This window comes from Coturnix japonica, chromosome 4, assembly GCF_054131305.1.
Source record: "Coturnix japonica strain WE chromosome 4, WE-NBRP24, whole genome shotgun sequence".
NCBI lineage: Eukaryota > Metazoa > Chordata > Aves > Galliformes > Phasianidae > Coturnix > Coturnix japonica.
Genome location: NC_140666.1, coordinates 17,190,102 through 17,334,280, shown reverse-complemented (window position 1 = coordinate 17,334,280; position 144,179 = coordinate 17,190,102). Strand labels below are relative to the sequence as shown.

At 42.0% G+C, this 144,179-nt stretch overlaps 1 protein-coding gene and 2 long non-coding RNA genes across 5 annotated transcripts; 2 read left to right on the top strand and 1 right to left on the bottom strand.

Annotated features, from left to right (window-relative positions):
* Nucleotides 1–60,164: 60,164 nt before the first annotated feature.
* On the bottom strand, nt 60,165–139,762 carry LOC107312804 (uncharacterized). 3 transcript variants are annotated; one of them, XR_014945174.1, is made up of 5 exons: nt 139,513–139,762; nt 116,052–116,189; nt 61,991–62,222; nt 60,959–61,200; nt 60,165–60,589 (listed from the first exon to the last, which is right to left on the bottom strand). It is a non-coding gene; the product is annotated as an uncharacterized LOC107312804 (long non-coding RNA). The 3 variants fall into 3 exon arrangements; XR_014945173.1 differs by having other exon boundaries at nt 61,991–62,225; nt 139,513–139,750; XR_014945175.1 differs by having other exon boundaries at nt 62,074–62,222; nt 139,513–139,750.
* LOC116653400 (uncharacterized) lies at nt 75,896–81,315 on the top strand. Its single transcript, XR_004307147.2, has 2 exons — nt 75,896–76,065; nt 79,506–81,315. It is a non-coding gene; the product is annotated as an uncharacterized LOC116653400 (long non-coding RNA).
* A 566-nt stretch (nt 139,763–140,328) lies between the features above and the next one.
* On the top strand, nt 140,329–143,207 carry POU3F4 (POU class 3 homeobox 4). The gene is made up of 2 exons (XM_015860516.3): nt 140,329–141,907; nt 142,826–143,207. The coding sequence occupies exon 1, from the start codon at nt 140,449–140,451 to the stop codon at nt 141,544–141,546; it is 1,098 nt and encodes a 365-aa protein (XP_015716002.2). The 5' UTR covers nt 140,329–140,448; the 3' UTR covers nt 141,547–141,907; nt 142,826–143,207.
* Nucleotides 143,208–144,179: the final 972 nt, after the last annotated feature.

The following is a 144,179-nucleotide window of genomic DNA, read 5'->3' as shown; positions in this document are numbered from 1 at the left end:
AAGTTTTGTGTCAGTTTTTATCCTCCAGATGTGTTCCTAATATTGTCATCGATAGCGGCAGTGTCAGTATTATGCCATTTTAATAGAAAAAAAAAAACCATTCAGCTTCCATTTTGAACTTTTTAATCTTTTCCCGTGTGCCAGAAAGTAGAATAACTAAAGCTTATCTATTTATGCATGTGCCTAAATCTTCAATGCATATATAAATTTAAATCTCATTACACTATAACACACCGCTTTAAAAACACGGATACATTTTAAGAGTCTGCTACATATTTTTATCAAATAGGGGGACTTAATTTTTATTTTTCTCCCACATAAAGCCAGCAAAATCCTGCATGTTAATACTTCAAGAAAATAAACTTGTGTAAAGATTTGCCTATCCAAAGTACAGTATAATTTAAATTTAAATCCCTCGGAAACCCAAAGCACTGTGTTTATAATATGAGAACAGCGGGCAGTCGTGCCCTTGACTGGAGGGCATGTCATCTAGTCCTCTCCTTCTCTGCAAAACCATCAGGCTGGCAGTAGTGACAGATGAACAGCTTACCATTAATTTCTCCTCTTTCATGCCTTCAATCCAAATGGAGCATATTCTCCACAGGGAGGCATCAAGGTCTTTGCCTTTATTTCTCTTGCATACTCACTCTGACTTATAAATCAAGTGCAGATAAGAAGAGAGGGCAAATATCAATCTTTTCTTTTTTTTTTTTTTTTTTTTTTTTCCCGGCCAGTGCCCACTGGCACACTACTGAGCTTTGACTGAAAGGTTCTTCAAATCTTTATGTGATTCATAGGCAAGGGAGCGCTCTGCGAGGACAAAACAACAAAGGAAATTGGAGAGAGAGGATTTGTGTATCTTGGCTTATAAATTAGCAGCCTTCTCTCTGCAATGTTTAAATGTGGGTTGCGAAAAAAATAGGGATCTAAGTTGTTATTACTTTATTGAAAATAATCTGTGTGGAATCCGAGGCAGGAGATCTTTTTGCAGGCAGCCGTCGGAGCTGCGTTTCCCCAAACAGGCTGTTCTGGGGGGCACCTCTCCTCTTTGCCTCTGGAGCAGTTCTATGCTTCTAAACATACTGATTTCTACTACCACTGCTGCATTAGTGATTACCTTTTGACCGTGAAAAAATAAGAGATCTTATTTCATTTTAAAATACAAGGGGCCAGATCCTCATCCTGCAAAACCACGGAGCTCATACGTGGTTCTGCTCATGGAAACTTATCCCACAGTGTTTTTTAAGTGCTGTAGAGAGAAGTTCATGGCTTTATTAACTATATTTTCTCTGGAACTGCTACTGAATCTCAAAGGAAAAGGAGAAAAAGAGTTTTAACCCAAGTTTGTCAAACTGCTGCAGTTTGCATTGATTTTGGGGGGGGTTCATCAGGGATGTACAACCTGAGCCTAGGAGTGAGCTGGCAGCGCTGAGGGGATGTGGCTCTTCCCCCATCTCTTGCTCTTTTTTAAAGATGTGCATTACTAGAAGAATTTTCTATTCAGTTACAACAAATTGATCTTGCATTTAAAACATATATTAAATCATTGGCATGAGTGATGTAACATTATTACATGTCAGGAAAAAATCTATATTATGATAGTTGTTGACAAATGATAATATTATTTTCCGGCTAAGCATGAGGTGTTAATGCTGCTAAATGGCTGCAAATGTTGACATTAAAGGCTGCCTGCTGGCCATTTCCAGGTGACATATCTGGGGATTTGGGGCTATTTCATTTTCCAGCCTTTTTTAAGGCTTCAGGCCCCATCCATAAATTACAGCTGATGACAAAAGTGGAAGCTAACAGTGGCAAAATTAGGCCCACAGGCAAAATAATTATATATACAGCCTTTAGCAGTGAGGGAGAAAGCCATCAATCAGCCCCCAATTATTCACTAGTTAATCAGCTCTGCCCTTCCTTTATTGAAGGGTTACAGTGTAATTAAGTTGGCAGCATCCTTTTAATTCATCAAACATACAACACATGGCGGTGTTTGCTGCAATCAGGGGACAGCACCTTTGTGTGCCTGACCCCTGGCACTGCTGCAGGAGATGAGGGAGACTTCAGAGGGACGGAGACTGTTTATGCAGGAGCACAGCGGCTGGGGCCGTGTCGCAAACCGTGCAGGCAACATAAACACATGCACATGGCTACGTGAGCTCAGCACTGGGGAGGCCCTCTGAAAAGCTTTTCTGGCTGCAGTGTTGGGGTATTCCCAGCACGGAGGTGGTGGAAGTGGCATCTCAGGTCCCAGTGATGCCTCTTGATAATGGGGCGGCAGCAGAGAGCTAAGCCTCGCTCGGGAGTCCTGCCTTGCATTGCTATATCAAGTCCCATGCTTCTGTGCCAGCAATGCAATTGTGTAAGACTAAATTTTAACCTGTGAATGCATATAAGAGCTACGTTCCCCCTATCTGCCTCAATTATGCTTATATATACCCAACTAGATCTCTTTTCTCCCTGTATTTACCTGCTTGTACATTTGTTCCCCTGCCACAAATACCTTCTGCTTACTGCATCGTTAGAGAAGTAGAATGTCCTAAGTGTCCTTGCTACCTTGCAGAACAGATACCAAATTATTTATTCATAAACAAGCTCCGTGTTTCTAACCTGCTCGTAATAATGAAATTTTCTACAATCATTGGCTATACTGCATGATACGGGCAAACAAAACCAAAACCCTCAAATTCTGAACGCACCAGGAATTTCAATGTTCAGAAATGTTGGCTTTTTTGAAAGGAATATTTATTCCTCTCAAATGAAAAGTGAAAGAGCATTAACCTAGGGGACATTATTTAATGGTTATTTTCCCTCAGACGGGCTGCTTGGAGAAACTTGGGCATTTTTTACTATTTACCAAAATAGCTTTTCTAAAATGCAGAAAATGGTATTTTATTTTATTCAGGCTCTGTGACTTTACTGGGGGGCACCAACCCAGAATCACACCTCTGTCCAGAAATCTGTGCCAGCGATCTGTGGTCTTCAGATGAGATTTGCCATGAATCTAAAGAAATATGGATCTGAAAGTAATTTTCTGTTTCCTTAAATCCAATCTTATAGTCTTATCGACCTCTGTGCAGCAAGAGAAGCAAGCGGTCAGTGAGCCCAGTGCCCATGGATTTACTTGGGGGCATGAAGAGCTCAGACTTCGCCAGCCCCTCCACTCCTTACCTCACTGATTTGCACATTATCTGGAGAATAATCAAAGGCTCACAATGGTGGGCCACTTGAAAGATGGATGCCCTTTGTGCTATGCTCTCCCTTTCGGCAACTGTACCCCAACAGACATCCTGCAGTGTGCTCTGCAGCCAGGACCACAGGGAAAGAGAAGAGGGGACAAAGTTAGAAACATTTCCTGGACAGGAACTGTCAGCATCCTTCTTAGCTCTGGGTTTGGACTTCTCCAAAAGCAAGGGGAATTTTATATTCTTAAGTCAATTAGGCCCTTAGATTTATCTGAATGCCATCTGAGCTCTGTTTGCTGGATCCCACTGAGGAACATGCCTTGCCCCACAGCCCCCACACTGCTGCTCTCTGCAGAGCTTTGGGTGCCAACCTGGTCCCGCACTGGAGACTGAACTACATGGAGCCACAGATATCAACATGAGCTGCTAAAGAAATGCAAGATGTCCCCTCAAAGAAATTTTCTTGTAAACTAAACAATTGCCAGTGGAAAATTAGTATTTATATGTTGAATGCACACATCTTTTTTTACTCTTTTGTTTGTTTTTCATTCATTACAGAAACTTGGACTGCACAACTTAGACCCTGCATCATCTCAGTGTCAGTAAGTATCACTTTTTTTTCCCAAAAGAAAAAGCATGCCATATTGCAGGCAACCTAGAGTCATAACTCAAGACAACACAACCATGTCATAATATAATTTTGTACAATGAAATTGTATCTGCTGTTATTGAGGGTCATTGAATTCCGTCTGCCAGTGTTATGTTATTGAATAGGCTCAAGTAGTAGTAGGTGCTGATGATCAAAAAGTATGTTTTAAAACTGTCACTGTGTTTATATCCCTCAGGGTTGCATTTAAGCTATGCAGATAAACAGGATCAAGCAATGTGCACTGCAGCAAAGCACAGTCCTCGGCAGAAAGTTCAGGATGAAGTTTGTGTGAAATTTTCAGGAAGAATGAACACGGTACATGCTGACTCTGTTTTATATGTATAAGGCTTAATATACATAAAGCATACTTGGATTCTTAACATAAGCACACAGTGTGATACGTATGCAATGCGATCACGGAAGAAAACAGTGATCAAAAAGGAAAACGTAGATTAGCTGTTAAGAAAAGTTATACCCGAACAAAGAAAAAAAAATTAGAAATTATTCAGACCTATCAGGTTAACATTAGCAAGGAAAATATTTTGGAGGGCAAAAATTTGTATTAAGGTAAATTGCCATCTGCAATTTTTAAATTATGCAATTAAAAATTCCCAACAATGATTAAGCATGCAAAACACATCATATTTTTTCCTAACAACCTAATTTTTCCAATTTAATATACAATTTAAAATTCATTGCATCTTGGTTAATTAAATAAATTATCCATTTGGAAAAAAGACAATTCAGTGTGCCTACTGGAGCTGAACGCAACAGAGCAAGTTGCAATTGTATATTTTGTTTAATTTGAGTTACATTTTGTTTCCGTATATTTTCTATTAAGAGTACTTTAGTCACGTCTCTAGGAATGTGCTCACTTTTCACGGGCAATTTTTAAGTAACAAGATAATGAACACTAAAGAAATAGATTATGTGCAAATCTATTCTCTTAGCTGTTTGGCTTAGATAATGTACTGAAGTGTAACCAGAAAAGCACGAGTACTACCCCTAGGTTTTCTGTGAAGACACTGGCACTCTGCTTAAGCTCATGGTTTCTCTGCTCATGATAAGGAAATACAGTCATCTTCAGCATCTGTAAAAGCTGACTTATTGTACACAATCATAGAATCTGGCTGGATATACATAGAGAACAACAAATGTGTTCTAAGGCACATCTTAATGGTTCCCAAAATGACTTTGAATCTAAATCTGTTTTCTATAGTAGGTATACCAAGGGTAGAATAGAATTAGAGGACAAAATGCCTTGAAATATTTTGGTAATGTTTGCATAACTCCCCTTACTCTATTGTGAGCATTAACCACGTTTATACAACTGATGAATCTAAGATTGCATACTTGCAATAACTTCTGAGCAGTCACAAAGCGAGTACTAAAACACATGCTTTTACATAGCCAAGAAAAAAAATTATGCCATTCCTGACTTTCTACACACGTAATGTGAAACAACATTTGAGAAAAATAAACTTTCCCACAGACAGCTGCAAAAGAGTTAAAACAGACAAAGGCACGTAAGCAGATTTTTTTTGCTTTGGTTCACATATGTTCCTCTGGTGAGAGGTGGTCCTCAAGGAACGCAGACACTTCCACACTGCAGCGTTTCCTACCTATCAGCCCATGGCAAAAATATCCCATTCACATGATATTTTTCCAAAAATAGAACCTAAGAATTTTATTTGTTAAAAGGAGAAGAGCCACAAAATTGTAGAGCAGAGAACCCGGGGCTCGAAGCCTGAGCAACTGATGTATCCCAACACAGCACCATTCACACCTGAGAATAACACCTATGAGCTTAACAATACTGCAAGGAAACAGAATTTTGCACTCCCCTGATATAAACTTCAAGCTGAATATTAATCCTACTCACACTACATAAATTAGATGGCTGCATGATTCTTAAGAGAGGATTTTTCTTGCATTCACGCAGCAAGATTTTGTGCTTAAGCCTAATGTACTGACTCATTTGTTTTGTTGAGTCTAGCTAATGGGTTGAAGACAAAGTGACTTCCAGGCAGGAAACCTTGTTAATCTAAAATAATTTGGGCTGCTTGTACATGTTGTTCTGACTTTCTGCATAGGAACTTCCATTTTTCAAAATAAATGCACACGCATACAACTGAAAAATAGCCACGGGTGTTTTATTTTTGGACAGCTACTCACAGATTGAGTATAGCAGTGTCTTTATCTGAGATGTCACCTATATGCACATTTTTCCTCACCGAAACAAACCCCATTATCCTTGCAAAAGACTTTTCTATTTCAAACATCATTTCCGAGATGAAGTTATAGAAGGATTTTTGTCTTCAAATTTTTTTGCAGAAAAATCGTGTTATTTTTGCTTGCTTAACAAAAGCCAGGTTTACAGCCTTGAGAGAAGGAAAGAAAAAGAAGAAAATCACCTAAAATCATGCTTCAAGCAGAAGAATTTGGCATGCAGTGGATGCTCATGCTGCCTTAGTGATCAGTAGGTGAACAGTTTTAATGTATTGTCATGAGGTGGAGGACTTCGCCACAACAGAGGCAGCCACTGGAATGCAGTAAGCAGCCAATAAGGATTAACATCTTGATTTCATTGGAAATGTCATAATTTCCACAAATTATTAAGATTACGTGCCACAATAAAAGCTGCTCAGAAATAGATAGTTGATGTTAAAACGCAAGCAACAATGACCACTAAAACAGTCTAATATTTGCAAGCAAGAAGTAAACTTATCAGGAAAAAAACATTACAAGCGAAAGCAGGAAAATGTTGGGTAAAATGAGTAAAATAATGAATTCTTCACAAAAACCTTCTTTTTTGTTCTGATTAATAAATCAAATCACTGCAGCCCAAGCAAAGTTGTTAAAAGAGTCAGATCCCCTTTACCTGTTTACACAGTTCCCTGCTTTGCTCTTACGCTGTGTTTAGACTTAACGACGAAGTCAGAGTTATCACCTTCCCACTGTGTCTATTCCACTGCTATATACTTCACTTAAGTTTAAGCTGCTCATTTCTCCTTTACTGATGGCACATATTAATGTGCTGATATTACAGCCAGTACTCTTGAGCAGCGTATGAAAGCATCCGCTCCAATCTGACTTTGCCCTGCTCAGAGTAGGAACAGAGTTGGCATTGAGGCAGACCAGAAACAAGTCTAACAAAGTCTCCGTGTGTCCTCTTCCTTTGCAAATTCAGCCAACCCAGATTGCCACATTCATCCCTACATGCGTGGAAGTCCCTGGGTTCAGTCTGGGGCTTCAGATCTCAACTTCCTCAACACTGGGTTAAAATCTCTGAGCAAAACAGATCTGCTCAAGCAGGGAGTAAAACAAATCAACAAAGTTTTGCACAGTTTCAAATGAATTATTAAATCACTTTCTGGAGTCTGCAGAAAGAAACCCAAAACTGCCCTTGGGATTTCAGACTCCAGTGAACTTGCTCAGTGCTCTGCATCCATAACGAGCCCCATAATCAGACCAAGTGGCTTCTTTGTGGATGGGGTTTTTCCACCACTCTAGTAAACACATCTCTTTTTATCCCACTTGCTCTTGTTTGCATGGCCCATGTATTTCTTTATCTATGTTTTCAACTGCTGTTCAGACTCCCCTTAGTAATTCTGAAGAAAGCCTGAGCCCCAGTAACTTGGTATTCCCGAGGCAACATGCAATAACAACCAGTGCAGGATTGTAAGGGATACTCAATCAGGAAAGGGATTTAATTTCTAGTGGGCAATTGCAAACAACAAGGGAAATATTATTTTTTTAAATTAAGATAAATACCTTAATGGTGTACTATTAAAATAAAGTGCCCTGCAAAAAGAGGCCACTATCAAATGTTCCGTCTTTAGGGATACACTCTCGTTACCTGAATGGGAATAGTAATCACACTTGGACTGCCTGTTTGGGTTGCACTTAAGAACTGTCCCTTTTTCTTCACCCATCCTGCACCAGTGCTGGAGAAACCCCTTTATAGTGCTCACCAAAGCTGCCAAAAATGAGCAGATATGGGGTTATGTGTCAATAAATGGGGGCAGCCTCTTGCAAAGGCTCACACACCTGCACATTCTCATTTAGCAGGTGGGAACCAAATAAAATAAATAACCAACACTGAAAGCAGCAGTGCTGTCCTTTATTCTGGAGGTCACATTACTCACATACGCTAAGTAAGGCAATGAGAACATACTGGCGTGCAACGGAGTTAAAAGTGAATGCCTCTTTTGTTGTCTATCAGTTAACAAAATAACGTTATAGAGATGCTTTATGTATTTATTGAAAGGGGAGAAACATCTATCAAAGCTCATTTTAGCTATTGTTACTGCCATCAGACTTGTTCTCTTTTGCCAGGAGCTGGAACAGGACTGTCAGAGAGAAATGAGTGATACAGGCAAAAGATTTTTGCATCGTTTGAGATACACAGAGAAATATAATCATACCCAAGGTCAAACATTAGAAAAAGGTTGGGCATTTGGGGCAATGAAAGCAATGCTGTCAGATATTGAAATCTCAGCAGGAGATTCAGCTCCATTAAAACTGAATACACAATTACTTTCGGCTTGCTACTTTCCATGCATGTATAACTAGTTTGTTCATCTTGGTGCTCCCTGTGTTAGTCAGAAAAGGTACAGTCTGAATATTTTGAGGAGTGGGTCCGATACTCCTTTCACCAAAGCTTAACGTAAGCGATAAAATGGCTCTACAACATATATGCAACTGGCGAATGTCTTCTACAGTTCATCTGTCTTGAAGAACCAAATAGCTGGATATAAGTAATTGGTCCTGCTTTGTAACTTCAAATTTCTGCTAGTGTTTGGCTGACTTTGGTGTCCAGAAGAGAAATGTTTGGCAATCTGTTTCCAAATCTTAAAGAAGCAAACAAGCAGAAAACATGCAATCTCCTTCAACTTACATATCCCTCTTAATAATGTCAATAAGTTGCACATGAGATAGAACGTCATACCAATGAAGTTTTTATACTAATTGTAACTACCATCAATCTTCACTTAATTTACCTGCGTGTTTCATGCCATCAGCTCCAGATCCACCATTTATGAGTAACCACGTAACATATAATCCAACAACAAAGAAATAACTGTATATAATTTGGGCTTTTGGCAACTCAGTTCAAGCAAATTCATTTCTAATAGCACTCTCCCAATTTGCATGAAAACTTTCAATAAGTAAGTATCAATAGATAATATTGATTTGCATTGAGTAGTTTTATTGTGTACTAATATTGCAATAACTGAAAATTTCAAAGTCGTGTTCCTCAATTATTCCAATGTGATGAACAGTAAAGTAGGCATTTACATTTACAACTGTACTGGAATTAAAAAACACAACTTCCTTGTACATATTTCTAACCATGACAAGTTTCCTATCAGTTCTGGGGCATTTGGAACCATGAACTTGCTGCAGCCCAGCTTTACTACTGACAGACTCATTCACTCTTAAATTCCCCAACCACTTCACATACATCCTTCTGCTCATATGTAACCTAAGCCATAGAGAGCAACAGAAAAGATGGTATGAAGTTTTCTGCAATGACCCATGTAATCCTTTTCTTGTTTTTGTCTGCAAATAACACAGTCGCCCTAGCCAACATATCTCACTTCATGTACATGTACAAAAATTACACCACCTGTCGGAATGCAGCACGCCAATTCCTGAAACTAAAGATGTGCTTATGGCAGTGCTGACAGAGGGGTGATGCTTGAAGCCACAGTACAACGTGTCACAAAGATGGGAAGGTCTCATATGCACCTAAGCATCTGGTTTTCTAATGCCACTGCTCTAGTGCGAGATGCTCTGCCTCCTTGCAGTTCTTGTCTCATATGTTTCTGACCATCCTCCTGCTCTCCCACATGGTACCTAAACACACCAGAACTGATTTAGCTTCCTTGTCCTTTCAAAAAGTGCAATAAATTAAAAAAATCAATCTATCACAGTTATGTGGTTATTGACACCTCATACATCAAATGTGAACATGCCCAAGTAGGAATCTGCATCCCTGTGCCCTGGCACTGAGGTTTAATGCTGCACTTTCCCCATAGACCGCTGCAAATCATCCTCTCCATAACGCTCCTGGGTTTCTTCCTATGCAAACAAAAACGTGATGTGCAGTTCTACTTCTTTGAAAGCAAAACTGGTTCAAGAAACATCTCACTCAAGAAGACACCAGCTCAGTCCTATTACTCAGAAGCAGCAGGGTGATGCTTGGACGCATTCACCATTCCTGACTCCAGGCATCGTCCCCAGTCATATCTCCTAACCCAGTCACTCCTTTGTTTGAGAAACCTTCTGACCCACTCCAAGATGGCAGTTCATCTCATTCTACTGGCTGCCTGAATCACCTCCATTTGCAGCAATTATCCTCTCTCCTCTTCCCTAAGGATTCTGGTGCTCCAGCTGTGCTCATGAACATGTGCACACACATGGCTGTGTGTGTGTGTATGAAGGAGAGGGATCACCTCCAGCACTGATAGAGCAGTTTTATTTTTCATTCTAATTTTATTTTCCTACTGCTCCACATGTCCATGGTGTCTAACACATCTCAGTGGGCTTTGAAGTTTACGTGCTTTCAAGGTCTCACATCTGTCACACTACCAGTACCCTGCTACAGATGAAAAGAATATAATTACAGATTTAGTGTAACCATTGATTTCTGGGCTCCAAACCATTCAAAGAAAGGTCATGAGTCCACATGGCTGCCCCTTAGGAGAAGGATTTGCATCTGACTATTTTATTTAGCTGAAGACACTTCCAATTAAAAGGAGAGACCCTTCTCTTGGAGTCTGCACCTGAGGCAACCTGAGGAATGCAGATCAATCCTCCCTATGCCAATTGCATCTTTCTGCACCCACCAGCTCCATTCCCACCTATTAGAGATGGCTTTCTGCTTACAAGCTTCTGCCCCTCTCTGCTTTTGGACGCCAACAGCACCGTGTTGGTCATACATCACAGGAAGATTCTTTGCAAAGCTGCTTGGAACAGGGGACTGATGCTGTTAAGCCTTCAAGTATTTAAGTCCCTCCAGTTCTCAGAGACGCATGGTGCAGATGTAAAGACATCATTTTGCCCACAGTGTTTGGATTAGCAGTAAATCTACTAATCCAACACAATATCCAAGGGGCATGGCTAGATCTATGGGTTCGTAAATTCACACCACTCCTTTTATTATTCTGGGCCCCAGATGGTTTCGAATGGGCATGGGCATAATGAGATCTTGGAAGACATTATTATATTCTTAGGTCAAAATTCTCAGTCCAATCTCTTTCATCAGGCTCAGCGTCTTTGTGTCCCTGAAGTGCTCATACTTTATGCTGATTGACTATGCAGGCTTTGCTGGGAGATCACATTATTTTTGATACAATTATTATTATTATTGACAGCTAAAACTCCACAAAAAAAAGAAAAAGAAAAATCATTTTATATTACTTATAGTTTCACACTGTCTGGAAAATACAATGCCTCAGACCTTTGTTAGAATTATGTTTTTATAATAAAACAGATGCGATAGGGGAAAAAAAGGCAGGATAAAAGTATTATTTTAGTAACGGGAAGACAAAGTATGAGCTTGATCATAAAGACCAGTGAGCTTTATAAATACATCTTTGAACTGAGCAAGGATTTTTTTCTTCTTCTTTTTTTTTTTTTTTTTAAAATAAATGGTTCTTTTGAACCTGGTAGTTGTAAGGAAGTGAAACAGAACAAACTTTGAAAAGTGTGCTTGTCTGAGTCTCCTTACACCATATCTGGCTGAGAATACAGGTGGCCAAGCACAGAAAGTTCCTGCCAATTTCTAAAGTTACACTTTTATCCACTAAACAAGCATCCTGATCCGGGTTACCAAACAGGGCACTCAACAGGAGCCTCAAAGTGCACATATTAAATATCACTTATTCCACAGCCTTGGCCATCCAGCCTAGTAAAGCTTGATCTAACACTGTTGCACCCCTTTCCTGTGCTCGCTGGCTGTTGGGTAATGGACCTTCCCAGGAGACCACACTCAGAAAGTATCTTCTTGTAGAGTCGTTGATGCACATGCTTCTATTTTAAAAAGCACATGTTCAGCACATTTTGCTTTTGTGAAATGGAATATGGTTTAAGTTTGTTTCAATAAAAAAGAGGGATTCTGCTGGAAGGACTTATGTCAAAGTGCAAAAGGTTTTGTACACAACGAAAAGATATTTTTTTCCTCGAGGGCCAAAGAGGAGACACTAAAATGAAACCTTTCTGCCACAATAGCAGTTGCTGTTTTACACACAGAGGATCTACGAGACAGCTTGTTATGAATTCTCTGTCTTTGTATTTATTTTGGATTAGGCTGATTTAATCTAAGAGTCACATCAAGAAAGCCAGACCCTGCCTTTAATGAGAAACTTAATATGTATTCACAGTAAACACTTTAAATGTCAAAGTTTAATGGACAGTATTCAAAGGCCATTATTATAGTAACTATGCTTTTATATCAGCATGGTTGATGAGGAGTAATTCCTTTAAATGCACTCTTCAAAAAATCAATATAAACATTAAGTAAGAATAAAAAAATCCCTACAGTGTAGCTTAATACAGAGTAACAAAGACCTGTGACACCAAATTAAAAATCAAGACTTGGCAAAGACAATCAATGTGAAAAAAAAAGTGTGAATTAAGTGCCTGTGATTTTTGAGACCCTTTGAGGCTGATCCCTATACCAAAGGTGTGAGGGCCACCAACCTCCTTACACAGCCCTGTCTCTACATGGGTTCTATGGGAACACTCTTATACATGTGGGACACCTGGGGCTGAGATTAAAGGTATTTCCTCCACCTGCACTGCAGTCAGAGTGGCCAGATGTATTACTTAAGAACATGCATTAGTGGGCAATATTAGTGGTAGGTGAACGGTTGAACTAGATGTTCTTAGAGGTCTTTTCCAACCTTAATGATACTATGATTCTGTGATTCACTGTCTACGTGGATTCAGCCTGAACAACACATTAACATGATGGCACGTTACTTTGACTGGTCATGCAGAAACTGTGGAAATGGGGAAAATAAGAGAATTTCTTTACCAAAGTGCTGCAGAATAGAGTATGGATTCACTTGAGGAAAATGAGTCATTAATGCTCATTTATTTAATTTGTCGACTAACAGTTGTGCCTTTGCTATTTCATTTCAGTTACAGTTCTGCTCCAGTCTCGGTTGTGTATGATTAATAAGGGAGATCACATTGCAGATAACCTGCAACGATGGGATTTATAGAATTATCCTAACACTGTTCTTAGAGAACAGCAAATAGAACAAATGTTAATTGCCACTGAATTATTTTGTTCTGCAGTACACATCTCTCTTGTTTTGTTATCAGCTCATAATAACAGGATATAGTACTTTGGCAATGAATAGTGACAGCAGCAGAGTGGCATGAAACTGCTGTTATATACATAGGACCTGAATCTCTGCTAACAGTTACACTGCAATTCAAATCTATCCCTATTGCAGTCAACAGAGACTGCACCGATGCAAAGTGTGCTGGACCTAGGAATGGATGAGGGCCATACACTGCAGATGCAAATGAAGGAAGTGTCAGCCCTAAAAGTCCGCTATTGATACCCACCAGCCACAGCAGCCTCTTAACGGGATGCAGCATTGATTATCTGTCAGGTACATATACAAGCTGAATTTTTTCAGATAACAACAGGAATGAAGAGGCTTTTCATCATGAAGAATACTAACTTTTTTTTTTTTTTAAGAGGGGTGTGTAGTGGTTTTTTTCATTAAGGCACACTTTGCCATGAATCCTTGAATATTTACATGGAGTTTGCAAAGACCAACAATACTCAGAAGCAGACAGAACTGACCTCCAAAAACTTACTGCCCTCCTTGTCCTTTGGAAGGAACAACATGGCTACTGAACTGCCAGAAATAGGAAAGCATTTGTTGATCAAAATGGAGAAATCTGTGAAGTCCAGAAAAACAGCAAAGGCAAACAACAAATAAAGTCAATTTTTACATCTGAATCCAAATGAAAGGGTTATAGATGATGAAACAATATTTGAAGGCGATAACGAGAGGCACAGTGTCAACTTCATTAACTATTACATCAAAAATGTGCAAGCAAAACGTCTCCTAATAGTTAGAGAGTATTTGTTCACAGGTCTTTTTAAATTTCATATTGAAGGCTATATTTGCCTTGACTTGCATCTTAAAAAATCTAGATGTGATCATGCTTTGCTTCTGCCCACATTTTCCCCCTACCAAAACCAGTGTCTCTTTGGACACCCCCATGCCACGAGAACACAGCCCAAGCAGTTCTTACACTGACACCTTGTGCAGGAGATTACCCAAACGTGGAGTCTTTCAACCCAAAAGTGGGAAGGGGAAGGTGAGCCTTGTACCCACCTGCTGGGTTTTTCTGAATGGGAGCGGTGCTGAGGATCAGCTACTCAGCTCAGCAATGTATTTCAGTGAAGTTCGCTGTATGCCTACACGCCTGCTTATGAGGAGTCAGAAACGAAAGTAACAGGAATCTGTTTTTCTTGTATTTAGTATGCTGGGTCACGTCCTTTGTTGGGTTTTAGATCACAGAAATTACAGAATTCTCCCTCTCTCCGAAACTTTGTATCATTTTCTCACATGTGATATTGTTAAAACTGTTTCCTGGCTCCTTTTCAAGTGGTAGTTGCTGAATGATATACACTGAATACTAAATAAAGAGAAACTTTAAATACTCTTGTTTTCTCTGTGTGCACCATTCAGCCTTGTAAAGTGCTAAACCTACACATTCAGAAGACAAAAAGTCCTTTTAATTGGTAGGTAAGCCTACAACTTTGATGACATTACAGCCTTCAAAATGCTGGTGATGTGAAAGGAATTTTGCCAGGTGCTGCTGACGCTATGAAAAAAGAGTATCACACAAGCAGAAGGTGAGAGAATGGGGAGCACAAGAAATCGACTTGTTTCTGATTGTAGGATCTACTATTGTGTGGTATGAGAAACTGAAGGAATGCTATCCATCCAAATTCCAAGATTATTACAGCTAACCGATGCAGTTTGTGAGATATGCCTAACTGCCCAGAAGGGAAGTACAGGAAAACACATTATTTGCCAACAAAGCAAGTGAGTAAAACCAAATGACAATTGATATCAGTTTGACTCAGGATTTTCTTATGAGAATGACATTGTCATTCTGCTCATAACGCTGAAAATGGGTGAAAAACAACACGACTGCTTTTTGTTTGCTTATTTTAGGATCCTATCAAAAACAAATGGAAGTCCCCCTTAAGAGAAAAAAGAAGAAAAGAAAAAAAAATATCAACCTTACACTTTCCACAATTCCATATTTTGTTTGTTCATGTTTTAGTCACAAACTGCTTGTGCAAGAAAAAAAGAGATGAGAGAATCCAAAAGTAGCTCAAAAACGCTTTCCAGCTTTAACAACTAAAAAAAACCTCTTTTCAGAAAAAACAAAACAAAACAAACAACTGAAGTTTTGAGGTGCCACCATTCTAGAACTATTCACTTTCACAGCGGAAGATTACAAGGATGCAGTAACAACACATGAGTTCATTACCCTGCGCTTTCCTTCAGGCTTTGGGAAGGCTCCGGGCATCTTCCTCTGGCCAAATTTTGCCCCAACACCATAGACTGCTTTTATAATCATCAGCATTACTGAAACTGTGACAAAATCCAACACCTGAATTACTGTTTCACACACAGACATGTGTAACGCAGTGCACAGCATTAGTCCACACTTGACTCTCATAGCCTAGCTCCTCTGGGCTACATGGCCGTTTAGGTACTTTGCCATTCTCATTTTACTGTGAGACTGTTGGGTCCAAGTTTTGGAATGCATTTCATTTACTTCTACAAGACAAAATAACCAGATACCTACAAGCCCATTGCCAAATATGAGTTAGTACACTGGACATTAAGGATTTGCTCAGTGTTCCATGGCTGGCAATTCAGACACTAAGTACTTTTTCCAGCTTTGTCTCCAAGAATGAACGCTGCAACCTTCAAATGACAGGAACCTAAAGCTGCTCCCTGAAAGCAAAGACCTAATCACCGAGACACAGAAATTCATGTGTCTTAATCTATTACCAACATATACATACATATATATGACTTGTAACATTTACCAGGTGGCTAAATTTGATTTATTTGTTTATAAGGAAGGTAATTTTGTCTGGAAAGTTCACTACAAGTGCATCATCGAAGTATTTTTAATTTTTTTTCTTTTTCTTTTCCTTTTTTTTTTTTTTTTTCCTTGCTAAAAGACTAAGCATTATCTACTAATAACATGAAGATGCAGAAAAGAAAAGGTCAATTTAATTGGAACTACTATTTCCTGGGGTTTAAAAGGAAAATGTTGAAGCTAAGATGACATTGACAAATTGCTACTATTTATTTAAATTGTGTAATGCAATCTACCAGTAGTTCTATAATCTGCATGTTTGAAGCAGTTGACCCGTCCAACTAATGCAAACAAATTAGCCTCCCGGGTACTAGCTATATCCTATAAGCCATTAAATATCGTAATCTAACATCATTTAATACACAAACTCTCTTAGTTAAAGTGTTATAGTGAATATGTGTTATAAAAATTACAATATGTGGGGTCTAAGCACAGCAGAGGCAGGGTCAGTAAATTTGTCTTTTCTGTCATTCAGCCCAAACACACGTAGTAGCAGAGCAGCTTGGGTTTCACTGCGCCTCCCAAGAACGCCGAGGCTCTGGCCAGTAGATATCTTCATTGCCTTGTGATTAATTTCCTCCAAAGTCCTATATGGTTTTAAATTGTTTTAGTTCAGTAGCTCCTACCACCAATAAATTTTATAAATTCCATTCTAGTAAGTACATTGGTCTTGTGTGAAAGCGTTTGCCTACTAAATATTTCTAGGAAAATTAGAGCTCTGTCATGCCCATTATCCACAGGCTAGAAACAACTCTGTAGTTCTGACCAATTTACAGATGCCCCATCCAGAGACACTATGATTCATCCCAATGAACTCAGTTAAGAGGAGGGAGCTATCTGCCTGAGTAAAATATGAACAATAGATGGTGTAATTAATAAAGCAATAATTCCCACAAGAACCCAGTTCTGAGGTTTTGTGAACAGGCAAAATTTCCAGTTCTGTGTTATGATAAACACACCAATAGGAACATATATAGTTATTACTTTATCACACCAACTGTGAGGACTATTCTGGAACTGAGCCTCAAGATGTGTAATATCCACCTTGTGCTCAGCTTGTTGCCTGAATAGCATCTGAGATAAGGACTACTCCAACTTCCCCATGGTTTCACTCGCCCTTGCATCAGTCCTTAAAAGATCAGCTAGCTGATAGAACCTCATAAAGACAAAGAGACTGATTTAATTATGGCATGCTACCTTCAGCTATCAGGAAAGTAATAGTCGTATAACCAAAGGAAAGTCAATAGGCTATGAATCACTGACAGGCCATAAAGTCATTACAGGAGCTTATAGGACTGAGTCAGACAATTAATTGCCTAAGAAGAATCTCCCAGCTGCAGTAAATAAAGTATTCTTTTAGCATACTGGTACTAGGAGGGCAATCCTTTACGTTAACTTTCCTGCAAGATAACTGAGTAACAATGTCAAAAATAGCACCATGAACCTGTATTCCCCCCAGAATTTCCAAACAACAGGGAATTTTTTTCCAAGCTCTTATTAGAATTCCCCCTTAAAATATTTATGTATTAAGTAGGGGAAAAAAAAAAAAAAAAAAAAAAGACATTATGGAGATGTTTTTTATAAGAACTAAATTAAGCCTCAGTTTTTCACAATGAAAAGAATAGATGGTATCCAAATGCCAATAAAAACCAAAATTAGGAGATAAATATTGTTCAGTAATGTGGGGAATCTTGCTGCTGGAGTTCAGGTATTAACAGCCATATCTGCCTAGTTGGAGTATGATGGGAAAACCAAGAAGGATTTTAATATCCATCTGAATGCATTTCATTTCAATGAACCACGAGAAAGGGCTGACCAAAGTGCTCTGACTCAGAGCGTACAGCCTTCCCCAGTAGATTCGCGAACAGCTTCACCATATCATCTATAGAAAAGAAACTACTTTCATTTTAAATATCCTTGATCAGTGAATTACAAGTCCAAAGAGATCTAATGAACCTGATCCCAAGACCATATTCTCCGCATCCCGCTGCAGGAGCCAATGTTATCCTTCATAGATGGCTGTTTTTTTCACCACAAAAATCAGAATGTATTTTCCTTTTCTCTGAGGAGTAATTAAGTGACTCACAGATGAGATCTAGAAAATCGATACTAGTCAGAAATAAAAACAAAGATCAGTGGAAAAGGCAATTTTACTGTAGGACTGATTTTAGTCTTTTTTTTTGTAATATTCTTTCCCAAGTTTGGAAATGTTCCGGTTTTTAACTATCAGCTTATTGTCAGCTGCTAGATATTAATTTCTGCTGGCTTTTAAGCTGAAATTGGATTGCAAGGTGATTTACAAGGGAAGTCATTCAACCTTTTCTGAATTCTGGCACATGCTTTTTAATGCAACTGGTAGCTGTGTTTTCTGTTTCTACAGTGCATGGTAATGCCTTTTACTTGCTATAACACCGTTACCCTGAGAAACCCCAATTACTTTGCAGTTTTGTTCAACTTATAGTTAGGATTTAGAGAGAAACAAATCTGCATTAACATGAATGATATCATATGAGGTATTTTAAATGATTAGTAATTAAAATTTAGTAGAATGATAATATGGTAATTAAATATCAATTGTTTGCACAGGACCACTTATTGAGTTTAATAAGTATGTGAAAGATATTAATCTAGTTGTCATGAAATTACCTCATTGAGGGGGAGTGGGAATATGTGCGTGTGTGGGAAGAACAACTCATGAAATGCAAAATTCAGTTCAAAACCTGCATTAAGGTTATGACAGCAAAAAGATAAAATCTACCAAACTGACTTTTCTTCCTTACTTCAAACAGTGAGATTTCGAGATAGATTGAGCAAGGTGAAGGAAGAGCTGTTCAGTGGAAACAGAGACTAACTGCAATAAGCTACTGCAAATGCTGCACTCTGGAACACTGAAATTTTAAAGAACATCCTCATTTATTTATTATAAGACCTTCATACGGTTTGCTCTGAATTACTATCATTACAAATGTCATTTAGCACAGTAAAGAATTATTTGCAGTTTTGCTTGCCATAGGCTACCGTTGCATTAATACATGAAGTGAAAATCTTTGGACATTTCCACAGGATTTTCACAGTAAGGAAGTTTCCTGCATGATTACTGCGACAACTATATGTGCAGTCATCAACTTCACCTGTCCATAAATGAAAACAGGCGCTTTTAGTCCATGTATCATAATACCATCTAACCTGCCAGGTTTGAAAAACAGGAGATGGGATGCTCCCTGCATTTTTCTTATAAATTATCCATCCTTTCTGCAACAACTCTGGAAGCAGTGCCAAATTTTTGTAGCTCAGAGGAGTGATAAAATATTAACAGTAACATACATATTTTTTTCACATCTCTGCACAGAAAAGAAAGCACCATTTTCCCATTCCCCTGTTTACATAGGCATTAGGAGCACAGGCAGGAGGTAGGAACTTGAATTCCCATCCCTGGCAGCTGAGGGGATGGCGACTGCCTGCATTATTTCCAGCAGGACTTGACAATCCTGTTTGGAAAATCTCACCAAAAAGGAGAACCCCCACCTGTTGGGGAATCAGGCCAACCTTCCTACCAGAGCTGCCTCAATGTTTAACTAGCATTATTATCCCAAATCCATGCCGCAAACTAAGCTCATTTCTCCTTTTCCTAAGCCCCACGGGGAGAAAGATATTGACTTTTCTACTGAACAAACCCGGTTTGCTGAGTCCCGTCTACGATCTCCTGTTTCTGAATCTTTCATCAGTTTGGGTCATCCTCAAAGCTCTGATTTCTGCACAATACCCTTACAGAAGAGTGTTTAAAAATGGATGTGGCCAAGTCTGAGCAGAACAAGGTCCAGCCCAGAGCTATTGTGGAAACCTTACAAGCACAAAGAAAAAGGAATAAGAGGAACAGCTCTGAAATAAATTACAGGGGACAGTGCCTTCTGTGGTGCTTTTCCATTCCCTCCCAGTTCTGCTTTAGGATGGGAGGGAGCAGGGAGGGAAGAAGCGCTTGTTTCTTTCGGAAAAAAACTATTGGACTAACTACTGGCAAAAGAAAAGATGAGAAAAATTCATGTGAGGATTTGGAGAAGCTCTGTGCAGAAAGTAGAGCAAAGAGGCTCCAGGTGAGGCACTGTGCCTGCTTCCATGCCACAGTAGCAGGGCAGCTCTACACTGCTCATACCAGCCCCCCCCCCAGCCATCCCCACAGCCAGCCTTCAGCATGTGCATGCTCTGAGACTCTGTAATTAATTAAAAGGAAAGGATAATTAACATTGCAACTCTAAGTCCGGTTTAGGCCATCCGAGTGTGAGTGGGAGCAGATGCACCTGAAACAAGGCTCTGGTGATGCAAAGCTGCTGCAAAGCCCTCAGAGGGGTAAGGATGCTGCCAAGTCCAACCCACAGAAACAACAGCAGTGGGAGCCTTCCTAGGACAGAAATTACTCTCTCCAAATATTAGTAACTTCTGCAGCACTGGAGGCTTAACTACATTCACAGGTTTTGTCATTTTTACAGATCACATTGCTAAATATTGGGAAGACTTCCATGCCATATGTGCATTCTTATTCTCTTTCAAAATGATCCGTTGTTGAGAGAAAAAATACAGAGTTGTGTTTGGGAGAGAAAAAGCAATATGCAATGAAGCTCAAAAGCAGGCTTGTGTTTGAAGTGTCACTTTTCGTTTTTATCACCATTTTATCACCACTAAGGGAAAGTGCTCTGCAGCATACAGAGCGCTGCCTCATTCAATAACACGTTAGAAGCCGTCCTTTTAGCGTGGAGATAGAAACAAACAAGGGAAAAGGTAGAGGCAGATGATTAAATGGACTGAAAATCCAGGCTGACACAGCAGTGCCGACTGAACAAATCTGGGGTCAGAGGAACGGTACCAAAGCACGAACGAAGGATTAAATTGTCCAGCTTAAATTCCCACTTCTTATAATGCACCAATGGCTCCTGGCATTGCATCGCCTTGCTTCTAGAGGACACAGCTGTATTCTACAGATTGCAGAAACATTCCCAAGTCTGCAGATGAGCATTTCCAATGGTGCAAGTAACAGCGGTGCAAGCAGGGAGCAGCACCGCGGCCGCACAAACACACGTTGTTGACTCAGACCACTGGGCCAACTCTGAAATGACTGCTTGGGAGATGTTACACTCCAGTATCTCCAAACCTGCTTCAATAACTTTTTTTTTTTTTCATTTGAAGATCACTGACCTGGTGCATGAAAATATTTTCCCTCCATAGGAGGCAGACCTCTTCCCTTCCTGTGACTTTCAAACCAGCACAACTTTGAAGAATTACTGTACATCTTTTCCAGCTCTCGAGAGCACCCAGTTCCTTACCCAGGCAGAACCCCTGATGCTTTCAAAATATAAATAAACATTATATGCATTAAAATTCTCAATCGCCGTTTATACCTGTGTGTGTTTTACAGATTCCTCTCTCCAGCCCACTAAAAGGATTTACTTTTGCCGACCTCTATAAGCAACAATCTTTGGTTCACAGTATTAAAGTGAATGAAAGATGATTTTTATCCCGTGGTTTTGATTCCGCTGTTCTTTAATTTTGCATCCTTGGCCATTCTGATAAGATACAAAAATCAACTTTTGGCCTGGGGGAGGACTACATCAACATAAAAGAAGCTGCTTCTGAACATTTGCACTTTGCAATCAGCCAGGTTTTAAGGAAAGGTATCATAAACCTTCAGCAGATAGGACAATTTCTAGTTTTGGTGCAGAATCACAGAACACTGAACTTCTGAGAGCTAGATGTACAAATCAATACCTTCAGAAAATACAGGTGAATTATGCCATACAGCATTATACACTAAATCCTCCACTGATACCAAGGTTGATGTAATATTTCATTATGATGGGAAAGTTAATGACACAATGCACTGTAACAAGCTATTTTATGTTACATGTGCTAAAAAAAGAATGCAGAACTCAGTTCCATCAGCCATCAGATGCAAATACTTGCATCAGGAATATTTTTCATTCAATAGAATAGCTTTTTCACATCACAAAACTATCTTCCTCATTGCCTCAAAGAAAGCTGGGGACAATCATACTTGAAGGGCCCCAAATCCTCAGCAGACTGTGAGCACTAGTTTCAATTCTGTGCCCGCCAAGTACATGTTAAAAACTAACTTTCTAAATACAAGTATCTTTGCAACTCAGTATATAGGGGTGAAATAAATCATACAAAAAACTGATACTAAAAATACTCTGCTGCAGAGATTGCATTTTCAAATGAGTATTTCTCTGAGGAGATATTACCTCATTCCAATATTTTTCTTCATCTAAATCTCATCCTTCATAGTAATATTTTTCCTTCCCACTTTGATTTTTCGCACACTAAAATATTAGACCATCAATGGAACAACATGAAGGGATGAAATGAAAGACACCTCCAATGAGAAGCTGTGATGAAGCAGTTTGCAGTGATTCATAAGTGCCTATTTCCCAAAATATAGACCTCAAGCTGTACCTTCACCAAGAAGTTCCTGGGCTGGTGGGAGTGCTGGTGGTATCACGGTGTCTGATGGGAATGTGCACCAGTGGTGTCCAAGGAACCACCACACAGCTCTCCAGCATGGACTGAAAGAATGTGAAGTTGTGGCAGTGACCTTGAGCCACTTAAGTGCAAAATGAGGGGATGAAGGTTATGGGGATATGCCCCTTAACTCAAAGATATTTTTGCTGTCTCTTAACCTTATGCCTCTTCCTTTAGTATAACAACCACTGGAGGACAAACACACCTATGTGCAATAGCACTGGGGCAGCAGCTTAGAAGAAGAGAAGCAGGGCTCTCCCTGCTCCTTTAGGGAACATTAAGCAACTACCATAACTCATAGAAATATAGCCTTCTTTATGCCCATATGAGCCAAATTTGGCAGAGAAGGTCAATGTTTTTGAAATGCTGATACTCAGAGCAGAAAACAAAGCACACTCTTCATTTAAACTAAATATGTTGCTGTATCAACTCAATTCCAAAGAGAGGCAGTGACATTAATGCCGATACTCTTGTGCTTTTTTTCTTTTGAAACCACATGCTTCAGTATGTGACTTCAGAGCCCTGTCATCACTTACACTGATGTTAGTTAAATCAGGTAAGTCTTGCATCTGGTCACAATGAAAAAAGGTAGGACTCTGCTCAGCTGACTGTTGTGGTGGCAGAGATTTAGGCATGCCATAAAATCAAGGACAAAGAAAAAAGAACTGTAAGGAGCTGCATTCCAAGGTTTAAAGTACAAATTTTCGCTGGAGCTGAAATCAAAGTGCTTGAATCCAGTCACTGGCCTAGTAAATCTGAATGAGCTGGACCCTCCAGCCACACACCCAGGATGTCAGAGAATGAGACCAGCTAGAAAGACCATTGCTTTACAAGGCATCACATAAAAAATAACTGAAAACAAAAATACTTCCAGAAAATCAAATTAAAAACACCGCAATCATTTTCTATCATAATGCCTCTCCTTTCCTAGGTTTCTGCACAAGAAACTTTTTATTTAAAAGATAATTGCCAGGGTGCTCTAAAATGTTCATTACAGATTCCTGTGGGATCACAGCAAAAACAAGTTCTTAGAAATAAAGTTTAAGTACACAGTGTTTCCTGGATGGTATAGGCTAATCTTTGTTTTGTTCCTATCTACAAAGTATGCATCAAATACACTCCAAAAATTAAAAAAGATCTGATCCTGATTCATTAAGAGCAGAGGCTAAAGCAGCAGATGGACTGTGACTGCACTACTTCAATATATTCATTATTTAGGCCATTAATTTCCTTTTCAACAAAAACATCTGGCATCTGATGCTCAGGGGGAAAAACAACTTGAGCCAAAACCAGTTTTAACTACAGGTTCATCTTCTGTGAGAACAGGTTAAATTCACAGACGAGCAGAAAGAAGGGCAGAAGTTTACTTACCGCTACAGAGGATGAAATGATATATACGCTAAAATACATAGCGTGCATTAAGCTATTTCGTAAGGGAAGCTCACTGGATATGGTTTTCTAACCATTCCCTTTAAACCCACAGTACGAGCTCTTTTTCTTCCCCCCCCAGCTCGTAGCAAGGACGGAGCTATCCATGTATTTTTGGGAACCCCAGGCACAGGCTTGGAGCAGCACCAGCCCCAGTGAATCCTTCCCCATAGGCTGCAGCCCTGACAGAGATGTCCAAAGGCCCCCGCTTCCCTCACACTGCTCGCCACAATGCCAAATGTGTTTCTTGTTAAAGAACTGCTTCCTGTTCAAACGTAGGCTTTGAAAAATAAACTTCCATAAAGATTAATGCTAAGAGGACGGTGGCAGGAGGAGGTATTTCACACATCAAGGGAGACAAATCCCACCTAATGAGACAGTGAGGTACAGCACAATAGGCCTGGAAATTATACGTATTTTCCATATAACTAATCTCAAATGGAATGCTATTAGAAGTCAGTGAAACCCACTCTGACGCAAGGTAAGTAACTAGCTTATGGAAGTGAACCATCCCAAATAACGGGGAATTAAAGTTTTAGTTGTTTAAAATGCAAGCAGCCCCAGAAATCTTATCAGGGCAAAATCCTAAGGTTAGATTTTTCTCCTCACAAGAAAATCCTACAGCAAACCCAAAGTCACTCCACAGCAGCAGTGCTGCCCCCACCAGCACTGGCCTAACCAAGAACCAACATCTCTGTCAGCTTCCTGCCCAGATGTATTTTGCCCTTATGTAAACAGCAACTAAACTGTGAATTGAAAGAACATGAAGCGGTTCATGGTGTACTTCTGATAGGGTAAAAAGACATGAGAGAGGACTTCAAGAAGAAGTTACTTCTGAGGTGGTAGCCCTGAAATTCCCTCAAACATATTTGTGATACAAGAGTAACCAGCTGCCAGCTACCAAAACCTGACGTAATCAGAATTCCACTGTAACTGGGACAAAGAAAACTTTCCAACCCGTACTGTATTGCTGTACTGTATTACTGTACTGTACAGCAATAAAATAGACAACAATGCTGCACTAATCAAACTGCAAAGCAGCACTCATTAGATGACTATCCCTGCATGAATAATGCCTTATTACATGTTTAGGTTTAATTAAATGTAATAAGTAAAATTTTCTTGTAACGAATATGTATTCATATGCCACTATTATACTTGACTTCAGAAATCCACATACTTTTTTCACATCCACTCATTTGGATTATTTATCATATTGCCAGATTACCAATCTAAGTCATTTATGGGAAAAGCTTCTAATGGCAATTTGCAGGATGACTGGGATTATACTACTGCCACCATCGATACTCACCGCTTTGGTAAACTGGTATCAAATACAGCAGTTCTGAATGGATAGACACACTAAGAAAGACAAAAGATGTGGTGTCATGATGGAAGGACTGTGTGTTTGTTTTTTGTTTTTAAATAGTCATTGTTTTTGGTTGGTCAGATTTTGGGAGGTTGAGCGTTGTTTTTTGTCGTTGGTTGATTTTTTTTTGTTTTATTTTCTGCTGCTGTTGATGTTTTGTTTTTACTTACACTCCTGTCCTCATCACATTCAGTAACTCACTCACCTTCTTGTTCCACCACTCCCCTGCAGACATCACCCTGACCCATCGCACCCCTCACCCAACCCTCCTTCTGCAAACCAGAATAGCGCTTTTGCACTCCTGCACCTCATGCCAGCATTTGCAGACCTGCTTTCTCTCTGTAAATAGATTATATCCAATATTTATAAAAAGATTAAGCTAATCTGACATTTAATTAATGGAAACAGCGATGTTTGACTTTTTATTTTAATAAGCAACACCCTTTGTTCCCACAGAAATCATTACCAGCGGTACGCTAAAAAAAAATAAATAAATAAGAGAGAGAGAGAAAAGCCAGAAAGACTTAACAAAAGGTTCCGTTAAATTAGAGAGCAATAAACAAACACAGGCAATTTATGCATCAGAGTCATTAAATGTGTATTCTCTCTAACACTTTCTTCACAGATAGCACTTAGGTCTGATCCAATTGATCTGCTGGGAGCAGTTACCTTAATTATAAAATGAAACACCTCTGCTCATGCCGTCTTGGAGCCTTGTTAGTTTACACCCCAGACATGTGGCTCCGAATGGGCTCCAAATGCTAATGCCAGCAAAGGCGTTGGCGGTCTCTGCTGTGCCGTGCTTGGCAGCCTATGACTGCGCCAGGCAGCCCTGCTCCTTTCTCCCTCTTGCCCTTGGGGTGGAGATAAAACGCAACAACCCTTTGGTCCAGCTCAGCGTGTACTTCTGAATAGTCCATTCATGGGCAGCCATTTGTACAAGGAGTCTTTTTATCTGATGATCTGCCCTCATTGTTGGGGCTTGTGCCTAGATGTGATGAGCCTTGCAGGAAAAATTAAAGAAGATGTAAACAGTAAATGCAGACATTTTGCAACATAGCTAAAAATAAATTGCACTACAGGCAATTATGCAAGTTTTACTGGATACATTAAAAAGACATTAAATGCACAGCTGTTTTAAGTGTCTTTTAAGCTGATAAATTAACTGTCTAATAAATTGTAAGATTTGTCAGCTAATAATGCTATTTTATCTGCTTTAACATATGCCTTCCTAGTTCATGAAGCATTATTGTAAGTGCCAAAAGGAGATAATGTGCATTTTACAGTGTTATGTCTTAAGTGGAATGGATCATTGGCCATGAAGAAGTGTGTTAATAAATCTCCTAGGCTTTGTTAATTGCACTCAATGAAGTGTCACTGTTAAAACACAAAAGATGTGATAGAGAAAGCTGAACATAATGTCTTTCAGTTTTACAATTAACAGTTCACTAGGCAAATCGACCAAAAAGACCATAATTTGTTGAAGCCTTATTAACTTACATTTTCCTAGTCAAGGTCATAATTGTGAATGGCTTAAAGCTATCTTTTAATGCTCATCAAGAAGAGTAACCTTGCTGGAGAGAATGAACTTTCCAGTCTCTTTGTAGCAATCATCACTCGCTTTGCAGGTGGAAGATAAATAAAGCTGAACTTTGTTACACAGAAGTCTCTTACAGTTTCTCATCACCAGTAAACCTCACTCTAAAGGTGGGAGAGAAGACTTTCAACATCCTTTCTCCAGAGTCAAGCAAGTGCAAAAAACAAACAAAATTCTGGAAGAACTGCCAAAGCCTACCATTGCAAAGATAGAAGACCGTGCTCATTTGATTTGAACCTATTCACTGAGACTGGAAGTTCTGGTTTCTTTCACTGTCCCCTAAAGCCTGAACTCCATACAGAAGAAAAAAATATATATAATCCACCTGACTCAGCAAACAATTATCAAAATCAAATACAATCACTAAATACTCGTCATGAAGAATAGCTATTTCCATAATTATTATTAAATATTGATTATTAACTATATTAGCACTTCACAACATCTCATCAGATTAGCACTGCTGTGCTTTGTTGCAAAACATTTCCACTTAAGACCATTTTTTGATAACGTGAAGTATTTTCTTCGGGAGAGTAATCGGAGTAAATACCAATAATGCTGGATTGGCACACATGAATACAGATACGTGATCACCATCTCACTAATCCTCATGAAGTAATGAGAGCACATGATAGGAAAATAATGAACAAGTGTTATTTTAAGTCTGCAATTTCTTCCTCGAAAAGCTTCAAAGTGCAGAACACAATGATTTTGTGGCAATTGTCATATGTTTAACTCTCTCAGACTACAAATGCTACCGCTTGCCATTAATGTGACCAATGCATCGTGCTGTACTACTTTAAATGTGTTCAGCACTGGCTGCTTGATGTGCCTGATAACAGTTGAAATACTGCTCCATGATTCATAGGAGTCAGAATACCTATTAATAAATAATTCTGCAAGCATTAAAAATAATAAAATGAACCCAGCTTTTTTGTCGCTAGGTTGTGGAATGCTACCCATGAACAACATATCAGAGCATGTTTCATGAAGACTGAGAGAGCTGACTGATCTACTCATGGCTGGAAAGGGAGGGCTCCCAGCACCAGGACAGGTAGTAGGAAAAAGGTAGAAGCCAAAGGAAGGTGATGGGTGCTGCTGGTTCCCCCCTTCCACCAGCACTCACAGAGCAAGAGGTACCCAAAGACCATCTGTATATATTGAGAAGATGTGTCAGGGGCTCAGGGCTTGTTTTCCAGGTAGAGCTGTGTACCATACCTCAGCCTGACACGTTGCTGAGTATCACACCTATATATGTTATGCCTCTATCCACCCAGTTCAAAGCTGAATACAGCATTATTTGCCTTTTGCCCTGAGACACGATTAAGTTGAATTACTATCTTGCAGCATCTCTGAGATTCCTGGGTACCAGGTACCATCCGAAACACAAAGCTTTATTGCTAACAAGCAGAAGCATTCAGTAACACCTGCCATCAGCCAGCCAATATTTCTTCATGTATCTAATGTAGCTGCTTCTCTTTTTCCAAGCTCTTAAATCTTTTCTGTTAATTCAGAACCAGAAGGGTCACTGTTCTCAGGTCTAGTCCACAGGTGTGATGGACTAAAGGAAAAGAAAGCAAGATGATGTGGGATAATTCTGAAGGAATACACACAGCAAAAACCTTACAGGAAAACAAGTTACTATGAAACAGTGAAAAAGAAAACCTCCTTTCCAGTGAGGCTGCCTATTAGCCATCAGACTGCTTAAGCAACCAGAAGAGTTTGGGTGCAAATTGCAGAATAGCTACAGAAAACTACTATTTCCAACTAACATTTGTGAATATGCACCCTAGAAACCCTTGTGAAGGGATAAACTCATCCGTACAGAAAAAGGAAAATGAATATGTCATTCATGCTCAAGAAGAGCAGCCCTTGCTTTACCTTATATAGCTGAAAAACTTAGAAAGTGTGCCATTGATAATTATAATATTTATGTGTATGTGTCTGTGTGCGTGCATGTGTAGAGTAAAATATAAAGGTGCAGATACAAACAGGCATGCATTTCCCCAGCAGCATTACTCCATAGCTGACAAAAGCAATTTCAGGAGATCATATTGAAACCATTGACACCACAATAACACAAAATAGCTGAAACATTGTGCCTTCTAAATAAAAAGATTTATGTTTGCACTGGAATAATTCAGCTACATAAAGAGTAGCAGATGAAGAGAGCTATCCTGGGAAGCCCTCACCGCTTTGCACATCACACCACTGCAGCTGCCTCACTTTCTTCTTCACATGTTGAAGAGCTGCTCAAGCACATAACCTGCAAAAGAAGGGATGCATGCATCCATATGCCTCTCCTCATACAGGACTTGATGTCCAGGCTTCATCTTGCTGCATGGGTTCCTTGCTGCAAATGCTATTTGCTGTCCAGCTGTATCTTGTTTTGACCAAGCAGGGACAACCAGCGAGTTGCTCTACCAACTGGATTCACATCACTCCCACAGCTCTTACAAATTCATTCCTAGTGATTTTAAAGGTTGTAATATAAAGTCTGGCATTTGTATGCTATTTCTAGACACACAATTAGCAAAAAAAAACAACCCAGAGTACTAAGTCATCTGTATTTTACACATACTTCATACATCTATCATACAGCGCCCAAGGAAATGCAAACATTGCTCAGACTGAGATTTCCCGCTCTCTTTGTTTTAAGCAATCTAATTGGGCTGCACAGGCAGATTCAGATATCTTCAGAGTGAAATCGAGTCCTGTTTTGAGATAATGTATTTATACTTTATGATGATTCAATTCAACGAAGAAGAGTTCATTACTATTCATAGACTGTTAGCATGACACCAGATGAACGCAGCTGGTTCTTGCTCTGGTAAATTGAGACTCCTTTAAACCCCAAATACAAACTAAAGCTTTGAGCATTGCAACTGGAAGTCCTCAGCCCCCTTGTATTGATCCATGCCCCACGAATGGGCTTTCAGAAGAGGTACAGCACAAGTTTTGTGGAATTCAGATAGGAGAATAATTCACTCCTCTTACCCTCAAATATCTATCTTAAGTAACATAATTTCCAGGTTTCATAACAAACTACTGTTCTTTAGGTCAAAAGATCGCATGACTAGAAATGATTTCTGGTAGCACAGTGCAGTGACGAAGACTACATCTGGATGGGAACATCCCTGTGAATACCAAGAGGAAGCTTCCAAACTTCAGAGACACCTGGACAGGACACAGCAAGCATCAAGGTGCTCTCCATGCCTTTTGTTATTTATTTTTTTCTTTAAGTTGGCTTCAAAAGTTCTTCAGTAGCTTTTAAATCACCTTGGATTTAATTTCTTCAAGCCACGTTTAAAGAGAATTACCGTTTGTCACAGTTGGTTAATCAGAAACAGTGTACTACAACTCATTCTTTTGTCATTAAAGAAAATAACCCTTCAGTCACTAAATTCTCCAGGATCCTTTCAGTGAAGGCAGAATCCATGCTTACCCTGTACTGCTCCAAGAAGTTAACTGACCTATAAACAAGCACATGGATGTGGGTTTACGTTATACTGCCACCGTTATTTCTCATCAATTTTATTGCTATGCACCTATACTTGTGGTTAGGTTTTTATTTATTTGGTCTCTCGAGACACTCAGAAAACATTAACACGCTCTACTGGTAAATGTGCCCCCAAATAAGGACAGGAAACTTTTAGAATGGAGCCACACCATTGGATAGTCAAATATTCAGACTGTAAAAATAAATGCTCTGATAGCATCAGTTTGAGAAACAAAAGACTCAGAAAAATTAGTAGAAAGAAAAAAAAAGAAATTGCATGCTACCAATGAAGGTGCAGGAATCCAGAGAAACATGAGCGCTGACTTAACCAAGCATGGCTAAACCTGGAACAGTAGCAAGAAAAGAGATGGCAATTTTCTCGAAACTGTCTGACAAAAGGTCTGAATGCTGGCAAAAAGCAATGAATCCTCCCCATTCACCGAAACCAACTAAGTGGTAACAAATTGTGAGTTTCCACTTGGAGACAATTGGCCAGGAATAATTATGCAAGATGCTAAAGGCTGATTTAACTCTTTCTTCCACCCATTTTGCAAGGTGTCAGAAGGGAGAGCTGTAATAAGCGTTGCATGCTGGGACCTACGCCGCATTACAACCAATTTACTTTCTCGCAGAGAAGTTCATCCTGCTGAGAGAGCAGGTTTCCATAGATAAAAGATGAGATCTCAAAACAAATTAAGGCTACGTGAAGCATGCCTGCATTTCACCGCAGTAAATTCTGCAGAGCTTGCCTGTTGGCAGGGGTAAGATGTTATGACTTAACCAGATACCAATCTGAGATATATGAAATAAATGAAAAAGCTGAAGTTACTTAACCAAGCTCAGTATATTGGAAGTAACAATAGCCGATGTAGCCTTTTCTCCCTCTAACATTTCAATTCTTCATTATTTAATTTAATAGCAGCTTTGTAGACGATTTAGTTGATGGGCAGAAGAATGGATAAGAAAAAAAGAAAAATGCTATTTTTCTTTTCCATGACAAAAGTTGTTGCTAAAACCTTTTGTTACAGATCATTATATGAGAGCACTGGGGGGTATTCTACAAGTGTTTTGAGATACTGCTGGATTTCACATTTAAAAGGTAACGTTATCAGTTTCTAATAAACACTGTGAAGGGAGAACAGATAAGGATTTTGTAAAGGAGCGTATTTTCTGAGCCACTTTGTTTGGGAGCAGATTGTTTTGCACGCAGCAGTTTGAAAGCAATTTTTGTTTTGATCCATCCTACCCAGCCTTGCCGACAGGGAGAAATGCTGAAATTATTTGCAAATGAGAATCATCTCTTCCACACGCACACAGACCACAGAGCAGGCAGAAAGAAATTGCTAATTCTGACAGAAATTGCTCAACATAGTCACGTAATTAAATTTCTCACTGAAAGGAAAAGAATTATATTACTATTTGAAACACAATGTACCTGAAGTTAAAACTTAGGCCAAAAGCTACATTAAGTCAGACCTCTAAATTAATTTCTGTTTCACGGCATTAGCGTGAATTTAGGACTGCAATATTTCTAAAGATGTTTATTTGTTTTTTCTTTCCTTCTCTTCCAAAAGAGCGGTTGCTGCCCTCAACATGAGCTAAGATAGATATGGGCAAAACTCTGCTGGAGCCCCACCCCACACTCCCAACCTGCACACAACTGAAAGCCCTCATCCCCCTAAACCACATTTCTCAAAACATTACTATCTTATCACACTGTAGCACATAAACAGGTTTTATTCACACCTTCAATTCATGCAGGTGATTTATAAGGAGATATCCTGAAAGGCACTTGCCAAAAGAGGACGGTGAGTGCTCTTCTTCCTGATTGTGGCCCATTCTTTAACAGCTCATTAAATATTTCCCTCATTCCTTGAATACACATTTGAAGGATAAACAACCCAGAGGAGAGAAATTAGATGAAAAAAGGCGGTGCAGGTTTCCATCAGATTAAGTACAAATTTTTGTAGCAAATAAAACAGACTGCAAGAATCGCCAAAAGAAGAACACATGTATTTGGGGAGATTTAGTTATTAATCTGCTCACAGCATGGGGCAAGCGATCAGGAAGCTGCTTCTGCAGTTCACTCTGGAATATATAGTTTCACATTCTGCACCATTATAAATAAAATAACGGATTTCCTATTATTTTAGGTAAAACAACGTGGAGTCAATCCAAGGTATTGATATAGTCTCATGGCATACTAGCACTTAACATCTTTTATCTGAGTACCGCTGTTAATCACAGTTTCATCACGCCACTCAAACTTCATTTCAGGAATTTTAATGGACATTAGAAACAGTAAGGAAAGTTCTATGCCCATCCTATGATTGAGCCTAACTAGGCCTGACTACCTCCTCCAGGACTGATTTTCCCCGTACCTTCAACCACAAAAGCCAAACCTGCTTGAAGAAGGCTGCCCCAGCTCACCTATCTTAAGTGTGCATCCTGGTATAATGCCTTTTGAAGCCAACAGCATTTTGATCTAGGAGGTGAAGACCTGTGGATATTGCATCATCTTTCCTTTTTTGCTAATTAAACATAATAACCAAGTGGTACCTACATACAGACTGCTCAAAAACAGCAGAGAGTGTTTTGTTTGGGATGTTTGATGCCTTTTTCACTCCATTAAAGGCAGAGGATCTCTGATACAACACCAGGCGCAAAGATCTGTGCCAAATCATCTGCTTAATTGCAACCTCCATCAGAAGTTTACAGTCTCAGTGTAAAAGCATTTTCTAACATCACAAAGCTGTATGTATGTACACTAGGTAGGATAATCCTGGCAAACTCACATCAAACCCTCAATCATGCTCCACACATGGCAGCATGCTTAAAAACAAGAGCTCAGGTACAAGCCAGCTTCATCTGCCCTTTTGTCCCACCTGCCTTAGATATTTCCCTTAAGCAGCCCATGACAGGGAGCTAACATTGCTCTTGTTACCTTCTGTAGCAATTTCAGCCCCAAAATATTTATAAGCTCAAGAAACAGAAGGCAAACAAGCCTAGCACTCAGAGCAGAGCTTGCAGCAGACAGTAAGATGTACTACGGGCACTGAGAAGCTCCCACAGTTGTCACATCATGGAACAAGTGCAGTGCTTCTGGAAGCTTCTCAATTTTTTCCGTTTGCAAGTGTTGTAATTTACTTTTAACAAACAAGCAAACAACAACAACAAAATTTGCAGATTATGCAAAACTGTCAACACTTAGCTTCAGAGGAACGTCACAGCTCACTCCTGTACCATGTCAACCCCAATCTCAAACACACAACAGGAAGGGCCTGAACTGCTCTCCAGAAGCAGCGTTTTGTAGGCACACAGCACAAGGGCAACACAAAGACAATGAAGGTTTAACAGCAACCCATTGAGAACAGCCCCAGCTCTACCAGCCATCAGTGATGTCACAGGCTACCAGGGAAGCAGCCAGCACACAAAACTGATCTTGGCTGTTATATTAGGTGCTTGCACCAGATTTTCTTCTTGATGAAATATAAAAAGAACCCACTAGTATTAATATCAGGCAGGTTTACTTCATTCACATGTGTGCAAAGGAAACTACCAAGCAGTCTTTTGACAACCAATTGATGGAGAAGCCTATTAGCAGGGAAAACATGACGATGCACATTTTAAGTGATATTTTAATATTAAAAATGGTGGGAACGGTGTGCTTCATAGCGCACAAAGTACTGTAATGCACCAGTCATCCACAGCCTGGATACCATTGCTTCATCCCACACAAAGCCTACAGGCCCTCCCATACAGTGTAAAAAGAGTCCCCATACAAATACTGAAAGAAGAAATCTGTGTGGAACTTGTAGATAGGCCCAGTTTGTTAAATCATAGCGTTATCAGTTTACATTAATTGACACTCGGGTCCCAAGAGATGCATCAAGAAAAAGATGCATTTTCCTGACACAAATGTGACATCCTGATTTATCTTTTTCCTGAAATATGGGATCTAATGAAAGCTATGGTACTTGTCTATCAGAGGTAGACACGGAAATCATATTACAAATTTTGTGGCACTGAATTTTCCACCACAAAATTTTAATTAACCTAGTCTGTATTTTTGGCTATCTGCACTAGATTATGGATTAATACCACACCTTAGGTTCATCTGGCAATACAAATGATTGGTGCTGCATCAATTCATGCATTTCATTGAGTGACAAGTGATCAAAACCCACTCCGCAGTTTGCGTTGGCTACAAACATTGGAAGCGTAATGGGGAAGTTAAACTTCCACGGCTCTCCAAAGGTGCACAAAGAGTGCAGACATTGCAGCTGCAAAAGGAAGGAATGCACAGGAGAAAGGGGAGAGTCAGCACAAATTTCACCTGGGAAGCTGCAGGATTACTGATGTCCACATCTTGTGTACCCAAGGCAGAGGGTTGCCAACAGCTGTATTGGATGGGCAAGAGAAATAATGAATTCTCTGTCACAGAAAGACATTATTTCTTAGAGCTAATCTTCACTGATATTGGCAAAGAATATTCATGGACTCTATTCATATTGAAGTCAGACTTTTAAAATAATACAGAAAGATTTATATTATTAGAAGCTGCAAGGCAGGTTGTTGGCTCCAATTGGCCCAGTGACAGATACCCAGGGAAGGTAGAGCAGCCACATTCCATCCAGACAATGGCAAACACCTCCAGTGAGGCAGAGAAATGCACAAGGCAAGAATCTTGCACTAGGTAAACTCATCATCTCAGCAGCACTGAGCCTGAGGCATGACAAACAGCAAGGTGTGGAGGAGGCCTTGGTGCAACGATTTTCAAAGCACTGCATGGAGCTCACAGTAAGTGTGACTGGAGGAGAAAAAAATATCCTTTTTGGGTGCCAAAACATAGCCTGGACTGAACCTCCCTGTGTGAGAACAAGAAGGGTTAAATACTAATTTCTGCTCAAATGTGTTACAAAAGCATCTGAAGCGACTGTTGCATGAAAGGAATGGAGGTGGTCTTTTTTTTATTGAGAGTTGTTAAAACTAAAAATTCCCATATACTCTCACTTCCCTTTAGAGGTCTGCTGGGGTTGGCTTGTTCCTCCGCTTTGATATGCAGATGGGCAGCTCGCTTTCCTGCGGGGGACACTGGCGGGCAGCCAAGGGACACAGCGGAGATGTCCCGTCAGGGGCTGCCTCCGCTCCTCGGCAGCGCTGGGAGCCAACTTTGTGCATTGGCTTCAAAATAAAATACCTTTGTTAATAGTCTTTCCTTCCAATATAAATGTTTATATATTTACCCTGCTAGTCATCTCTGCTGGCCAATAGCAGGAAAACAACAGTTTAGCTGTTCCTTTTTGAGCAGCTCGTTACTAAACTTATATTTCTCTTCTGAGGATACTGTTTACACTGCCCTCAATTTGTTCCGAAGAACATCAGTTTTGCAGCAAGTAAACTTCTTCAGCTGCAGTGGAACCTACATATATAAGAAGCTATACATCTCCAATGTGTAGCTCTAATGAATTTTGCATCTTCCTCTCATAATGGACCAGGTACAAAGCAAAGAACATGCGGGTTTTCATTTCCTTGTCCCTTTCAGCTCCACTCTTTCTTACTTTGTTTTTTTCTGCCTTTTCTTTTCATTGACATAATGGAGTACCCATAAAAAAAGATTAAATGGTGCCATAAAGTTTTATTAATGCCTTACATCATTGATATCTTCTCTGTATTGATAGTTCCACTTCCATTATTGCTACTTAGGCATTTAATTAGTGATTCATACAGTATGTTGTAAACTACAGTATTAGCGTTAACCATCTATATAAAAGCCCCCATTATGTAAAAACTCTTCCCAATATCATAATTGGAGTATAGTTATCCACTTTAACTGACTTGAATTAGATTATTATAGATTCATTTATAAAAAGTTACTTGTAAAGGACATTGAAGATCATGGAATATTAAGAGTGGAACTTCATTACAATAAAATGGACTTCAAGAACAATGCCACTGTCTGAGTTTTATATAAATCCATTACAATCTTTCTGTAATATGAACAATAACTGTTTTATCTGCCAATTCAGAGATACTTAAGGATGGAAAGACCGAGTCCAAAAAAAAAAAAAAAAGAAAAAGGAAGTGCATAGAATTCAAGGGAGGATGCACACTTAAGTCCTGCATAAAGTAACGGTGGGAAAACTTACTCTTTGCAGGGGAAGGTTTGTTAAGGGCATAAAATATAACAGGTGTCCAAAGAGGAAGAAGTGCACAGAAAGCCATATTATTCAGAGGATGAAGGCAAAAACGTAGCAATCACTTAAGATCAATGTGTATTCCTAGGAAACCACCAACCAAGAAGAGCTGTTCCATATTTTTGCCACAGTAAAGAAGGATAGAGTTCAGGGCAGCTCCACAATAAGCTGTTTTACCTTTCTCTTCTGTCACCACTCATACCATGTTATGCTTTGCATCCAACCTACCCACCCTTTGCCCCAGCCAAGAGCAGGTGCACAGTTCATCTGGCAGCCAGAAGCCACAGAAATCACTTCTTGGAGTTAATCAAACAGCCTCCCCAGCTCTGCTACCACCTGCCAGGTGCTATTTCACAGCTTGTGTCACCGGGAATAGCACAACAGCAGCAAGGCTAATGGTGGCTAGGAACAGCACAAGGCTGGAAAATATCCGAGCAGGAGGGTGATGAACTGCTCACCCTAGGCAAGCTCAGAAGGGCTTGAACTGCAGGCATGGGCAGCACCAACCTAGACATCTACATGTGCTCTTTGACACACTCTGGTCCTGCTGCTCAGCTTTGGGAGCCTCTCATCTTTCTCAGAATTCTACATCCACATGCACATTCCTTCAGGATTTTTGGGTTCTTTATCCATTACTTGCTTCAGGCATTTTCGATTCTTTCTGAAGAGACCAACTCAGACCACTTGAATTGAACCCTCTACATCTTTTCTGCTTTCTGATCACCATTCTGTACAGAAAGGGTGAAGCTGTGGGTCAGTACCAAAGGTGATTCGGCGCGCAACTTGCCACAAATGCACTAAGAGGCCTCTGCATCCTGCCTCCCTTCCTCTCCCATATAATACTCTAAAGAACTGTGGTTTTTAACCTGGTGTTGGACCACTATGCCTTTCATAAAATTAATACAGAAAGGATGCACAGCAATGACTCCATTCCCTGGCATGGAGAGACTTTCCATTTTAAGGCAAAATCTCTATGGGAACAACTTCCTTGGGAGCCACTTGAGGATGGTGGGTCATAGACAAAAGCAACAAAAAGAGAATGAAATACCAAACTCAGCATTTTGCAATGCAGTACCAGATACATTTCTTCTTCAGCATGAACCCATATCACCCTTAGCTGGAATGGGACCAAACAGTGCTAAAAAGGACAGCAAAGGTAAGGCACTGGGCTGAGGCAGCACAGTCCTTTCATGCTACTCCAGATCCCCCCACACTAGTGTTTGGTGATCCATCATCCATGCCCAAAAGCCTTCTTTCCCTTCCTAACTGGACTGGCTGAAGGTGCTTTCATGGCATCTCACTGTTAAGATCACTTACCTTAAGCTGTTTCAAGCCACATTTATTTTCCTAACAAAGCTCAGAAAACCAAAGTTTCATTTTTATGAAATCAATCTCAAATCTGTTTTCATTTCCATTTCCCTCTTTGCCCTGTATATCCCTTTGAATGTTTTGCAACCACACACTTCAATATCTGTATAGTACAGAGAATACAACTAGCTCTGCCCATACTGGTTCTACAGTCTCTCTCTGGCCATAAATTTTATGGGAAAGCAATAGAATGCAAAACACATTAGCAGTAATGTTCCAAAATCCCTGTGCTACAGGGTAAATAGGAAACAACAGCACATTTACAATTTTGGCCGGCAAAGCACCAGCACTATTCATTGATCTCATTAAAGACCAATCTACATTCAGGGAAGAATGAGATTGATGAGATTTTAGACTCTTTAAGCACAAAAAAGTTGCCAACAACACACACGTCTGAACAGCCCAAAGACAACTATGAGAGTTCCTCTGTTCCTTTAGCCCAACATTAATAATTACTGCATAACGCAGCCTCCTCTCATTGCAAGAACTAGATACAAATCTGCCCTGCTCATTCAAAATAACCAGAGCACGTACACCAGCAATATTCTTACATCTGAATTACTCTGGAAAAGGAGGGGGTGGCATGAAGAAGAAAAGCTGTCAGTAGGAAGCAGAAAGCTCATTCAATTCTTACTTAACCAGAAAAGAAAAAGATGCAAAAATACTTTTGCTTAGTTTACTTTTTTTAGCAAGCTTAAGCTATACAGGTCTCAATTGCAGCATCTTTACCCACAGAGATTCCCATTATTAAGGATCTGAACTTTTATCCTGGGCCTGTCACAGCCACCATCTCCTTCGGAAAGTGACTTTATTTCTCTATTTCTGAGTTTCTATACCTGAAAAATGGGAGTAGGAATACTTGCACAGCTTTGGAGAGCAGAAATGCAAAGCACTCCATTGGTGCAAGGTATTACTGTGTTGATGATGATGAAATAAGCTTTCATACATTGCTAAATTATTCAAGAACATCTACTATGGTTTCACCTCTGGCAATCCCAGAATGCATCTCATTGCCATTACTCTGCAGGGAACAGAAGTGTTGAGTAAATGGCTATGAAACTCATATATTAACCTCACTTGGTGGCTGGAATATTCATTTCTTTTGAGTCATTTTTTAGCCAGAAAAGAAAATCTTCACTATTTGAAATCATCTTTAGCTGACACATTAAGGAGCAGAGCTGAACAAATAATTTCCAGTGAATAATGTGATGAATTTATTTTCCTTTTCTCTGTCCCCAAGCAGACTGGGATTTCCTCAAATGTGTTTGTTATTCAAATGTATTCAACAACTATCTTTCCCAGTGTTTCTCTTCTGTGTTTGTTGTGCCTGAATGTGCACAATATCCTTTCCTCTGGCTTTCCATTGTGGGGTTTGGTTTGGGGTCTTCTGGGGGCAGAGGGCTGGGGATTTCTTTTGTTACTCATCCGGATGTACTTAAGGGATGAGAAAATATCAGCTCTGCAGTGTCTTTATAACAGATACAGTCATGATGTACAATGGATACACGTACCTACAGCAAGCATCCTGCCCAGACCTAGCTGCTGAATCAGCTTTGTCCCATGATTGTGCAGTGCCCTCAGTGGCTGACACATAAACAAGCAGGTGAGATGCAATGCAGGCTACATACTGCCCTTTAGCTGTAACTCCAACATAACCTAACAGGCTGTGTTCAGCTGAATCTGCAGCTCCAGCCACCAAAGCACAAACTGTGACAGAAGGAGAGGAAGTGCCGAGCAGTTTTTTGCAGTTTGGACAGCCTCTCGATGTGTTAAAAGAGATGTCTTGTCAAGGATATTTTCAGTTTTCTCCTTTTCTTCATTCCAAGCTATGGGGTTGGCACACTCTGAAGCCATCCTCCTCTATTAGAAAAACATTGCCTTGGCTGTTGTTCTTAAGTGCTGCAAGCCTGGCACAGGCTGCTTCCTAAGTTTGCCTCGATACAAAGTGAATTGCATCAGTGTAAGAGATCTGACAAGACCCACGCAACCCTGGAATCACATTCATTGCTAGATACAAACCTAGCTAAAAGAGAGGGACTTCCAGGCAGTAAGAGCCTGGAGATGCATTCCTCTAGGTCAGCGAGTAAATTAAAGCTGTACATCCATGCTTAAAAAAACGTCTAAGCATGCACTGTGCACTTCAGCCTATTTTGAACCATGCAACTACTCCCACAGTGTTTCCCCTTTGCATCAAGAGATCTGTAGCAGTTTCGTGCCTTATTATTATTTCATTATTTTACTGTGGGCCTGCTACTGCAGGAACCACCGATACAAAGAAATCCAACAACTAATGAACTGGCATTGTCAACAATCTGCAGTATATTTGCAGGCATCTCCACTTACTACCACAAAATTACCCGTTATCAAATTAATAAGCAAACTAGAAAAAAAAATATTTATACTGCTTGTCAGGTAGTGCTTTTTTCCTACAGTCCCATTCAAAATAAGGCAGCCCAATTTCAGAACAAACGTAGAAAGCTCCTGTGCCAATTAAGCCAGCAGAGCAGATCCAAGCCGGTGTCCTCCAGCCTTTGCCCAGGGATGAGCAACACGGACCACCCAGGAAAGGACACTGTGGTGCCAGAACCATGCCCAGGCAATCAAAACTGAGAGATTTCCATTATTTGACTGCAGTAACAAAATTGTATTTCAGGCGGATGCTGGCCTGCTCTCCAGAGCTGCAAGGAAGGCCAACGCAAGGACACGCAACAGCCCCAATAGGTGCCAGGTCTAGGTCTGAACAGGCATTTCAAAAAGGCTGTTTATGTCAGCACTTTGTCTTTCTAACCCTTTCGTTTCTTTAAGCTCGCTTAGCATCCGTCACATTTGCCTGCACAGCTTTGGCTTCAATCAGCCGCTTTGTACTGGAGAAGCCATCCAGAAATACCTGGGGGTCAGAAATAACATGGCCATCATGCCCATCCTTCACCTACACACGTGAGTAGCATTACCAAACAGTTTCCACATTAACTTCTCGCAGACTTTTCCCTGCTGAAATAAGCAGCCACATGAAGCGGAGCCTTCCCACCCCTTCCCAGCCTCCACGTCCCAAGGTCCAGGGAGGAAGCGGGGCTTTCAGTGAGATCCTTGTGTTTCCCTTTGCCTTTCACTTCTTAAAAGGGGAATATTGTTTCATTTTCCACCAGATCTGCACTCCATCCCCTGCTCTCACCTTACCTTCTCTTCCTCCCTTCTCTTGATGACTATTTTCTTTCTTCCTCACTGTTTTTCTTTCTTTCTCCTCACTCTGCTCCTCTTGTTTCACCATCTGGTTCTGTTCTCCTTATCAGCCCCTTTCCCTTTGCCACAATCCCTCATTTTCCCCTGCTCATGCCTTCCCCCTCTTTGTTTCCCCTTTGCCTCTCCCCTCACTCCTTTCCTGTCCCATTTCCCCCATGGGTTTCAAAGCAAAACGCAGCCGGGGCCGACTCTCCCCTCCTGCTGCCGCTCATTGAACGTTCCGGAGCCCTGCGCCTACCCAGCCTGCTGATCCACGAGTGGCACAACTGGGAGACCAATCTCTCCAGCCAGAAAACTGTCCCTCAGGATGAAAGTTGCAGATCCCACTGGATTATTATTATTTTTGGAAGTTCAGATCTTGCTTTTTTTTTTTTTTTCTTATTTTAAATTCCTTTCACATTTTCCATCCTTTAATTTGGACTTCGATATACAGTTTACAAAGTCTTACTGTGAACCTTCACGCAGTACTAATGCTGAAGCAACAAGTAACTCAATTGGTAGCCTTTTTGTGCTCCTATCGTGCGAATCTTTTCCTGAATGCTAACAAGCAGGGCTTTATATACTCCATCCACATGATAATAGACTAATAATCTTATTGTGATGTATTCTTGAACTAGGTGTACAAAATTAAGGATGGAAATATGGGAAACTGCTAAATTATGTAACATTGCAGAGATATTGCATGGAATTTCTTATATTTTGCAGCGAAATATTGCCAATTATTGTAGCTGTCAATTTAACAATAGGCTTATTCACTATGGTGTTTGATTAATGTGAAATTATTCAGTTGGCTACCTTGTAGTTGGCCTATTTTTGTGTCCAATTAGTATGCTAATAATGGTAATTATGTTCTATACTGCATGTCTCATCACCTAGAGGGTTTTTAAAATGATAAAATAATGAGAATAAACAAGCTGATGCTGACATTCACTGGGCCATTCTAATTACTTACTGAGAGCACACTGGGGAATCAACACTCAACCAAAGAAAATGATTCTTGCTTACTTTGTTAAAACTACTCTTTTCAAAGAGCATTAATAGTTTGCTGCTGTTTTCTTTATTACAAGGGACCACACTATTTTCCCTTTTATTTGCCCTGTTAATATACAGCACCAGGAAAATGATAATCAAATTACGTTTGACTGAAGCGATAACTGTTTGCAGGAGGTGTCAGAAAAACAAATATCTGTAATTGCTGAATTATACACCTTTGTAATGGCTACCATTTATTTCTTCCCTGTGCGATAAACATGCCATCACCTTTCCCACTGAGGCAGCATGGTACTTGGCTCAGTGCAGCGGAGCTGCCCTGCAAAGGAGAGCTGCCAGCAGCATGTGATAGGGTGGGCTTCTCCAAAATCCCAACATCCCCAGGTCTGGCCCTCCCTTCCCATCAGCATTTGTCTGCACTCACAAACCTTGCTGGTTCGGTTTTCTTAATGCTGGATGTTCACCAAGGACATGGTTCAGAAGAGAGATCTGTTGCAACAAGACCGAAATAGGGAGCTGGGATTTTGCAGTTCCAGCATTAAGGAAAAGAGATCGATACAAAGGGTAAAACTGAGTGGAGAATCTGGGAATTTAAAATCCTTATAGAGCAATTGAGGATTTATCTGCTGATTTTTATTTTTTTTTTTTTAAAGCCAAAGAAACTGGGTGCAAGTAGCACATAGCAAAATACCTATTTGAAAAGTTACTACCGTAAGTACGAAGGAAGCTGCATGAAAACTACAGATAGAGAAATGCAAGAAGTTGCACACCTGATGCAGACAGACAGACATTAGTTTGTCAGTGTGCCCCAGCCCTCAGTAAGTTACTGGGGTGTACAGAAGCTAAAATACCTTCAAGGTCTGGAAGCCAGGCTGTCCTGGGAAGGTGGGTTAAAGCTATGAGCCGTGATTAAAAAGATTGTTTGAGCATAAATCCCCTTTAAGACAACATGAAGAAAGAGATAATATAAACAATATTGTATGTTTATATTGATGCTTATATTTTACTACACCTACCAATGAGCTTTAAGACAATCCATCATAAACCGAGCAGAGGGTGCTGTTATAAGCGCTGTTTGCCAATACAGAGCAGGGGCTGTTTTTAATAAAGGATGTAATATGTGACATGTTAACAGGGAGTCATTTGTGCACCGCATATTGGTTACTCCTTTCCTGTCATTTTGAATCATGTCTCAATATATCTTACTTGCTAAAGCAACTAACTACTGGCAAACAAAAAGTTACTATAATCAAGGAGGAGTAAAAATGTAGAGATAGGGAACTCAAATGTATTTTCTTCGCACAGCGCCAGGTATACATTCAACTGCAAGAAGCAGCTGCCGTACAAATCAGAATGTTTATGTTTGTTCTCCTTTCCGAACTCCTCTCAGCCATACCCTCACCTCACCAGAACTCACACATTTGGGTGAACCATCTCCAGTGTTTGCTTCCCACCGTGCAGCGCTATGCAGGCAGGAGGGCTGCATGCAGCCCGGCGCGCTCAGTCACAGGAGCATTGAGAAGTGCTGTTGGAAATGGATTCTAACAACTATGTGAAATCTTCCTGACAACTGCTAGTTATGTCAGACAGAATTTTTATTTCCGAATAGCAAGCTAATGAAGAAAAAGAGAAACTGTGGAAAAGTATTTGAACTCGGCTGTTATTTGCGCCTTTCGTTTGTTAGAGAGATTACCAGCAGTATCTATGCCACAACTACTGAAGAGTTATCACTGTAATCAGTTCTTGAGAGAGGGGGATTCAGAGCGACAGCTTCACCGTGTGCTGGGAGCGCTCTGTGCACTCAGACTCACTGTGTCAACAAATATCCCACAACCCTAAACTGTTGTTAAAAGCAAGAAGGTGATTGTGAAGGGAAAGCCGGGAGCCAATAATTAACTACTGCTGTACAAAGGTGGTCTGGATGAACTCATCTGGAAATCCTGCAATTTCTAGCAGCAGCTCAGGATTTCTTACTGCCTACAAATTGTGCCGAGCTGCACACACCTGCTTTGCAACTTCTGCAATTAATATTTCCTCAGAAAATTCCATGCTGACATCTTTGGTTTAGCGTGCAGTTTTAATGCAGTATTATCAGTAGCTCTGTGAGCTTCTGTCAAACGAATTAGCAGTCATGAAGAGCAAATGGAGGCATCTAAAGTATAATAAATATAAATAAGAGCTCTTCAATAGGTGCTTATATAAATACACACACACCTAAGCATTTATACAACAGTTACATCTGCGAGGGTGGGGGGGGGTTGGAAGGAAAGAAAAATCACAAGAAAAGTCCTGCTCCAAACTTATTAAGAAAAACAACTCCAGACTTCACTGAAAAGCTCAACTACAAATGACTGTCAGTTACTGGGTTATATTCCTTGTGTCACTGAAAGCCACAGCTTGAGAAAGACGACTGCTTCTGTAGATACAGTTAGGTTGGAATAAACTGCAACAAATGCAAACTTAGTCATCCCGATAGAGCAGATCTTAGCAGCTACAAACCCTGAAACTGATTTGCAGAGCGCAGATTGCCGCCTCGGCACCGGCTGCTGCCATAAGGTGAGGACTTTCTGACACCAGCTAGCAAAAACAACAGGTATTCCTCACAGCTGAACTACTGATCATTATTTGTTGGTTTTGTAGTTTTTACAGGGGGAAAGGAAAACAGCTTGTGTTTTTTGTTTTTTTTTCCCTCACATTGTAAGAGTTAGGAAAATATTTCCAAGCGCTGCTCTGACCGAGGAATTATCCAGGAGCTGCATTGCTGTGTTCTGTTTGCTCCCCAAGGGTGAGGTGGGGTTTGGTTTTCTTTGTTGCAGGGATTTTTTTGTTTTGTTGTTAAGATTTACAGCGCTGTTATCAAGTAATTTTTTGAGCATATTTGCAAGGAAGATTGTGCACCCACGTACGCTCCTAGAAGTTTCTTCCCTGTTAACAATTTCCCTTAAAGTAAAAATTCAGCATATTCCAGGAAAAAGAAAAAAATAATTCAGAAAACAACAAACCTAGGCAGACTTTTCCAGCAGGTCAATCAGCAGCTGATGGTGTTTAATGGTGGAAGACTGTAACCAGTACAGACTGCTGTAAGGTATGCACCACTAGCCCAAGGGTTAGGGAAGCTGACTTGCACAGTCACCCAAGCAGTACGGGGGTCTTTTACTGCTTTCTTGCTCAAGTCCCATTGCCACGTACCAGTAATTCAGGTCTCTCTGTGAACTGTACTAGTTTAACACTTATTGCTCTTAGTGAACATCTTGATTATAGACACGGGGTAGCATCCAGATCCTACCAGCCTCCCGAAACTAAATGGAATTATTACAACAGACTTCTACAAGAGACAAAATTTTACAAGAGACTTCTGCTCACACCACACAGATAAAGACTAAAATCAAAGGCTGAGAAAAGTATTTCCTTTTCTTCTAACTCAGAGCTTGAATAGAGCAGGACAGTGAAGCGCAGACATGCAGTGACCTCCAACCCCTTCAGCCACCGTCCCATCCTGCCAGCAGTCAATCACTCAGCCATTTACATTCTATGGCATGGCAAAGCTGGCCTCTCACGTATTTTTGCACTGTAACATCTGATTTCCCAGCACATGACATCAGCAAGAAGTGGAATAGATAAGCATCTTCCACCAAAACATAGTTCAGTGACCTAAATTACATATTCAGCAGTGGGAACGTTGCAAGCCCTAAATCTCACCAGCATCTCTCTGGGATCAAAGGCTGCTCCTGCTGCAGCAGCTCTTTCTGGATGAGGAACAGTTTCTTCCTGAACTCAGACTCTCCCCCCGACAAGATCAGCTACAGCAACATAATCAAAAAGGCGGTCCAGAAACAAATAAATTATAGAGAAGTCATTAATTAATGTAGGTTATGAGCCAATGTCGGATGTTTCTTTGTGCAAGAGTAATGCAAATATCAGGGAAATATATTCCTTCTCCAGGTTGCTGCTTTTAGAATGGTAATTAAATCATAAAATATACTTCTGTATGCATATTTAGGAAACACTTTTGCAGCCTGCAGGGCAAACATACATTCATTCCCAGTTTGCCTGCACCCACGACTGTGTGCACTTACAGCTGCACTCAGGCAGCAGCAGTAACACCAGCAGAGGCTGATGCACTCTTCCCAATTTCTTCATGGTGTAAGCAATGATGAGCATTAAAAGCCTCATGTAGGCTCAGGTCAAATGTCTGACAACAGAACTAGACCAAACAACTGATTATTTTCTGGACTGTTTGTTTTTGAGACCTTTCTCTTTCTTTGTATGCTCTGTTTTCAGCATGAAGGGAAGCTTCCCCTCCATTAGGAAGCCTCCTGTACTTCTGCTCAGTCCTGAAATCCATTCATCTCTGATCAGATCTTCCCCCCCTACCTCGCTCATTCTCCTGCTCATGTCCATTGCCACAATGCACAGATCTCAAGATGCTCCTGGCCAAATCCTGCAACACAGGGGCACCCATCTGGGTCTGCAAACTGCTGGAAATAGGAAGTCAAGCAGTGCAGTTATTATTGACCTATTGTTAACTGTTCTGCTGGTGAAGTTGAGCTCATCACTAAGATACTCAATTTCTTACTCTTCCATCCATTGGAATTACAACAAACCACAAATTTCCACACCCTCCACTTTTATAAGGGGGATCATTTGTATCCTTCAAATTGGAGGTGAGATAAAGACCTTTCCTGTATAATCCTTATCCCAAATATCTGGCCTTAATTAATCTAGCTGTGTATCCCCAGCAGAGCAGTACTGGATGGTGCTTAACATAGAACTACTGCACCAATGCCATACTCAAACCTCTTCCAAAGCTCACATGCTTTGTCTTGCTATACCTGCACTCTAGCACCTGATGGTGATGGGATCACCTATGGATCCCCTGGGAAAGCTGCTCTGCATCTCTGTGCTACTTCCAGCATACATGGAGCAATGACCACTCGAGAACCACAACACCATTCCCATCACCCACATTTTTACCATCTCCTGGCCTGTGGTCCCAAGACACAGCTCTGTCAGTTCAAACACTAGAGATGCCTTCATAAATCTTGTACTCACAGCTGGCCAAAGCAGCACACACGTCTGAAGGGCACATGCATACAGACATATTGATCTGTGCATACTGCACTGGTAATAAACTCCATCACAGGTAGTTGAAAAATCCCAATCACACATCCTCTCTGTGAAAGCTCAAGGACAAGGAGGTCTGGTTGCCCCTGAATACGTGAGATCTCCCCATGGGCATCTTAAGGGGATACACAGACCTACCCAGAGGGGAAACAAAGAGCAAGTCAAAAGGTCATTGGAAAGCTACAGAAGGAACTGTTGAATTGAGTAACCCCCAAATTTTTAAGTGGATGCACTAATAAACCTTTTTTAAATTAATCACAGAGAACGTTTGAAGAACTAATTGAAGAAAAAAAGAAAGCCAACAGTATTTTGTATGAGAGATTACCAAGAAGAGAAATACCAAATTTGGTTTTGCATGTTTAGGAAGAAATCACCACAAACATATACTGATGCACAGGAAGCCTAAAGGAAATCAAAGTCTTTTATATCAGTTATGCCTCTATAGTTCTGAAGTTATACAGTAACTAACTCTCCCCAACTGTCATTTCTTTGCCCTGTGAAACAGTACAAATAAATGACAAGAACAGGATTGACCAACTTCAATCTCTTATCAAAGGATAATGGATGTGGTGCCTCAGGTGTCACTTTGATGCCATTTTTCATCAAAAATAGTAAATTATGCAAAATCCTATAAACGCACTTCTTACTGCAGGGGGTTTTCTACCTGAAAAGGTTGAAGATCCTGAAATCTTGAGAGCCCTTGCAAGCAAATTAAGACATTTGTTTCCATACTGACAAACTCCAAGCATATAATTTACATACTTCTAGTAATAAGAAGAAAAAAAGCTTTTTTTTTCCTTCTCCAGTTACCGCTGCAGCATCAAGTGGTTTTTTTCACCCTGTGTACCAACTGCATATCCACAAAATAATGCAAAGAAAGACCCCAGGAAAGCGGCTAACTGGAAAAACAATGGGATTTCTTGAACTGCTTCTTTTTCACTTCAGGTCTCACAGGAAGCAACACAGAGCTCACCAAAAATATGCATAAAGAAAAGGGACTCTTGTTAACTTGCATTCCAATTCATAAACTACCAACTGTCTCATTACTACTGAATTATCATTCAGTTGCCACTAAATTCATTGAAATTTCAGTTTCCCAAATGCAGTACATCCAACCCTTTTCATTAAACAGACAGCACAATATCCCCTTTCCTATAACAGCAGGGACTGGCTGGCTACTCCCAGGCTTCTGGTCAGAATAGCTTTGCCCAGGAAGTACAAAAATAAAAATACAAAATTATCACGAGTAGCTATATAAAACAAGAAAAACAAAAAGCACATAAATCAAAACACAACAATTATACTTAAGTAAACCGATGAAATGAATATGGGCAAAACATAAAGAGCAAACCCAATATCCTGCTCTTAATAGAGCCAACGTTATTTCTAAGATTAATGTTTCTCACACTCCTGAAATAGTCCACCACCAGCACTATGCAGGCACTGGAAATATGCATTATGTACGTGAACTTAAGTAACATGAAGAGAAAGAAAAAAGGAGCAGGAAAAAAAATAAAACAGAAGAGACTTGAGCACTTTGATGTTCAGCATTCAGCTGCATTGAGCGGTGGGTAGATAGAGCAAGGAACTAGACATCCAGTTCTGTTTCATTAATATTAAACTTGTTCTACTAGAAAAAAAAACACAACATGAAAACCCTTCATTTTAATTAGCTTTGATGTCACTGTGAAAGATTTAAACTTCAACAATGCTTTGGTCCCTCATCCTTTGAGGGGCAAAACTGGAAGGGCCCATTCCCTAGGAAACTGGGATGCCCTGTGCACATAGCAGCATTGCTCCCCAGCCCTGCCATGCAGGCATATCTCAGTGCCTTCAGCCCTACTTCTTGGCTTTCTGCCTTTTGGTCAGCCAGAGAATGGGGGAAACCATGAACTTGGCACAGTTGTAGCAGGGTTTGGTTTTTGAAGCAGAACATCAAAAACATGGCTTTATAGGGAGCAGAATCGGTTCTGGTGAGGATATAATAAACTAAATAGTGAGTAACACCCTCCTGCATTTTCTGAGAAACCATGAAAAAAAAAAGAAAAAGGTGGGAAGAGTATACAGAAAAACAGGATGCCTAATTCTTCCATTAAACCACTGTATTTAGGTTCAGGTCAGCCTCCCATGGCAGTACACGATGATGGAACAAGTTGACCTTCTCAGGCACAGACATGATTTCTCAAGCAAATTAACCTTTTTCTCACCTACAGACAGAACAACAAAAACAAAACAAACAACCCATAAATCAACCAGTAAACCTGTTATTTTAGAAAAGACAGAGTACTGGAGTAAATTCTTCCAATATGCCCTTACATCATTCATAGAGACAGAAAAACAATTACAAAGCAAATCAGATCTTTTCTTTAATTGATTGCACTCAGAAGTTCTTTACTCAAGAAGAGAAGTTGCCAAAAATAAAAATCGACGTGTATTTCAGTTCTAAGCAGTGGAAATATAACTGTCTTTGGATTCTTAGCCTTCTTTCCAGCAGTCTCTATGCTACAAAGAAAGATACTAAAAATCTTCTTTGATAACTCCTTCAAAGATTGAACTTCCACATGCTGAGCCTTATATGTAATAAGAGATTATCGAAAGAAGCTAAACCGGGATGGAGGGGAAAGGGTTATTTGTGTGGGTTGTCTTAAAATAGTGGTCTTTAGCAGAAAGAGGAAGATGAGTAATATTTGGTTTTCTTGCCAAGAAGGGAATGTAGAGCCATGCCAGGGCCCCCATCACAGTTGATTGTTCTTCCCTCTTTCCAAAGAGGGCAGTAAGACCCAAAGCCTACCATTCTCTCCATCATCAGTGTTAGCCAGGACCCAGCAAGCAGCTCTGAGTCTCAGCAGAAGCTGGAAAGCAGCAACTACAGCTTCAAAACTCAACTGGATGTAGGCTACCTGAAGCAAAGCCCAATTAAAGCCACAGGAAGCCTGTTCAAATTTCAGCCTCCTCAAATATAGCACAAAAAGCACAGCCAACCACATTATACTTCTCCAGCTGGAGTGTTAACGTTAATTCTAAGTTCCTGCCCCAGACCTACTCTGGTGGGTTCAGGCCCAGCTTTCTGCGTAAGCTTCTTGGTGAGAAGGACATCAGCCACTGCCCCAGCATTTCAGCTCAAATACCATTGATAAATTCCATCACACATGCTGACAAAAAGTGCTTTGATAAGTGCATGAACCCACACAGGACTCCTTTCAGCAGGCTTTCCTGAAGGAAACCTTCACCCCTTCATGCAAACTCCAGCCAGCACACCTCCCATCCAATTACCATGCATGATCAGCTCCAAGATGAATTGACTTGATTTCAGGGCATGAAACATCACGGTGCCACCGATGTGACTTCACAGGGCTAATGAAAATTTCAACTGAACTGGAAATATTTTTACTCCATCAAATACAGACTTGTAGATCATAGCATCCCTTCACTAAGAGAGCTGCCAGACTAATGATGAAGTCACCAGTATGTGCTAATTCCACTACAGAAAGTTTCTCATTGTGATATTAGCCACAACAGAGATTAAAAACAAAACCAACCACGAGATTAATCTAAAATACTACCCATTAAGTTAAAAATCTTATGCTCTAAAAGTTTTACTGCTCCATATAACTAATGGCAAATTAAAAATGGCCAAATAAATAAACAAGATGTAGGTTGATCTGATTTTGCACTCTACTGAAGTAAGTGCTGTATCAGTCAATTCAAAGATGGCTTATTTATTGTGAGAACCAATATTTACAATTAAAACTTTCACTGTTCTCCCCCTCCACCTAGTACTAATGTATGAAGAATACTTCTACAACTTGTGCTGAAGCAGGCATTATGATGGCACGCTCACATGAGATGTAATTCTAAAGGGGGAGAGTTAAGAAAAGCTGGTTTCATTTTGCACAAGAAATTTCCATTCCTGTTTTTAGCCTGCTGCCTTTCTGCAGAGAAATGCAGAATGTGGGAGATAGAAAAGGAAGAGCAAAGAAGATACAGACTTGTTTTCAAGTTGCACTCTGTAAAAAATTAAATATACATAATTCACTGCACTAAAAAGCACTTCTGGAAAGCACAGAACATTTCAGTTTTATTTTCCAAAAGTACTCCAGTTACAATAAGTTAATGTCATTATTCAACAGAGAGGGAAAAACATTACACGAAAACAAAACTCAGTCATGATATTAACAAGTTCACTTAGGTCAATATTTTATTAGATGTGATAATTACATGTGATAGCACAAGGACTAAATAAAAACTATAGAAGAATAGGACCAAGACATTCAGAACTATAATTCCCACATGCATTAGTAAATGGTGACAAGGTGTATTTAATGGAAATAACTAATGAAAATTTTCAGGAAATAATTTTGCATGTCTGGAAATCCAGGAAATCTTCTACCTTGATCAACATGGCGACCCCATGCCTACCAAGCGGGGCTCTAGGAAAACTCAGACTGCATTCTAGCAGAGCAATGATGGGGGGACAGTAAGCACAGTGGGAAAATTCAACATAATAAAACCAGAGGGAGGAAGGTGGTGTTCAGATGGTTCAGTGTCCAGATGGAGATCAGAGACAAGTGGTGTCCCTCAGGGGGTCAGTACTGGGACCACTGATCTTTAACATCTTCATCAATTACATTGACAGTGGGTTCAAATGTACCTTCAGCAAGTCTATGAATGACACACCTGAGGGACAGGATACCATCCAGAGTGACCTAGACAGGCTCCAGCAGTAGGCTCAGGTTAACCTCATGAGGTTCAACAATCCCAAGTGCAAGGTCTTGCACCTCATTCATGGCAACTCCCACTACCAAATCAAGCTGAGGAACATAAGGATGGAGCCCAATGCTGTCTTGAAGGACATGGGGGTACCAGTAGATGGCAAGCTGAATATGAGCCAACAGCATGCACTCACAACCCAGAAAGCCAACCATATCCTGGCTGCATCAACAGAAGTGTGGCCTGCAGGCCAAGGGATGTGATCCCACCCCTTTACTCTATGCTAGTGAGACCTCATCTGGAATACTGCATCCAGATGTGGAACATTCAGTACAGGAGAGATGTAAACCTGCAGGAGTGCATCTAGAAGATGAGCACAAAAAATGATCCCAAGGATGGAACACCTCCCATATGAGGACAGGTTGAGAGAGCTGGGGCTGTGCAGCCTGGAGAAGAAAAGGCTCCAGAGAGACCTGAGAGGGGCCTGTCAGAAAGAAGGAGACGGACTCCTTATCAGGATCTGTTCTGACAAGACAAGGGGAAATGGCCAGAAAATAAAAGAGGGGATAAATATATTAAAATATATATTTAATATAAATATATTTATCATATAAGGGAGGTCAGGGTGGCCAAGCACTGACACTGGTTACCCAGAGAGGTAGTGATGCCCCATTCTTGGAGACATTCAAGGTCAGGCTGGACTGGGCTTTGAGCACCTGATGGAGCTGTAGGTGTACCTGTTCATTGCAGGGGAGTTGGATCTGATGGCCTTAAAGGGTTTCCATCTCAAAAGATTCTATGATTCTTTGAAAAAAAGGCATACAGCTTCAAACACCAAGCAGGGTTGGAACAATCATAATGAAGTTGAGAGCATAGAAAGCGATGAAGGAAAAGCAGCAGAAGAAAATGGAAGTAAAACTTAGGGAAGATAAAATTAGAGCAACTTTCAGGTACTGTGCAGAAGCAGAGGGCTGCAGCAGAGCAGGCTGCTGCCAGAACTAAGGCAGGACAAAGCATTATCCAAAGAAATGACTGTGTAAATGAATTACTGTCTTTTGTTTCAGCAAGTACCTAAGTTTTATGGCTGTTAGACACACTGAACATCTTACTCATCTGCATTTGTTGCCTCAGTTTACTGGGAGTCTAATGGTCATTCTGAAAATTAGCAACATGCTCTTGCTTCAGAATGTTGACTTCACAAGTGTTCCAGAAGTATTTCAGTGAGTACAGAGAACAATGAAGTTTGATGTTCTTGCCATAGAAATCTGTGACATCGAAAACAAATTGGAGAGTGGGGGGTGGGGTACATGTGGTAAAAGATTTGCCTTTTTGATTATTATTAATACAGAAGTGAAGCGCTCCATCAGCTCTGTAGCTTCCCCTGTGCTGCCACTAGAGGGAGAAGCGTATTCCTGGGATCTCACGGCTCCTAGGCTATTTATGGAACAGATTCAGAAATATTTGCTGTATAGAAAAACGTTTGTCCCTGTGTGATAAGCATGGATAACGCAATAGAGAGCCTCTAAAAATAAAGTGGGACAAACATTGCGGCCTCTTCCCTCAAATAAACTCCAATTACAATCCTTAAACCTTTCAAATGTAAACACTGCTGTAATTGTTCTTCTTTGCTGGTAACACAAATCCTGCTACTGTGTTTACTCCCATCGCATCCAGGGTAAGGGAGGCCAAACAGGAAGAAAGCAGAATACTGCATTTCTATCAATATAAGAACAAAGAATGTTTTCTAGTGACCCACACCACTGCTGATTAAAGAAATCTGCTCACTGTATGGAACACTGCAAGTACATTCTGGGCAGAAAAAAATCCTAAAGTAACATCTAAATAAACCAGAAATCCTGGATTTGCACATTCCCTTCATTTTCCCCATCATAGTTCAACTGAGACCAGCACTGAAGAATACTTTGCATTACTGCATTTTAGACACCCAGACTAGTAATGATTGCTTTTGGTGTCAACAGCAGTGGCAAGATGATTCAGCTGGTATGGAAGTGTCTTTGTAAAACATTTTCAACCATAGGCAACAAACCTATATCCAGTGAAACCTACTTTCCTATGCTTAAGTACAATATCTCAGCCATGCTGAGCAATTGCAATGAACTTAGAAACACAGGCTGCTGGTAGACATCAACAGGTAACCAGGCCTGGATTCCTAGCACAGAACAGGGTAACCTCAGAAGAAAAAGGGCCATTCTCTCAAACAATGGGGCAGTTTGCAGGCTCAAAGCATGGCCACATTTTCTTGGATACTCATTGTCCTCTTCCCCTGCCATAATGAAAAGCAACACTGATAATTCAGGTCAGATAGAATGAAACTTGGCATATCTTAGATTTAATTGAGCCACGGGTGCAAATAAAATTACCTAGAGAAAAACTTTACCCCTAGGTTGTTCTTCCCTGTCTTTTGAAGGCAGTTGCAAAGCAGCTCTGTTAACTACTCATAAGACAGCTTCATTTGGAGTGGGTCTCCAGAGGGTAGGTTTGTCCCCTTGTTGATAAGAGAGCCAGCTTCAAAGGCAGGACCTCTTCCACCTTTGAGTGTCAGTTCTTTCTTCACACAAGGACACACTGCTGCCTCCCATCCAGCCTGTCCTCTGGGACACCCCTGTTCTTTCCTGCAGAGCTGCTCCCAGCTGATTTGCAGCCTGTATGGCCCATAGAGCTACCCCAAACCAGGTGCAGGACCTGTCTGTGATGACTTTCAGTCATCAGCTCCTGTCTCCATCCTGTTGAGGTTACATTACAGGGTAGTCCTGCCCTTCAGTTTCACAACTTCTTCCCTAGCTTGCAGTCATCCCCATAGCCATCTAATCCCATATCCACAGAGCCTTTGGTCCCTAGGGTGACCAGTCTCCATTTGCTCTTCTGGTACAGCTCAGGGCTGATAAGTTTCTCCCCATCCACACAGCCTAAGCCCTGCCTCTCCCCACCATGTTACAGTACAAAATCCTCATTATTTAAGCTATTATACAAATAACAAAAAGTCAGAGAAGAGTAAGCAAACCACAGGCTTCCACATGTAGGGACTGGCACTGAAGCACAGAAGGGAACCACCTCCCCATCAGCTACACACCTGTGGAGCCAAGGCACCAAGCAAAACAAGGTTTTCTCTCCCTACTGCTTTACTTGGTGCTTTTTCAGAGCAGCTGCAATACCTCCCTCACTGAATGTGAGGTCACTTGAGCACTGTTGCTGTAGAGAGGCTGGAAAATAGAAGTGTTGTTATAAGTCTTAATTTATGACCAACCATGGCTGCAGTATTTTTGCTGTTTTTCATCAACCTGAGGATGAGGTTCGTCATTCCTGGATTTAAAAACTGCAGCTACCTTTGTTCCAGCCAAGTGATTTACTTCTCCTGCAATGATTTCATATCAAAGCTTAAGACAACATCCCAGATTCTTTCCCTTTTTGCATTCATATACATACACACATATATGAAATCAACAACATTTTCCTTTCTGAAAGGATTTCCAGCATCTGCCTCACAATATAACCGTATACACAGCTCCTATGCCACTCAACGAGGTCCAAAGTTTGTGTTGAAACCTGCCCTGAAACAACTCTGTGATATGTACTGCACATAACCCCTGGATTGCAGGTTAGGGTACGTTTTAAGTATGAAATATTAAATGAGATCATAACCGTTAAATCACTGTGCTGTCACTCTAACACTAACTCAGGTTGGCAGAGCTCACACTCAGTGATGTCACCAACACTACCTTGCTGCTGTTGTGAACCTAGACCAGCTCACATCAATTTTTTTTTCTGATCGATGCTAAGTATTAACATCTATTTTTACCTTGGCTTGCACTTCAAGTCATTAGTTGCTTCCTAGTGCTTTAACGGGTGAGGTAAGGGACAGTTAAAATACTGCAGTGACAACAGCAGGAGTGTGCTTAGCACATGGGACAACAAAGGAACTGGAGAGCACCTGCCAATCCATTCTGCAGGTTATGGAGATCATAGAAGTCTAGCCCTGAAATGTATGGACAGCTGTAAGGTGGATTTCACCCACCTTTGAACACATTAAACACCATCCTACTTTGCATCAGCTCCCACTGAAATAAACAACTCAGGGACTATGAAACAAAAATAACAGTTAGGGGGGGAAAAATTATCTCAGCCTTCTAAGAATAGCTTCCCTTGGCTAAATTGCTCCTTTTTGGCTTTCCTTGAAGCACTGATGAGCAGAATACAGATTGGGAATTGCTATGAGCATTGTTGGGAGGCATGTTTCCCCACAGTTTCCTGCTTTGCAGAAGGTGAAATGTTTTCTATATCCTTCTCTCAAGGCTAGAGATACCACGCTGCCCACACCATGCTCATCTCCACCCATTTAGTTTCCAAGACCTGTGTTTGTGTATACAAAAAGTCACAGGTGCAATGGTTACTCCCCAGTCAGGGTATTGCTGAGCAACATCCATCCTGGCCCTGCCCTACTTCCAGAATGTGGCTCTGGAAGTGGAGTGGTCTCCTTACACCAACACCTTGTGGCAGCCATAGCCATACTGAGTTCATGCCAATAAGGTCTATACCACTGCTGAGACATTTCCTTGGCTTGTCCCCAAAGCAGGAGAGACTTGAAAGGAAAAAAAAAAAAAAAGCTGATTTCAAAGGCATTTGGAGAAGGACAGTGCTATCCCATGATCTGAAGCCACTGAGCTGCTGTGCTATGAGGACTTCAGGCACAGGTTTGCTGTTCCATCCAGCATCCTGATATGCTCTGGAGATACAGACTGGGCAACCAGAACATCCTACTGTCCCACGTGGCAATGTTACATGAATTCCCCAAACCATCCTGATATGGAAAAAACAGCATCTGCACAAGGGGCACTTGAGATGTATGAGACATTAGGGAAGGGAATGACAGGAGTCAATCGCTGTGCTAAGCATACACTTATAGCCAAATGAATGGACAAAAGGTCAAATCAAAGACTATCTGCACTCTCGGTTTATTTCAGGACCCCTTCTTCTGTCACTACTGGGGAGCTACAGCCCTTTCAGAAACAAGCTGTTCCTGCTATTGCTGGCTTGGGACAAAAAGCACACTGCTGCTAACCTCTTACATAAAGTGAACAGACAAACAGCTGAATTGCTGACCCCTAATGGCCTTTTCCCTAGGATTTGTGGGTTTGCACAAAGAAGCCAACATTTTACATGCGGTCCTTGATGGAGTTTGGAATTGTGCAGCAAGGCTGTTTTAGAGTGCACGCTCTTAACCCAATTGTTTGCGTACAATGTTCCTCCTCACTAATGCCAAACACTGTAGGTCTCTGGGTTATTTTTTAAGCTGCTTGGTCATAGTTTGAAAGCCTGCATATACCTCCACTGTCACCAACAGCAATAAAAGCATGAGCTCCAGGCAGGGCAGTTCCTGTTCTACTCCATCCTTTTTCAGCTGAGCCACACAGCTCAGAGCACCCCAATTATTGGTCTCTTGGCTAGAAGTGAGAAAGATCTTCCAGTGCTTCTTGTATTTGCACACAGAAACATGCCTCAGGATTATTTTAAGTGGGGTGTATTCAGCAAGGTCAACCTGAGTTTTGAATAATTATCTTCCTTGTTACTTGCAAATTGACCAAATGATTACCGCAGATCTTTGTAATTGTCAGTTAACAGCAGTCTGTCAAAGACACCTAAGCAAGTTCCATTTTCCTTTGTTATTACCAAGCGCACAATGTGCCAGCCTGCAGCAAAGCTGCACATCTCCATACTAAGTAATTTGCTCCATCTCTGCCCACACCCCATGGCCCCACCAACTCGATTCCATCCACCCTGATCTGATGGTGGAAGTACATAACACTGGGGTTTTTAAGGACCACAAGCTACCCTGCTACCAACACGCAGCCTGGGCAGCTTGGAGAAGAGAAGGCTCCAAGGAGACCTGAGAGTAGCCTGTCAGTATCTAAAGAGGGGCTGTAAGAAAGAAAGGGAGAGACTTTTCAGCAGGATTTGTAGGGATAGGACAAGGGGAAATGGTTCCAAACTAGAAGAGCAGAGATTTAGACTGGATATAAGGAAGAAGTTTTTCACAGTAACAGTGGTGAGGCACTGGCACAGGTTGCCCAGACAGGTGGTGGGTGCCCCAGCCCTGAAGACACTTAAAGGTCAGGCTGGATGGAGCTCTGAGCGCCTGATGGAGCTGTAGGTGTCCCTACTCACTGCAGAGGGGTTGGACTGATGGCTTTTAAGGGTTCCTTCCAACTCAAAGGATTCTGTAACTACAGTAAATGTCCAAACCTCACACCTCAGAGAACACCTAAGTGCGGGGCAGGCCAGTAGTCACAGTGATGCATTTAAACATGAAGCAAGCTAAGGATAAAAGCACAAAGCACAACAATACTCAATTCAACAGCAACAAAACAGCATTCAGGCATAACAGCAGGCACAAAAATCACCATTGTATGTTTGGGTTCCACTCATTCTGGCACGGAGCTACTGAGAACCACACTACATATTATTCTGCACTGTCCAACCGCACCAAATACTACTTTTGCATTTTTGCTTTAATTCAGAGACGCACTAATTGTTGTGAACACACAAAGTGCTACCTGGGATAACACTTCAAATGCAAATTAAGGGCTCTAAAATTATTGTAATGCAAGAGTACCATGGTTTATTAACAGCAGATTTGCAAGGTTAATTTTCAATTATATATTTCTTATTAGTTTTCTAGCTGTCTTGCTATTATTAAATTTAAAGAGGAAGATACTTTCAATGTGTCCAGCTTCTGTGGCATTATTACTGATAATTATTCCTATTTTCCAATTTGTGTTACTCTCGTGTCTTGCAAAATTTGTAATTAATGAGCAAATAATTATAGCAGCACTTACTTGAGCTGCTTTAGTTAAAGCTGTGTCAGCTTTTGCATTAGTATCCCCATTTTTCAAGGGTTTATAACTCAAGCATAAAAATTCACTCTGGGCAGAGCCTGTCAGAAGAGCTGTGTGCTGAGCATGTGTTGTTTTTAAATGTCTCTAAGCAGCATTACCCAGTTCCTTAAGTTACACAGATTTAAAAAACCTTAAGCTTTGAAAGGCATGAAGTTTACAACTCTCCATTTATCTACACGCCATTGCTCTCCCCAAAGCACTGCCAGTACCCGTCCACCATTGGCTCCTCCCAGCTCTAGGCATTGGGAAGCACTCTTGGAGTTGCTTGACCAAATTACTGGGTTTAATTAACTCAACACCACTGTAACTCAGCAAACGTGGAATAGCAACAAGTCAGCAGCACACGTGTACCAGATTCAGAGGCGGTTCCAGCCGAAAAGCAACAGCAAAAAGCAGACCAAAAAAAGCAGCATTGCTATGACATGCAGCCAGAGACGAAACAAAAAACAGAAGGAGGAGGCCTACCTGCTCCATCCCCAGCAGGTCATGCGAAGCAGGGCTTGTCCTCCTGTAGCTCCACACAACCCAGCCCCGACCCTCCTCACCAAAGGAGCAGCCTCTGCCCTCAGGGCACCTTTTATTCATTTCCCTTTAACTGGTGTCAGCTGGGGCTCTCCACACCCTCCTTCTCTGTAATTATCTCCTCATCTTTGAGTTAATTGCTGCTTGGGAGAGCCCATCTCCTGCTAACTGTGTGAGTCAGCCTTGCACCGGGGCGCTGGGGTTACCGCTCTGACCCAGGGGCTGCAAATTCAGCTCCCTAGGACTGTCCTCATACCACTGGTGGCACATCCATCGGTAATTCACTGATATCTTTATTTCTGCAAAGCACATACACAGAGCATGGCCCAACTATGATATTTTTATTCTGTAATAAAGCTTCGCAATATAAACCAGCTGTTCCTCCTATTAGGTGTCTGTCTATACTTTAGGTAAATATTTCCTCTTGCTGACCTGGTGTCATGAGCTTCCCCAGTTAAGATTGGTTTGAGGAATCTCTATGCGTTGATATCCCCTGGTTGCTGATGGCCTCACATTTTGACTGTAACCATGGTGCTGCTGGATTTATCATGGCTGCATGGCACAATGTGTATCTCATTATTCTTTCCTGGCAGCTTTGTATAGCTTTTATTTAGCTGTAAAAATAATTTACATTTCTTGAGCATCTGAATTAAAGATAAAATAGGACTATGACATCAAGGGCTGGAGATTTTATGCAAATTTATTTATAAAAATAAATCACGTTTAGAATACAAAATTACACAAATGTCTCCTACAAATCACCCATCTCTTTAAAAAAGTTAAATCTTCCTTTTCCAAGAACAACGCCTTAACACGTTATCCACAGAGCTGCGACATGAATGAAAACACAGCTGAAAATCAGGAGTGAAATCAGGGAACCTTGGGCTGATGACATCAGTTACGTGACAAGGAAGTTTTTGCTCCTGCATCACCTAAGATTTCTGTAGAGCACCATCCCGTGGCAGTTCACTTCGGTTGTTCCTGTCCTGGAATGGAATTCTGGCTCCATGAAGTCTACAGCAAACTCTTGGTTGATTTCACCAGCTGGAGGAGATGAAGCTCAGGAAAGGCAGCATCATCATGAGTCCATTTCATCACAACCTATGTAACACACATAACCCAACTGCATGGACCGATCCAAAAGCTGTAGTGTTCAAATGTTCTGAAATAGTGTTTCTAGGAACGACCCGCAACTTGCACCTAATCCCAACACCCTCAAACATTAGAAAGCCCACAGTTTTTTATTGTCTTCTGGGATTTCAGAATAGTGTAGAATACATTTTTATAAGTGGGATTTAAGTGATGGTGGTTTTCCTGACTACGAAGCTAATTGAAGTAAATAGTTTAACCACAGTACTTATTGTTTCAAAACGGTTATAAACTCTGAATACAAGTATTTCTTTCTGCTCTAACCTCAGGCCTTTCTCTCAGCCCCTTCTGGTGCTTGTATTTAATGTTGTCCTCTCTTACCCAAGATCTCTGCTTTATATTCATGAAAGGAAAATCAATAGCTGTTTTCTCGACTTTTCATTGAAATAATCCATATGGGGGTTCAGCTGTGATCCACACTTTCAGTATGAGATCTCCTCAGCGTGGCGGCAGCAGTATGCAAACCGCAGCAGACAGCTCTGCATTTCCATCATTCAGAACTCCTCACTGCACAGTGCAATTGCCATCACGCTTCGCACAAAAAAAGGTCAGAGGATTGTCTCCTAAAGAGAAAACAAACAGGATTAAAATATGAACTGTCAGTAGGCATACAACAAACCCCCATTGTACAGATGTGCTCCTGCGAAGATGGGAGAACAGCGCTGCCCGGCTGACATGGTGCAGGCAGGAGGCACAGCAGCACTGCCCGGTGCAGCCTTCCCGCCTGCCTTGCCGTGCATCTCCTTCCAGCACAGGCATGAAAGCATGGCTGCTGGTTTGGGGACCTCCTGTCACAGCCCTGTCAGCACAGATGTGCAGGAGTTGCCTCGCACAGGGCTCTGCTGAAGGCTGAACGCTGCAGGCAATGCCGTGCTCCTCCTTTAGCTCTGCTCCCACGCAGAGGCCAAGTACAGCTCCTGAATCAAAAGCGACACGGGAGATGACTTCCCCTGCAGTCAGAAAGCAGCTCTGTGGGGAGTTGGCCATGCTGAACCTGTGTCATCCATGCCACCCAAATTGCTGAGCCTTTGCCCATTGTGTGAGCTCTGAAAGCATCACACTGCACTGTGGTCTTGCAGAGCACCTGCAGCCAGCTGTCCTCTCAGAATCACTCCAATGGCTATTTGAGTATTTCACGCTGTCATGCAGTTTAACTTGACCGATGCAATTGGTTGCATCAAGCTGATATCAGCAAACAGCATCAGCTGTCTTCATTTACCCATGAAATTTATCCAACTAGTTTGGATGCTGTGCTGCCCACCAGAAGACCTGTGGGGTTTGTCACTATTAGACTTTGGTTCGATATGAAAAACCCAGCTCACCCCACCACTGTTATCACACTGCTGTTCTTACTGAGGGCTCTTCACTTGCTTCTGGAAAAGGGGACCTCGGGAGCACAGCTGTTGGTAGACGGGAGCAGAAGGAATACACTTTACCACTTGGATGAGACCTTTCCTGGTCAGCTCTTGTCTCATCAGCATACACAGGAGTGCTGTGGGCAGAATTTTGTGTCCCATTGGTGTTGGCTTCTGCAACGTTCTGTTCACAGAGCAGGATAGCGATGCTCAGCTACACATGCAGGCTGCTGCTGGACCAAACGTGTTCATCAGGGCATCCAAACCACAGAGGGGAGATGAAGAAATGGAGATGGGGAAAAAAAAAGAAAGATGTATGAATTAGAAATGTCATAATTAAGAAGAGCTAAGTTAACTGGAGACTGATTTAACGAACACAGAGTAGTTTGACATCTCAGGAGGGAGTAATACCACGACAACCTCAGGCAGGGCTCCAGGCCTCAGCCAGCACGGAGCTGATGTGCTGAATCCCACTGCAGACAATTGGATTCCAGCACATGTTTAAGTACGGGGCCAGGGAGGGATGGTTTGTGAGAGCTCCGTAAAAGCCCAGCCTTCCATTCTTCCAAACCATATGGGTTTGACTTCCCATATGGAGTGACAAAATAAAAATATATTCTAAAAATAGCTTTCAAAAATGCACTGGCTGAAGGCTGCTTCCTGCGCTACAATTTGATTAGTCTTGTGTTTTATTTCTTCAGCAGTGATTCCAATTTATCTCTGATTTGGAGCTTGAAAAGCTGCTTTTATAGTTATAGGCCAGAGGAGAAAAAGGCATCCGGGAAGCAAATATAGAGAGCTCTTCTGGCTTTATAGGAGCTGCAGGAACAAGCAAAATGATTTTAGAGCAGCAAAAAAAAAAAACAAAGTGATACTGGGAGATGATCTATCTTTGCAGTCTGTATTTAACTTCCCTGTCAGCCTCTCCGCCAGCGTGGAACATTACATATTCTGTGCAGCTACAAAGCAACCTGAAGGAGCCAAAAATTGTCAGGGAAGAAATCCCCTGGGTGGGTAGGAGCAGTGCCAGCACCGCCTGGCAGCAAACCTGGCCACCACGGCCGCTGCACCCTGTGCTGCCTGGTGGTATCTGATGCAGAGGAGCTAACAATGCAGGCAGAAAGTGGCTAAAGGTCCAAGCAGCCCATGGGGACTCTGCAATAATCAGCCTTCTTAAAAATCATACCCTTTAAAAAAAAAGAGTAAGTGTAAAATTAGATGCCAAAAAGCTTTAATCCTCTTCAGCTAAGTCTGGGAGCAAACCGCCTATGGGCTCCTTTCTGTCCACTGTTCTCTGATTCTCACCTGAAGACTCAAAACACAAGTTCCACCTCTGGGCTTAGCAAGGGGGACATTCTCCCCATCGATGTGGGAGGACAACTGGACTAGCATGACTAGGCCTTGCTTTTCCAGCATTACCATTTTCCCACATTCAATCTGCATCCTCTTCCTCACTTCCTCCTCCTCCTCCTCATCCATGTCCCACAGCAGCTCATGTGGCCACTGTCCCTGCGTGCTGCGCTGCCAGCTCTGTCCCATCTGCAGCACCAGCAGCCGTGGCAGTTCCAAATAAAGTCTGTTTTGTGTTTTTTTTCCCTCACTCCAGATTATTAAAGCTCAAAGAATTCCTTTTTGCAATCTTAGCAAAAGCTCTACATTTACCCTTAAAGGAGATGTTATAACATCTAAGCAATGTTAAAGCCCAAGGAAGGAAAAGAAAGGAATATGAAGAATGGGAAGAAGCTGAGCTGTAAAAGGATTAGAAACCAGTTTTCTCTAAACGTTCTGTAGTAGAAAAACAAACAACCAACCATAGAACACACCACTTTGGAAACAACTATTTACAAAGTTCAAAGTATTTTACACTGTTTGCTTTGGTACGATAAGGGGCAACAACAACATCCCTAATCACAGAGGCTTACCCAAGTTACTTCTGACAGCAAAGGTAATTTCACCGGCAGTATTTTTCTTCTAGGAAGGATACTTTGCTTGCTTAAAAATCATTCTTACATTGCTAATAAGTCTCTTACCAGTAGATTGTAAGTGCCTCTTAAGTCAGGAATATGTTCCATGCCCTGTGCGCAGCCAGCAGCCCTTCTTGGAATAAATGCTATTGAAGTCAGTGTGAATTTTGCCTGAGGAGGTTCACTGCAGGTGTTTGGTTCTGTGTGCGTAATGTGCCTCACTACAGGAACTTCTACTCACTATTGTACAGTGCCAGTCTTCAGAAACATGACGTGGTGCTATTCTGACCTTTTCACCTTCCTTGCATGTAGAAATGAGGGGACACTCAATGTAAAGGCTGGGTGGGCTCTGAGCACCTGATGGAGCTGCAGGTGTCCTTGCTCACTGCAGGTGATTTGGAGTGATGGTCTTCATGGGTCCCTCCCAAGTCAAACGATTCTATGATTTTCAGTACTTCATGACCAGGGAGTAGAGGTCCCTGCTGCACAGGGTGAGTAAAGCCACTGACCTGAGTTCTTGGGACAACACAGCACACATTTCTATTAGAACCATCCTAAACCTGCTGAGCCAGGTAAGTAATTAGGACAACAAGAGGCTGGAAGAATTTATCTTCGGTAAGGAAGCAATGAAATAGCAGTCCAGAATGGCCTGATGGCACTGGGAAGTGTGAGGGGAGAGAAAATGATTTGAGAACCCATGAGAAATACAGCCTGTATGGAACAAGATGTGTGCAAGGAGATTGGTGCCAGTAGACCTAAGCAGATGTGGATTTAGCAGAAAAGGTGGGGGGCGGGGAGCGTGGGCCAGCCTTCAGCATGCCCCCACGAGGTGCAGCTGAGATACACAGCCTTTATTCCACACCTGGATCAAAGCCAGGGCACTCCTGGGAGCAGCTTCTGCCGCTCACCGGAGGCAAACACGGCTGCTCTGTGCTGCAGGGTGCATCAGAGACAGCTTGTCTCAGAATGCTTCCTGGAAACCAGAGCCGTGTCTTCATTCTAACACAGAGATGCTCACTTGTGCATAATAATAGCAATAGTAATACTAATAATGAAAGACGACCAGCTTCTAGATGTTGTTGTTATGTGCAACTTAGAATGAGAGGTAGGGCAGGATGAGAGGCAATGGCCTCAAGTTGCAGCAGGGGAGGTGCATGTTGGATATTAGGAAAAATTTCTTCTCTGAAAGAGTGTATAGGCACTGGAATGGGCTGCCCAGGGAGGTGGGGAAGTCACCATCTCTGGAGGTGAAAATGGAGATGTGGCACTGAGCAACCTGGTTATGGGCATGGTGGGGATGGGCTGACAGCTGGACTCAATGAGCATAGAGGTCTTTTCCAACCTTAATGATTCTATGAATTCAGTTTGTGCATGGGTGGGTCACAGAAGAGAGGAGATTGGAGGTGCATACGGCCAGTCAGGCTATTGTGAAGCATCTGACAAATGTACAGATCTAATTCCTGCACATAGAACAGAGGCTAAGGAAGTTCTTAAATCAAATCACCTATTTTACTTCCTTGCTCTCCTTAATATTTTGTTGCAAAGGCTTTGTGGCAACTCATGTCAAAGAGCCAAGTAAATGTTTTCTTGAGCTTTGCAGAAGATGATGTCAGACAGTGATGGAAGTGAAATACTGACTTTGTACAACTGTTTGTATCTCAGATAGAATTTACTCATTTTGTGAGATTATAGAAAATGTATTCCGTGATTATATATGCCCCTAGAGGCCTTTTGGAGGTGAGATTATGCATCTCACAGTGTTATTCTATCAGGAAAAAAATGGACTAAGTAAATAAAAAATCTGCAGGGTGTGACTTCATCATGCACTGTTGACATCTGCTTATGTGATTTAAAGGACATTACTATGAATATCATAGTTGCTAATGTAAATGATGAAGAAATCATAGGTCAATCATATAATAATAAATATTAGCATAGGTTTCCCAAGGCCAGAAATGGCTGAAATGGTAATTGGAACTATGATTTTACTCTTGAATTATGTGATACTGAAAACACTTTGGTCGCTGCCGCTTTCCTGGAACCGCTCCATTAATGCCAGACAGATGCACTGTCCAGCCTTTCTTATTCCAAGAAATAAAGTCACCTTTCCATAGGGATGATTTTCCTTACACCACCCCACCCTGCATGAAGCTGTGTTGGTAATGCAGAGCTGCATGCCCCAATCCCATCCATTTGCTACCCTGGGCTTGAGGCAAGCATCCAACCCCATCCTTGACTCGTCCTGCTTAAACACCCAAACAAAGTGCTCTCAAAGTGCATTAACACAATCGCCACTATATTAACCCTGATGAAAGACTGGTCTGAGAAGTACAATTTAAATTGACAAAACACCTGAAACTCACAGTGCTACTTATGACACCGCTGAATTAGTGTGGACATCGAGCCGACACAAAACCCCATGGCTGCAGTTTTTGCGCAATTCATTTAGAAGCTGTCTGGCAACACCTTGAGCTGTGGAGCGTGGCCCAGCAAAGGTGTTCTTGCTCCCCAAAGCCCAGAGCAAAGCCAAAGGCTCAACTACAGGCTGGGAGCAGCAGGTTGGAAGCGATGCTGCCTGGAGCCCTGTGGCAGGCGTGAACCTTCCCTCTATTGCCAAAAATTGGTGTCTGCCAGCATTTGGCTGCTCTGTGGGCAAGGGATCAGGGTTGAATGATCCCTGTCCTCCTTCACCTTCCCAGCATCCCCAGCCCTCCCCACCTGGGGCCACGTGAATTTGTCCCAGAGAGGCCTGAAAGCCAGAAGCTGCTGCAAGAAAATATTTTAAGTAATAGCAGTTGTTGGGCAATTACTGTATTACCTGGGGATTCCTGCCAGGCACTGCACATGGTGGGATGTGGAAATGATGCTAAATCATATTTTGTGGGGAAAAAATAAAAATATAACACGATCCTGTAATGCTATCTGAGTGTTGCTGTGCTGTGTTCCTCTGATGCCTGCAACTCCTTAATGACATTTCTCATAGCAGTCATGTTCTAGCTGTTGTCTGATGCCGAAACACTCCATAGAAAGAAATTTGGATACTCTGTATTTGAGAGCAGTTACACGAAAGTCTAAAATTAGGTCATAAATTATATAACCTTGCAAGGAAACAAGAAATTTAATGACTATGCCAAACCAGAGATAAAAGCCAAGGAAGGAAATAGCATCTTCCTCATTAAATATTAAGGATCAGATCCTTCAAACATTTTCCAGTGATGAACTCTGTGGGAGTTTGGCATCTGTATTTCTGTGTATTCTATAGAAGATGCTTATACATCATATACAAGTGCTAAATGTGATTTATGGGGCATACACACAGGAAGTGTATTTATAATGCATAAATATATTCCATCAAGAGCAGAGAAGGTGATCAGTGACAGTTCTTTAAGAGGTTCAATCAGATATCGCAGTGGCTTATTTCTAGTGCTGCTCCAAAGGGGTTTTTAATTACGAGGAGCAGGTAGGGGCATTCCTTTCTGGTGCTGACAGAGGCAGCAGATAGCACAGATGCAGAGATGAGCCCACTGCCTTCTCAGTGGGATTCAAGAAGTGCTGTAAAAGAACAAAGATTACCAGCTTCTTACAGAGGATTTCAGAATTCCCTGCGATGCTTGAATCCCTCCCTCATTTTTGACAGTGCCATTAGTCCTTTTTCTAACCTCACATAAGATTTGATCTATTTAAAACGGCTCAAGGGTGAGACCTTGCACATATTCCCCTAGAAGTCCTACACAATCCCCCCAGACCAGCGGTCCATGCTGATGCCCTGAGTGCGCTCATGAGATGCGGTAAGGATGTCTGATACAAAACGCACTCCCGACCTCGCCGTTGTCAGAGTCCCTCTGATAACCACGTCCATTTTTTCAGATTCGAGTCATTTGTGGATTGACTCTATAATCCTCGTTCTGAAGCCTGGGAAAACTGCTGTTGATGCCCTTGGCAAATTCTTATCCTAAAAAAGCATGAAAAAGAGTACCAAGTAATTTCAATTCCATAAAATATATTAAGTGCATCGCACAGGTATGTAAATGGGAAACTCCATAACTGTAATTTGCCCATTTAGAGCCTGATCTAAAGGCTATAAAAGTTAATTTGAAATCTTTTCATTGATTTTAATGGGCTTTAGATCGGGCCCTTATTATTCACCATGTATCATGTTTGTTTCAGTGTGTGAGTGCATTTCTCTAAAACACGAATGTTGTGGATTACAGCTCATGCTCATTCTCCAAACACAAACCTTGAGGAATTTATTGAGTTGGTTGCACGCATAAAATCTAAAACACAAAGAAAAATCCCAAATAATGATTACACTTTTAAGAAGTGAGATAAAAAATGAGGAGGCCTTATTTCATTATGTACTAATGCAATATAAATGTATTTTAAGCATCATGAAAGCCAAATGGAATTTCTCACAATTTCTCTTTCCCGACTGCTGTAGTTCAACAAAAAATTACATGTAAATGATTCGAAACCTCTTGAAGAAACAGCAGTTTTTTTTTCTAATTTGAGCAGGAGAAAAAAAGTGTTTCAACCCAAGCTCAGCAAGGGATAACAGCATTACAGTCACTGCACGGAGAATTTAGGCACTCATAATTCTAAATCCTTCTGAAACGCTTTATTGCTATAAGGTGGCTAATACCAGCCTCTACACAACAGGGCTCCCATAGCATTAACCATGAGAGATAGGCTTCCAGAAAGAAACTATAGCAAAGTAATTGTAAATCTCTAATGATGCATAAAACCAAGCTGAATTGGTCCTGAATTCACAGCATAAAAGAAATGAACCATCAGAAGAACCAATTCTGGTGGCAGTATAACATACCCCAGTGTGGAAACTGTTTATGGTGTTTGCTGCAGTGGAAATATTCCTACTAATATGCAAGCAATACAAATTCATTAAAAAAGCCTGAATGATGCAAGTTCTTGCAGTACCGTGTGCGACATTAAAAACAAATCATTAGCCAAAAGAAAACCTCATCTGTACCAAAACAATTCACTGTCTTCTTTTTCAGTCACAAACGCTGTTCTGTACAATGAATTCCATGACTTCTGGATGTTTTTAAGCCAATGTTGCAAGACTTTCAGTATGATATGTACTACGTGGCAGGTACTGCTCTGCAAAGCTGTGCCAGCTGTGCTGGGGTCTCCAGGATTAGCCTCCATTTGTGTGGTGCCATGGACATGTGTTGGTCGGACCCAGGGAAGCCCAGAGCCTCACATTTCCTTAGCTGGTTTAAGCAGTTCCCTCTGGATAAGCATCCGATAAAATATTTAAATCCGTAATTAATTATACCATTTAATTAATTAATGATGCAATCTACAAACTGTAACAATCGACCCAGCTTATTCCAGAAACCTCAGCGCACCATTCTGAACCTTCACCCATTAATCTATCACTGTCCAGAGGCACCGTGCTCCAGAAGCAGACCGGATTGATTATCCTAGAGACCAGAAATCACATACTGGTGCACAAATCAGGCACAGCACACACAGACGTTATACACACCGCCCTTGCAGAAGCTGCAGCATGGACAGAAACAAGACTTTTTTCGGTGTGAGGAGCCAGCTTTACTTTGGTGTCTAGGAGATTTCAGGCTTTTTTTGGAGGCTGCCAAGAGGTATTGCATGGGATGGTGCTTTTCTAGCGCCAGGGCATCTGTCCACTGAAAACTAGATTGACGAGGCTGGAACTGTTGTTTTCATTTGTTATATCATTTCACAACTCTAAGAGCCAGACATCTGAAAGCTAGGAGACATCATCGCACCGTGTCAAAATCGGCAAAGGCGCAGATTTGAAATCTGCATGCGTGGACAAAAATAGGGCCTATCTGAAATTAATTAAGGTTTCTAGGCACTACCCAGAGAACAGTATTTATCCCTAATAAGCGTGCATCAATGTATATCATATTTAGTGCATGCTTTTTAGTGAAGCTGCAATTTTCAAGTCTTGCATGGATGACTCTAAGGCTTAGCATTGAATTTTCCTTTTTTTTTTTTTTTCTCAATTAAAAAATAGCATTTCAAAGAATTCTCTTATTAAAAATAAGAAGTAAATGTTTTAAATGATTTAAAGTCACGCCGACATGAAATGAATTGCAAGCGGCCCACTGGGGCTTTCTACAGTTGCTGTTGCAACTCTCTGTATCACATACTGTATACACACTATAAGGCATACCATAACTGGGTACATGGATTACTGCTTTATTCACAATCCTTGTGGAAATTATGGAAAGAAAAAGGAAACAGATCTGTGTGAGAGCTGAGAAAATAGCATTGGTCTAACTCTTGTCTCTGTGCAGTTAATGAAAATTTCAACACAGATAGCAGTAGAAAAAGCCAGGGTAAGTGTAAAGCCTGAAGAAATTAAGTTTCTCTAATTGTTATCATTCTTATATATATACATAAAAATAAAGGAATGGGAAAAAAGACTGCTCAGAGAGGAGAAAAACCTGCAGGCACAAGACAGAACTGAACTGGTTCACGATGCTACAAATGCCATTCACACCGGCAAGGTGCTGGCACCCAGATACTCTATTTGACACCTCTATATTCAAATGTACCGCCACTTTTTCTAGTGAAATCAGACCAACGCTAATTAAATTTAAACAAGAAGCTAAAGTGAGATGAATGGTTTATAGGTGCTTTATGCTTCCCCACATTGATTAATAGATAAAGAATTCATACCTCCACCAAATTAGTTGGCAAACTGTCCAGTAATTTATTGCTTGTGCACGATGATCTGTAAGCGCAGTGCATTCCAGTAGGCTCTCTCCAAATACATTTTGTGCTGGTTGGCTGCACCCAGGTATTTACATTCCACACACCTTGTCCTCGTAGTCAAAGTTCCTCAATAAGGTTTTCACTTTCAATCAATGCAGCAGTGATTATTCTCGCACAAAATGCCATTATTTGTCAGTGTGGGCAGTTGTATTAGATTGTGTTGTTTCTTGGTGACCAAAGAATGGCTCTGTTTTCCCTTTTGTTTTCCCTTATGTTGTCCTGCATATTACTCTGCTCTATATATGAAAGAAATTTCATTTGCTGCTCACTTATGGTGTTATTTTGCCAGAAGCATGCATTTGTCACTTAAAAATTGTGCTCTTTAATCCCAAACTAATCCAGAACATGCCTACCTCCTTCTAAAGCACGGCATTACAAGGAGAAGGAGCCCCATGGCCATGGATCAGCCAAAATTTCCTCCCAGGCTGAAGCCACTCAGAGACGGGCATGAACTTTTGCAGTTGGGACTGAGATTATTTTTATGGAGGCTATTTTTAGAGTGATGGGTTAGGGGATGAACCAGGATCTGATAAGAGATGTAAATAGTTTAATCTGACTCAGCAATTACTTCACAGATCAAATTTTCCAAGGGCAGCCCAGACCTTGAGATGGATATCCCTGTGTTAGTTAAATGGAAATCAATAAATTCATTCAGAAAAACATAATTTCATTTTGCTTCCAAACCAGAAATTGAGATACATGTGTTTCTCCCCTACCACTCCTCCCAGACTTAAATATATCCTGTGTTACATAAGTAATCGTTTTGAACCTACTCTAGGACACAGCCAGAGACATGACTCCAATAACACATTATCAGTAAAACAAAGCAAAACAGTTTCATGTCCCTGCTGAGTTTGTGTATACACTCTTAAATGAGCAGATTCTCTCATTATTCACTCTGATCTGGTCATCGTGTGCTCAGTCACAGCTGTCACAACAGGTGCCCAAGTGTTCCCCCTCTTCATGGCACTCTGTTTTCTTCCCAGAGTTCACTGTCACATTCCTCCGCTGTCTTTCTTTGGTGGCTCTGCTGTTCCCTTCAAGGCTTTTCCTAGATTCAACTTTACAATTACTTTGAAAGCACCGGGGCTGGCTGTCTCTGGATATAAAAAGGCATTGCCTTAAACATCATTTCTTCTTTGCTATTTGATGAACTTTGTTTCATATCATGAAACCAGTTTCTCCACCAGTTTTGGCTGTTCTCGATTTGCCTGAACCTTTCTCCATCTCTCTTGAAATCTCTAGTGATCATTTCTCTTAACTACAACATTCAACAGTGTACTGCAGAGTGTACATGAGGACTGTGCAGCAGTTAGAGGCTGAGATCCACACTATATCTTTTTACTTCCCTCATGTCCAACAAAAATAGGAGTCTCCAGTGACCCAAGGGTTTGTCCAACATTACCTTTAACATGAATACTCTTTGAAATGAACAATTATGACCCAAAATATCAGTTCATCACTGTTGTTTCTCTCTAACAACCTCGGGCAGCAGGTTGGGGTTCCCAGAACAGAGTGAGAAACCCATGCCTGCACAGTGACATACTGCTCAATGGGGTCTTCCACTGCTGAAAACACTATGAGCTCCAAAATTACCAGCACTGTATTACTAACATCTGCACTAACATCTAATAAAACCTCACAACAAACATTTTTAGTTCAGAAACAAATGTTTGCTTAGCTTGAAGAAAGTCTCTTTCAATATTAAGGTACCTTCAAATACAGAGACAATTTTATATAGTTTTTGTTTTGTTTTGTTTTGTTTTTGTGGGCTTTTTTGCTTCTTTGTTTTGGTGTTGTTGTTTTTCTTTATTGTGATTATTTTCAAGCTATGCGTTGTAGGTTGAGGGCAAAATATACACAATTCAGCCAATTTAGGATCTGATTTCTGAAGAGCTATAATCCATCAGTCCCACTGAATTGCAAGGGCTAGTGAGGGAAAGACTAGCCTGAAAGCCAGCTATGTAACCTATATCAATCCCTTGAAGCACTGAAAAAGCTGGGACAAAATGCTAAGGCAAAAGCTTTCTACAATTTCTCTTCAATAAAATTACACAGGAGCAAGGAAAATATCCAGCTTTTGATCCACAGAACAAATAGATTCAATGCAGTACTAATACCATTCAGTTTGTTTTCTCCCTGAAAATCCACAGTACAGGGTTGAGACATGCATTTAAATCTCAGGTTTCATCCATTTGGGACTGAAATCTTTTTTTCCAGCATACCCTCACAGTACTGCCTTCCGTGCCCTACTGCACAGCATAACCTCCCTACAGCAATTACAACTGCTTACAGTTGAGAACAAAGTATTGCAGAAATCCTTCATGCGTCTGCACCACTTTTAATGCAATTTATCAGCTGACAAGCAAAAGCAGAGGCAGTATCATATATCCATTCACATTTCTGTTGGTCACCTACAGTTTGAAGAATTTATCCTCTACATTATCTTTACAGCTCTTTGGGAATATTAATTAACATGTTGCACAGAAATTACTTAAAGTCTTGCTGCTTTAAAACTGAGAAGAGAATTCATTTCTCTCTTTCTCATTCCCCCATTTTTCCCAGATTACTTTAAAAGCAAAGTAATTATAGCTGATGTGTGCTTTGGGGAGGTGGGGGGGTTATTCCCTTCTCTTTGCAGCAGTACCAGTTCCACTGTCAGCATGTCCTGGGACTGCTCGCAGCTCCTTTCAGGACTGCATCCCTGCTCTGAGTCTTCCCAGGGTGGGAAATATTCCCCCACTGTCCTGGGGTCACTCACTCAGTTGGAAGGAAAGCAGCAAATCTGTTTTGTGGTGGTGCAAGTCTCTGGCTGCAGTCATACACAGATCTCAAGGAAAACATAAACCTACAACAGATAGAAGGAAAGGAACAGAAGTGAACAAAGCTTCAGGGTGAGAGGAGAGAACCACATCTGAACTGAAAGGCAGTCCAAAAGCCCAGATGCAAAGAATTTAAAAGGCATGTGATGAGCCTTAGCTTTAAAAACAAACAAACAAACAAACAAACAAACAAACCTTGTTCTAATTTCTTAATTGATTTCTTTGCTTAACTTTCTTTCTCCAGAAACCATTGGACAGAACAGAAACTGCCTCAAGGTGACATGCATTTCTTTCGCCATTCCTCACTTCCCGAGCTGACTGTCAGGCATTACTTACCAAAAGGGAACAGGGTGAAATCACTGCTATGTGCCAGAAAGCAGCAGTTTTGAATGGCCTCCCCAGTTTTACACTGCATTTCTATAATCGTAGAAGCTCCCTGGTCCATATTATTAACCTCTTTCTATTCAAGGATCCAGAAAAGGCGGCTGTGTCAGCTGCTCAGACTGAAGTTCAAGACCTTTACGGGTGAGGCAACATTTTAGAGCATAATAACTACACAAAATCCTTATCAAAGATTGTCACAGAGTCAGAATTACCAGTGGTTATCAGTCAATAATTGTTAGAGTAACTGATGGGTAAGCAGTAACCCTTCACATGCAATTCTTCTCTGGGAATGAGAAAAGCAGCTGGAAAGAATTCATAACAAGAACCTTGCAGAGCTCAGAGAAATGTGATGTATAAACAGATTATTATTTCCTGTGGATATTGATGATAAATGAACTGGATTCAGTGTGTCTAGGAAATATCACCACACTCTAAGCTAGCAGAACTCCCTGTGGCTCAAGGTAAAAACCTCTCCTGTAGCTTACAAGAACTCAGCATAAAGAAATCACTAAATATCTAGGTCACTAGAAATACAAAAGTTGAGCATTCCTCTTACATACTTCTCATTCAATTAATCTTTCCTGCGGGTTTTCAGTGTAATGAGTGATTGATTATTGCAAGGGGTTCTTTATAGGGTAAATTAGTTCATATAAGAGAAGCAATAAGAATGGCTAAGTAGCCACATAAACAAACAAATGGAGTGTGTTGGTCACCGGGCTGCAAGTCAGCCCCAGGGGACTCCCAGAGATTTCCATTGTAATTCCTCATGACCTTACCCTGAGACAGTCACATTGTGAATCAGTACGGATCACAAAAGGTTTTGCACCACTAAAAATTGTTCTCTACAACTCCCTGCAAGGACACTGTGGCGAGGTGGGGTCAGACCCCTCTCCCAGGTACCAGTGATATGGCGAGAGGCGATGGCCTCAAGGTACACCAGAGGAGGTTCAGGTTGAGTACAGTGGTGATGCATTGGCACAGGCTGCCGAGGGAGATGATGGGGTTACCATCCCTGGATGTATTCAAGAAACAGGGAGCTGGGGCACTGAAGGACACATTTTAGTGGGTGGACGGTTGGACTAGATGATTTTAGTGGTCTTCTCCAATTTAATGATTCTATGGTTCTGTAAGATTTATAGTTTATGAAGTTCCTAAATTCTTTGCAGTGTTGAACTGCAGAAATCCAAAGTAAATGTTGCTTGGTATTTTGACCACGCATAGAGTTATGGTGTGCGTGCATATCTTAGCTCTTTTGATGGCTTTCAGCACTGAGAAGTGTTCCTATCATTGCGAGGATGTTTACCAGCAGCAGTCTCATTTTGTCTCTGTTAACGTGCCCTTTGCTGTCCACAGCCTTGGAAACTGAATTTTAGGTGTTTGCCAGAAATATGCCATGAGCATCCTAACAAGGAACAGTGACAAACACTTTGTTTGGAAGATTCATACTGCAGAGAAAAAAGAAGAATACCTATTTTATGGTGAAATATTCATAGAAATCATAATACCTCCAAGCAGGGAAAATGCTAAGTTCAAGCAACAAATTAGCCATTTATAACACGCATCCAGATCTGTACTATTAAGTCATTTTACACTGCAGCCCCCATGGGAGCAAGAACCACATCTTCCACTATAGGGCTGGTACAATTTAAAGTGCATCGATGGTACTCACCGAGCACTAATAGTACATGACGGCCTCTCTGAGCTAACATTGAGACCATGGCATTGATGGCTTTGGACAGAATAACTATCGCAGCAATCAACATCTATATAGCTATATAAAATAGAACTAGAAACAATAATGCAAGTATGGTATTTAACAAGTAATGCGGAGTCCTTTCACTCTGTGGAGTTCTCTGGCTTCCCAAACAGATGGACGGATTATAACAAGCCATTGTGTATTCTCTTCTGTTTGTCAGTGACCTAGTACATGTACTGTCTGTGATACTTAAATGAGAAACTAAAGCTTGGGGGTAGATCTTCAGCGAGAGTAACTCACCCTGCTCGCTGTACAACACACTGCAGGCAGAAAGCATCTTCCAGGGAACATGCAGCACACAGAAAGGTTCATTTCTCAGCTTGAACAAAGTGAGGAAGAAAGATGCCTTTGCAACATCAGCAAACAGGTGAGTACAAACATACAAACATCAGCTTAGGAGTGAATTTGGTGACAGAAATTTGGCTGTTTGACGACTCACAAAGATTTTGAGGTGCTTAATTTTTTACTCAGGAAGTTCAGAGGGCTGATGGCACTGGGCTTTTTTCTTTGTCTGATCATTACAATTAATGTGAGTGTGTAGTGGGAGTATTCACCAGAAAAACTGCATTCTGCCTCATTATCGTCTTGGTAATGTATTTTTATTTTCTAGAATCACAAACATTGCACACTGATGATCCTTGCAGTGATTTACAGACAAGGCATTTATACATCATTTAAGTCATACTTTATAATTTATAGGTTAGTTATTTTATTTTAGTGTCAATCAAAATCAGAAGCTTTATGAAAGCTCAGAATAGGAGAAAGATTTTTCATGAAAAGCCTTAATAATGTAATGATGATATTAGAAGAGTTAGCACAGATGAACCTGCCATCTAACAACACAGTTGTTGCTGTTTGTTTAAATAGCCCATTTCATGCTTGTTCGTAAAAAGTTAATAATTACAGTGTAGCTAAACTTACATAAATAAATGTGTCTGCACTGGATGAAACCTGAAACAGAGCTGGAGCTCTCCTTGAACAGTAAAGAGTGGATATTGAGATTTCAACCTTTCTCACTGCAGTACATGCCATCCTTGTGGTGACGGTGTATTTGAGCTTTTGGTTGGATTATTCCCCTGAGACTGTTGAGGAAGGCAGCATCCCAACCCCATCCCATCCCAGCAGCAGGAATGCCTTAGCAGAGCACTTCAGCACTGGTGCTGCTGGTTTAGCCTAGATAACAGCATGCACAGCATCTACACAAGAAGGCAGAAAATGAACGTGAAGTGATCCCCTTTTGGGTGTCTCTCTCTGTTCATCCTGGGCTGGAAGGCTCCCAGTGGTCCCCACAGCTACAGAACGGTGGCAGCCCTGCCAGGCAGCCACGTGCCTTCTTGTCTGCTGGAAGCTGGAACACAATACACACCTTTCTAATTACACATTTTTATTTACACTTACTTTCCTGTATTTGTCATTAAGATCTTATCAAAATGCCAACAAAGTTTTCCTTCCTTCCGTAGCTTGCAGCACACACTGGACAGAGCTGGCCAGCTGTCCACTAGCATCAGTTTTCCTGTCAAGCAGCAATATTGTCCCCATACAAAGGTTAATCTGGGGGAACCGACCAATGTAACATCCCACAGCCCAGCACAGTACACTCCTTTTGAAAGGCTGTGAGCAGAACCTGGGACAAAGCAGGGCATCCTGACTCTTGGGGATGGCAGAAACCCAGCACTGCTCTGTGTCCCACCCAGTGCCATGGTGGTTGAATACCAACTGCTTACTGTCTCCTTCACACCTGGGAGACCTCTGCCAGCTGTTAATAAATACACATAAAATATTTTCAGATCAGATGATCTCAGACCCTCAGAGGAAGTGTAGGGGAATGAGTCATCCAGCATGGAGAAACCCAGGTTCTCTGAAAGAAAACATCCCTCTTACAAGGAGTGAAAACACCTCCCACACCTGCCCCTTCCAGCTTTTGTATTGCCTAGAACACACCTTTGTTGCTTTCCTGCAGAAAGGAGCATTCTGTCCTGTCTGATTTGGAAATATCATTTGCCTTCTTCCCTACAGATGGCAAGCTCTTTGGTTTCTGCCACCGCTAAACATACTAATAAATCATCGAGATATGATCTGCTAACATATTCAAAATGATGTTTGGTCTCAATCTTTTTTTCTAGCATCAAACATTAATTTCATTTGGTAATGAATACATTTCATCTCATAACATTTCATTTTTCATACATTTAGCAAAATTGCTTAATATGGTGGGGTTTTTTTTCCCAAAACAGCTTTATTTCTACCCTAAAAACATGCAAATCTAAGACTCATACACTTACATAACATGCAGAATTCCCTACTGTCAGTTCAATACCTCAATCATAAAATATTCATCATCTCTGTGTTTTCATTTGTTTTTGTTTTGCTTTTTAACAAAATGAATTTGGTATCCCAGCTCTTTAATGTAAGTCCTGATGTAAGTTAAGATACGTGGACAAAATGTTGCTGACCTTTCCTTGCAGCTGTTTCCTCTTCCAGTGCCCACTTCCACCTCCACTCCCCACTTGCTGCAGCATTATCAGTGCTGGTGAGACACATCCCGTGCTCACTGCACAGCTTAATGCCCTCTGCAATTCCTATCTGAGCAGTTGTTAGCTGGAGACAAGGAGACTTATTTCTATTCATTCCCCACATAATCCACCTTATGAATTCACACCTCACCTATCTGTGCATTCAAGGACCCAGAAATACAAAATATTTCCTACTGTGTTTTAAACCCACATCCTCCTGGATACAAGATAAGAGCTTAATAGCTTTGACACCGCACTGTTTTCATATTCATGCGTAAGTTATGGATATAGCAACAGATCAGCACTTCTTTGTGCTTCTCATTGGCTCTGGTTCGCTGCCTTAAACTGCCTGAGTCAAGGCCACGTTTTAATGCCATAGACGCTCTATTCAAATACCAGTATGACCACATTTTAAAAGCCACCCTGTACCACTTCATTGCCGCAGATGTCCTTTACATCTGGCAAGGGCCGTTTCTCTGCATGTCAACAGTAATTCAGTTTAACAGCTGTCTCTTTTGACAAGCTTAGTGTCAGACTCTGAAATGACAGGGTGACAGTTTTCCTTTTCTTTAACAGAACATAGTGCAAATTAACCATTTGAATGCAGGATCGCTAAACGCCTCCAGAATACAGTTTTCAGAGCAAACTGAATAGGATTTAGGCATTGGTGGTATCAGGACCAAAGCTGAAAATCAATTTGGTTTGCAAAACTGAGGTACTTCTCCCACCAGTGAGACTTGTACCTGAAATCTAAGCATTTGAAGCCCAGAAAACCTTAAACGGAGGTGAGACAGACACTGGAGGTAAACACGGAGAATTTGCAAACTGGTTTGATATGCACTTTTCCTGCACTGCATAAATACACGGGAGAATTTGCAGTATATTTAGTTAAAGTGCTTTGTTAATAGAGCAGCTAATGGTGTCGTATCAGCTTTCAAATGGCACTCGGCACACACATCGTTCTCCACAAATGCCACAAGTACAAAGCACCTCTCAGCATCATTTCCCCAGGACGATAACTATGCCCAAGATAATTCTGCACATCTGAATGACCACAATCTTTAGCACAAAATCCAGCTCTTGGACAGGAACAAAGTGCCACCACCATTTCTGCATGACTGACAAATACAGGCTTTGCTGTAATCTGGTGCAAGAATGAACTTTATGGGTCTGGCTGCATTAGGCTGAAATGAAAAAATAATGCAAAAATGACGTTACACTTAAACTGCAGATTGACACAAGTCCTATAGCAAAGCCACTTTGCTGTGCTGATGTTCTACCCCAAATGCCACAGAGAGAATGAACAAAACATCCCTGACTGAGTAAGATGCGCGTCCTGTTCCCATCCTTGAAACCAGTGGCAAACCTCAAGTTGATTTCAGCGGGACCTGACTCCAGCTCACACAGTTTAAGCTGTTTTAAAGAACTACGAAGACGTTTCTGCTGTTTGTTCTTAGGTAAGCTCTTACATCTAAAGCAATACAAAAACTCTGGGATGAAAGGGTGATATGGAGAGCTTAACATTTAAACACCTTTAATAAATGTGTTTGTTTTCTTATTTTGATGTGGCAGTAAGTACTTCTGTGTGTCACCCATTGCCGTAACATCTGGGCATCTCATTACATTCAGAAGGAGTCATGTTCAGATGCCTGCTTCTATCTCTACAAGGCGCGCAGATTTGTATGAGCAGAAATGGTGACTTTTCCTGAACTGTTTGGTCACATAATACGGCCAAGATCTTCCTCATTATCCTGCTCTTTTTACACATAAACGATCCAAACCTGCAAAATAAATCACTTCTTCTCAGTCACTGTATAAGCCCTGTCTTATAGGTATGTTCTCCATCTCATTTCTTCCTTGAGCCACCAGGAATGAAACAAATCTTGGCTCCAAGGCTGCAGGAAGAGTTGTCTTGCTGAACAAGATCTGGTAAAATCAGCAGCTGACCTCAGCCAAACCTGAAGTCCCCACTCTGCAAGAGCTAACACAGACCTCATGGTGGAGCTCAGCTCCCCCAGTGCCTCATTTCTCACCCAACATCCTCTATCTTTTCCTTTCCATGGCCCAGAAATGTGTACGTTCGTGGCCAGAGGTGAGCCCCTCCAAAGGGAACATGTTGCATTTTATTAAAATACCATGAAGCTAAACTCAGCTCCAAACAAACATTTTCAGCTCAACATCAGCTCCATGGGAGTGAGCAGGACGCTGGGTTTGGAGGGGTAGGTTGTTATTAGTATTGCACACACATCTCAGCTATACAAAGCACACAGAATTATTTATAACACTTAACCTCTCTAGAATCTATCACGTGCCTGAAAAACTAATAATTCTATAACTTAAGCTAAACAGAGCACTATTCAGTTGTAAATTTTATGGCTAGTATCTCCACCTCTTATGAAGTGTGAAAAGAGGCTTCGGATCTGTCAGTCTTTTCTCAGAAATGACTTTCACTGATTACTTAAACTTTCGTTAAATAAGCTTTCCACAAGCTGTAAAAACAGAACACAGTGGGGAAAAAATTGGCTCTCTTTTAAAAGTGCTGTAAAGTCTCTTTTTGAATGAGTAATTAGAAATGTGTAAACTCTTTTATGGATATGTGAGAAGCACACACAAAAAATGTGACATTCCATGCAAGTATTTCTGTGTGCTATCAAATTTCATTGTATTTCACAGAGACCAAAACTATACAGGCCCAAAATACACATACATTAGTGGACATGGGTTATTTGCCAAGAATGAATTTACATACAGTACAAGTAAAACATCCTAATTTAAATCTACGACAATGGATACTCACATTCTTAAAGAGAAATCAGAGTTGTTTGTCTTTCCACTCATATTTATACAGATTGCAAAGCTGTTGACAGAGCATGATTTGAGCTGGGCCTTTCCAACTGCTTACTGTTATTTTTATTGCCATTGTCAGCTATCTTTTTCATATCAAGAATGGAGCTTGGATGAAGATGCTCTGATTTTTCAAAGCCATAAACAAATAAAAGGAGACGCCACGTCACACAGGAGCCGGGCACCAAGTGGGCAGTGGGGAAACCTACTGCTGGCCATCATCCCCCAAAAATCTCCCTAAAAAGTCTCAGTTAAACCCATACACCTTCTTGGCTTCATTTCCTTTCAAGCCATGGCTGTTCTGCGTCTTTACAGGGATGCTTTGTAAGACAGAGGCATGGTCATTGCATGGGACCATGTCCTCAGCTGCAGCTCCTCATGATCTCTGAATACTTTTCAGAGCCTTGCTGCATGAAATCCCTGCAACACTAGAAATATTAGATAATAAACAGCAAAGCCGCAGTGTTTGTGCTCTTTTAAAGTAGGATGCACATATACGACCACATGGTGAGTCACGCACCGCCCAGAAATACAGAGCTCTCAGGGTGTGCGTTTGGGTATTTCTGTGGCTGTCAGCCCAGATGAGCATCCTGACCCCAAACCAAACCCTGCAGATTCACCACAACGCCTTTGTACCATCAGTGTTTTAGGGCAACCTCTATTCCTCACCTTAAAACTCTGACATCAATCATGCTGAGAAAATAACTTTGCCTTCGGACAGGGAGGCAAGTCTTTTATTGTAAAAATAAGTAAAAGAATTCCATATCTTTGCAAGGCCAGATGAGCACTACCCAACCAAAAACACCTGCCTCCCCCATACAGGTCAGATTGGGGCCCCATCCCCCCAGGATAGCTGAGCATGACCCCCTCAGGCTGGTGGGATGCTCTCTTGAAAAGCTGGTGGACACCATGCTGTGTACACGCACTGTGCACTATAAATAGTAATGTCTTCTGTGCTGCTCTCCATGGAAAAGCCGGCAGGAGGGGAAATAGTCTCAAATCTGTGTCGTTTTCAAGCTAAAGAGAGCCAGACTCATTCTCTCCTCAGTGGGGAAGCTGTAGGTAGGGGGTATGCCCCTGTAACCCTGTGGAGGCTGAACAGCCAGAGGAGGAAGCAGGTTCCAGCTATCATAATGCAGGCTGCACTGACTGACCAGGCTCCTCGCTCCCAAAAATGGCTCAGGGCACAAAGTGCATAGACCATAGAGCAGCTGTTCCCCAATTCTCCTTTATCTAGAAGATATCAGCACCCTCATTTTATTCTCTCATCCCCAGGAGCACAATTAAGTCCCCATCTGCAAAGTCCAACAGTGATGCTGGCAGAGCATGGTGCCCCCCACTCCTGCTCTGAGTGCACTGCTGGCACAGTGTTCGCTGCAATGTTACACAGCCACCCACAGCACGGCTGCTAGGACAAAAGCATGCAAAAGGAAAAGGCTTCACACATCTTTAGTGTGGAGAATGTATTTACTGCTCCCACAAGCTATTAGATGGGGTGATATGGGCAATTTATTGTTTTGTCAATATCTTTTATTTTGATTTAATAACTTACAAAAACTAGAGTCTATCAGCAGCGCAGCCGCAACTTTTGCTATACAACCCCACTTAACTTTCAAACACTTTAACTTTCAGGTCAAATCTCTGTCACGTTGATAAATGGATCTATTTAAATTTTTATCACTGAAGAATTCTCTCTGGTGTCTCATTCACTATCAGATTTCATGCACAAAATAACAGGATACTTATTATTTTTTGTTATCCACCACAAAAAGAAAAAAAGAAAAAAGAAAAAGCATGGATGTCACTGTGAAATGCCTGTAATTTGTCTGGGGATGCACATGTGAAGATCTTGCATTTATACAGGGAGCATATCATCTGTATTGATTATTAGCTTACAACAGAGATGTACCAAGTCTCACTTGAAGCGTGCTATGTTGTTGCTCTTGTACACTTTAGCATTCACATTATGGATGTCCTGCAAAGCTGCAAACATTCCATATGGGAAGAAATACAATATTTCTGTGAAGAATATGCAAAAACTTTGGGCAGAAAAGCCTACTATAGGATATATACACTAACCACAAGCTATTCACAGAATCACAGAATTGTAGGGGTTAGAAGAGGCCTCTGGAGATCATCAAGTCCAACCCCAAATCCCTGAGCTAAGAAGGAAACATCAAAGAGTTCTATGCTCACCCTCACGAGGCATTGCCATACAGTGCTTAGAAGGGTGTTTAATCTCATTTGGCCATCTGACTATTACTTCATTAAGCAAACTAAGAGAAACAGCTACAAAGTCAACACATTTTAGGTATTATTGTAAATAATCACCTGGTTTTCCTGCCAATAATCAAGACCAAAAATATAATCCGAATAGCACCAACTATGCTATATATATTTAACCTTTACTTTAAAATGGCATTAAACATTGAAGACTGTGGCTACTGTAAAGATAGTAAAAACAGATATCGGAGGAATAGAACAGTGTTTAATGACAAGTTACAAAGGGTTCTACTGAGAAAAAAGCAAGAGCAAGAGAGGTTAAACAAACAGAAACCACAGTGCTCCAATCTCACATTAACTTTCAATAGCTAGAAAGTAAAATCTACACTATATATGATTCGATTTCCCCGATTTGTGCGTTAAATATTTACTTCTAACCATAAACTTATGTGAGACCCAAACAAAAACTAATTTGCATTATTAATGATGCAAGAAATGTGATGCTTAGTCTCTTAAGATTTGTAATAAAGAAGGAAATATGCTCAAGATTTACTTTCTCTTTTTCATTTTACAAGGCAAGTTAAAATGATAAAACTTATTTAATTAACAGAGACTCTATTTATGAATTAGTTGTTCCTGCCAGAAAGAATGTTTAAAAAAAAAAAAAGAAAAAGGAAAAAAAACTGTCTGAAATGAGGCTGAGACTACAAAGAGTCCATTTTCAGCTTCAGAGTCTCATGGGAAAAATCAAAGGGTTTCTTTCTTTCAACAGTTTGGGTGAGATGATATTTTGAGATGTTGACAGCTGCCAAACTGCAAAACCAGTGAAGAACTACCAAACTGAAATCGTTTTTATCTTTTTGAATTTCCTCAGTATTCAACTCAACTTCCTTTTACATCTCACGGCTGAAATTTCAACACCAGTGAAAGGTTTTTTCCTGCTTCGACGCTTGCGATACCACCATGGTCCAAAGATGAACCCCCTCTCTTCTAAAATTAACCATAAGTAACACAGTACCACTATTGACGACTATTAGCAGTCTTTCTATTATTATTGTTGTTTTCAAGGGTGACACTTCAGCCCCTGATCTATGATCAAAGTGCCACTGGGAAGGCAGCTCGCACATATAACAGATGAGGTAGTACCTGAGCCAGGGAGCACTATTTAGAGCCACAAGCCCAACATGCGCGACTGCAGGAGGAGCCCAGCCCCCTTGGGGAGCCCAGTTGGCCTCTTATTCCTCCTCCATGTGCTAAGTGGCGCAAGATCAAGACCTAAAATCATATACTTTCAAGTAGAAATAAAGTAATGCTTTAATTGACAATTACGTGCTCAGTGTGAAACCATGTTTCAATGGTTAATCATCATCATCTATCTCTATGACACTGAATGTTTTCCACTATGTTCACTTATGAGATATAAGACAGAAGATTTTTCTCTAAAAAAAAAAAATCAAGCAGAATTTAAAGCCTGCATTTATAGCTTGTCTTCTTTCTGGTAGAAGCTTTTTAGAAGATACAAACAAACCGTTTGTAAGTAAATAAATAATTATTAATAATAATGCCTTCAACACAGCTTTATTATTACCTTTCCTTTTCTTTGCTAAATCCTGCTTCCGCTAGTAAAATCATCCCTTCTTTTCAAACTCCTTCACCTCTGTTAGTCTCATCACCAACCCAGTGCTGGCTTCTCAGCTTCAGACATCTGCTCCAGCTCCTGCTTTCCTCACCACATACTCATTAACTAAATCATCTCTTTCCTCTGATTCATTGTTTGAGCCATCAGCCTGAGGAATAACTTCTCTTCAGCCCCTTCCCACTAATGCCAGCTCCCACAGCACTGAATTGGAGACACTTGGATGAATGTGCAAGCTACCTCGTGCCACCCAGGAACAGCAGGATGCGGCCCATGCATACCCCATCCCATTTCAAGTTTGTTTGCTGAGGAAAGTCCAGAAACATCCAACAAGAAAGAAGGTGATTTCTGTTGTATATATATGAGTGTCTTCTGAACTTATCACTCCAACTACTGTGGTGCAGAGAACATTCTGGAGTTGTGCCACAAGGCAGCACTATGCTCCACTTATACTCACGGATCACTGAGCAGAACATACCCATGAATTACTTCACAGTTACATGTTGAATTAAATCTGGTTTATATCACATATATATATATATATATATATAGAGAGAGAGAGAGAGAGAGAGAGAGAGAGAGAGGTTTGTAAGCACAGAAAGCAGTATAAAAGTCATACAGAATTTCTGCAGGCATCCAAAAAGAGCTGTGTTTGCCTCTTGTTATTCTCATATTCCCCTGCTCTAGACCTTTACATTGGAGAACAGAACAGTACCTGTTTTGTCCACAAACAAGCATTTGGATGTAGGGTTGATTTCCTATTTTTTTCTCCTGAACCTGAATGAAACCAAATTGAACATAAATGGAGGGAAGAAAAAAAAAGCAAATCCCTGGATGTCTGGCATCAAAATTGTGGTAGGAAAAAACTGTTGGGATGGTGTTCTGGTGTTAATGTGAGCAGTAAAAAGGAAAAGTAAATGGGCAGCGAGTAAGCAAATCCTGCTGAAATATGATTAAGTGTCAAGATAAGAAAAACCATGAAAACTAAAGGGCAGGTAAGAGGATGTTAAGTGCAATATTAGAGAGGATTTGTGGCACATGTAATTCCTCCTTTAAATGTTGGTTAAACTTAGATTTGCCTTTCAATTACAGATCATTGTGTCTCTGTCTGCACTCTCTAAGGGTACCAGTATAACCTGGAGGAGCTTGGCACATTCATATCTACTGTATGTTTGTAGTTTACTCTTGCTCACTAAGAACATGTATGACTACAGATGAAAACTGGAGAAGTAAAACAAAGAATGGGCCATAAAGTATTTTCAGCTTCCTGCAAAACAAGTTGATGTTACTCTGGAAGATGATGGTTTTGATGCAGCCATGACTCAAATTGTGCTTTATCAATTGCCATTTATGACTAAACTTCAGAACACAATGTTATTTCCATGCCATTTTCCAGAGTTGGATATCTATTGTAATGGGATGGAGAAACTGTTTTTTAATTTGCAAAATTCTTTGTGTTGATGCAATCAGCTGCAGATTTCAATAAGTTACTAGTTGAGAGTGAATCATCACTCTTACAGAAAGGATTTATTCCCCTATTTCTTTAGATGCTCGCCTTCAGAAAAGGCAGGTGTGTGCCAGCAGCACTGAGCCCCAGCACCCACCACCCAGCCCTGCAAAACTAACATTATACTGAAATAAATAGGTACCATTCTGCTGTTATCAAATCTGCCTTCTGCCTCACTGTATGGGAAATCCTGAGTCATGCTGATGGCTGAGACTGAGCACATGTAATGTGTGCTAGCATTTCTTGTGGCCAGTTAAAATCATATAATACACCGCAGGTTTAAAACAGAATTTGAACACGTCAAGTCTCATAACTTCCAAGAAAGCAAATTTACCATAAAAAATAATAGTTTCCACTCACTAGATTTTATATTCAGGTCTCTGGCACAGAATCTCGCCACCAAAGAAATCTTTTATGCAAGCACATAATCAGCGGAAGCCTTCATTTTCGTTGCGGTTAGATTTAATGTGATAATGAATATTCCAGTGTCAGCTCTGGGTAAACTGATGGGATTTCACCTCAGATACCCTCCTCCAAATACCGCACACGGGCACATGCTTGCTGAGTGGTAAATAATTTAGCAGCAACAGCACAAGGACACCTGAGATGTATTCATAATGCAGATGTACCTTGCTCATATACTGTCCTGTTTCTGGTCTTGTAAACAGCATCCATAGCACAGCAAAGAGAGTAAAGGGTCATTACCTATTAATGCCCACCCCTTACAGCTGAGAGCAAATGAAAGAAAGCCCCACAGCCCTGTTAGGCACACGGTGTCACCGTATTTTACTCTCATGACCTAATCAAGGCTGTCTACAGTAAGACGCTTCCCAACATATTTTTAAGGAGTTATTTCCTTGTTTTTTTTCACCTATTTTGCAGTTATTTGGCTGACATTTTTCCTCCCATTCTTTTTCTTCCAAGTTTCAAGTTTCCAGTCCAACACCACACACCACCTCTTTCTCTACTGCTGTTAACACTATGGAGATCAAACAAACACAAAAGTGTTTTCTGAAAAAATAATCATTAAGCATATCATGTGGTTTAGTTCCAGTGACAGCTGAATATTTGTTTCATTAATAAGTAATTTGCAATTAGTTCATGGAATCATTTCTAAAAGAACATTGTGATGTTTCCATGGATTTAAGAGGCAAAACACTAGTCGTTTTTTGACAAAGTTTCAGTACAAATTGCTCACGTGCATCTACTGGTAAAAATCCAACCTCTGCTGAGGTTGTTCCCTTGATCTGGAAGCATCACTCCCATCAGTGCTGGTGGGGAGACACAGTATGCAAATAATTGCTGTACTCAGGATTTGCATTACAGCTGCATGGTTGCTCCCACTGCTTCATTCAAATTATTATTATTAATGAAATTACTAAGCTTAAGGTTTTTGTTTTCATGTAACATTCATAAACAACTCTTCTCCAAAGAATAATACAAAATATCCACTGCAAATTGCTAGATCAACCTGTTTACACTTAAAAGGCTGGGCATACAACAAGGGCCAAATCCTCAAATCTACTAGGATCAACTTCTGTCCAGGATGTGATGTCCATTCACTTTGACTTTTTACTTTCAAGTATTGAACAGCAGCCTACTATCTGTCACAGTATTCTTTCTAACCTTAGACTGGCTCAATTTTTGAATAAACAACACAAGAAAATGTTTTCAGCCCTGGATACCAACACCACTTACACTCTGAACTCCAGGACATGATCACAGTATCATTTAGATTGCAAAAGACCCTTCCATACCTGGCCCACAAAGACTAATTTCTAAGCCACAGAAACAATTACAGTTGTTGCTGTATCACCTTCTCAATAACCTTTCCCCAAAACTGTAGATTACAGAGCTGTCTGCAATCATTAATTGCCTGAAGGAGAGAGAGATAGCACCAAGCAACAAACCTTTAATCAACAGAGAGCTCTGCGGAAAAGAAAAATAAGTCCTTAGCAAGCAAGTTGCAATGTTGTCGTGTTCTTTGTTTGTTTGTTTAAATCCCTCTACAAATACGTGATTTGGAATATGTAATAAGTGCTCTGCAGTTGTGAAATAAAACTTTCAGAGAAAAGTGATCATCATAAATTCTTTACTGTCTGGGAGCACAGTATGCCATAATAGTGGCTATGGATTGAGGTGCATCTAGGTTTTCTTACTCCGCAACAGAAGAATCGGTTATTTTAGTGGACTAATACAGCCCCAATGGGGCATACGAGGGAGTTGATTATAAAATAATAATAATAAATTTGTTTTTCAATTAAAAATAAAAAATACGTTGAGTGAAAAAATGCCCATTCAGAAGCTTTTAAGATCGAATGGGATATGTAGCTGACAATGACTGGAAAGCAAAGTTTTAGGCCTTTTGAAAACAATCTTTGACCAATAACGTTTTTAACTTACCAAGAAGATCATGCTAAAAGTACTTTAAAAATTGGTGGAACTCTATAACTTATGAGCTAAAAAGTAATAAATTAGAATAGGACAATCTCCAAAATACCTGGCAGGAAAATACGTAAACAATCAACTGTTTTACATCTTCTGTCAATATATAGTGCTTTATTACACAGTGATTTCAATGATCAATGATAAGATGTGGCTTTTCCTTGAATACAATTTCAGCAGATTAGCTTGATCCAGTTTCCACTGAAGTAAATGAGAAGATTACCATTGACTTCAGTGAAAGCTGGATTAGACTGTTCACATTCACAGTGGAGAAAAAGAAATCTTAATGATTATTTATGCCAGAAATTCCAACGTAAAAAGCAGAACGGGTGCAACTGTGCTGAAGAATATGAAGAGAAAAATGAGTGCAGTGGATATAAAATATGATTCCAATAAACATTATAAGATTACTAATTACTCTGGATAAGCTTATAGAAATGCTATAGATGTAATTTAATTGCACAAATATACTTCCAAATCCAATTATGGCAATGGAGCAATGATTACACAGTTGCATTAAGAGTTAAAATAAAATATGATACCAGATAAATGGGTATATTAGAAAGACATTATTAGATTTTCTTGCATTTAGCCACCATAGAGTGCCACCAACCCTTGAAGCTAGAAACAGAAAATAACAGACAGAAGAGAAAGATTGAGTTTGCTTGCTAAATGTTGCCAATGACAGCAGAGGTATTTCTATAGAAAAGATAAATGGAGAGATACCAGATACCGACACATGATCTGCACAACAAATCACAACACTGACTCATGCCCACAGTCCTACAGTCCCACCAGAATTAGCAACTTTTACAAGTACCCAACCATAAAAGAAATAAAACTGAAAAGGTTTTTCTGCAGAAAGCTGAAACATCCCAGTGTACCAATAAAGAGCCAATTATTGCAACCATCAATATTCAGCAGTGGACCATCAGAGACAAAGATATGTAGATTTGATTAGGAGAAAAATATTCATGCCTATCATTTGGCAGAAGAGCATTACTGATAGATAGGAAAAGGGGCACTTGCCTTGTTTGTAGGTTTAAGTAATCTGAAAATTCAGCCATTATGACAAATAAAAATTTAGATGTAGAGGACACAAATGCATGCACTGTGTCACAGTGAGCGCCTCTCTGATTTCAAACTACACTGTCATCCCTTGCTTTGCTCTCTCCACTCCTTAAATCTAATATTGACTTTAAAAGTACAGTATGCATCAGGTTTGCCAGCTTCTCTAGCCCAAAGAAAATATTCTCCAGTTGCCAGGAGCTCATAGATCACACTTAAGTCAGTTACAACCTTACCTGTTTTTGAAAACCAAACATAAAACAGGCAAAACTTGCATGGACGTTTTGTGAGAATTTCTCTCTGGTGGATTGATAAATGCTTCTTTGGGAAGCTTCCCATTAATAACCACCTGCAGTTTATTCATATTTTGCAGCCACAGGGAGAGGGCTGATACAGAGGTTAGTGTACAGCATCACATGGACTGCAGCTGCTCCTGCTGGTAAGTGTTGAGAACCAGTGTGACCATTAGCATCATTTAAAAAGACCCTTTATTCCACTTTTGCTGTAATACCATACAGACAAACAGAAACATTTACACCCTTGACTACTATTTGACAAAGCAAGTCTCAAATGTCTGCATTTGGCTGTGATTGAGAGAGAGAAATCTTTACCTTCCTCAAAACTGATGGGAGTCTCCCTCCTTGCTTAGAGGCCAGGATATGGAAGTAGACAACTATCCCTCTGATGGCTGCATTTTATAATACACTAATGAGATGCCTTTGATTTAGGAGTTTGCACGAAGGAAGAAAAAAGTCCACGTGGATTGCCAGCTCATCTAACCTAACTTTAATCACTTATTCTGTGGACAGCTATATCAGAGCTAGTCATCTAAAATCCCTTTAAAGTCAATGGTGAGAAATAGATGATTTTAGGATGCAATTAATTGATTGGAAAGAAGGGGATCTATCACACACACAGAAGAATTGTGGCCCAGAGGGTTCTGCTTTCCTCCATTTACTTCACAAAGAGTTGGAATGCCTCAATGTGGTTATCCAAAAAGTACCAAGAAGTATGTCACAAATCCCTACTTTTTTTTTTAATTTATTATTGCTCTTCCCTTCTGTTTCTGCACCTAGTCTCTCCTGAGACAGCAGTTCAGGTTTTTCACATTATACGTCCATTAACCCATCAAGAAAATGAGTTCATCTGATGGTAATAAAAAGTGTTGGGTCATACATCACCACTCAGCTGGGCCAGAAGAACATATCCTTCACATTTAAAAAAAACATTAATGTATAGCTTCATGCCAATTGCCACATAAATATTCAAAACTGGTCAAAAAGAGAGTAAACTTCCACCCTTTTACCGCTCTAATGCCCCATTAGTCCTTCATCCCCCAGGACACCAGGTCACATCACAAAAGTACAAGAAAATTCTGATGGTAATAAACAACGTAAGGAGCTGGGCTCCATGGTTTTCATGAAGACAGAGAAAAACGTTTCTCCTCGAGAGCACATGGCACATCTTTTGACTTGTTCTACAGATGCCTAGAGAAACCATGCAGCTGAAATGCCCTTCGCCTGATTTAACCGCAGAGGTTTCTGCAGCACACATCTGACAGAGGTGGTTCATGTGCACTGCCAGTAGCAAGCATGAGGGGAAGGAAAGGGAATTATCCAAGTTCTCAAATACTTCCCCAGCATCATGTGTCTGCAGAGGCAGGATTTGTTGCTAGGTCACTGAAAAACAGAGCAAACCTCAGGAAAGAAAACATAACAACAAATAAAATAGCTTTCAATAGTTCCAATGAAGTCCTCTTGAATTAAATTTTGCCAGACTTGGATATTGTGGAGACCCCCAAACACATTCCTGTTGCTTCTGCCTACCACCCAAAGGATAACCCTGTGCAATTTTGCTCTGCTTCTTCAACAAGCTGGTGAACCAGCCCGTTTCCTCTCACCCACCAAAGAGCAGCCATTGTGCTGAAGATCTTTTGAGAAATCTGCAGCACACTCTGACATAAGGGAGTAAGCTTTGTTTCATGTTTTCCTTATGCTGGGGCATTCATCTTCAAAGTGCCTCACACACAACCAGGGAGCCTTAGAAGTGTATCAGGGGCAATTCAAAGAGCTTTGCATGGAGCAGGAGGGGGCTCCTCTTCAAAGCTGCAGCCTTGCATCTGCCAGGGAAGAGCAGATTCTAACCCGACGAGGTCACTTCACCTACCTGTAGTGGGATCTCATATTCAGAAGACTCCAACTAAAAATAAGGGATATTTAGACAGTGTGATAGCTGAAACCCTCTAGGCAATGCTCTTTCTCTCTTCCCCTCACACGCAGACACACACAGAGCAATGCCTTCTTTAGGAACAAAAATGAAAACCATTGGAGACATAATGGTCTCCAGAAAACTTACTCACACATTAGCTCTATCTATAGCATCCTCCTGGTTTAAACATAAAAATTTCCTATAAACTGGACCACCACAAACCACTGTTCAAACCACCTGAAACAAGGAAATGAGAACAATCAGTTGTTCAATATATGGTAGAAAGTAAAGAATAATACTTTCTTTTAATTACCCAATCTAATGTCATACAGAGGAAATACTCCATTCATTCTACAAATGGCAGCAATTACCTGTTCTGCGTTCAGACCAGGAAAACCCAGCATAAAACAAAAGCTGTGCCACAATGGGAGCTGCCTAAGCACAGAGTTCTACAGCGCTGCTTTTGGCAGAGTTCATGTTCTACACAGAGTATAGAGGCATAGTTCTCATTCTACACATGGAAAACTGAAACAAGAAGAGATGCAGTGTTCACACTCAAGCAGATCAACAGATGTTTAATGTCACCGATGATGTCAAGGAAATCAAAGTGAATTTTTAAGTGAAGCAGAAGTATAATAATCTAGTAGATTCTCTAAGGAGCCTTTGCATCAAACACTACATATTTTAAATTATTTTACATTAATTCCATGTAACACAAGGTTTTTTGGTAAGCTGTAGGTAGCTCTGCATCTGCAAGACTTGTATTTTCTACTGAGAGGGCAGTTGCACTTATTGGATTTAATCACACTGTCTCAAGTCAGAGGGCCCTGTACCTGACCCTGTAACTGTCATCGCCCATCTGGTACTCTCCATCTCCCCCTTCCTTCAAACTTTATTACTACAGACATGCACCTTAAGCCTGTTTCTATCACCTGTAATAGCTCTTTAGTATATAATATCTTCATGGGCTTACGCATCCTGATTTTTAAACACTAGGTTAAAGCATATAGCATCTAAGTTCATCTCTACCTTTCTTTCCTATTTACGTTAAAACCAGCAAAGTCTTTTGGACAGTCTTTGAATGTCATTTTTTTATTAGAAGTGTGTTTGTGATTTGTTTGTTTTCATAAGTTCATCTTAAACACGGCCTCTGTTGCCACACACTTCATTTTACTGCAGTGCTGACTGCAACATTCCAGACTCAGTGCCTTTCTCCATGTTCAGCCTGTAAGTGCCAGCAAAAATGGATCATAGACTTTATGTCTGATACTGCTTCTTAGGTAACATTCTTTGCTTCTTAAACTCTCATTCTTACTGAGCACTGCAAGTGTATTACTTTTTTTAATGCTCCTGATCAAACATATTAGGAGCAGGGAGATAATTCCAAGAACTTTATGTAATTGTATTATGCACATCCTCTGTCATCACCCACAGCTGATGTGACGCAGATCTCAAGAAGAACAAAGCATGCTGAGACCCTCTCATACACAAAGGCTGTAGCACACACTCTATGTGCACAATGTGCTTTCAGAAGGTTTCACAGCCTGCATTTGCATTATGGGTTTTATTTTCCTCAGATTTTATGCTCCTTTTTGTTGTTCTTGCAGTGACCTTACCTAGAGCAACAAGGATGCAAGCTCCATAGCCCTTTGCAGAAAGGGCAATTGTTTTACGCTCTATACATTTGCCAGGCTCTGAAACAGCACAAAAGTAAACTTGAAGAGCCTCACACAGTTTTTCTTCCCACTGCATGCACTCAAGCCAGCAAATGCCCCGTCCTGGGAAGGATCAGTGTACCTGACCCACAGCAGCAATGCAGCAGAGGGCCCATTCTCCCTCGCTCACATCACTGCTGCAGTGCTGGTTCTACTCCTGCTGAGCTCCTCAGGCATCTCTGCAGTGCTGCTGCTCTGCACAGTGCCTGGTTTGAAGGAAAAACCCTGACTGCGAATGGAACACCCACCTTTGCCATGGAAATACATGAATTATTTTTAAAGAACTTTACATCATTTTGCGTATTGCAGAAGTGACCCCATATATCTGGGAAGTCTGAAACAGAACAAGATTTAATACAGCTAAGAAATAATCACGGGAAAGTGTTTTGTATTCAGCCAAGTATGAAGTAAGGCAGTCTATTTTCTTCAAAGAAAGCTGAGGCTACCTTTCATTACATCCAACTACATCAATTACATAGAGCTTTACTGGAAAAGGATTAAAAAGCACAAGGGCAAAACAAACAGCATTACTGCAATGCCCAGTGGGATGACACTGCTCCCTCACACAGTAGGTACAGTTACAGAATTACTGCAGAAAGGAAGGAGGGATTTCGTGAGGACCTGCACCTCAGTCGGACCCGCTGTGACAGTGACACAAAGCCAGGATACTGCAGCACACACATTTGGGGGATTAACCCCAGGCCCACATGCCCTGCTCCCTGATAGAGCTCACATCTCAACACAACTTATGTATTTCAAGTTTACTTCTAAGCAAAAAAGTACATTATTACATAAGTGCACAGTGTTACATAACATTGCTTTATCCCAAGTCTCTATGAACTGTTTCTGTGCTGTCCCAGATCACTCCAAGCTATTTACTTCATTCTATTCTAGGCCACATTTCCCTCTGCAGGATGGGAGCTGGTCAAGTCCATATTCCTCAGAAGTTTGAGAACAGGTTCTTCACGCACCTAATTTGGACTTCATTTGAGGCTAGGATAAATCATTACAGCTCAGATGAAGTCAGTAAGAGCACAGTGACTTACATCAGTTCTGTGTCAGTAAATACTGACAAAATTGATCTCAAACTTTTTCAGAACAAAAGATTTTTGCAGATGGATTAAACAACATAAATGCTGAGCTGTTTTGCTAGACTGCAAATGGCATAACACATGCTTTGTGTGACATCTCTGAATTATCCCTTCGTAGCAATGTTGACATTACATGGTATTGACTCATGGAAGAAGCTTAAATACCCTTTTAAGTTTTCAAGACTCTTTGACAAAGCACTATTTCATTAACAAAATGTTAATGGAATCTATGAAGTCTGAATATACAGCATAGCCTGCTGGTTTTAAAAAGCTGTATTCACTGACCTAGAGGAGTGACTGCCACAGAGCATTGCAACCTTTATTTTTAGAAAGCACCTTGTGCAGGACACCCATGGGCTGAGTAAGGAGGACGTGAGCCACTGTTACTTCCTCCAAACTGGATTATCACACCTTCTGCTTGAGAAGGTCAAAACAGCACTGCATGGGAAATGGACAATACAAGGTAAAGCAGAAGGGACAGCAGGGTTGGCATTGACGTGAAGCCAAGGCTTCTTGCTTGGGACAAGGAGAAAGACCTAGAGAACATCGCTTTGCATAACACATACTCTGAAGTCATCTTTGGGAAAGGAGCAGTGATGTGCCTATAGCTCAAGCTGTTGGCCCTAAGTACTCTGCTGAACCTCAAACAAGTACAGGTTTTTCCATTTGACATGTTCAAAATAGATCCCAGCTTCCACATTCTTGATCCAACCCAGAGCAGGAACCCAAGAGTAAGACCAGGGCAGACCAAGGCAATGCACAAACACTGTGCAGCTGCATGACTGAAGGAGGTTGGCCCCTCCCTGGTTTTCTACAAGAAGGCAATAAATGCAATAGAAGTCAACCCTGAAAAAACAGCAGCTTTTTTCAGACATGTTTTCCAATGGAGGAACAGATTTTTTAATCATCAGCCACCCACATTTTCTTTTTAATCAATATACTTGTAACTATTTATAATACATGCTGATGGTGACTGTGACGTGCTCACAATGCATACTCAACTTCTAACTCTATGAATATATCGCTTGTAAGTTCTCTGCATGAACAGTAATAGAGCCTTACAATGGCAAAACTTACCCACATGCTGAAAAGTCAACTTCCTAAAGCCACGCATGTCTGTTTTTTTCTGTGCCTGTTACTGCTTTACATAACATGCTGTTATGAACAGATGAGATCAGAATGGAGGGATGGGGAAATACTAAACGTCCATCCACTCCCTGTCTCCTGCATTGGGTGACATTTGGTGTACCATCAGATTCCACATTTCCTCCTGAACAGTCCATTTTTCACATGGATTTGCATAGTGTAACAAGGGAAGAAAATCACATAAATTAGAAACTTAATGAGAAAAACAGCACATAAACACAAAAATTGACTGAGGTACCCAAGGGCCACCTTGCAACCTGAAACTGTGTGCTTGCACACCACTCATCTTTCCAAATGTCTTCCTTACAGGCACAGGGCAGAGGAAGGCTACACCACCTGGAGCGTGCTCAGCTGCATTGCACTGACCCAAGGGAGCACCGCCAATCCCTCCAAACAGAATTCATTCAAGCAAAAGGCAATTCCACTTGCAGTTCACCAGCACTAACTGGAGGATAAACTTGCCTGCAGCACAGCAGACAAGCAGGAAAAGCAGCACTGCAGACCGTCCTGCAGATGCAGCCGTTAAAGAACAAGCAGCTGGGAGACATTCCTCAAGATTTCAGTGCAACTGTGTTAGAAATGAAAGACAGAAGCTCTTCAAAAATAAGGAAATAAGGTCCTGAATGGTTGCTACGGCAATGATGGGCATGCCAGAAGCAGCTGAATTTAATCTCTGCACAAAATGAATGCAGCACATGAGCAGAGAATCCAGGTGAGCTTTCAGGGCTTCGTATTCCTACATGTATGGAAATACAATAACCTAATAAAAGCAAAAGAAAGATCACACAGACCATCTCTCAAAGGTTTCACAGAGAATATTTTAACTAAAGGACATATGGAAGAATCAAAATTCAAGGGAATTACAGAAAGATTTTTCCATCTTGACAGACAAGTATTACGCTCAGTCAAAAACAAAGTTCAGTGTGATCTCGCTGGGGCCACAAATGTTCCAGATGAATTAACAGAAGTCCATTGATCTGCAGGACCAAGCAGGATGTATACTGGCTGAAGATCTGCCCCATGATGCTCACATCCCATTGCCAGGAAGGCATCTCCCACCCTACAGATAGCATTGGTCAAAACCCGCTGTGAATAACCACTTTATAATGCAAGACACTTACTATGCAGTGGGTCACTAGTAGCAGAGTTGAAAAAGGGACATTCAGATCTGCAATCAGAAGCCTCTATAGTCAGCACTGAAAAAAAATCAGCTCTGTGTCAAAAGCTCTTGTAGACCCAGGAGTATCAACACCAGTATTCAGAGAACAGAATGCTGTGATAGGTTAGCAAGGGTTAAGGAAAACCAAAAACCTTGACATCTTGCAAATCTGTGTACTGCACAAAAGTCTTTCCTCTTTCATACTCAAGATTGCATTTGTCACACTTTTAGAAAAACCTTTAATGAAAATCTCAGATATGATCTGATAAAGCCACAAATAGAAACAATAAGCACTGGGAAAACACACATCCCATATTGACCATCATTTCTCATCTTCCTACTTTTAAGCAACACTGCACCAGTGCAAAGATCCAAGGACAGCTGGAAGGCAGAAGTTCACCAGAACAGGCACCTTTCCTTTAGATCTCCATTTCCTTACAGCTACATGGATTTCCAGTGCTCTGACAATTCAGTATAGTTACAGCCACATTTTAACTCAGCTGCCATGTTCACACCAACACCAGACACACCTCCCACCAGCTGCTTTTCAATGAGGGCACTTATTACTCCAGGAGAAAATCACCTGTGTAGTATCAGACTGCTGATTTTCTTTAGGTAAGAGGTTATTCACATACCTGCAATAAAATTACATGAACCAGCTTTATTCTTTTTAGTCTCTGGATAGGTCTTTTAGTCAAAAAAATAAAGAGCTAAGAAAAGATGAATAAAAGGTGATAAAGCCAATACAGAGACCTTCCAATCGTAAAAACTTGTCACTCTCAGCATAATATACAACCTTCTATATACAGTTACATTTCAGGCATGTGTAAGTATTCTAGGTAAATGACATTATGCTGTTATTATTCCTCAAGAGCTTCAGATGAGCTTGGATCCATCTCTGTTCATCATGTCAGCCACTCTGTAGATAGCTACACATACTTTACCTGCTCAGTTTTATCAAACAGCTAACCCTAAGTTTTATTAATGCTCACTGATCTGCATAAATTACAAAGCTCTGTGTTTATTTATGTATAAATATGCTAACTTCTATCCATATTAAAAATCAAGCAGTGCATTAGGCTTTCTGGAGCTGGGTCTTCCATAAGAAGGGCATCCCAAGTCTTGCACTGTTGTTTGTAACATGCATTTCTCCATTGTTTCTATATGCTGGAATTGGTGCTTAAATTCAAGACGCACTAACTTTTTGTTGTTGAAAACTGCATTCCCAAGGACCAACAACTGATTTATGTGGTAGGTCTTTTACTTCTTGCATGTTGACTCATCTGGGTTTACTTCAAACTTTTTACTCCTCAAATAGTATTTCATCAGTGGGATTAGTAAACCTCTCATAAAAAAAATAGAGAAATCCTCTGAAAACCTGGACTTCAAGTCTGATTTGTAGGATTATATGTTGTGGCTGGATCTGATGATCTGTGAGATCTTTTCCAACCTGAACAATTCTACGAGTCTATGATTATAGGTTGAATAGACAGTACAGCGTTCACAGAAATGTTATTCCAAAATTTTTCTTGAAGTCAGGCAGAAAAAAAATCAGTATTTTAAGAGGGTAATGTGAGACCTCAACAGAGCTTTAAGTACATTACTGCCACCACAAGCCTGATAGCTTTGTGCAGATGAACTGAGATCCTACGGGAGCAGCTGAAAAGGTAACATCTTAAAGGACATGATAGAACTCATGGATATGACGGTTTTGAGAGGCACTGGATAAAATTTTAGAGGAAGGATGGAGCCATAGGACATCTGATATCAGCAAAAAACTTTTGGGCAGCAGTCAGCAGACACAGCCCAGCACACAGGGCAGCATGCAGCAGATCTAGCATGAGAATCCCCAGAATAACTGCAGCTCTATTCCTCTTCTCAGTCTGGGAAAAGTGATTTACCAAGTGTAAAGTAGAATGATACAAAGACAGTAACAGATATTCAAAAGGTTATTTACAATGTAAAACTCACCAATACAGACAACTTCACTGGGAAATGCTGAGGCAATCACCACCAGGGAACAACCTCCAAGAAATGCTGCCTTAGTGCTGGTCAGCCCTTAAATGAGGTCTAGAGGAGGTGGAGTCAAGCTCCACCCTTTCCAGGAGCACAGCTAAATTACTCTCACCTGTGCTCCCACAGCTGACCCAACACTTGCTTCAGCTGATTAATCAGAAGTTCAGGCTGTGATCACCTATTTCCCATACGCCAAGGCTATTGTTCAGCTCTCCTGAGGGTGCTTTACAAAGTGGAAGGGAACATGGCTGTGGACTTGTGTGCCTGGAGGCACAAGGGAGATGTGCAGGAGCCAACCGTAATCGCTGTAGTGATGGTGCCCAGTGTACTAAGATATCCAGTCTCTTTAATAAGGCTTTTGGTAGCACATTCCTTTGAAGTCCTCCAGACCATGACAGCAATTAACTGAAGACTCATCTTCCCTCACATTGTTTTTTCCACTCTCACTCAACACCTCGTCTGATGATAGTGCAAATTCATACCTCCCAGCTACAGGGAGTTTGCAAAACAACCCGGTTACAATTACAGCCACAATGTGCAATTCCTTCAGCCTTTCTGAGCTCATTCTGACTGTTTCTCATGGCCTCCATTTTGCAGATGTAAGACTGTAGAGCAATCCACCACTGAGTGCGTCCAGCTGAGTAACCCGGTGTGCTTACAAGTGGGGTTTCCAAACTCATCTCACTTCTACATGGCACAGACCTCCACGTATTCCAACACCTTCATCCAAATGTATGCAATGTGTATTATTTGTATTGAAGATCATTTGTATCAATGCACAGAGGAAAGCAAGAACGACATCATGTGGAATATAAACAAACATGATTTTTAAAAGCTAAAAAAAATCCATCTGCAATAGGATTTTCTCCACTTTGAGAGAAATAAGGAGACAGCGAGCAGCAGATACGCAACAGGGAAGCATTAATCCAAAAGTGCCCTTGGAAGAAAGTTTTTCAAGGTTTTCTGTTTACTTGTTCCTGTTTGGGTTTTTTTTGTTTGTTTTTTGTTTTGTTGTTTGTTTTGGGTATTGTTTTGAAAGTGAGCAAGGATGAGGATAAAAGGGAACTAATTCCCCACTAAAGGGCCTCCTACAGCCCGAGCACGGCGGCCTGCTGGCTGCGGCACAGCGCCGTAACCTCTGCACGCAGCCACTTGAACAGGGTTCAAGGCAATGACTTCACATGGAGGCTGAGCGTGAACGGCTTTAAACCACCGCAGCAGTGATATAAAATTGTGGTGCGGCAGCAGGGGGGGCCCTGCAGCCTCACAGCAGGGAGAAGGGGTCTGGGAACAGCCCTCCGCCAGGGCAGGCAGATGTCAGAGGGAAAACAAAAGAGAATCCAAAGCCTTCTCCTCGGAGCATCACCTGCATCCACACATCGCTCTGTCGGCCACCTTCAGAGCCCTGAGGGCACAGCAGTTCACCCCTCAGAAGTGAAAAGGAAGGGATAAATAACCACAACCATGAATTTCTGCTCTGTGAGGAATTCCTGTATTCCGACAGATCCTTTATGCAGGAGGGAAACAGGATCTTAAAAGATTCCTGTAAAACTGAAGTGGTGAGGACACGTTATCAAAATGTTCCATTTTAATGACGTGCTGTTTTGTAGTCTGAGAGTGTTAAAACAATCCAAACGTAACAAAACATAAAGCAAAGCATGTAACAGAAGTGAGAACCACACCACAGACGCAAAGTGGGAGCCTGAGCAAATTAAAACATATCAGCATCCTCAAAATGAAACAGTTCAACACTACACCAGCACAGATGAAAGTCAAATGAGTTGCTAGAATGCGTTTTGTCTCAAAGCGGAGTGATCAACAACAATATTCCTAAGGAAAACTCCATTTTCATTCAAACTGCATTGAGCTGTTTGAACATGTTGTGACTGCCAGCACTCAGGATATTGCTGCCACCACGACCTCCCCTGCCAAGGTGATGCAGCGAGCAGCACAGCGCTGCTCCTCCTGACTGAAGGAAACCCTAAGATCTATATTTTCTATAAAATTGGCTTATTTCTCAGCCAAGATACTTTAAGCAGAGGTAAAGCGAAGCTATTGCTACTGAGACCTCCTTACAGTAAGAAAACATACCACAGTGCATTTACTGATATGCTATGAAATCACATAAATCATTCTGACAACGTGATACTTGTCAAAATAAAGGCATAAAATATGGTTTGAAATAAAATATCTTCGGTCCTGTTTATTCATTTGCTTACTCATGCCGTTTGGCTTTTCTCAATGGGTTTCCCAATCGTTAGGGCGAATTAGTGAGGTTCTGCTGGAAATACCAAACCACGTGCATATTCACAGACTTATACGCACTGAATATCTGCATATAGCTCTGTACAGTCATTCAACTGAACTGAAAATAAAGCTTTCAAAGGACACTTTTCCTGTAATATTTTTCTCTCTTCCAGTATTTTTCCCCTCCCCCCTTAATATTTCACTAGTGCTTAACGGTGGCATGGTTTAAGGGAGTCCTGCATGGAAAGCTCCTTCAGCTGCTTAGCCCAACAGCATAAATTTGATCTCGTAATTAGTATTCAGCTCAGCATCTTGGATAGAAACCAATGTTACAGCCAAGAGGTGGTTTAAATCACATAAATCATAGATCAATGACAGAACTCTAAGCACTGGATAGATTACAAAAGTAAGCTTTAGTTAAAAATAGATTAACCATTTCCCTGCAGGAATTCCTTCAAAAAAGCCCTGAATATAAAACAAATAAAATTAAATCTGATAATTTTTTTCTAATGTATGCATATACTAGATGAATTGTTCTTTCCCTTGACAGTTACACACTGATTAAAGAAATGTGTTAACATGCTATTTCAATGGAAAATATTGTAAGTTGTGGAGACTTTAATTTTTTTAATGAGGTTTTAATAGCCAGAAAGAACATACCAGAAATGTTGTGCACAGCTAGGTTGATAGCAAAAGTCACAGCATCTAGCAGATACTTCTTCAGTTGCTGTTTTAATAGAAAAGGGTAAAAATCCTCCTTGCACCAAGAAAAATGTTTTTGAGAAGTGCTTTTAAAGTATTTTATGTTTTTAATTTTATAACGAAGTGTCCAGTTCTAAGAAGTATCGCAAGCTGTCTGCTGCCAATGTAAGCACCCATTGGAGCACTCAGAATCCTGAAGGGTTGCAGCCAAGGTCTCCAAACTGTTACAAGGTCAGTGGGACAGAAGATGAGGGGCTCAAGCTCTTCCCCTTGACTGAGGATGGAAGGAGGGGATGATCCTGGAATCAAATTCTCACCTGACGTATACCACCATTACAACAAACAGGAGTGCACAAATTAAAAGCATTTTCTAGCTCCTATGTATTTTACTATATTTTCTTATTGAGAAGTCAGACATCGTGCCATTGCTCAAAAGAAAAATAAAAACAACTTTCACCCTATCAAGGAGAATTTGCACGTCTATTTTGTTAGTTGCAGAATTGAACCTGAAAACCGTATTAACAGCACCTCAGCCACTCCTCAGGAAGGAGAACTGAACAATTCTGAGCCACCGCAGCTGGAATAATGTACTTGAATTCCTCATATTGACTGGCAGGCACACAGAAGGCAGAGAGCCCTTTAAACACACACTCACACAAGCTCACAATTCAAGGCAGTTCAAGCAACATCAAACAGATGAAAGCAGCCTGAACATCAGGCCCCCAATCCTGCCACCTCACACGCTCTGCTTACACTATTTAAATGCAGCTTAACATTAGTTAGAAAATGATCAAACAAGCTGATTGAAACTCAAAATTTCCTAGCCCCAGATTAACAAATTTTGATCAGATGGAGAACTGTAAATACTGAAATTCACCCTGACAAAAAGTTGCATATTTTTTATACTGAGAGCTGCTATAGCCATAATATGATTAATAAAAAATCTTCCTGAACATTAATACTTGCTTCTAACTTCCTGTAAAACACAAAAACGTGAATGTAATTGTTAGTCGTATTTAGAATTCTTAAAATAAATAATAGTGCTTTCATATGCCTTACATTTGTTTTCAAATACTTAGATCCACCAAGAAGAGCATTTTTACACTTTTAGTGCTTTATGGAAATTACAGCTCTCAATTTCCTAAGGCTTGTTTCACCATAAGAAGAAATAAAAAAGCAAGCTGCTTGATGGCTATTTGAGGAACTGCGTTCAAAACTGGCATCCTGTGTGATAGAAGACTGCAATATATGCAATCAAGAGATAGATTCAAACAATAATAACTAGCTCAGGCTCCAGGGCATAGCAGAATGTGTCATTTACTACAGACCTGAGCCTTTAAACATCAGTCCTGTGAACAGTCCGGTGGAAAATAGATGGCACTGCTCACGTAACTACTGACTACACATACAGGGAAGTTTTCAAAGGCTCTGCATTTTCCAAGGGGCTGAAAAATGCATATCAAGTTTAGTAAAACTACAGCAAAAAAAAAAAAGATCTCTTGTAACAAGCCAAATTGTCAGTGAGATGTCAGGGTTAATTTTTAAAGGCACATTTCCCTCCAGCAACAATTCTCTTTAATTATTTCAATGTGAAACACATTATCAGACATGTTTGTTCCCTGTTCTCAGCTCTCAGTGGCTGACACGAGGCACACACAAGATGTTGAGTCTCTTCCCTGATGCTCACATACACTTAGGTACTGAACCCTTGCACTGCACCCCCTGCACTGAGCTTCTGGGGCTGCTCCTTCATAGCCACAATGCCAAAATGCAGCGCGTGGCCCATGGGAGGAGGCAGTCACTCAGCATAGAGCCCACAGGCTGCTTTGTGGAGCACCAGGTAACTGGCCAGCACGGTGAGGCTATAATACATCTAACAGCCTTCCAGCATGGGGATTTCTCCAGACTTTTTCTTCTTTGTGGATTAACAGTCATGCTGAGTAGTTAGCACGAGCAGGGAAGACCAATGAGCATGCTGCTAGCACACCACCATGCATGCAGGCTGTAGGACATGGCCACACAGTGTGAAAAGTACTTTTATGTTCCTCCCGGTGGACAGAGAACCAAATAAAACATCAGCTCAAAAGCATGAGTGACAATAGGAAAAGTCCAACAGTGGCTTCAAATTAGGTATGTAGAAGAAACTTTAATCTCATGGATCACTTCAGTTGCAGCATATTTGGTCATGTATTTCAGATGGGGAAGGTGGGTTTTCCATTTTCTAACATAACATTTCCAACTTTGAGAGACGTGAATTTTAACTCACATGAAGCTGTTCAGCTCTCTCATCTTGGTGCAAGGGAAATCCAACCATTTTCTTGAGGATGAGGGGAGAAGGGAACAGGTTTCGGACAAACTCCACCAGATCGGCGGAAATCTAACTGTCTTTTTTATACCACCTACAGTAAAGCTCTCTATATAGCTAGTCATAAGATTAAAAGCTTTTCAAGTTGCTATCTTGGGAAATTTCTTTCAAGGAAATTACTACAAAGCCTTGTTTTAGTGTGTTCCCCTACTGTGCATCCTACTGTGTTTTTTTAATAAGGAAAGCTATCCATCCATAGAGGTGTATCCTGTTCTCCATGCTTGAGTGTCTAACAGCAGGCACATACAGTAGACACTCTGATGTTTTGCCTCTTTAATTTTCACTCCATAACATCGATGCCTGGTTTTCCTGACTGCACCTTCACAGTGGTTTAATTATGGGCGTGCGCAGAATTTTGAGAGGGGATTTTCAGCAACAAAATTCAGATGTCACGAATATGTATGATGTGGAAAGATATTCAGAAGTTCTTACCATCAAATCAAATCCTACTGTGCTGTTATCACAGGATGCAAGGTATGGTAAAACTGGCAAGAGAAAAACATGCAAAATATTCATGACTAAACCAGAAGAGGATAGATAAAGAGATGTTTCGTTTCAGGATTTAAAAAGACAATGTTTTGTTAAATAAAAATACTAAGCATGCTTTCAAGTAAACAGGACACAGCCATAGGGTTGGTTCTACACTCAAACTCGTAACTAAATGAAAATAGCTTATGACACCAAATTTATTAGCCCAAGGATTTTACTGGTGATTATGATGAAATTTTTAAGAAACAAGTCAAGCAGCTCTGCAATAAAAGGTTACTGTACCACTCAAATACCAAGCTTGAAATGTCTTTTTGTAATAATGGGCCAGGTACCGGGTTATAAATGAGCACTGCTCCATTGACTTCAGACGGGGTATGAAAATTGATTCAATGGAGCACCATCAGTTCTCACCAGCTGAGTATCTGTCCCTGTAATCACAACTAAAAAGATTTCCTTAGTCAATTAAAGGCTTGAAGCCTTTACTCGCTCACACAAAATCCCTGCTGAAGTTGGTGCTAACAATGCATTCATTTAAATCTTAACAAAGTGCAGTACATGCACTGCCTGGTGGCACTGTTAGTGTTTTATATTGAAATACGCGCTGCCACAATCCTAAGGCACTGAGGGAGCACTACGTACCATTCCTTATTGCCTCACGTGGTCCAAGATAATACCTGACTATCCTCCAATTCTGACGCGTTTCTTTAGTAACTGACAAAAAAATTAGCACATTCATTATTTTTGCTAACAGGAGTATGAGCTGTACGGAGAAAACATGTACCTATGCTGACAGAATGGGAGTACTTTAATTTCCAAATTACACACATAAATAAATCAAGCCATATAACCTGATAAATGAAAGATTATGAAAATAGTAATATCCTGCAAAATCTTGAAAGGCATCATAATTCCTCAAACAATTATCTTCTGTCATATTTGTGAGTAGCCCATGTAGTTCAAGAACAGAAAATACAAATGTGCTCCTTTAAAATTCATGAAACCACTCATTCTGTCATAAAAGCAGGCATCTTTCATGGCTACTTATTTCACACAGTCTCATAACTAATACTGACAGATACTTGGAATGCAAAAAAAAAAAGAGCGCTGGACAAAGAACATGAGCTGCTCAATCCTTACATTTTAATGCTGGAAACCAAAAATAAAACCATATATTATGTATAGTTAAAGAATTTCTGGTATAATTAAATTAAAATTTGTAGATAAAAATGAGATTGTACAAGGACTGACTGGTAGTATACCGCTACCAGGATTGGGCTGTGCTGCATCCATGACAACAGGATGGAAGGTTGCTTTTAATACTATTATCTTACATACCCACAGCTGAATGCTAATGCAGCTATACTGAGGAAATCAAGTTTCAGATCTGTATCCACTGAACTTACATCCACTAGGCAGAGAGTTTAAAAGCCGGGCTAGCATACAAAGACTAATATTATAGCTCTGTCAGCTCCCCAAAGGTCAGGTATTTCAAAAGGTACACACAAATATTAATTGTCAGATAGTTCTGTACGAAGACCAGAATTGAGGCAAAAATCAGGTTTTGCAACCACAATTTTCTTCCAATTCTATTTTATAAAATGGAGGTGCGGAAGAAAACAGAGGAGATAAACTCAGATTAGTTTATGTACTATACACTGACACATGATGGTTTTGTTTCATATAAACATTGCCTCAGAAAGGATTTTACCTGTTTGTCTCAGTGAAGAAAAGAGACATAAAATGTGTGGGAAAGCAGCTGGGCAGCCTCGTCTGCCAGCGGATCCCAGCAGCTCAATGGGCCCAGCCTTGTTCTGACTGGGGAATTCAGATGCTGAATTCAGCCTGCCGGGTGCCTTCACAAGGAATATGTGCAACTCAGTGTCTGCCCAAGTCCCTTCTACAGACATCGCTCCTCATTCTCAGTTCATCTTCTTCAGGATTTAAAAAGAGTTTGCTTTAAAATAATATTTTTTCTTTCAAGGTGGACAGTCAGTTTACTGTTTCCCAAATCTAAGATCTCTGAACAGATCTTTGTTAGCTGTCTTGTAAAATCAATGTGTCCTTTCCTTGTTGGTGCCAACAAAATCAAAATGGCTCAGTGAGTCCCCAGGCTAAGAAGCCCTCTAAAGCCTTGTTCTATCAAAAGTTACACTGTGTGACTGGCAACACTGATCCATCTTACAAAGGTGACGATAACCTCACAAATACTTCAGGCTCTCCTTAGCACTGAGGTAATTTCAGGCATCCTCGTGCTATCTACTTTTTATTCTCCAACCGACTACAGTTCTGAATGGAGAACTGCAAATTATTTGAGCTCCTATTCACCTGCCTACAACAGGCTGTAACCCATTGCTACCCAGCTCTACATCCAACTTATTTATATAACACAGGCTTATATATTGTTATTGTCTGTACACTGCAGTTCTACATGCAGTGTAGGTTTTTGACTTGTTCTACCTTGTTCTTCCTTGCATCTGCTATAGTAGGGTGAGTCCAGCAGGTCAGAATGCTCTGTTTTTTGTTGTTTGTTTGTTTGTTTGTTTGTTTTTCATAGATGTATCCATAGTGTTACTATATGGGAAACAAGTCTGAAACAAATAAACTAAAATAAGGCATTTCATGCACAGTCTCTAGTGCATAAGATGTACTGGCAGAAGACTTAGAGAGCTATGACAGAGATGAGAATTCACAAATAAATCCTTGCAGAAGTGTAGTTCCAAAGGTCCTTTTCCACCTGTATCCACAACAGGCTGATCAGTATTCTCTATGCTCAAAAACATGGCTTCAGTTGGGCACCAGAAAGATGCTCCATTCAAAGAAGAGCACAAGAGACTAACAATGCTCACAGTGCTGAAAGTGATGGCTTCAAAGGGACAGAAAGACAGAAAAGTTGTAGTGTTTTATGATACTGTAATTGGAAAAAGTATTAAGTTGTTAGTGGAAGTGTATTTAAGAAAAGCATCGCACGTGTTTGTAATGGAAAATTAATCCTTAGAGCACTGAAAGTCCCGGAGGATGGAGAACACATCACGAAGTTACCTACTGCCCCAGATTTTCTTGCTGCTTGATTCTGCTGACAACAGTTGTCTTTTCATTAGAGTATTTGATATCAATTTACTCAGACACCAGGGACAAAAAAGGATTCTACTTCCCTCATCTGAAAGACACTGATCCACAGAATTAGTACTTTGAACAGATGCCAAGGTAAAATAGTGACACGTTTTCTAACTGATAACCATGGGTGGCCACAGCAAACTGTCCAAAGCCTCTCAAGGCTGCCCAACAGGAGCTACCACATTGCTCAAGAGCAGTTCCACAGAAACACTTCTTTCCAGGGCAGGTGCACATTTAGTCTGGTACAGGAGGTGAAAAACAGCCCGTAGAAATGAAACACTAAACAAATTCAGCCACTTTTAAAAATAAACCTTTGAAGAAAGTTACTAATTCTGGGAGACAGTCTGAATGGCTGGAATAAAAATGCTCAGACCTATTTACTACATCCTCTATCTGAACAGTTTGAGTGTGTAGGCTTATAATAGTTCCAATACTTTTACTAGGTGCTTTAAGAGCAGGTACAATTCTTTAGTATTTACTTCAGAAAAAAATCTGAGGTCATATTGTTTATGAAAAAAAAAAAAATCCTATTTTCTCAGTTCACTAGTTTTCCACTCTGCAGCAGTTCATGCTGTCTTCAACTCAAGTATTCAGGTTTTATTGATAATAGTCTCTCACATTGTGCTCCTCTTTTCCTTAAGCTAATTCCCATGTTTTGCTAAATAATCACCAAGAATTATTTCTATTTCTACCACTAATGCGTAATTTTTACAAGACAGGCGAATTATGAGTGAGACAGTCTGCAGCTTGAGCTGACACCGAGTACCTTTGAAAAACTCAGTCTATAAACACAGCATTGGTATTGTTAAAGCATCGTAAAGTCACAGTCATGCCCTGTAAACATGGAGATGCCCAACTCACCATCTATCTATGTCTGTTTTCTGGCTGGTGTCAGCACAGTTAGGGCACAGCTCAGCCTTTGCAGCTGAGGTTCCTTATCCTCCCCTGTATATCTGCAGGTGCTTGGGTTCCGCAGTCCCCAGGTTGAAAGTTAGACTGGATTTGACTACCACCCAGTGAGTTCAGATACATTTTGCTCACTTTTGTCTGATTCTGTGTCTTCCAACAACTGCTGGACGTGCTTTTCTCAGTATTGTTTGTGCTGCGAAGGGGGCCTTTCTCTCCTTGATCAGTTCTATGGCAAAGATCCCATATGGCACCCATGTGGCAGCATTCACTTTGTGGGATCGGGCAGAAAAGTGCCACATTACCAGTAGCAATCACGGCAATAAACAGCACGACGACACTCAAAGAAATGAGTTCCAGATTTTTTTTCCTGCAATGTTGAGGAAACATACCTATAAAAAACCATCACTTCTTTTTACTGCAACTCACAGTGGTGATAACACAAGATGGGTTTGCAGCACTATGTTTTCTTTAAGGCATCCCCAGAAGGTTTAACACGGTGAGGTCTCGGCTGCAGGTAGCCTACACATGATGTTTCATAGCATAAGATCTAAAGAGCAGGGAGAATACATTTGCTACAGCCAACTTACCACAATTGAGAGCTGTTTGAGTTTAATATACACTCTTTAGGATTGTCTGCATTACAGGGGAAGGGAGCTATATAAACATACTTGAAAAAAATGCATTGCTCGCATTTTTTAAAAGCTGCCTCAGGCAGTTATAAGTTACATAAAGTTGCTCCTGTTCCTGTTGCAGTTATGCCAAAGTTACCTAAGGTGAATAGCACAAAATGACAACTCCGAACTCTGAAAACAAGGGTTTCTAAATGAGGCCTTTTCACAGATGTGAAATCAGAATATAACTGACAGCCCACAAACTCGGGCATGATTTCAAAGTTTCATTGTAATTATGAGGGTTATTCTAAGAACTTTCCAAAAAAATATACAAAACATCTACGCTTAAAAAACAGAGTAATTACCTGCAGATTAGGAGAGCCTGAAAGAAACTATTCTTGTTTTCAGTAGTTACTTTCATGGACGTCATTTACCCTGACATTTGTGTAAAAATGAATATTTGGCTTTACTGAGCATTTATTCCCTGCACTCATGACTTCTGGAATTGCTTCAAAAAATATCACATTAGAAAAAGGAGAGATATTCTGGGGAAAATTACTCGCTTTCTCTTAACATTCTCCTTCCCCCCACACACATTCTCCATTTCCCACACACAAATTCAAGGCACTGTGATAGGACATTTCAGGAGCCAAATCTACAGGAGAAATCTAAAAGTAATACTTTAGAGTACTTTAAACTAAACAAGGCAAAAATAAAAATCTCCCCCAACTAAGTGTTGTCCATCCTGTGTGTCTTTCATGAGAGAGAGAGAAATGATTAAAAATGTACCAAGAGCCACGAATGCCATTTTACTGTCATTTCCTTTGATTAACCTTCACCTGACCTCAATCCCTAAGGCAATCTCAGTTTCTTTTTGTTCTTCCATTTAAATTCTTCAGTACACCAGGTGAGCACCTCTCCGTCACTAAAGCACATTCACAGAGAGCAGATTGTTTCTGGAGAGGATTTCATAGAAAACATTTGCTCTGGAGAATCATTTCCAAAACCTCAGAAGGGACAATAACAACTCATATTTACTCAAAAACAGGATTTTTAAATCCCTGTAGAATGATGTAATTACCTTTCCCAGGTATTAGTTACAAGGCCACCAGTTGATCGGAGCACACCAGTGACAGCGGGCAGGGCTCTCAGTGCTGCTGGCTGGCATGGACTCACCCACGTGCTGGTGCTGGCAGCTCTTTGAACATCCCTCCACAGCTGCAATGGTGTCAGCTTCCACGGGAGGCACAAAACGTAAGCAACTCGCCCGCTAGAAATGGGAGGGGGGGCGGGGGGGGAATGCTAGCAGAAATGAAACCTTAAAAATAGATTATAAACCCTCTGCAGTACGATCCTTCAAGATTTGAGTGGAAAACATTAAATGTTTGATACAACTTCAAACTGTATGTTAAAAAAAGAACTGAAAAGGGGCAGAAAATATCTACAAAAATTGTATAACATCTGTAAAATACTCTTGATGATGAAATATCAAGGAAGTCTGACCTATTTAGTTCATCAAAGACTGAGCTAAGGGATGAGTAGATCATCATCCCTAGGAATTGATACGATGCTGAACAGCACATCTTTAATCTATCAGGAAACGATATCAAGTCAAGTTAAACTTAGAATCGAGATGCATAGTTTTAGCTGCTAGGAACAACTAGGAGTCACTGGACAGTTTACTTTAGGATGCAGAGATACATCATCAAACATGGTCTTTAATATCATTCCAAAAGGCATTCCCTAGTATAAAAGAAGGATTCAGTATAGACTTTGTTCTTTGTTGCTGTCAGCCAAATGTGTGATCAGACTGGATTCGTAATATCTGTTTCATATTATTCACCTTAGATGAATTCCCAGGACTTGAAAATAAAAATTGTACCGAATTGTGACACTGTGTCAACACTTCTTGCAAAATGCCATCCAAAAAAGCTCGGGCTGGGCTGATTAAAACTTACTGGCACAGATCATTTAGAAATGCTGCTTTTCTTCTGGACTTTGTAATTTTCATTATCTCGCTATCTGTACAAAAAGTCTGGGGATGGAACACCAACCTGTTGTGTTTCAAAGTGCTCAGATGGACTAACCTGGGCAGCTGCCAGTCTCTACTCTGGTGAAGGAGGTAATTCATTAACTCCGGTCCTCCCTGTTGGTAATTTTATCCTCCCCAAACTGGCACTTCCTGATAACATGAGGGAGTTGCAGGAGAAGAGTCCTGTTTATCACAGTCATGCTCCTCTTCTGACCTTAAACATTTAATATTCATAAAATAATTAACCCAGACTCTCAGAATTCAGCTACCTTCAACTGAGTCGCACAAACTCTGCTCCTCTGTCTCTTGGAAAAGATAAATCTGTACATTCAACCACATTGTCTGATCTGTGACAGATTCTGCAGTTTTCCATCGCATCTCTGCTGAGTTCCAGTAAAACAGCCCGTGCCTTAATGACAGATGTACTCACCTGATAGAGTGCAATACTTAAATGGAGGAACAAAAGGATTTGAAACTGCCTTAGGGAGTGAGGTCAGGTGAAGGTTAATCAAAGGAAATGACAGTTAGATGGTATGCACAGCCCTGGAGATTGCATGTATGCATTTTGTTGGGAAATATTTAACTGCTTTTGCTCTATTTAGAAGAAACCACCAGAAAGTACATATACAAAAAATTAAAAAAGAAATGGAAAAATCCATACCTGCCACTTAGCCCAGTAGGGCTCATGTTGGTGGGATTTGGACTTGAGAGGAAGAGAAAGCCAAAAGACGGCAACTGCTCACATGGTTTCACTATTATAAAATATTTCACCATTGTAAAATGCAATACAATAGCTAGGGAGCTTGGGAAATTCCATACAGCTGCTAATGAACACTGTCTATTATTACTTCAGCTCTTACTTACCTTGCTCCCATATTTTTCTTCAGTATTTAGTTGGCTTCTCTCAAACGCAAACTTGAGCTAGCAAGAAAGAACTACAGCCGGAAATTCTGTAGAAGTCTACAGAAACTCATTTGTGCCCTGCAATGAATCTGATTTGTCCATATTCCAGACTCATTTGCATTTCCTTTCAACAATTTTCATACCTTTGGATTTTCACTTCCAATGACACTTGTAAAAACTGCATGCATGTGGCAAGGGATCTTAAAAAACACTACCTTCAAACATTTAATCCTAAACTTATTCTAGTATTTGTCCACAATTAATTAGGGAATTGAACCAATACCACGTGACTTATCAATCACAAATAAGTAACACCCCTTGGATTCTGAGCTCCAGCTTTGATTAGAAAGCCAGCTAGTCTATAGAACTCATGAAAAAAAATTAACAACTATTTCTTTTTTCTTCCCACAGAATAAAAGGTAAAATTCACCGAATGAATTATTAATTACCAGTTATTCATCCAGCTCTACTAAAAAGTAATCTGTTTCTTTTTTTAAGCATCAAAAAGGTCTTTCAAATATAAGTTGCAATAATGAAAAATGGCAGCAGATCTTGAAATGTGCCCTTACCCGGTCTGCAGATATGTAAAAGGTTACAGAACCAGAGTTATTAAACCCCCATCACTCTGACAATTGATTTTGAACACAGTCTGTTGCAGTCTTTATAATGCAAGATCATAAATGTTCAAAACTAATTTATTGCTCTTTGTTCCACCTGGCAAAAATACACTGTCAAATTGAGTTGTGCTGTAGGAAAGATGCAGATTAGCGTTTGAGTCTTATTTTTATTCTCATTTGTACATTTCTGTGTGCGGTTAGAAACATTCACAAAAGGAGCAAAGAAGAGGAAATGATTGTGCTGTTTTTAATAAATAAGAAATGTTTGTACAAACAGGAAGAGGTATTTGTTTTAAAATTATTGGGGAAAAGTCAGAATGGATATTTACTGGCTTAGATTTGCCAGTATTGGTATTTCTTGTTTGCACTCTGTTAGCTGGTGTCTTACAGATTTTTAGACATACGTAAATAAAAACACTTGCCCTATATGTACGTCTATGTGTGCACCAGGCGAGGATTCCCCCACAAACCAATGAGGAAAATGCAAAAGCTCTCATCCTGCATGTTTTTCCTAAAATTAGTGATTTCTTAGCCAGAACCAATTCTACCGCTAACTTGTATTTTCTGTCACTGCTCATACCTATGCCAGGCAATTACGCATTTCCAAAGAGACAAATCAAAAAGGAGGAAGAAATAGAATCTTGTGGGGCAGTCCAAGAGAAGTGTGAGGAGGCAGATTATCCTTCTGAGAACAAGGAGAGGAAAGTCAGCCTGTGCCTGACCTCTGAGGAATACTTCTGTCTGTACATACAAACTGTGCTTAAAATGTGCCACTGCATATTTTGGTTATTTCTGAAGCACATATCTTCCTGAAAATGCAACCGTTTTTAATCAATAATTATGTGAATAAATGGGATCTCACAAGGCTGTATGATAATAAAACAGGTTTCCAAACTAAATTTCTGCTTCATTCTTAGGATATACAATGCTTTTCTTGATCACTTTCTTACATTTTGTACACATTGTTCATTGGCTTTCCTGTTCACTTGTGCTACATGGTCCACTAGTGAAACAACACAGTCATTTGTAAAGATGAAGGTGCTTTTCTTTAATGATCAAAAAGAGCATATTAAAAGTAAGTTTATTTTCAGAATAAAATCCTGTCCCATAGAGGAAGCACAATGAATGAATGACAAGTTTTGTAAGGTCAGCTGCTGAAGCACAGAAAAGACACACACACACACACACACACTAAAAAAAACCACAAGAACCAACAGAAACCAGCAGAGCATTTCAGCATCAAAAATACACCTATCTCAAAGTCTCCACATCTCTCAGTATTTTTTTCTCGGTAGAAGGATGAGCCTGTAAAATAACAGCTCTTTTCAAAACAACCACATAATACTTTTTTAAATGACACGTTTTAATCTTGCACATTTTATAGTCCATTATTTAAAACTTCCTCCTTCCATTATCTACAGGCAGAATAATTTAATTGTGCTGGCAAGTTTACTTCTTTGGAATTATTATTTTTACCATGATTATGAAGAGGAAGCTATCTGACTGTATGCTGGAGCTGCTGCATTCATGGCTTGTAGACATCTGTCTGATATTGAAATTAATTTCCAGTATAAAACAGTTAACAGAATAACCCTAGATAAAGGCAAGAGTAATATTAATTTCAGTCTTTTTGTTGGCAATGTTGTAAAGTCCACTGCTCAAGTAAAGAGCACTTTCCTGAGCCAGATACAAATTAATTTCACCATTCTTCTTCAAATAAGAGTTTTAAAAGTCAACTAAAGGCTACAACAGCTTTGAAACATGTCGGTGATTGTTTTAATTACCTATCATACAGCTGTGAGATATTGAAAAAGAGAGGGGTTGGGAGAGGGGGGAGAGCAACACCTGGTGTATGAACAGTTGCTTTCCTGACATAAAGAAAAAAAAATAGTTTCCAAGCATTTAGACCAACCAAAAGCTCAGCAAAGTCACCACAGATTCTTTTGTCAGTATGTTAATGTGGTATTTTTATGCTGCAATACACATTCTTTTTCTATCAATAGCTACTTTGACTGTTAGATAAAACTATTGAATCTCCAAATATTAAACATGTGAATCCTGGAAGCTCTTAAATCTTGCTCTTCAGCCTGAAGTTGGTCCACAAACTACAATAAGTTGCTAAAGGCACACCGGGGGCTTCTCCTTAGGGACTATTTCTATTGCAAAAAGCTAACGGCACTTTTACATGCAACTACACAAAAAGGCATATTTTTGTCATTTCAGCCCCTAACAGAAACGGGATCTAGAGGCTGCTAGGACATCTGATGGCCTTTGACATTCTGGCTTCCAGCCTCTCAGCCATCAGTCAGTGCTGAGGTAACAAAAGACCACTAAAATGTACAGTTGTCATCTCCACGCTACATCTGTTGGCCACGCTGCTAGGAAGTGTCGACCCCATCATTTCACTGTAAACACTGCCGAAATCAACAACAACAAAAACAGAAATGAAAAAGGAAACTGGATGTCAAAAGTCAGGTCAGAGCATTTTATTTGCACATGTGTCAGTAAAGATAGAAGGAATCGCTGAATTAAATTAAATCAAAGCAAACCTGCTAATTAAAACAGCTAAAATTATGTTTGTGAAGATGTGTGACTGGTTTCCTGCTTATCTGCAAATAAGCCTCCCCATAATATAAACATGTTTCCATCTCCACTTCATTTATAATAAGTCTTTAGGCAGATTGTAATTAGTATTTTGAGTTTCTAATAGAAGAGCTATTGTGTTACGGGAGAAATATTTTTCCTGACCATCAGAACATTTATTATTTCAGCTCTGCTCTCAAGGGTTCTCACCTGTTCTTCTCATGCTGGTCAAAGTCTCGTATCCAATTTGTCTGAATCAAATTGTTTGGGTGTGTGTCTGAATAACATCATCTTCATAATGTATTGCTTGGAGTTAGCCACAAATGCAGGCATTGTATTCAGCTCCACCTACAAGCCAAAGCAGAAATTATTACCAGTTTTACTTGGATTTATTCTGAAGTTTGCTTTTCATTCAGCATCGGAAGAATGATCACAATGATCACGTTGCGGAGCAGAAAAACCGTGTGAAAAAGAAACTTTTACACAAAAAAAAAGATACTACCACAAAATCAACATTTTTGTTTGTTTTACTTATTCCCAAGTTCACAGTGCATAATTTTATACAAACCCAATTACATAGCTCACTGATTTACTGGCAAAGCTGGCCAGAAGAAATTATCTGGCTCTAGCTAATGTGTGTGCCCATTTACAATCAAAACAAATCCACTGAAAATTGCAAAATGGCCACAAAGAAGGAAAAAGTCAAATCAGAAATGTATCAGAAATGATGCAGTATGTTAGCTGAATAAAAGTTCCCCATATACTGTTCTCACTGGGTATCTAGTAAACCATGTTTACAAGTATGGATTCAGTCCTTCAGATCATGCGCTGATTATTCCATTTAGTATCTCACATTAAGCAGGTATGGAGTTGCACTGGCTTGGGAAGCCTGGCGTTTTCTTTTTGCCTTTTTCATAATTGTTTTTTAAGGATTAGTTGGCGCTGTTAGTGGATACACGGGCTGACTGCAGCAGCATTACTCAGATGTTTACCATTACTCACGGATTTGAGCACTTTTTTCAAATTCCAAGGCATAAGGCATCAGGCTGCATGTGTATCACATTAACAAATGGCTTCACAAATGTACTGCGACCTGATGTGGGTATCTTGAACACAAGGATTGCCACCAGTAATGTTGCAATAATGTCCACATGTTACCTATGCTGAAAAATATCCTTTTTTGTTGTTGTTGTTTAACATTTCTAGAGTAATAAAGAAAGCCCTGGAAGCACACAGGCTCTTTTTTCTAATACTTGGTATAAAGTGACATTTCTACACTAGAAATATAAACAAAAGGCTTATTATTTTCAAGCTGCACAACAAATAATTTCAGACTCCTCTATATACTCTCCTTGAAATGACCATCGGGCACAGCTCTTAAAGAGATTTTGTTGGACATGGCCCAGAGTTCATTTACTTCCTTACCTCAAAGCAACAGCCTCCTAAAAATACACCAAATTGCAAATATGCTAAAACCCCAATTTTGCTGTAACTGCATGTGCCAGCACTAAGTCCTACATCAATAAGAAACCCCACCGATGTCAGCATGACTTGTGACAACACAAGATTTCCCTCCCCCCAGCACAGCTATAAAACTGGATCCTTGGTGAGGATGTTTGAATTATGTGGATTATATATGATTAAACAGATTTGGATTAAATCATGGCAATGGGATGGCTTATCAAGAACATACTGACGGAACCACACTGATGTACAGCAATCGAGGTGACCCCATAGACTTATTACAGCCCATAGTGAACTCTGATCAACTTCCATGGATGAGGATTTTTTACTCAGCATAGATCAGGCTGCAAGATGGAAGGAGTTAAAACGCTGCTTTCCTGATGAATGGTTTTCATGCCTTAAAATTATGATCCAGGCAACAAAGAGCAATCTTTCTTGCAGGGGAAACCAATCTCAGTTAAACTCTTTGAGCTTCATTTTATTCACCAGGATGGAAAATATACCTGACTGTGCTTTGTCCTAATGTGTAAGGAAATACAAACACAAGAGAACAACAACTGAATTAAGAAATCCAACAAAATCCCATCCAATCCAAGTTCACCCTCGTACATTATTACATCATGGGATTATCTCACCTAACAACTACAACAAAAAACAACAACAAAAACCACCTCTGATTATTGCTTACTTTTTATCATCATATCAGTTATGAAGCTTTGAAGGCTAGGTCGTTTGAAATGGTGGTTTTCATTTAACCAATAAAAATAGCCAATAATTTCTTGTGTAGACTTATAGTAGGGTTAATCAGAAATTACATGAATGCCTTTCTTCCTCAGCAGAGTAGCAAGGATAACTTTCCTCTAACTAGGGCTATTAATTCCAAAAGGTTCAAGCTTTGGGGTGTTCAGGCTGCTGCCTAAACAAGCTACAGCTACAGTGTGAGGGCTTTAATGGCCTGGGAGTGTGTGCCTCGTGGATGCTATACACATACTCATATTTAATATGGGTAACATTTGGGAACCATAGCTACAGAGGTCATGTTGAGGGCAGGGAGTAAAAAACACCTTACAGATATAAAAATGCAAAAGGACCTAGGCAGCCAAAGTCTGGGGTTTGGCAGCATAACAGAGATAAAGGAATCATCAGCACAGCTTTCCTGCACCGAGGCGTTCTGATTTCCGCGCTGAATCCCATGCCTCTCTCCTCTGGATTAAGGGGTCCAGAAGTTCCTGAATGCATACATGACTTTGAAGAGAAAGAGGCAGAAAAGAGGGATTTAATGGCAACAGTAATGCTTTCCTGAAGTTTACTTCAAGTTATACATCAGCTGAAAAAGATCTTCAGACCAAGATACTACATAAAAATTTCAAAAGGCTTACTGGGGGTGGAAAGCTGTTATCTAATCCATTAATGCTTCAAATAGTTTGTACTGCATTGTATGTCATATGAACACGGGGTTAATAAATGCCCTGCATCCCTAGGTCTGCCACATCTGCCTCCAAGGACCTGCCTCATGCAGCAGGACTGTGCTGATGCCACAGCTCTGGAAATGTACCCCTTTAGCACTCGTACTCCAAACCAGGGCCCCACCATGGCCTCTCCTCCACCAAATACATTTTTAGTAAGATTTCTGTGCAGCTAGTTACATTGCCATAGCATCCAAGTACCACACAGTCATGAGACCTAGTTCTCTTAACAACCCTTGGTTTTTTAGAGAGAAGGCAATCGGGAAACACTTTCACATTTGGAGAACTGAGGCACAAGGACAAGGAATACATCCAGCATCTCTGCAGGTCACCAAATAGATGAAGTGCTCCAGCACTGCATGGCCACACACAGACTGCCATCCCAGAGCCCCTTTCAGGAGGCAGTGCTGGGGCTCTGAACCTCGAGCAGACCTTGAGCCAGGCACCTGCTTCTCTCCCCCCATACCCCCAGCAGTGTCAGTGTCCTGCCCAGTAACGCTTGGTCAAACCAAGCAGGACTCTGCCCAGCCTGGGGCTGGGTGTTACACACTTGGCATTCCCACAACATGAGCTTCCCATATACAGGGGCTTGAAATGAGCTCTCATTTGCCTGTATTTCCTGTGCCCTAACAAGGTGTGACCTTGCCTGCAACTTGACTTCTCTGAGACAGCTTCTTGCTTTCAGCTCCTCGAGAGCAGAGCACTAACCTGAAGAGCTATTTTCTCCATGTGATTCCTTCATGCAGAACAGAATTACTTTTTAGTTCTAATGCCTCTCATTGAGTACTCTCATCTATTTCCATTTTTTCTCCTAGCAGGCTCTTTAGTCGTATCGGTGCTCCTTGATGAGCTCGGCCATGACTCACAGCAGTGTGCTGTTGAGAGGCCCATTTCTTCTCTTAGGTCACTTCCATCCTTGAAGAGTTGTGTACAGTTCTTTGGCATTGCTCTGTTTCATTCTATGTAAGTGTACGGCATTTTCACCAGTCAGTTATTAAAAAGCAACTATGACAAGATCAGCAAATTGAACCCAAGTAGAAAGTCTGAGCCATGCTTCTGGAAGGAGCATCCAGCTCCATCCCACCTCACACCAGCTCACCCAGCTTGGTGGCAGGAGCAGGCTCTACCACAGCAGTTTGACAGGCTCTTAATTTTATCCAATTAACATAAATTCACAGAACTGCTTCCTGAACCTGTCAGTCAGCTGAACTGAACTGAACTAAGACAACCAGCTGAATTCCGTGCTGTATTCTGCCAACTATCCTACTGCACAGAGCTGGTGTCTGCTGAAATCGAGAGCAGACTTCAGCAGCCAAGATGGAAAGCCTTTGGCCAAAGGTGCTACTCACTGGAGAGCTCACTCCAGCAACAAATCTTGCTCAGATCCTCACCAAAAATGCACAGATGTCATGTGGTCAGCCTGCTCTAGGTGGCTGTGTGTGGTAGCAGACAGTAATTAATATTGACAACAGAAACAGTAGCATATAATCATAAAGGAGAGAGCTAAAACCACAAAAATATGGTTTTGCCGTAGCACAGTGATGGCGTTTTTAAGTTTCCAGTCTCTTTTCAGCTGTATTTTTAGAGGAATAGCAGTAGGCCAAATCGAGCTGTGAATATTCTCTGATGGACAGTGAGAGGAAAGAAACCTCTGCCCCTGGCAATTGCACTGACACTTCCAGCTGCAGAGGAATAGCTGCCTCACTACTCATTAGAGACGGGATTTGCCATACACACTCTGTGATGCTCTGTTATGCAAGGTAATGCTGTGTGTATTCTCCTCTTCCAGAGAGATGTAGTGTAAAGGCATTCATATTTAGCTCCCATCCCCCTAAATCTCTTCCACAAAGGACACTGTCACAACCAAAGCTCTGCAACAAGGAGCGTTTATATATCTGACAACCTTTAAACCCCCGAAGAAAGGAGAAAGGAAGCAGTAAAGCTCTCTGAAGAGCTCTTTGGTGGAACAAGCAGAATTATGAGCAGCAGGAGAAATACGAGTAATTAAGACAACAGTATATCTATATCTTACAGCTGACAGAGTGAAGCTGCAAGTTAGCTCTGGGCAAGGTGTTAGCAGAGGAAAGAACTGAGCAGAATGTTTCTAATGTTATTGTTGAAAAGGCAATGCAGGAAAAAGGCTAAAGGGACAATTTCATTAAAAAGAAGGAAACGGGTCAGCTTAAGAGAGCAGTGGGATGCAGACTTGTAACATTAAAGGAACAGGTCAACAGCTATCTGTAACAAGACAAGCAATCATTTGGGGAGTTAGCTAACATGGTGCTCTCACCGTACTTGAAAGAAACCATTCTTACATTATCTATCGGCAGGTTGTGCAGAAAGCTAAAGCTACACACCAGCACGGCAGTCCCAAACAAAACACGGGGGCAGATCAAAACTGCAGGAGAGCAAAAGGGAAAAGACACAACTTCTTTTCAATGAGCAACCCGAAGCTGATTTGGGGCAGCCAACACCTGCACAGAGCCAGTGACAGCCGGGATGCGGTATTGCTGTTGGTGCAGGAGCTGAGCCGAGCTGCCACATATGCTGAGCAGGGCTCCAGGCACAGGGTTGGGGCTGGATCCTCTCCTGTGCCGCAGCCTTTTTGACAAGTGCATAAACTCCATTCCCCTCCTTGCTGCAGCCCGTGCAGGGCACGCTCCAGTGATCCCCAGCTGGCAGAGCGCTCTCTGTGGCTCCAACAGCATGCTTTATAGCAGCCCTCAGGCTGTGTTTTCCATCTAGTATATATAAGTGAATTAGTGCAAAATTTGAGCTTGCACAAATCACAGAGCCGGCACGCAGTTTGTCACAGCCAGGCAGCCTTACTCATAACTGCAGTAGCAGTAATGAGGTGCACTAAAGGAACTGTGGGCTGCACCCTTGGTTCCTGTAGAAAGCTGGGGTTAGAGCTGGGAAGTGCTTTCAGTCAAGAGGGGAGGGGGGGGGAGAAGACAAACATCAGCTCCCATATCTACACAGATCGAATGCATGGGCTGCTCAGTCACCTGGGGCCCACAGCCAGAAGATCAATGCATGGATATCAGAGGGAGGAGGCTTCCTCTGTGCCTCCCAGACCCATCTGCGTGCAGGAGGAGGTGGGAATCACACAGAGGGCAATATTTATGCTGGAGAAATGGCAGAGGGGTTGCTCCAAATTTACATTATTGTAAACAAGAGCAGCATTTGTCCAAATGATAAGAGCTGTAGCAGAGGCAGAGCCAGAGGGCACCAAACGAGGGTCACCAGCTGCAGCTGCTGCTGCCACCCAAGAAGAGGAGCGGGTGGAAGGATGGGGGACAGTGGGGCTGGGAGGTGCTGAAACCTCCTGCTGCAGCTCTCAACAGAGTGCCCTGGGACACCTCCCACAGCACTCAGCATGGCCAAGTGTCTACCCCCACTACAGCTGACTGCCCCAGCATCCTTACCACCCACCTCTCTATTTGCACCACACAGGTACCTGGAAGTCCCAGCCCTACTCAAGCTCCCACCAACAGCTACAGCTCACCAAAAAACACACACCTGGAATACATGCCCCGCACTGAAGCACAGCATTGGTGCTCCCTCCTCTTTTTCCATTCATTCTCTGGAAGGATAGCAGCGAGAGCCCTGGATCTTGGCCACTCCACTCCTTACGTGGCACACAGACTGAAACTGAGGGTTTTCTCACTACAGACTGTTCTCTGCCATTTCTCCTGCTAAACCGTATGATTTTCCTACACAATGCTGAGGGAAAGGCTGCGCTCTGCATATTTCAAATCACAAACTCTAATGGCTCCTTAAAATACACACTTCTATTCAGCCCATAAATCAAAATAGAAAGTCAAATCCAGCTTATAGATCTAAATCCTTTCTACACTCCAGTGTAGCTCCATTATGTACCTACGGTGTCATACCGTCTATATTTCTGCCTCCAGCCTAACCCACAGCCTAGCACTGATTGAGAGCACCAGAGTGTGGAGATCTTAAAAACCCCAAAATCAGCACTACTATTTCTCACTTTCCTGAGCACTAAAATGCATCTAAAATTAGGAAAAATGACCTCCTGTCAGTTTGTTGACTTGCCATGAGTTTATTTACTCACAATTGCTTTGTGGAAATGCAGATACATTTAATGTTCCACAGCAGCACGAGACTGAGGTACTCGAGCGTCACCCCTGTGCCCAGCAAAGACAATGACAGGGCTGAAATCCCTCCTGAGCTGCATTTTGTAGAAAGGTGAGGATCATTACCATTCTTTGGGATATGTGCCGTTACAAAGTGAGCACAGAATTTCATATTATTATCATATTATAGACGACATTCCTTTGACAAAGGGTCAAAGTTCAGGAAGACATGAAAAATAAGGAAATAGAACCCAGAAACGGTTAGATCTCTAGCTGGCATAATTGGACACTGAAGTCCATGGAACTGTGTCCATTATCAGGAGTGGATGATCTGACCCATATGCTTACTACTTTCAAGTGTAAAGATTAAAACTGCATGCCTAACAGCAGAAACGGGATATATTGCATTTCAGAGACGCCTAGATTTCCTTAAATTCTGGGGACATTTTCAACCTGCCATCATAAAAACTTCAATGCTGTTTACCCAAACTTTTCAATCGCTCCATCTAAAAAAAGATGATGAGCAACCATGTTCAGTACCACAGATTTTAATGTAATCTGTTTATAGTTTTAGAACAATTTCCAGAATAGAACGTTTTTAAATGTCCTGAACCTTTAGCATTCTCACTTTGATCATCTCCCATCAAGTTACGGTTCAGAACAGAACGTGATGGAGCCAGGCTAACGAATCTGCCAGCGATGACATCAGAAAGCCAAGTGACCTGAAAAAAAAGTGTTTTATTTGAGCACCACAGTCTTCTTGAACATTTTCCTTTTTATTTTTTATACATTTTAATTAATGTTTTACTTGCACTGCATTTATTTTGCTTGCATGAAAGCTCAGAGCTAGCTCTCAGGGAAAAAAAAAAGACTCCCATTGAAAACAAAAGGAGCCTTATTTGACCTAGGGAAGACTGTAGGAGGTCCTTAGATAACAATAGCTAACAATTCTTTTTGGGTTTGAACAGTTTAAATAACAAATGAATTTCTTAGGAGGTTAACTCTAAATAATAATTGTAGATTTTATAGAGTGTGGTAGGGAGAGACTGGTCTTTGACAGAGTTTATATTACAAACCTGATACGTGCAGACAGCTGCAAAAATGAAGTGATACCAGTGATAAAAATACTCTTTCTGCATTAGGCATAGTAGGAAAGGGCAAATCCTGCTGCATGCATGCTGCAGTCCTTATACATGAAAACAGTGACTGAATGAAACAGCACAAATGAGCCAGGTGTTTACCTATGTACTGTGTTTGCTTTAAATATTTTTGAGTGTCTCATATTAAATTGCATATGTAGATCTTATATTCCTTCTAGAAAAAAAACTTAGCTACACCACAGCATTTATTGCCCTGTTAATATAAGCCATCTTAGAAAAGGCAAATTAGTTGATAAAAAAAATTGTTGCAATGATACACCCCCCTTCCTCTTTCTCTGATGTAAGGATAATTTCTAGTAGTAAAAGTGATTAAATTTGGTGGATTTCCAACTTGTATTTTAACAATGCATTACCTCCTGAATTGCTGCATAAATATTAATAGACAGACTGATATGGAACTTTTGCCCGTAATGCCCTTGGAGGACCATAATCACGGTGAGTGGAGCAAAAGAGATGAGAGAGTGTGCTGAGATGGTGGCATATCCCCAAGCTCCACAGAGCTGCCCTCAGTCCAACACTTCCCGTGCAGTGTCACAGATGAGAGGCATCTCAAAGCTTAGGCTTTGCTCAGTAGGAGGTGGCACTTGCCTAAAATACAACAGAAAAATGTCTCATTGATACCAAGAGGAGCTGCGTTGTTTTTTATACAAATTAACTATGCTTGATTTTTGACATTGTGTACTTTTAAGTTTCACCTGCAGATGTTTGTTAGTTATATCATCTCCAGAACTATTGTACAATGCTTATCTGTTGAAAATCCCCGTGAGACAATCTCATTAAAAGCCGTGGTTGTATTGGCTACCATTTAAAAGAGGGGCTGCTGGACCAGTGAAGCCATATTCAGCTTTCTTGAACACTGGCCAATGGACTTCATGGGCCGACACACAGCATAGCACTGGGAAAACCATTTTTGATAGCCATCCAAATGCACCTGATACACGTTTGTGTTTCCTGAGAAGACAACACCACTGATTTTTGCCACTGTTCAGAGAGAACCTCTCTAGAAACCCTAGATTTTGGCAGTACAAAGTGGAAGGAGAAAGCTTACTGTTTGCCAACACCTATTCCAGAGCTGTATTTTGGACACTGGTGGACTATGCCAAGGGTTAATTTAATTTAACTTTCACCAAGTTAGAAAGCTATGAAAGTTTAATCGCAAATGAACTCCAGTGGGCCATTTGGTAACTCACAGACAAATGTTCTCATTTCTATTCTTTATAGGCAGCGCTCAAATCATCATAAACCATATTTAAGGAGGAAGAAATTTCACGAGGGGAGGGAGCTGTTTTATATGGTAGAATAAGAGAAAAAGGCAACTTACTGTTTTAAAATTTAAATCGAACAAAATTACCAGAAATACTGCTGGAAAAGAAACGCTGAGAATTCATTATTTTGTTTCAAAGTTAGTTTATCGTAAATCTGCCCTCTGACACGTAATAACTAGTAACGTTTCGGAGGTTATTTGATAGTAAGTTCAACAGTGTAGGTGACTGAACATGTGAGCTGCATGATAATGAGTCCCAGGGGAAATCAGGCTTTAGGATGCAGGGTGAAGCATCCCTAGGCTTGTATTCAAATGGAAAAAACATATTCAAAAGTTTATTGTTTATCTCATAAGAACATCAAATAATACACAGTCCTTCGAATCAAATGTATAAGGCACACGAGAGAACTTATTTGTTGGGGGAAAAATGCCTGATTTGATCCAAATTCAGAAAACCCTAATAGCTTGTACAATGAAACACACTGGATGATTTTGATATGAAAAGTGAAGGGGAGTATTTGGGTTTGTTCTTTTACAGAAGTAGAAGGCACAGCGAGTCAATTTGTTCTTGCACCAGAATCTAGAATGAGGAGCTAGAGAGCATTAAAGCCAGTTGTTTTCAAATCTTCTGCGCCTCAGTACAATAGAGTTCTTTAAGTGTGACAAATATAAATTGCACTACTCATCCTGAATTTAATTTCAAAAGTATGTTGGCCGTAATTGATTAATTCATAGTGTACAAACTAATTTAAAGCCAATAATGAGAGCAAAAGATTTTATTTTTCAGCGGGGAGGCGTGGTATATACATCACACTCCAGCAGTATAATAGATCCCCACCTCTCAGCTAGTTAAGCTCTTAAATAGTGAATCTGATGCTGCCCTTCCCAAAGTCAATGGTAGTTTTGTCATTACCAATAATAGAAGCAGAATTGGGCCCATTAGCTGTGCCGGAAAAGCATGTAAGACAGAACTTTTTTTATATAAACTCCCTGTATCACAAATGCCAAGGGCAGCCAGCATTCCAAGCCCCTAACTACCCCTCTGCTGGCAGCCTGCCACCTGGGCTGCATAGCGATGCACCGCCCCGCAGCACCCACCTCCCGCCTGCCCACAGAGCCGCTGGGCTGCAGCTCCATGAGTCCTGCTTGTCCCCAGAAAACTTTGTGCACGATGCGTTGTTTTGTTGGTGGCTTTGGGTACATCATGTACTATTCCAATACCAAATTACTATCTTAGAAGAAACATTGGACAGATAAGAGTAAGCTGGCTTGATTCACGCTTTTTAGGTGTATAACCACATCTACCTAGCAGAGCTTCCTTCTTTTAACACAGTTATATATTCCTCTCTGTAACAAGAAGCTGCAATTTTATCACGTGTTTTGGGCACTGAAAACAAAAACAGACCATACTTTTGTACGTTTCAATAACCAGAACCCATTTTCTGTGCATCTTTTGAAGCTATTCTCCCTTTTTTATTCATTATTTACACTCCCTATTCTTAAGCGATGAAAAGTTAAGCAGCATATATCTTACTCAACATCAGTCTATCAATCTGAACTCTTAATATTATGATGGCTTTTTCACAAATGTAACTGGCAGCAGTTTACTGACACACAGTAAATTCTAATTATCTCTAAAACTCTCAATTCCATATTGACAAAAATCAAAGATTGAAATGCACTTGACAAGCTCTGAAATATTGAATGAATGCTTGTTTATCTGCTTCCAGCACGGCTATTTTCCACACCTCAGCTCTGGGAAAACAATAGCATTTAAAAAGGCACCCAAGGCAAAGATAAATAAAAGCCAGCAAGCAGGCAGTAACGCTGTCTGAAATGCTTTTTACTCTTCTTAGTGAGGAGTTACTGCAGGGAGGACGAACGAAACCAAAAGCTAACATGATCTCAAGGGTTACAAAAAATACCCTCAGAACAGACGGATAACTTTCCAGGTTCCTTCCATAAATTCCCATTACGCACTATCCGACCCTTTTTTTTAATGTTTACACCAGTAAGATGTACAGAGAAAATTAGAGCCACATTAAAATATGAAGGACATGAAGAACGACCAAGGAGACATTCATACAAATATTAAATAAAACTCATATAAAACAAGCCGGCCAGATTGGCAGTGAACTTTTATTATGGTTGCAGAAAACAGCTCGGGCTGTGCGCTGCTCGATGAAGTTAGTTCTGCACAGAGCTGCAATATTAAAACGTGCATAAATCAGCCTGCTCATTTTCCTATCAAGCATAAAGCTTCTGTCTGCTAGTTATCAGAGGTATTCGCAGATACACACAGAGCGAGTCTATTCGGGGTCCTTCCTCTGTGTGGTCTTTTAGAACTGTCGTTATCAGCTTTCTGTTTATTATTGTGCTCAGTTTAAAGGGAATTTGCCAAGTGATCCCTGGACTCCAATCTTTAGGCCTGTTGTCAGGACAAATTAATTTCTGTGGAAACCCACTGTGCCTCAGATACCATCTAGGAAATGTAGGATTAATGGAGTCCCTGTACAACAAGCTTTGTAGTGTGGCTGCTGGGGGAGGGGAGCGAGTATTGTGAGGAAGTGAGGAATAACAAAAATAAAGCCACTGCACTTTGAGTTACTTTGGGGGGACTTTTTGCATTTTCTTACACAAACTAACATTAGGAATACTGAAAATAGGGTGCAGCGAATGAATACAAACATGGAAGCATTTTTAAAACAAAACAAAATGTGTATCAGTAAAGATGACAGAATTGAGATCTAATTCTCAGTATTTCGTATTCTACGTGGCCAAACCAGTCTCTCTAGTAGGTGAAAATGGGCTACCATATGAAACAGCCTCCTGCAAATCCAAGCAGAAATAATGAAAGTCAATACGTGATCTTTTGGAAAAGGGGTATTACAGGAGGGTTTGCTACAGGGCCAGGTCACAGCTATGTTCAATGACATTTGAGACTCTTTAAAATTGTATATTACTTCATTTTTTAAAATGCTCAGCTTTCACCGTTCTTCTAATAAGTCTACTTAAAAAGAGACTTTTCCTCCTAGGAATAAAGTAATTATTTTCTTGGGAAGCTAAACTAGAACTAAATTTAGAGCTGTAATAGGTAAAACCCCATCTGCCCTCGTGTTTCTCAGGAGAGGAGAGGAGAGGAGAGGAGAGGAGAGGAGAGGAGAGGAGAGGAGAGGAGAGGAGAGGAGAGGAGAGGAGAGGAGAGGAGAGGAGAGGAGAGGAGAGGAGAGGAGAGGAGAGGAGAGGAGAGGAGAGGAGAGGAGAGGAGAGGAGAGGAGAGGAGAGGAGAGGAGAGGAGAGGAGAGGAGAGGAGAGGAGAGGAGAGGAGAAAGACACCAGACACACAGAACCACATTCTGTATTGTTGCCTCCTGTGACAGCCTATTAAATCTGTGAGTTGTAAATCAGCCCCAAAGTTACCATAAAGTAGCACTGAAACACCTAATGGATTACAAAATAAATGAAAGATACCACTCCCTTAAGGTCAAAAGCCATAAGCAAAATTTGACTTCCTAGCATGCTGCTGTTACAATATTAAACTGTTAAGAGCAGTGCTAATTGTGCCGCACAGGGCAGTGTATTTCCAGTGCACTTCTCAAATCTTATAAGACTGACAGATGTGGGTGATAGAGCTGCAGCTCCTTTAACATATTCTTCCTGTCTGCAAATACCTCAGTGCACTCTGCTTCTCCTTCAGAAAAACAGGCGCAGTAAGAGAAAGCATGGTGTCTGTGTGGTGCCACGCTGCCTTTGGAGCAGCATCCAGGGAGATCAGTTTGGGGAAGGAATTTTATTAATCTCAAACTCTTGTGCATCTGAGACTACTTTCCTTATATTAAATATTCCAACTGAGTATATTCTTACCTAACTGAGGCATTTAATCTTGAGAGACTTTATATGCCAGTTTTTACTATTACAGAAATTGAATTAACTCTGTAATTATGAACACAATTACCATTGAATGTTACATGCAATTTGGTGGTAGTAGCTACACAGCACTCACATATACATTGTTTTTTCATTAAAGACTTATGCTGTACAAGTGTTTAATTGCAGTAAGAGGGTTACTTGCAACCAGTGGGCTGGATTCCTAGCTGATGGAGTGTCACCCAAACGGTGACAATTGGCCATAACCGCCAGCCCAGCACCATTAATTCATTCTACTACACGCTCAAACCCACAGCAAAGGCAGTGAAAGGATGCCCAGTGATTGATGCATGGAGGGGGGAAAAAAAGAAAGGGAAAAGAAAGAAGAAAACAAACTCAAGGGAGGAAGGGAAGCTCTATAACATCTTTAAAAACTTTATGTACAAGCACTGCCAAAAAGAAAAAGAGCTGCTAGTCAGAGGAAAGACTGCACATGATTGCCACAGCTCTGCTCTTAAGAGCCCTCTGCAACAGGCATGATGAATGGGTGCTTCGGGGTGGGGCCGGGGGGTCAGAAGGCACGACCCGTGCGTCTGTGCAGACACGCAGCCTGGCAGCACGGCCGCGCAGAGCCAGATGCAGGTTGTGCTCGGAGCAAGCAGGGTGGCTGCATGCTGGAGCACCGCCAGGCAGATCCTGAGAGCACTTCACTGCTTCTTTAGAAATGAAAGTGCGTCAGTTCTTCTGCCATGTAAGGAAGCAGCAGCCTGTGGTCAGCCAGGGGCCCGAGGACGTATGCTTGTTTTTTTTCAGACCAAGATGGCTAAAAGCAAAGACCAGGAGCACGGTCATGGTGAGGTCTCACTCGGGAATGGGAAGATCAGAACGGCACACAGGTGTCTCCGCAGCATCTGCAGAAATACACCAGGCAATGGCCACCGCACATTTACTTGCTGTTGTCACAAAGTTCACTTGTGTGACATCTCCTGTGTCACAGCATTTGCTGGCTTTACTTACTGATGATCTCTGCATTCATCCCATTAGATTGATATGCTGCATCTCCTTGCATGTTGGAGCTCAGGTTGCATCACTACCACGCTACTCTATAAGGAAGGCAAACTATTTCATATGGGCGAAGATTATTTCAGACATTATGCAAAATAATTCTGATATCACTCATGCAATCTTTTGCTCAGTCCAAGCAAATCTGCAGTTCATGTAACCCAGTCTAACTTCCTGAATACCAATACTGCTACATCAATTTATGTCAGCTGAAGGTCTGGCCCCACATACTCTCCTCAACCTACCAAGAATCCATTTCTGCTGACACAGTAATACTACGGTGATCTCCAGCTTCACCTGCCCTTCTTTCCATACAAATCTTTCCTACCTATAAGTGCACACATGGGCGAGAATCCTGCAGTACTGCAACCAGAGCTTTAGCAAAGAGATACCCATGGACAACGCACACACAAGAAATCAACAGCAGTGTATGATAATCATAATTCAAGTAATTTAGAATCAGTTACCCATGTGACTTCTCTAAATACGAAGTGATCTGCAACTTTCAAATCTGAATTCAAAACATGGTCATGTGAAACTTCAAACCACAGGACGCAGTTATGGCTCAGTCCTTGGTGGGTGCCAGTCTCTACTATAAAACTACTGCATAGATCATTTATTCAGAAGAGAAGAGTATAGCAAGAACAGAGGTCAAAGCATTTCCAGAGTTGCCAAGGAGTAGATCTTACCAATGAGGTAAAACATTTAAGCTTTAATGGAAAAAAATATAAATGCAAATATATATAAAATGAACCATGAAATAAGCTTCTTATGGAAATCTGTGCCTCATAACAAGGATGGTACATGCATTTTGTAGCATGCCAAGCCCCCTGGATGTGTACTTTCATTGCTTCCTCACTCCTGGCACAATAACCACAACAGGAGTTATTTAATGGCATTGGTAAAAGTTTTCCGATTTGGGAATATACGATCAGTATCTCAAGAACCTGAATTACCACTCAATCTTATGAAAACAGACAGAAGGAGAAAAGAGAGAAAAATGTGTCTGATGGGAAGGAAACCAACTGCTGTGTTTTGCTGCAGCTAAGTTTGCACAGGCTGGAGAAAGCTCTCAACTACAGTAAGATCCCCAAGCACTGCAACACAGAAGTACTGCAGTTCTAGCCACATAAAGCAAGTCCTGTGTAAGCCAGAGCCATGAGATCCCCAGCTCCTTGTTCAAAAGGAAGCCCCTGTCTGACCCCGGGCATCGCCAACCACAGCACCTCATCCTGCGGCCATACGATGGGACAGGAGAGCTCCTTGCATCCACAGGCACCTCCAGAGGCCTCGGAGCAGCAGGACCACAGCCCAGAAGCCCTCATTCAAAGTTTATGTAATATTCCCAGTACCCAGGGAGGGGTCTGGATACACCAGCAAATGGAGCTGCCACGAGATTTGTTTTCCCAAACAACATCTCGCTCTGCTCTGCTGTGGATGAAATTTAGTCCTTATTCCTCTTTAATATTCATAGAGTACTGAGCTGCATTAAGAGCAAAGTTTTAATTTCAGAAACATTCTGACATTTACAAAGCACAGATTCCAGCCCTTGTTTCACACTAGGTTTTTTTTCTCTACTATTGCTGTTATTGCTGGTATTAGTATCACTGGAGAAGTGATTAAAAGGTCCTGGACACGTTACTAAAATAGTCTAGATCCTTTCTTCAACAGCAAGATGACTTCTGTTATTTTATAAACAAGAATAATGGAATTTGAAGTGCTGCCTATTCCTGTCTTCATTCTGAAATAGAGACACTTTCGCTATTAAAATCCTCTGTGAGAGTAATTCCAAACATTTGAAGCAGAGGCCAAAATATTTACTAAATAACACTGAACCCTGTCCAGATCAGCTCCGAAAATGTGAATGTAATGAAAACCCAGGAGCAGCCAAATCCTGCACATTGCCAGGGAAGTCATGGAGAGATACCTGATGGACACCTACACTGTTGGTCCCTACGTTTATTTTCAGGTGCTCATTTGCTGAAGCACGGGCACTCCGGGCTTAAGATATTACAGAAAGGGTAGTTTGAGCTGCAGTTTGGAACAGTGTGTTTTTGCCCATGGAGGGAGCCCAGCAGTTTAACTACACGTGTTTGAGCATCAGCCCTCTTTTCCATAGTGTTCACTAAATAGAAATTCAGAAGTCTTAGGCACAGATTAAATGCTTTCAAAAATCAATTCTAGGCTGGCATATAAGTTAACTGGTCTGACCTTGTGATTTACAGAGTAAACACTTCTTTAGGAAACAAAGTGTCGGAATATTTTATGTTTCCATCATTATTTGAGACGGTACCACACATAAAAATGAGAAAACATGGCAGTATTTAAGGACGTTCATCTGTGGATAATTGCTTGAGGTATTAAAGTAGGACTCATCCTGAGGTTTGAGATATTGTAATATTAAAATACGCTAACAAAGGCAATATCCAGCACACAGCTCAGCCAAACTGTAAGAAACACTTTGAATTTCACATGGCTTAGTGAAGGTAAGTCACATAACCTGGTTCCTACTTGGTCACTCCAAGTGTTTAACACAGGAAGGCTAATATCAGCCCATAGATTGACCAGGGAAGCAGCAGTGTGATCCACAGTTATTCTGCTGGCTAAAGAGCATCTTCCAAGCTACTGTAGGAACCACGCAAAGCAGTCATAAAATACACTTCTTCAGTTACCTATTCCTGAGGATGGAGTGCATATGTAACGCCCAAGTACTAATGTGCCTCGCAACAGCATTTTTTTCATTCTCACTAGTGTCAACAGCAGCGTAACCCCAGAGCTTTCGAATAAACGTTTGCCTTAGTTTGATCATATAAGTGTGCAACCCAGTAATTAAATCCAGTTTGTATTTGTAAAGCACACACTGAGCAACGCTGAGCACAGAGCTGAACCGCGCCGTGTTGGTATCCACCAGCTCTCAGTTCTGGGAAATCCATAAATTCATTTGTCAGAGGTAGAAATACTGACACCAAATTCCTGCTAAACCTTTTGAAGGGGTTTGCTCAAACTCCTGACATTGCGTTTTGCTCTAAACAAATTTCTAGACAACCCTGTGATTTTCCATCTCTGAAAATATACTGTTTCCCCTCCACGAAACTAGAACAGAGGGGCTGAGAGAAAGGAAATTATTAAGCATTCTAGTGGGTTTTTTCCAACAAAAACTAAGATAGAGGTCAATGAATAAGTATGTGCAGGCTGGAACTTAAATCCTCTGGGGTGACTGTAGGCTAATTAATAATTAATGCCAGAGACATGGTGTTTGAAATGCAGATGTGATAACTGGAGGCCTGGCAAAGCTGTTCAGAGGAAGCAGATTTGGATGCTATAGGGAATAGGCACTCCCTTGCCGGCTGGCTCTGAAAGCAGACCTGGGTGCAAAGCAGGGCCTATGGTTTAGATTATATTCCCCTCAGCTGTTAATTACCTGAACCTACTTTGAAGTTTTTCTCTTTTTATCCTCTGCATGAAAAGAGATTGGTTCAGCCAAGGGACTTGAAAAAATGATCAAATACATGGAGTAGAGGAGGGGAATAGAACTTCAGATATAAAGAAGATAAGGAAGAAAAACACTCAGGGAAACATACAAGAACACATTAGGAAGTGCGCGAGTGTGGCTGGCTGTCGGAGCACGGCGTGCTGCTCTCGGTTATTCCAGCCATTAAGTAAACCCCTGCGCATTTTATGAACAGATTTGTTAAAAGGAATCTCTCTATGTATGTATATGGTTTACATTAATTATTTGATGAAAGTACCGTAGGTGATTTTCTATGCTATTTTTAATTCAATAAAGTCATTTAAACCTCCTTATGTTTGGGGCTATTTAATGAGGTGTGCAACATTAACAGAATCACCAATGAGCTGTTACTACAAGGATCCAGATTTTGCAGAAACCTCTCCTTCTCGCAAAGGAGAGAGGCACGGCAGCACCGGGTTCTGCACTACGAGCAGAGGGGCAGGTGCCGGAGGTCCCTCAGCCCCACGGGCTATTTCCACTACGGGCAGGGAGAACGGGCAGCTGGGGCCGGGGCACCCAAGGCTCCAGGCCTCGCCGAAGGGAGGGAGAGCCCTCAAAGACTCATGGAGAGCTGGGGGGGCCCTTCCCGCAGTGCCAGCCGGCCGCCGTCGGGTCTCGCCGAAGGGCTCCGAAGGGCGAAGTGCGGGCAGCGGGGCTCGGTGCCGGCTGTGCCGGCCTGGCAGCGCGGAGCCGGGCGGGCTGGCTGCTCCGCGGCCGTTCTCGCTTCGCGGGGGCACATCGCTCCCTGTTCAAAGTGTCTTTTTGTGACGCTCATCCCCACTCGTTAGAGAGCGTCGTTTCAAAGGCTTCCACTACGAAACTTCCCAGCAACTTCACTAAAACCCTGTGAACAAAACGGGCGGGGGAGGGGGGGTTCTGCTTTTCTTTTTTCTTTTTTTCCTCCCTTTTTTTTTTTTCCTTTTCCTTTTTCTCTTCCCCCGGCAGGACGAAGCGCTCTGCCTTACGTCACGCAGCCCATCCCGCACACACCTGCACTGAGCTCCCACTGCTGCTCTCCGGGCGGAGCGGGGCACCCCCAGCCCTGCCGGCCTCCGAGGGCTTCGTAACGACATCGGGGCGTTAAGACAGTTCGCTATTAAATCCCGTTCATTTCCTAGGTGAGGGCTGCGAAGTGAATGTGAGGCAGCATTAAAAGGGAATTGAATTTGCATTCCTTCTGCTACAGGCACATGTTTACATGACCTTTAAAGCAGAATTAAAGCTGTATCATCAGCAGCTGTAGGCAATTCACATTACTAAGGCAATCAAATCAGAAGGCTAAACTAACTATAAAACATAAATTAAACTGATAGAGAATCACCCTAATTCACTCTGTTTACTCGCAGTTTACTTAGCCCCTACTAGTAATTTCGGAGCGGTCCGCTGAACGGGGAGAGCTCGGAGGTGGCACTTAGTGCCGCTGTCCGGCGGAGGGGCGGCCCCGGAGCACAACAAAGGCACAACCGATACCGGAGGAGACCGAGGGGAAAGTTTGCGGAGGGCATTTCCCGGCATCTCCCCCCCACCGCCCCTCACCCCTCGACTTTGATTTATTTCTATTTATTCCTAGCGGGCAGCGGAGCGCTGGCACGCCGAGGGGCTGCGGCTCCCTTTTAATGGCTCTTCTCCCGTGCGCGCTTCGATTTGTCCTCGGGACTGCTCTGATTTATGGCTCTCTCGGATCCGCACGCGTGCGGCCCCGCTGCCCCCCCCCAACAACAGGGGAAAGGGCCGCCGTGGCCTCGGGTGGCTTTAACCAGGAGAAAGAGGCGCCGAGGGAGAGCACGGCCGCGTGCTGCTCGGTGCTAGTCGCTCTCTTCACGCAGGCCGGGGCTCGGGCCCTGGGGCTGTCCCGAGGGCAGAGGGGGGAGGGGGGGGGTGGTCGTGCAGGGGCCGGGCCAAGCCTTTGTGCGCTGCGCTGGGGGCTGGCACCGCGCATCCACCTGCGCGGCACCGTCCCGTGTGGCGAAACGAATGGCAGAACCCCGAACCTCGTGTCCCTGAGCTCTCCCTGGCATCACCCGAGAGCGATTCGCGATGGAAAAGTCTTTCAGCGGCACAGCCCGGCCTGAAAGTTCCGATTTTATAACGACTTTGATTGGCGCGACGTGGATGAGACGGGGAGTAAACTTGCCACTAAAGTGTAAACATTTCATCTATGAGAAAACAAAGAATTAGCGGTGCCACAGAGGTATTTCTAAGCGTAAGCCGAGAAGTGACGCGGCACCTCGGGCTGCAGGAGGCGGTGAGATCCCTCTGCAGGACAGCGAGCATCACAGAGCGATTGATTCGCTGGCTGAATGAGAAAGGTGGGAAAACGTAGAGTTCAAAATAAAAACCAAAACACACATTGGAATTCTTCGGTAAACCAAGAAACGGCGACGCAGGGATCCGTCATCCTCGGAACAGAGCTATTTGTCTTCGATGTCTCATTAGTCAACAGAGGTTCAATAGCACGCGGGTTGCTGCTGTTTTCAAATCCAAGGCACACTCTCTTTTCAATATACCCTAGCAGGAATCTGCGCTCGGGAATTGTATTTTAACTAAATAATGAACACGGGAGGTGGGCCCTGGGCTGCGAGGCGGCCCTCGGCTCCCCGTGCCCGGCGGAGGGGGAGCACCGCGGGCAGAACCGCCGCTCTCCGGGAGAACCGGGCACGGAGCGGGGAGCGCAACGAGTGTGAACCGCACGGTGAGGAAAGCGCCTACGTAAAGGGAAGCGATCCGCATTGTTGTGCAGATCTATTAACTCCTCCCGTGACCTTACAGCCATGCACGGCACGAAGCGAGCCCCTCCGCCTGCTCTGAGCACAACAAACCCGACCTTGCCCTCCGCGGATTTAATCCTGGGAGAACGCAACCCACTGCGGGAGCGGTGCCACGCTGCACATGGGCGTTTTGCAGAGACTTCCCGGACTATTTTTGCTCTCGGCTGCAAACAGACCGAATGTTCGATGCGATACCTGCCGCACAGCCGCCGAGCTGCCAGAGAACGGCGACGTGCTCGTGCACAAATGAACGACAGTCGGGTTTTTTTTTTTCCTTTCCCCCAGCAAATACATTTCTCAAACATTAACGACGTGGGAAATAAAAAAAAAATAATAAAAATTAAATAGATATCGAGAGGTAATGAATGGCGATCGGAGCAGAGCAGCGAGGAGCCGCACAGAACGATTTGGAAAGCGCAGCGGTTAGAAGACAAATGCCATTTACCTTGCGGTTCTGTGCTCGTGCCTCGCCCATTGTCCCTGCCTACCCTGCTCCGGGCGCTGCCCCGCCGCTGCCGGGGTGGGGGGGGTCGGTGCTAACGGGGGCAGTGGGGGCTGCGGTCGCTGTGACATTGGGACAGTGTTCATTTGCGATCTGTCCGTCCGCCACAGCTGCGGCTCTGCGTTGGCACTGCGCTGCTGCGGCTCTCCCTCCTCTCTCTCTCTCCCTGCACAGCATTTACTCACGTTCGAGAGCAGCCAACAGAGACCAAAAGAAAAGAAAAAAAAAAAAAAAAAAAGAACTAATTGAGCTGGTGCCGTATTGGCCAATTTCCGCTAATACTCCGTAAATTCCTCTTTTTTTTTCCTCCCAACCTTCCCCCGTGCAGGTTAGCTTTGCACAAAGCAACTCCGCAGCCCGGCGCTGCTCGTACCGGAGCCTTGAAACTACACAATGAGAACCTCAACTCCTGGCTCCGGGAGCGCCGAATGCCCTCCCGGCCCCCCCGCATCATCCACACACCTCCCCCCTCCCCTCTCTGATTGACTCTGTTTGGAAATTTGCACTTGTTCCCACCGAGCGCAGCCCGACTCGTCCTGGCTCCGGAGTGAACTTGTGTTGAAGGTGAAGTTTTCAATCTAGAGGTCATGACACCGAGCCGCCGCTTACCGCTCCGAGCTTCATGCCGTATTAAACACAATCAAAACGAACCCCTTTTAGACCTTTCTTTTTCTATTTTTTTTTTCCCCTCCTCCTCCTCCTGCGGATGAACAATGAGGGGAGAAAAAAAAACCAAAAAACACCCAACACCTCTAAAATATAATAAACGCGTGATAACAACACCGTTCCTCGCGCTTCTCGGCGAGCTCCCCGCAGCACGGAGCCGCAGCACCGCAACAACAACCGGAGTAGCCCCGGCAGCCCCGCACCGGGCACGGCCGCCCCCGTCCCCCCACGGAAAGAGGCAGCGGGGACGGCGCTGCCTCCGCCGGGTTCTGCCGCTCTGCCGCACGCCCCGATGCCAAGCAGGGAAGGGCGCTGCGAGCCGGGGGGCTCCGAGAAGTGCCCCCAGAGAGCGGCCGTCCCGGCCGAGCCTGAGCCGGGCTCGGGGACTCCGCCACAATGACAGCTCCTCCACTTCAAAGCCGGCCTTTCTCTATAGCGACTTCTAGCTGCCCCGAGACGGTAGGCTTCCTTCGGCTATTGTGCGAGCTTTTTCGTGCCAAAGATTTAGCAGGAAAGGAGAAAAAAAAAAAAAAGAAAAAAAAAAAAAAAAAAAAAAGAAAGAAAGAAAGAAAAAAAGAAAAAGGAAAGAAAATAACGCTGGGGGTTCGCTGGGGAACGGGCAGCGTGGAGGCACCGGAGCCGAAGGGCCGCACAGCTCGGTCCGAACCCAGAAACTTTTTTTACTTTAATGGGTTCCAGTCTATGAAAAATAAGTTACAAATTCTTGCAACAGTAGCTTTGCATGTACTTATTTTTCTCCCATGTCCAGACGGGGTCGGCTATTGAATAAGGCTCTTTTATTCTGCATGGGGCAGGGGATTTGTGGCCATGGTCCCCCTTTTATTCCTCTCTCTATGGAAACCCAGATCATGGGGAGAAATATGCGAGGCTGAATAAAGAAAAGCAGCAGAAAGGACCGCTTGAGAGCGGCATCTGTTACACTTGGGAAGTTAGACTGACAGGAAAGAGCTAAAGAAACCCTCTCCAGCAGATTAGTTAGAACAGCGCCGAGATTTAACTATATGCAGATAAAAACCACTTTAAAATAGCCCAAACGCGCCCAGAGGAGGCACGGAGCCTCGTCCGACGGCAGCGCCGTCCCCGACAGCGGCACATCGGCGACAGATCCGAGGACGGGACGGTCGGGTTTATCTCCCTGCCACTCTCTGCCTTCATTAAGCGGCGGAGCTCCGCGTCTATTCGCACGGGCGGATGGGATTAGGAAAAAAAAATTGTTTCGGAAGTTCAAGCGCAAATTAATTCTCAGTAACGTAGTTACGTTTTTATACAGCGTGGAGGTATCTATCAATATCTATATATGTATATATATATATCTGTATCTTCTTCCGCGCGCTCCGGTGATATTTATTTTGAGAAGCTGCTGAAGGCGGGGAGAGGAGAGGAGAAAAAAAAAAAAAGAGAAGAAAAAAGCGGGTGGCTGCGCTCCCTCTTTATCCGCCCTCCGCGGTGATGAATGCTGCGCTCCGCCGCTGCCCTCCGCCGCAGCCGCGCCTCTCCCAGGGACATTTGTCATCCCCTGACCTCCGCGCTGACCCCTCCTCTCGCTCCCGGCCGCTTCCCGAAGAGCCGCAAACTTTCGGCCGACTTTGTCCCTGGGACGCACCCGAGGACCGGGACCGGCACCCGGGGAGCAGAACCCGGGGGGGGATAGAGGGGTGGGGGGCGGCGGAGCGGGATCCCGCGGTGCCCCCGGGCAGCCCCGGCCGAGCCCCATTGCGGGCAGCGCAGTGCCGGAGCCACGGCCAGAAACCGCCGGGGCCGTTCTAGTGTTAAAGTAGGAAAGCGGGGCTGGAAGGGGGCCGGGGGGAGCTCACCTGCTTTCTATCAATTTTCTCATTTTCTTGTATTTTCTTCAGATCTGTCTTCTCAGGGAAACTAATGCCTTAATGACTTTCTGGTAGCTGCAAGCCTTCTTTTATTTCTGCTAAATATATGAAAATGTATGCAAATTTAAATCAAGCTTAACCTAGGCGCTCTTGCAATATATTTAATGGAATTTCAAACCAATAAGGGCACCGCGCCGCGGCCGCCCGTCAGCGGCACCGCCAGTGCGCAGAGCAGAGCCCCGCACCGAGCGGGACAGCGCGGGGAGGGGAGGGGGCACGGCGGGGTGACGGCGGGGTGTGTGTGTGTGTGGGGGGGGGGGGGGGGGGGGTGTTTCTCCACGGCTTTTAGCGGGTTTTATTGTTCGCTCGTTTGTTTGTTATTCTCTCTCCTTTCGGGCTCGCACGGCCCGGGGCAGCTCGGTGTGACGCGGGACAACGCGCCGCAACTCGGGGAGCGGAACGGAGCAGAACGGAGCAGAACGGACGCGGGATGCGGGGCTGGCTGCGCTCTCCGGGGTGGTCCCTCGGCCGCCGTTCCCCCTCGCGGCCCGGCCGCCCTCCCGCTCCGCTCCCCATTTAAGCGGTGCCCCCTGCTCCCCCCTCCCGTCTGCCCCCCGGCCCCGCCCGGCGCGGAAGGAGTTAAGCGGCGGGGCCGCGTCGCGCCCGGCCCCCGGAGCCGCGGCGGAGTGATTCACTTCCTGCCTCGGGCCCGCGCCGAGCCCGGCTCCCCGCGCCCCGCCCCCCCGCCGGCCTCCTCGTCCCCCATTGGCCCGCGAGGCGCGGCCCCGCCGGCGGCGCGCCCCCATTGGGCGCCGCGGCTGCCAGTCTGCGGGCGGCCGCTGCCCGTGCCGCCGTGCCGGTGGATGTCAAAGGCTGCGGCGGCGGCGGCGGCTCAGTATAACTCGTGGGGGCTGCGCGGCGGCCATGGCCACAGCCGCCTCCAACCCCTACGGCCTGCTCGGCTCCGGCTCGCTCGCGCACGCGGACGGCGCGGGCATGCAGCAGGGGAGCCCGTTCCGCAACCCGCAGAAACTGCTGCAGAGCGAGTACCTGCAGGGCGTCCCCGGCAATGGGCACCCGCTGGGCCACCACTGGGTCACCAGCCTGAGCGACGCGTCGCCGTGGCCGTCGGCGCTGGCGGGCGGCCCGCTGGAGCAGCCCGACGTGAAGCCGGGCCGCGAGGACCTGCAGCTGGGCGCGCTGCTGCACCACCGCTCGGCGCACGTCTCGCACCACTCGCCCCACGCCAACCACCCCGGCGCCTGGGGGGCCAGCCCGGCGCACGGCGGCTCGCTGGGCCCCGCCGGGCAGCCCCCCCCCCCGCTCGGCGTGTACCCGCAGGCCGGCTTCGCGGTGGGCGGCGTGCTGGAGCACGGGGGGCTGACGCCGCCGCCCGCCGCCGCCGCCGGGCAGCAGCAGCCGCCGCCGCAGGGGCTGCACCCCGGGGAGCACGGCGAGCTGGGCGGCCACCACTGCCAGGACCACTCGGACGAGGAGACGCCGACCTCAGACGAGCTGGAGCAGTTCGCCAAGCAGTTCAAGCAGCGCCGCATCAAGCTGGGCTTCACCCAGGCCGACGTGGGCTTGGCGCTGGGGACGCTCTACGGCAACGTCTTCTCGCAGACCACCATCTGCCGCTTCGAGGCCCTGCAGCTCAGCTTCAAGAACATGTGCAAGCTGAAGCCGCTGCTGAACAAGTGGCTGGAGGAGGCCGACTCCTCCACCGGCAGCCCCACCAGCATCGACAAGATCGCGGCGCAGGGCAGGAAGAGGAAGAAGCGCACCTCCATCGAGGTGAGTGTCAAAGGCGTGCTGGAGACGCACTTCCTCAAGTGCCCCAAGCCGGCCGCGCAGGAGATCTCCTCGCTGGCGGACAGCCTGCAGCTGGAGAAGGAGGTGGTGCGGGTCTGGTTCTGTAACCGGCGGCAGAAGGAGAAGCGCATGACGCCGCCGGGCGAGCAGCAGCAGCACGAGGTGTACGCGCACGGCGTCAAAACGGACTCGGCCTGCCACGACCTCTGACCGGGGGCTGCCGCCGGCTCGGACCTGCCCGCGGCCGCCCGACCCCCCCCCGCCTCGCCGCTGCCGCCGCCCGACCCCGCGGAGGGGCGGCCCGGGCTGAGCGCTGCCCGCAGACGGCCGGGGGTGTCCGCCGCCCGCCCCTGGATGGGCGCTGCAAGCGGAGCCGGGCGGGCATCGATCCGCGTTAGGACGGAGGGAAACGAAACGAAACGAAAAAGAAAAAAAAGAAAAAGAAAAAAAAAGATGAAAAAAAAAACCCCACAAAAACGCGAAACAAAAAAAAACCCAACAGAAAGGAAAAAGACAGACGTGTGCCTATGAATAACCTTCCAGCGCCTTGGTTATATCAGCTGTATTTCAGGTGAATCTGTTTTACAATAGACTAGTTTTGCATTTTTAAAGACTTCTATAGCGTTTTTAAATGGCTGAGGTGTTTTACTACAAACTGTACACAATATTTGTGAGCTAATTTGTACCGAATCGAGCAGTCCCGCGTCCTTCCCTCCCCGCCTGGCACCGAGCGGGGACGGGGCAGGGCGGCCGCCACCCTTCGTCCCACCCCCGTCCCCTTCTCCGTCCCCATCCCTCTGCCGTTCCCGTCCCTTTCCCCTTCCCCGTCCCCTTTCCTCTCCTATTCCCGTTCCTTTTCCCATCGCCGTTCCCGGGGCTCCCCGCTATCAACCGGCTTGTTTCTCTCAGCTTTCCCCTTCCGTCCCAACGACTCCCCCCGATCAATCGGTCAGGTTCCAATCCCTGACCTTCCCCCTCCAATGAAAAACCGGAAAAATTAATAATAATTAATAATAACAATTTCCGAGCTATCCGAAATCAGGCATCACCCCCAGCCCACGGCGTTTCGTACCGCTCGGGCTTTGGGGCTTTTCGGTCAGCGCCAGACGGAGAGGTCTGTAGTAAAACACCTTCGTAATTCTGCGCTTTGGCTTCGGAAATCAGTTTCTCTGTGTTTTGTTTCGATAGCGAAAAGGGAAAGGGGGGGAGGTGGGGAGGGGGGGGGACACGGGACGTGATTTGGGGGGAGGGGGAGGAAGGGGGGGAGCAGCATTTGGTTCACGCTGAGCTTATTTCCGCGTCACAGGGAATGCTGGATTAGTGGAAAAAAATATATATATAAAATTATACCTATATAATATTATATATATATATATATATTAGACCGGGAGGGGGAAAAAAAACAAAAACAAAAACAAAAACCAAACATACGTAAAACAAAAGGAGAAGCAAGTCAATACAACGCTAATGCCATACCCCATTCTTTCAGCATAGGGAAGTGCCGAGCCGTGCCGCCCCCCTGGACGTTGTGCACAAGGACGGGGCCCCGAGCGGTGCGGGCCGGGTTGGGGCCGTGCCCCGCTCCCCCTCCCCCCGGCCTTCAGATTTTTTTGTTCCTTTCGACATTTCTATTTTTCAAGTATTTTTCAGTAAGCGCTATTAAAAAAAAAAAAAAAAAAATTAAAAAAAATACAAAAAAAAATAATAATTAAAAATAAAAATCTCGCCACTGAGGACCTGCCTATTTCTGCCAACTTTATAACTGTACAGTTTTGTATATTAAACGTTTTTTGGAAGTTATTAATTTAAAGAAAGATCATTTAGTTTATTCATTTAGTAACTGATGTATAATAAACGCTATTTTCATTAAAGGTTGCTTTTTTCAACTATTTTATCCAAAATTGCCTATTGCAGTTGCCAACAATTATTTATTTTCAATAAATCCCGCATTATGTTTAAAGAAAAAAAGGAGAAAAGAAAAAAAAAAAAAAAAAAAAGGAAATAAAAAACAGCCACAAAAGCAAATAGAACCCAAAGCCGAACGCAGCGGAGGGCCCAGCGGTGCGGGGCCGCACACGGGGGCAGTCGCTGTACGGGTGGTGCTCGGCCGGGCTCGGGCGGAGGGGTTTTTAAGGACGCAATATTTTGTTGTTGTAAAAGGAGAAAAAAAAAAAAAAAAAGAAAAAAAGAAAAAAAAATCAACATTAAAAAAAAAAAAGAGGAAAAAAAAAGGTTTAAATAAACGTTTTTACAAAACGGTCGGACGCGTGGTGCGGTGCGTGGTTTGTTTCAACGGGAGGCCTCGGCCTCGCCGCCCCCTCCCCAATGCCGGCAGCCTCCGACCCGGGCTGCGGGGAACGAGGCGCTGCCGCCGGGCGGACGGGGGAGAGCGCGGCTCGGCCCGGGGCGGTTGGGAGGTACGGGGGGGTGTGATGCCGTGCGGTGAGCGGTGCCGGTGGGAAGGGGTCGGGCCGGGCAGCACTCCGCCCCGACACCGGCGAGGGACGCTGCGGTGCGCGGCCGTGAGGAGCGGGGGATGAGCCCCAGAGGGGAGCGGGGCCGAAGGACGGAGGGGTTCCATCACGATGAACCCCCCCTCCGAGCCGCGGGGCTGTTCCGCACACAGCACAGGGAGCGGCTGCGTTTGGGTCGTTTTCCAGCCTTGCGCCTACAGCCAAAAGAGAGGCGATGAAAGAAGTAAATTCATCAGCAAAAGTACTTCAAGGACTGCTTGAAAGCCGGAGGGGGGGAAAAAAATCAAAAACAAGGAAGGAGAAATTCATTTTAAAAAGACAATCCTCGTCTCATTATTCCCTGTGCATCACTGTTCCTACGAGCAGAAG

Coding starts and splice junctions, on each gene's coding strand:
- POU3F4 (XM_015860516.3), top strand. CDS start 140,449: ATGGCCACAGCCGCCTCCAACCCCTACGGCCTGCTCGGCTCCGGCTCG.